Raw genomic sequence first — 144,179 nt, forward strand, 5'->3', positions numbered from 1 at the left:
TTACAATTTTAAAAATAAAAAGGGACGTTCAATTCTGAAAATGTAAATACTCTGTTGGGTTTTAGTCAATGGGAATCAGAAGTCCTAGGTTAAAAATTATCCTACTATAGAGCACAAGGTATGTTCTAGACATTGTATTAATAAAATTTCATTGAAAAAAATTCAAGTTTTCTGTGCCAGCCACAAACAATTAAGCATGAATCACTGGCGAAAACCCACCCACTTGCTTGTCTATAGATTGTGTGTATGTGCACAGAAAAATAATTGGATATGGCATCGCTCAATTGTTAATATTGCACTGAACAGAAAATACAATAAAAATGATGAGAAAAAATTGTAGTTTGTAAGACATGATTTTCATGAAATTTAATAATTAATATCATTATGCTCATCAAAGTTTTTAAGTAATCCCAAACATATAAAACTAAGAGTTTCTCTTGATGAATGCAATCATTCAGTCCTAGTGATAAAAGTAATAATTCTTTACCTCTGCACTGAAATGCATAATTTGTAGAGGCAGATATCCAAAAATTGAAACACTTGGTTTTCATTAGTGATTAGTACTTAGATTAGCTAGATTTTAGGATTTTTTTTCACAGTCATATATCTGTAGCCTGTTATTTTTAATTTGTCCAAGAATGTGCCATAACCTAAATAATCTGAAACCTGGTATTTCAAGTGCAATATAGACTGCAGTTATACGTCAACAGCCACTTGAAAGTCTCCAACAAATAATTTTAAGTAGGATACTGGATGAGTCATTTGCTATTTGGTATCTGATTGTAAGTTGAATCATGCATTCACATTCTAAATTATTCATTTTTTTATATTGTCAAAGGGGTAGAGTTGTTTAATGTTCATGGGTACTTGCAGTTGGTTTAATTGACATCTATGATGCAGCCTTAAGAAACCACCTGAACCACCCACTCCTGAATCACAGACGTCAGTCTTACGCAGAAAAGCATTTGCTTATGATAGCTGCTTCTTACTCAGCTGCCTTTACTAGCAGGTATTTTGTCTGTGGGTCTGCATCTCAGTTTTCTTTTTGCTTCATTTCATTTTTCCTCTACTTGAAGCTATATGCAATCAGCACAGAGTGTTTGTGAATTACATAGGAAGAAATTTTGTGTGTTTAAAAAATTTCTCTCATAATGAAGTACATAGAAGGTATGTATGACCATTGTAAAGTTATCATTTAAAATTTTTAAAGGCATAGGTAATAAGTTACTAAGCTAAGTAAATGTTATTTTTCATACTATAATAACTGAATACTCCTTTGCCTCATTGTAGCTGTACAGGCTAAAGTCAACTAAATCAAGTTAAATCTACAAAGTTAACCTCCATCAATGCTATTTTTTATGTTTTTAAATTCTTCTTAAATGTTCTTAAATTCTGCAAAGAGGTTTAACATTCCTAACAAAGTTTTCTATACTGAATATAATCAAAGTGCTTGTTACAGTTTTAAGGGTTAGGTAACAGTAAAACTATATGGGATTGCATACAATGTTGTGTCAGCATAAAGAGCTGGTATCTAAAAATGTATGTTTCCCTTGCATCATATCATTATGATTTTACAGTTTTAGCAAACATTGCTAGATTGAAATATTCTGCAGTTTGTATGGTCTTTAAGCTGCACTGCTTACTGTAGCTCTGACAATGTTATTGCATTACCACAGTGCTGTTACACTGTCCACTTGCATTGCTATGTAGTGGCAGAAGGCAAAATTCAGGCTAATCAATTTACGCTGATTGAGAAAGGTTGATAGGACAATGAGTATAAGCTAAAAGGTGGTTTACTGTAAAACAGTACTAAACAATAATTTTACAATACCTTGCAACTATGTAAGACTTTTAATATTGAAAAATGTACCAAGGGCAGAGCGTTGCCTGTGCAGGCAGGGGGAGTAGGGCGAGCAGGCCTAGCGCGAACTTTGCACATGTGTGCGACAGAACGCTGAATAATCTCCCTGAGGCATGGAGCTGCCTCAGGAAGATGAAGAAGATATTGAAAAAATTAATAAACAACAGTAAAATGTGATAAAACATGTCCCCTCATGTGACCCTGTCCCATGACTAAGGAGTGTTTTTAATTAAAAATTAAAGTTTTTGTTTCATTTGCATTTGCTTTTTGAAACCTCATCCCGTCCATGGACGAGGTTTCCAAAAAAATGCAAAGGCCATTTGGTCTTTTCACTTGCTTGCCAACTGTTAGGCTGAATGGGCAGTGAAGAATTAACGTCAATTGATAACTTAATGGCCTTAAGAGCTGGTTTCATGATGTCATCGCACTTCATTTCACGCTTGGTTGGGTCGGGCATGCACCTGCCTGCTGAGCTAAACGTTCTGGCCCAAGGCACTTCACAAAAGCATAATCAGGCAATGGATACCAAGCCAATGAAAGGAATATTCAGGAGGGGAGGGAAAAGTGACCATAAATTTGGCCCAGTTTTAAGGAGGGTCTTGAAGGAGAAGAGGGAGTTGAGAGACAGGAAGATTAGGGCCTAGACCACTGAAGGCATGTTCACTAATAGTGGATGATAGGAGTCTGGATACATAAGAGACCAGAGTTAGAGGAATGCAGAGTTTTCACATGATTGTAGGGGCTGGGAGAGATTAGAGAGAAACAGAGAAGCATTGTCATGTAGGGACAATGCAATGTATTTTAAGTCTGAGGTATTTGGACCTGGGAGCCACTGTAAGTTGATAGTTGATGACACAACCTAGTGCTTAATAAGATATATGCTGCAGAGTTCATGAGCTGAAGTTTATGGAGGATGATGAATGGGAGGCTGGTCAGAACAGCTTTGGAATAGTTGAGTCTAGAGTTGACAAAGGTGAGTGTTGCAAATGAGCTGGGAGATGTCACAAAGGTTAGATTTCTATGTCTCATGGAGCTCAGCTCAGGTCAAATAAGATTTTGTTTTCATTCTTTCATGGGATGTGGGTGTTGCTGGCAAGGCCAGCATTTGTTGGCTATCCCTAATTGCCTTGAGCTGAGTGGCTTCCTAACCCATTTCAGAGGGCAGTTAAGAGTCAGCCATATTTATGTGGATCTGGAGTCACATGTAGGCCAGACCATGTAAGGATGGCCTATTTCCTCTGCCATCTCTCTTTAGGGGAGAGATTTCCTCCTCTAAAGGACAATGGTGACCCAGATGGGTTTTTACTACAATTGATGATGATTTCATGGTCACCATTACTGAGACTAGCTTTATATTCCAGAATACTGAAGAAAATTGCACCTTTATTCAGGGTATTTTTAAAAATTCTTTTCACAGGATGTGGGCACCGCTGATTAGGTCAGCATTTTTATTGCCCATCCCTAATTGCCCTTGAGAAGGTGGTGGTGAGCTGCCTTCTTGAATGGCTGCAACCCATGTATTGTAGGTACGCACGCAGCGCTGTTAGGGAGGGAGTTCCAAGATTTTGACCAATATCAGGATAGTGAGTGACTTGGAGGGGAACTCCAGGTGCTGGTGTTCTCATGTGTCTGCTGCCCTTAGCCTTCTGGCTGGTAGAGGTTGTGGGTTTGGAATGTGCTGTTGAAGGAGCCTTGGTGAGTTGCCGCAGTGCATCTTGTAAATGGTACACACTGCTGCTACTTTGCATCAGTGGTGGTGATTTTCTGACCACCTGTCTGAATACATGGACATTGGATAGTCACAAGAAAAGGTGAAGAGGTACAGCTGCATAGTTGTCAGTGTAAATGTGGAACTAGATCCCATGCCTTTCGATGTTGTCACCAAGGTGCTGCATACACATGAAGGAGAGGGGGCCAATAACAGATCCTTGGGGGTCTCCGGAGGTAACCATGTTGGAGCGGACATTGAGGGCATTATTCAAGATGCTCTGGCTATGATTTGAAGAAAGAGCAAAGCCAAATGAGGGCCATCACACTGAACTGGACAACAGCAGAGAAATGTTGGAGGAGAATGGTGTGGTGGACTGTGCCAAAGACTGCAGAGAGATTGAGAAGTATGAAATGGAATAGTGCACTAATGACACAGACGTGAAGGATGCCATTTTTGACCTCCTTTGGTGCTATCTGAATGCTGTGGCAAGGATGGAAATCCGATTGTAGCGATTCAGATGTGGAGTTGCAGGCACAAACCTGGGAGGCAACAATACGTTTAAGTATTTTGGAGAGGAAAAGAAGCTTGGAGTTGAGGGAGAGAGATGAGAGAGAGAGAAGATTTTATTTTTAGGGTTGGGGATGATGGTTGTTTTGAAAGGAAAGGATCAATGCTTGAGGGAATAATTTGCAACATCAGCTGGCATGCCAGCCAAGAAGGGAAGGATGGTCAGCAGTGTGAATGTGATCAAGGGAGTAGGAGATGTTCTTCTCCACCGATGCTGCCGGACCTGCTGAGTTTTTCCAGATAATTCTGTTTTTGTTTTGGATTTCCAGCATCCGCAGTTTTTTTCTTTTTATGAGTAGGAAATGTGTCTCCTGGAAAAGATGAGCTCAAAGAGAGCACGAGGAGAGATGGGGCAGAAACTCGAATGAGATACAGGCTCAAGCTTAGAGCACAATGGGTACCTTCGTGGAGATCTGGCTTTGTGGGCAAGAGAAAGTGAGCATGTGGTAGTGGCAGCTGAACTGACGGTCTCAATCTTCATGGATGAAGAAGTGGTGAGCTCCTTGCACTTGCGAGTTAATTGCATGATTACGATCCCCATGCCCATCTTCAGAACTTATCAGATTTTATAGCCTTTTGGTTTCACTAGGGACAAAGGCATGAAAGATAGAGAAGAGGAAGTGATAGAACAAATTGACAGCTGGAGCCATATGATGAATGGAGGTCCAAAGGCTTGACATTTAGAAATTAAAATAGCTAAATTAAATGGAGGATTTTGCATCAGTATCTTATGGTGTAACAACAAAGCAAAATGTGTACTTGGAGGTGCCCACATTTACTCTGGTACCAACATGCAACAGCAGCTTCATACTCCATTTTACTAGCTGCATGCTGAAAATGTCTAGGGAAAGCAGTGTCAAAGATGCAATGTAAGAACGGTGTTATTGAATGGAGACACTGCTTAATTTATTTTAATAGTGTAAAATGAATAATATTACTACTTTTTTATTACTTTCTTATTATTAACATTCTTTTTCTAAAGTCTGGTCATAATGCACTCAGTCCTTCACTACATAGTGAAATATATTAGTGAATTGATTAAAGGTCTTGTTGGAATGAAACTATTATTCATTTATTACATTTATTACTCTGTAGTGAAATTCCAAGGAATGATCTTCTATTATTCAGCCCAGATTCAAAAGGCCGGTGTGTCTTATAAACTATCTGAGATCTAATGCCTCTGTGAACAATGTGCAGTGAAACTGAAAACGTGTTCATAATTTTTTCCCTTTTGTTAGGCATGGCACATGAAGGAAATCTTCAATATTAGAATTATATATGCCTTATCTCAGGATGGCAATTGCTTCTCTTGACCATATATTGGAAGAAATTATTTAATTTTTTTCTATAGGAAGGAGTCAATCTTGGGATGACAATTTTTTTTGCAAATATGGAATTCATCTTTAGGACATTTTGGATCGATTGTCAACAGAAATCAATGTTAAGAATGCAACAATTTTAATTTGAGCTGATTAGATTATTTTACCCAAAATTAAACATGTGCGTATCCCATTTTCATCAAATTGACATTCAGTAATCGTTCAGTGGCAAACCTTACTGTGTGAATCATGCCATCAGAAAGATTCCAAGTTGAATGACTATGTTGCTGAATTTAAGTTGAGCCACAGCAGTACTAGGAATACCAACACAAAAGCAACATACTGAGGGCACTGGTGAGAAGTGACTGAAGCATTCTGGGAGAAGTCATCGCAGTCACCATGATTCAGGAGGGAATCGAGGAGAAGGACTCTTGCACTCAACAGGACAAAGGGCATCCAACAGAGGGCGCTGGTGAGAAGTGACGGAAGCATTCTGGGAGAAGTCATCGCAGCCACCACGACTCAGGAGGAAATTGAGGAGGACCCACTGTCAAAGAATGGAATATCCCAAACATTACATTGCTGTAGTGTTTCCATCCCTCCCTCCTCCTCAAATCTAAAAACAAAAGAGGGAGAGGAAGAGGCAGTGCCTTCAGAAGTGCACCAGACCTGCAAGGGACACTCCTCTGAAAGTGGATTTTAAAGAAAAAGCAGCTGATTGGTGAGTAAATCCTGGGAGCAGACTTGGAGGGAGGAGCACCGGAGTGGTGACCTCAGGGCACAGAGTAACTGAAGCCAAAACTGAAAAAGTGACCTCACAGGAAAGCTGTGACCTGATTGGTTGGTAGAAAATCTGCACCAAAAAAAAAACACTGCAAAGCTAATTAATTGATTATCTAAGTAGAGATGGCTGGGCAGATGATGTGCTGTAGCTGTATGCTGTGGGAGCTGGCAGATCCCATTGCTAGCTGCAGTGACCACATCTGCAGCAAGTGTTGGTTGCTGGAGGAACTCCAGCTCAGAATTGATGAGCTGGAGTCTGAGCTCCGGATGCTGCGGCACATCCGGGAGGGGGAGAGTTACCTGGACGCTTTGTATCAGGAGGCGGTCACACCCAGTAGATTAAGTACCTCAAGTCCGGTCAGTGGTCAGGATCAGCAGGGTGTGACTGCAAGTGAGGCAGGCAGAGGGATCCTGTATTCAGGAACAGAGGAACCTCAGCTCTTGACATTGTCCAACAGGTATGAGGTACTTGCTCCCTGTGTGGATGAAGAAGAGGGCTGTATGGAGGATGAGCTAGCTGACCATGGCACCATGGCACAGGAGGCCATTCAAGAGGGAGGAGCAAAAAGACAAGTGATAGTTGTAGGGGATTCTATAATTAGGGGAATTGATAGCTTCCTTTGTAAGCAGGATCGAGAGTCCCGCATGGTATGTTGTCTGCCCGACACCAGGGTGAGGGACATCTCTGACCAGCTTGAAAGGATATTGGAGAGTGAGGGGGAGGATCCAGTTGTTGTGGTCCACGTCAGGACAAATAACATAGGTAAGATTAGGAAAGAGGACCTGTTTGGTGGTATCAGGAACTAGGAACTAAATTAAAGAACAGGTCCTCAAGGGTTATAATCTTCGGATTACTACCTGAGCCACATGCAAATTGGAATAGGGACGTGAGAATAAGGGAAGTAAACATGTGGCTAAAGGAGTGGTGCGGGAAAGAGGGGTTCCATTTCGTGGGGAACTGGCATCAGTATTGGAACAGGAGGGATCTGTACAGTTAGGACGATCTCCACCTGAACCAATCTGGGACCAATGTTCTAGCGAAAAGGGTAAATAGGGTGGTCAACAGGACTTTAAATGAGAAAGTGGGGGGTGGGGGGTAAAACTCCAAGAAGTATGACTGATGGGAAACAAAGCAGCAGGTTAGCATATGAGGGGGTGGATTCAACTTCATGGAAAATTATTAAAAACTGAAAAGAAAGGAGAGCCCAGGAGAGGCGATTAAAGTCTCCAGAACACAAAATAGGACAGATTGTTTGGAAAGGGCTAGGAATCTAACTTTAAGCACATCAGATAAAGGGACGACAATGAGAAAGGGGACGGGAAACACAGGACCGAAGGTATTGTATCTGAATGCACACAGTATACGAAATAAGGTAAATGAGCTTGTGGCACAGATTGAAATTGGCAGGTATGATGTGGTGGGCATCACGGAGACATGGCTGCAAGGGGATCAGCACTGGGAGCTAAATATCCAAAGATAGACATCCTATCGAAAAGATAGGCAGGTTAGTAGAGGGGGTGGGGTTGCTTTGTTAGTAAGAAATGAAATTAAATCGATAGCAAGAAATGATGTTGGGTCAGATGATGTAGAATCTGTGTGGGTAGAGTTGAGGAACTGCAAAGGGAAAAAAACCATAATGGGAGTTATGTACAGGCCTCCGAACAGTAGTCAGGATGTGGGGCACAAGATACACCAGGAGATAGAAAAGGTGTGTAAGAAAGGCAAGGTTACAGTGATCATGGGGGATTTCAGTATGCAGGTAGACTGGGAAAATCAGGTTGGTAGTGGATCCCAAGAAAAGGAATTTGTGGAATGTCTACGAGATGGCTTTTTGGAGCAGCTTGTGGTGGAGCCCTCTAGGGAACAGGCAATTCTAGATTTAGTGATGTGTAATGAGGCAGATTTGATAAGGGAGCTTAAGGTGAAGGAACCCTTGGGAGGAAGTGACCATAATATGATAGGATTTACCCTGCAATTTGAGAGGCAAAAGCTGGAATCAGATGTAATGGTATTACAGTTGAATAAAGGCAACTACAGAGACATGAGGGAGGAGCTGGCCCGAATTGACTGGGAGATGAGCCTAGCAGGAAAGGCAGTGGAACAACAATGGCAGGAGTTTCTGGGAGTAATTTGGGAGACACAGCAAAAATTAATCCCTAGGAAGAAGAAGCATATTAAAGGGAGGACGAGGCAACCATGGCTGACAAGGGAAGTCAGGGACAGCATAAAAGCTAAAGAGAAAGCATACAATGCGGTGAAGAGCAGTGGGAAACCAAAGGATTGGGAAGCCTACAAAGACCAACAGAGCACAACTAAAAATGAAATAAGGAGGGAGAAGATTAAATATGAGGGTAAACTAGCCAGTAATATAAAAGAAGAATGTAAGAGTTTTTTTTAGATATATAAAGAGTAAGAGAGAGGCAAAAGTGGACATTGGGCTGCTGGAAAATGACGCTGGAGAAGTAGTAGTGGGGAACAATGAAATGGCGGAGGAACTGAATAGGTACTTTGCGTCAGTCTTCACAGTGGAAGACACAAGTGACATCCCCAAAGTTCAAGAGAGTCGGGGGGCAGAGGTGGGCATGGTGGCCATTACCAAGGAGAAGGTGCTAGGAAAACTGAAAGGTCTGAATGTGGATAAATCACCTGGACCAGATGGATTACACCCCAGAGTTCTGAAGAAGATAGCTGAAGAGATAGTGGAGGCGTTAGTGGCGATCTTTCAGGAATCACTGGAGTCAGGGAGGGTCCCAGAGAACTGGAAAATCACTAATGTAACCCCCCTGTTTAAGAAGGGGGTGAGGCAAAAGACGGGAAATTATAGGCCGATTAGCCTGACCTCGGTTATTGGTAAGATTTTAGAGTCCATTATTAAGGATGAGATTTCAGAATACTTGGAAGTGCATGGTAAAATCGGGCAAAGTCAGCACAGTTTCGTCAAGGGGAGGTCATGCCTAACAAATCTGTTAGAATTCTTTGAGGAGGTAATGAGTAGGTTAGACAAAGGAGAGCCAATGGATGTTATCTACTTGGACTTCCAGAAGGCCTTTGACAAGGTGCCACACAGGAGGCTCAGTTAGATAAGAGCCCATGGTGTTAGAGGCAAGGTACTAGCATGGATAGAAGATTGGCTGTCTAGCAGGAAGCAGAGAGTGGGGATAAGGGGGTCTTTCTCAGGCGGCCGGTGACTAGTAGAGTTCCGCAGGGGTCAGTGTTGGGACCACAATTTTTCACTTTATACATTAATGATCTAGATGAAGGAACTGAGGGCATCCTGGATAAGTTTGCAGATGATACAAAGATAGGTGGAGGGACAGGTAGTATTGAGGAGGCGGGGAGGCTGCAGAAGGATTTGGACAGGTTAGGAGAATGAGCAAAGAAGTGGCAGATGGAATACAATGTGGGCAAGTGTGAGATCATACACTTTGGCAGGAAGAATAGAGGCATAGACTATTTTCTAAATGGGGAGAGAATTCAGAAATCTGGAGTGCAAAGGGACTTGGGAGTCATAGTCCAGGATTCTCTTAAGGTTAACTTGCAGGTTGAGTCGGTAGTTAGGAAGGTAAATGCAATGTTGACATTTATTTTGAGAGGACTAGAATATAAAAGCAGGGATGTGCTGCTGAGGCTTTATAAGGCTCTGGTAAGACCACATTTAGAATATTGTGATTAATTTTGGGCCCCGTATCTCAGGAAGGATGTGCTGGCCCTGGTGAGGATCCAGAGGAGGTTCACGAGAACGATCTTAGGAATGAAAGGCTTAACATATGAGGAACGTTTGATGACTCTGGGTCTATACTCACTGGAGCTTAGAAGGATGAAGAGGGATCTGATTGAAACTTACAGAATACTGAAAGGTCTGAATAGAATGGACATGGGGAAGATGTTTCCATTAGTAGGAGAGACTAGGACCCAAGGGCACAGCCTCAAAGTAAAGGGAAGACCTTATAGAACAGAAATGAAGAGAAACTTCTTTAGCCAGAGAGTGGTGAATCAATGGAATTCATTGCCACAGAAGGCTGTGGAGGCCAGGTCATTGAGTGTATTTAAGACCGGGATAGATAGGTTCTTGATTGGTAAGGGGATCAAAGGTTACGGGGAGAAGGCGGGAGAATGGGGTTGAGAAACTTCTCAGCCATGATTGAATGGCAGAGCAGACTCAATGGGCCGAATGGCCTAATTTCTGCTCCTATGTCTTATGGTCTACTGCAGAGCCTGGAAATAAAAGCAGAAAATGCTGGAAACACTGAGCAGGTCAAGCAATATCTGTGAAGAGAGAAATGGAGTTAACAGTCAATGATCTTTCATCAGAATTGGAAAAGTTAGAGATGTAACAGGTTATTAAGCCGGTATTGAGGCAGGGATGACTAGACGGGAAATTTTTTTTATGAATAAAATTAATTATATCTTCCATTACCGACCAATTGCATCCATTGGTGTGCTCATGTTTGTTTTGGTTAATTAAATTAGTGAAAAATATTAATTGTTTTGTATTTGTAACTCCAATATTGAAGCTCAGCTGACAGCTTGAGTAGCATTTGGTGTTTGACAATATTTGCATAATTTGAACCTGAAATTTGTTTATTTCAAATGGTGGTGACTGCAGTTTCTTATGTTGTTAATGGTTGAAAACCTGCATTTGTATAGCATCTCTCAGGAATATTTACATGGAGAGAGTGATTTTGAATGGAAATGCAACAACCATTCTATGCTTCAAAATATAACAGATGAGCAGCAAGATGATTGATGAGTTAATTTGTTTATGGAGATGTTGGTTGAGAAATGACTGCTTGAAAGGACACTTAGGAATTCCTTGCAATTTTTTTCAAAATCTTACCAAGATCTTTCATCTAAGCAGGGCATTTGTTTAAAAGCTCACCTAAAAAGCTGCACCTTTAACAATGTAGCAGTTCCTTATACTGTACCTCTAGGATTCCCTCTTCCTTTTCTTTATCTACATGCTGCCCTTCAGCAACAGTATCAGGAATGTGGTTAGCTTTCAGATGTAGATTGATAATACCCAGTTCTAGTTCTCCATCGCTCTTTCTTTCAACAGCCTTGGCACTGCCAGACTATCCAACATCAAATACTGCTGAATCACAACTTCCTTTAGCTCAATATTTGGCAGAAAGGAGTAATTTCATCTGTCATAAAGTCCATTCTTTTGCCACTAACTGCTCCCCCTCTCAGGCTGAACCAAGCTATTTGCAATATCAATGACCTGTTTGACCTTGATGAGCCTTAAACTACACATTCTAACTATCATCAAGACTGTATAAATTGCACCTCTGTAATATTGCCAGCCTTTGTTCCACCTCATCCCCTCTGCCACCAAAACCTTTATACCTACCTTTGCTACCTTTTAGATGATTAACAATAACACATTAGTCGCTAACCTCCTTGTTTAAACTCTGTCATGTGCATCCTGTTTGCACAAAGTCTCATTAGTCCTTTATTCCTGTCACTGCTCCTTACTTTTGCTCCCTGTACTCAGAAACATTCAATTCAAAATCATTGTCCTTTTCTATAAATTCCTCCAAAATCGTGTCCCACCCTATCTCTAATTTGCTTCAGCACCATATCCTCTCCCGAACACACTTCCGCTTGAGGCTTCAATGCATCTTTATAAATACTGGTGGGACCACAACTAGGGTATTGCATCCAGTACAGATCACCACACTTTAGGAAGGGTGTGAGAGTCCTTAAAAGTGTGCAGTGGATGTTACTAGAATAGTCCATGGAGAGCCATTTTAGCTGTGAGGTTAGGTTGCATTAGCTATGGTTGTTCTACTTGGAACAAAGGGGTTTGAGGGGAGATAAGATAGACAAAGACAAGCTGTTCTCATTAGTTGATTATGCAAGTACTAGGGAACACAGATTTTAGGTTTGGAGTGAGAAATGCAGGGGAGATATGAGGAAGAATGATTTCATGCAGTGAGCAGTAATGACCTGGAACACACTACCTACCAGTGTGTTGGAAGTGGAGACTATCAATGATTTCAAAAGAAAACTGGATGGCTGCTTGAAGGAAATAAACTTGCAGGGCTGTGGAAATAGGTTGGAGAAATGGAACTGACTGGATTGCTCTACAGAGAGCTGGCATGAACTTGAAGAACCGAATGACCTTCTTCTAAGCTATAATGACTCTTATGACCTTATGCATCATCCCTCCCTTCAACCTACCATTAGTGGGAGAGCTTTCAACTACCTTGGTTTTGCTCATTGGCACTTTATGAACTTGTGTACTCCTTTCCACTTTGTTAAAACCTCTTCACAACCCATCTCTTCAACCTAGCCTTCAGTCACCATCTCAAATTGCTCCCTTTGTAGCTTAGAATCCATTTTCATATACCTATTGGTGATACACCATGGGATATTTTCTGCATTAAAGGTATTATATAACTGCAAGCTGGCATTGTTAAAGCATGTCAATCACACCCCCTTATAGACAAAACTATCAACTGAACCAACCTTCAATAACAGAAACAGTAATAACATAAAATACACTTTAAGTGCTCCAAAAATACTTGACATAAATGTTTTTGCCTTGGCAGTAAGTTCTACACATCCTAGAAATATTTCAACATCTCCAAACACTTAAAATTAATAAACTCCCATAATATACTTAAATTCTAATTTGTAAAAAGCATAATTAGCCAAATTAACAGGTTATTCTCCAGTAAATGATGATTCATTAGCATGCCCTGACACCTTGTTTGCAGGTATAATACAGCTGATGCTGGAAACCTGAAATAAAAACAGAAGGGACTGGATAAACTCAGCAGGTCAGGCAGCGTCTGGGGAGTGAGGAACAGGGTTGACGGTGGAATCGTGCTCTTGCTGGTGGTGAGCTTGGAGGTGGGAAGGGTGTGTAATTAGGAAGGATTGTGGCCTATTGGAACCCTGCCACCTTCCCGCCTCCACAGGAACTAAATTCTGAGCAGGAAGGCCTATGGTTGACCCAAAGGCACTTCGAGGCACTTACTGCCTGATTGAAGGATTGACATCAGGAAGGAGGGCCCTGCTGAGAGTCATCCCCCTGCCCTTGCTGCCGACCCTCCAACACCGCTCTCCCAATGACCCCTCTCCCCCCACCCCACCAACGTTTCTTATCTGTGGTCTGGGTGGCTTTGTGTTCCTGGGACTCCAGTAGGTGCTTTTCCTGCAGCAGCCACAGCCTCCCCTGTGGCACTGCTGACCACAAGAGCTGCCGGCCTCTGATTAGCCGAAAGCTCTTGGTAGGTAAGACTTCTGCACCTGAGATTTAATTCCAGGGGAAAGCTGGCCGTTGGCCTTGCCACTGCCTGATTGGCTTGTGGCTTGGTGGGCCTTGACGAAAAGAAGCAGCATGGGTCTCTCACCAGCTGTCCAGCCAGCAGGCGAGACTCATGACACCTCAGTAAGATTCCGCCCAATGCTTTGAGTGGGGGCCTATTTGGAACATAAAAGTGCACAAGGATGAAAAAGACCATTTCAGTCCATATGGCCTGTTCTAGTCTTTTGAAAATCTATTCTGTGATAGCTGTCATACTCTACAACAAGCAATGAAACAGATGAAAAAAGAAGCAAAACTTGTGGCTGTGATGCTATACCAGCTGAGGTCTTCAAAGCTGGTGGACTTTTCCTGACATCAAGACTGTGCACTCGTCCTACAGATTTGGGAGGATAAAGAACTCCCCTCCTGTCCCCCAACTTCAGGAATGTGACAATTCAAGAAGGGAGACAAATCATGCTGTGGAAACTATCGAGTTATTTCCCTCTTGTCCATTGGAGGGAGATGCATTTTCCTGCATCACCTACTTCCTGCAGCTGAGGAAGTCCTTCCAGAGACACAATGTGGCTTTAGACCTTCCAGCGGAATGTCTGATATGTCTTTGTTGCCAGAAAAATCCACAAAAAGATCGAGAACAACACCTGGAACTCTTCATTGCACTCATCAACCTGACTAAAGCATTTGACTCAGTAAATCGTGAGGCCCTGGGGATTGTGCTCCAGAGATTTGGTATTCAAGAAACTCCATCACAACTCTGCAACTGCTTCATGATGATGTGACTGCAACTGTCTTGTGTGGGAAATCTGAAACTGTTCCTTCAAATCTGTGTCAAGCAAGACTATATGTTGCCCCCATACAATTTACAATCTACCTGACCGTGGCTATTCACCTAATCAAGATCAACTATCCTCTGGTGTCAGTATTAAATACTGCCCAGATGGAAAACTCTTTAACCTTGTTTGCCTCCGTGCCAGAACTAATCTCATTACCATAGACACACATGACCTACAGTTTGCGGATGACTGCAGTGCTGTTGAGCACTCTGCGCCAGATTTGCAAGCCACTCTTGATCTTTTCGATTCTGCATATAAAAGACATGGCCTGTCTTTGAATATTGCCAAGACAAAACTCATATATCAACCCAGACCTGGTCAGCCAAATATTCCACCACCCATATATCTTGAAGGAGAGACTCTGGAATATGTTGAACCCTTCCCGTACCTTGACAGTCACCTCTCTCAAAAGGCCACCTTTGATGCGGAGATCCAACACTGGATCAGTTGCTCCAGCACAGCCTTCTATGACAGTGAGTTTTTGACACCAAAGGCCTCTATAAGTCAACAAAAGTCCCAGTTGTCGTCACCACACTTCTGTACTGCAGTGAGACCTGGACTGTGTATCAACGACACATAAGAGCCCTAGAGCTATTCCATTGGCAATTCCTCCACCAGATCCTCCAGATTCAATGTGAGGGCTATCGATCAAACACCAGTGTCCTCCTTGAAGCTAGTTCTGCAAGCATTCAGGCAAACTCCTGCAAAATCAACTATGGTGGACTGGACATTGTGCCTGGATGGCCAAAAAACATTTCCCCCGCCAGGTCCTGTTTTCTAAACTTTCAAATGGCCAGCATACAGGAGAGGGCAAAGAAAATTCTTCAAAGACACTCTGAAGCATGACAGCAGCAATATTAATGACAGGGAGAAGCTTGTTACCAATCGTTCAAAATGGCGACAGCTTGTCCATCAAGCTGCATCATGCTTCGATCCCAAATGTCTAAATGAGGAGGCAGAGCAATGGCAGAAGAGGAAATAAAATGAAGCAAATCCTGCCCTCCAGATCCCACTACCTCATGCAACATCCTGCCCCATGTGCCCAAAGAGATGTGGGTCAAGAATTGACCTGTTCAGTCACATGAAGACTCATGACAGAAACTCATGACCCTAAGCGGACATCATCCTCAAACCGAGGGACAGACAACGACGATGACTCTATCAATTCATTTCCAGATACTTATCCAACTCTCTCTCAATTAATTTGCTGCATGGGGGAGATGGGGGAGTGGACAGGATAAAATTGTTTCCCTTGATGGAGAACTCTAGAACCAGGGGACATAGATTCAAGATAAGTGATGGAAGGTGTAGGGGGAACATGAGGAAGAACTTTTTTACGCAGAGGGTAGTGGGTGTCTGGAATTCACTGCCCAAGTTGGTGGTAGAGGCAGAAGCTCTAAACTCTTTTAAAAAGTACCTGCATCTGCGCCTTAAGTGCTGTAAGCTGCAGGAAGGTGGGATTAGAAAGGACACCTGGGTATCCTCGGGCTGGCATGGACAAGATGGGCCGAATGGCCTCCTTCTGTGCTGTAACTTTTCTATGATTCTGTAGTGGTGTAGTGGTAATGTCACTGGACTAATAATCCAGAGGCCCAGGTTAATGCTCTAGAAGACATGGGTTCAAATCCCACCATGGCAACTGATGGAATTTAAATTCAATTAATAAATCTGGAATATGAAAATAGTTGTCATGGTTACCATTGCTGAGACTATCATCAATTGTTGTAAAAACCCTTCTGATTCACTAAAGGAAATCTGCCATCCTTACTTGGTCCAGCCTACATGTGACTCTAGACCCATAATACCGTGTTTGAATTGCCCTCTGAAATGGCCTAGCAAGTCACTTAGTTCAAGGGCAATTAGGGATGGACAACAAATGCTGGCCTTACCAGAGATGCCCACATCCCCTGAAAGAATAACAAAAATAATTCCAGACGTTGTAATTTGTCAATCTTTTATCAGAGGTCAGTTCTACAGTAACTGTTATTCATTAGTAAAGTTTATCTTGATTATTTGCCCCTTATGAGGTATTTGAGGCCAATAAGGTATCTTCTAGCAAAGGAAAAAAATGAAGCTAATGAATTTCTGTGGAGGGTTGTCTTTAATTCTGTGGAATGTTCCAGATAAAATAAGAACCCAAAGGGCTGTTTAGTGAAATATAAAGACAATTTTCCCACACTGATTAAAAAAAATTCTAACAAATTTGTAAATAACTAAGACCAGAAAAAGATAACAGTATTGCAGTGTGTTATAACAGCTATGTGCTATGCTCTGAAGAGGTGCAAGTTACTTGAACTTCTCCCCTCCGTGAACCAGTGAACAATGAAGCAGAAGGTAGCTTTCACCCCAGAAAGAAGGAGAAAGATCGGAAAGGAAGCTTGCGCTCAAGAGACTCTCATCCATCTTCTTGTGGCCTCTCAAATAGCAACATTGGAAGAAGCAAACCTCCTGCATTCTCTGAGTCAAAAAATTATAGGATGGGGAGATCCAAATATAACAAGTAAAAATGGAATAAAATAGCAATGTAAAAATACACAAAAAGCTCAAGAAAGCACTAAATTTAACATTACATTATTAAATCAGGAATAAACTCATTTAAATTTAGATTTAAAATTTTGAGTCAAACTCTCATATTTAGAATGACACTGACTCTGAGGGATGCCCATACTTTCTCAATTGTCAGTACAAGGGCCAGTGGCAATCAGTCCACAAAGCCTGTCTAGTGCATAAATTGTTAAATAATTGCGACCTAACAAATATTTTTTCTTTTAGTGAATGGAACTCCTGGTAGCCAGCTTTCTACTCCACGTTCCACCAAGACACCAAGCCCATCGCCAACCAGCCCAGGCAGCCTACGCAAACAGAAGGTGAGATGTTCTAATTACATATAGAGAGGCTTGACTGGTCAAAGCAATTAATCATCAAAAAGGTAACAATACTGAAGAAATATGACAGAAATTTCAGAGGGACTCATTAACTGCAAGTAAACTGCTCTAGGGGAGAAAAAACAGTGTTTCATACTTTGGTATTAAAAGCACGGTGACATTTGTGTCAAATGAAAAGCAAAACTATTCAGTAGCAGAGAAAACCAGTTTTTTAGTTGTGCATCATAAAAAAAAACTAAATCCCTCGGCCATAAGTACAACAATGTAAGTTGTTTATGCTAAAAGGAAAGGCGCTGTATTCCTCAGAGACCTGTAGATCAGTGTAATGGTTTTAATTACTATTCTTTTGATTATTATTGCACCTAGCAGATATAAATGTTTTTGGCATTGTAACTAGAAAAATCAAACAAATGCAAGTATTTGGTAGCAGCTTGATTTTATACCTAAAAAAAACATTATGCATTCTTTTGATGTATCTGCCTTTTGTCATAGTTCTGATATGTTGCCTAGCAACACACTCCACTGCACCATTGTCAATCCTTTTTTCTCTTCATAGTTCTAAACATGAACGAATGTACAAAAATATTTATGCATACCCAGCTGAGATTTTATTGTAATCATTCTGGTATGGACAACATCTTTTTTTAAATGAATGAACTCAAACATTTATAAATTTTCTAAATGTTGTGGGTTCAACTGTTTATTGCACTATAACACTTCTATATTGGTAGCCATTTTAATCAATTTTTAAATAATGGATCTAATGTTTCAAAAAGCCAAGTCTGCCAGTTTTTCCCAGACCTGATGTTGAAGCAACTGAAGTTCTTTCAGTTGGTTGTTTAAGTTGGAGAAGAGGTCATTTGGGGGTCAAAACTTTTCTCCTTGCTAACTCTAGCAAAAGGGGAAAAGGGGTGTATGTATGTAAGTATGTACATAAAGTGCATGTCACTTGAAATACTTTTTCACTTAGGTTATAAGGGATATGAATTGTATCCAATTAAAAGAATTAGGATTGCTTGTAGCCAGATCCAGTATCGTAGAGGATGGGTGGCATACTGATGTTGAGTCTGAAGTCAGAGACGTCCAGCTGCCCAGCACCATAGCTGCCCAATAGGTTTCTTGCCAGCTTTCTTCACTGATATATGTTTCACTTTAGTCTGCTAACTGCTGCCCCACACAATGGTTAATGGCATTTCATTTTAAAAAAAAGTAAGGTAAGGGTTAACTGAATGGAACATTTTATTCTACACAATACAGCTGGTAAAAAGTAATTTCAAAGGCTGTACGTAATGTTGTACTGCATTTCATCTCTCAGAGTCTGTACCTCCCCCTCTCTATGGATGATTCAGATTCTGTGGGAGACGCGATGTAGAGAAACTATGGAGCAAAATATCAGGTGTTTGTTATGTAAGAATAGAACATTTAACTATTGTTATACTTTACCATTTTCAGATTTTTCCCCTAGTTCCTGAAAATGGATTGAAGCTGGAAAAAAAGGTTACATCTAAAGTTTAACCTATTATTTATATCCCCTTCAATTAGGTGATGACCACATAGCCTGGAAACAAAGAGTTGGTATCAATAAAAGTGACCAAGAAGCTGTCGGATTGTTGTAAATACCAAATTGGTTCACTAATGTCCTTGAGGGAAGAAACTTGCCATCCTTACCCAGTCTGGCTTCTATATGATTCCAGTTCCACAACAATGTGGTTGACTGTTAAGTGCCATATTTAGTGGCCTAGTAAGTCACTTAGTTGTGTCAAACTGCTACAGAGCAGCATTCAAGTAGAAGGCCTCCAACAACTTCTAAGGCCAACTAGGGATCGACAACATCTGCAGCCTTGCCAGCAATGCCCACTCCCTAAGAATGAATGAAAAACAATAATAGAGGATTTCTTGTTAACGTCTCTTATTCTTCAGATAGTTATGTAACCAGTATTCATAGGTAAATAAATAGGAAATAATCTTAGAATCAGGAGTTGAGAATTGGTGATAGTAAAGGCGAGGTTTTACTGGCCCATTGGGTGGCAGACTGGGAGGCAGGGTCCAGTAAAATGTGATAGAGCCACTGCAGGAGAACTCTCAAATGCATGCCCACTGCTGGGCCATTTTACTAGTGGCAGGAAGGGCAGCAGTTTGACTGTTCGCCAACCAAGGCAGGTGGTCAATTAAACTAGTTAAAAGGCCCAACTGAGGGCCATTTTATTGACCACTAGCTGTGTTGAGGTATTTTCCCATTCTTGCCTCCTGAGGCTCCATGGTCCAAGGAGAGGGCACCCAGTCGCAATGGCTGCACCTGCTGGAGGGGTTTCCCCAAGTGGCCAGCCTGCCTGCCCCTGGCACAGCAACAAATGTTTTATTTCCCCTGCGAGGGTATCTCAAAATGGAGGTGCCAGTTCTCCTTGCAGACATAGCAGCAGCCTTCTCTCTTGGTGCTGCTGAGGCTCCAGAGCTGCTGGCCCCCTAATTGGGAAGTTGTTGGCAGTAATTATCATTTTATTATAAAAGCATTTACACTTGAAACAATAAGACATTGCTTATTTACTGCACAAATACAGCAACTTCATGGTGAAGCAGACAGCAAAATGTTGTTTTAATCAAGCTAATGATGGAATGGCACAACTCGGACAGCAACTTTTGATATTGACATTTAAGTACACATCTGTTGTTTGCCTGAATTCACTGGACAATTTATTCATAAAAATAGTGAACATTATTAGCCTCACAGGTATTTTGAGAGCAAAATCTGGCCCAAAGTAATTCTACACAATTATTGTTTATATTTTCTTACTATAGTGAACACAGTCAGTAGTTTTGATTCAATTTTTTTTTAAGATGAGAGAGATGTGGCTATTTGTGTGCAGAGGTCTTCTGGTTCTAAATTACCCACTCAAGTTTGAAATACTAAAAAATCCATAAATACAATAGTGTGTTTTTCAATTAATAACCATTAGGAGATAGATTATGCATTTTTTTGCGTTGTAATTGGCTGCTCAGTGGCTGGTGACCCCCAGTAGGCATGTAAATTCTCCACATAAAATTTGATTTGAAAACAATACTGCAAGTATGATATCTGGCGTAGTCGCCTTCTGGTCCAATTATGACATAAGGAGCATAATTTGATTAAAGCAACTGCATATGATCAGCTTTGTATTCCCTATTTTAGCACAGTATCAACTGTGGACACCACTTTAACCACATTATGTAATATTCTGACAATATAACATTTACCTCTCGACATTACTAATACAATAAACTGACAGCAATGCATACAAAATTGAAGTGTTGTGTTTTATCTTTATACCTTCTGTTTCCTATTAATGCTCCTTTGTGCCACACAGCTATGTATGTATGACAGTAACCAGGAGTTGCAGTGCTCCAGTTTTCCTCTCCCTAAACTTCAACATGTCTTGCTTTCTATGTGCCTTATCCAATGCCTCTGTCTGTGTGAAATTGCTCTGAGAGGAATTGCATGCATTTTCTTTTTCCTCTCAAAGTGGGAAATGCCTCATTTACCACCCATTTCTTGTTGCCTTGAGAAAATGGTGGTGGGGCTTCCATTTCAATCACTGGAGTCCTTGTGGTGATAGTGTTTCCACAATGTCGTTGGTAGAGAATATCAGTTTATTACTATAATCCTGCGAGATATATTACCATGTTTAGTTGGTATGTGGCTTTGAGTTAATGGTGTTCCCATGACATTACTGCTCTTGCCCTTCCCTTTGGTGGTCATTTTAGAGGAAAGTTTTTGAATTGCTACAGCTCATCATGTAGATCATCTAATCAGTTACGTTGCAAAAATCGACATCCCTGTTTTGAAAAGTGCACATACTTTTTAAAATCTTATTGGTCGTGGAAAGAGGCTATTAATGGCCAGATCAACATTTATTTCCCATCTCTAATTGCTGTTGAGAAGGTGTGTGTGGTGCTGTCAGGTAGAGTGTTCCAGGATTTTGAACCAGCAACAGTGAAGGAATAGTGATATAGTTTCAAGTTAGGATGGTGTGTAACTTAGAGAACAACTTGCAGGTAGTGATGTTCCCATGCACCTATTGCCCTTATCCTTTCAGGTGGTAGAAGTTATGAATTTGGGAGGTGCTGCAGTGCATCTTGTAGATGGTATATACGACAGGCGCAGTGCATAGGTGGTAGAGTGATTGGACATTAAAAGTGGTGGATAGCGTGCCAAACAAGAGGAAAGATTTGCATTTACATAACACCTTTCATGACTACAGGATGTTCCAAAGTACTTCACAGCCAATGGTGTACTTAAATCAAGCAGGCTGATTTGTCTTGGATGATGTTAAGTTCCTTGAATATTGTTGGAATGGCACCCATCCAGGCAAGTGGAGAGTATTCCATTGCATTTCTAACTTATGCCATGTAGATAGTGGAAAGGCTTCGAGTCAGGAGGTGATTCAATTGCAGCAGAATATCTAGCCTCTGACCTGCCATAATATTTTTGTTGCTGGTCCAGTTAAGTTTATAGTTAATGATAACCCCCAGGATGTTGATGATGGGGGATTTGGTAATGCCCATTTCATGTCAAGATGAGGTTGTTAGACTCCGCTTCTTGGAGATGGTCATTTGCTGGCACTTGTGTGGTGCAAATGTTACTTGCCATTTAAAAGCCCAAGCCTGAATTTTGTCCAGGTCTAGCTGTATGCACGCTGGACTGTTTCATTATCCAAGGAGTTGCAAATAGAACTGAATGCTGTGCAATCATCAGCAAACATGCCCACTTCTGGCCTTAAGATAAAGGAAAGGCTGTTAATGAAACAGTTGAAGATGTTTGGGTCTAGAACACTTCCCTGAGGAACACCTGCAGCAATGTCCTAGTTTTGAGATGATCGGTTTCCAACAGTAACAATCATCTTCCTTTGTGCTAGGTATGATTCCAACCAATAGAGACTTTTCTTTCTGATTCCCATTGGCCTCAATTTTGCTAGGGCTCCTTGATGCCACACTAGTTGAAATTCTTCCTTGATGCCAAGAGCAGTCATTCTCATTTCACCTCTGGCATTCAGCTCTTTGCTCTTATTTGGACTAAGGCTGTAATGAAAGAGCCAAACTGAGCATCCCATTCTTCAATTCCAGCTGCAAGTCTTCTTCCCTTCAGAGCTGGAGGTCAGCACACAAGCTGTGGCAGAATCTTTAGCACTTCTGAAGCTGCAGAATCCGGTACAGGAATCTTGTCCCCGAGTTAACTCTACAGAAAATTTGTCTCATTACAAAAGATGAAGCTGTCTTGTCTCCATATCTTCAGTAATTCTTCCCATTGCCCATAGTGGAACAACTGCGTGCAAAGAGAAGTGTGGCTTCCTTACCACTGCGTGCAGAAAGTAGACGGTCCTTCCGAAATGTCTTTGGGCAATCAACCCTTTCTTTTCCTGACAGTCTGACAGGAAGTTGGTCATTTTTCCCTGCATCAAGTAAGTTAATTGAAATCTCAGATCATCAATGCTGTTTCAGGCTTCAATACAGCTGTGACAGTCTTCGCTGGAGTTGAAGATCATTCCTCTTCTGAAGCTTTCTCCCAGAGTCCTTTTGATGGAGCAACAAGTTCCTCAGAGTGTCCGAAGTTCTCTTCTAGTCCAAGAAGGCTCAAAGGTGAAGTCTCTTCAGCCTTCTCTTTTGGATCAGTCTTTTGTTGAAAGCCTTCATTGTCCTTGTAGTTGTCATTCTGCAACCTACACTCTGCTCCCCAGCAATCCTGACAGCAATGCTGCTAAAGTGTTGTCCTGTTTTACAGGTGACAATGACCTACCAGATGCGGAAGAAAGCCCTCCTCCAAGCTGTTCTCCCTAAGGGTTGAGAATACTATGAGAGATCGAATCTACCAGAACTGTGACTTGGGAAGGGGAAGGGGAAGAGTAGGAGTTGGAGTTGGGTAGAATTTGTAGTTGTAAAAAGGGAGTTACAGTAATGTAATGTAACTAGTTAAAGACATAGGACTGAATTTTTCCATTGGCGAGAAGGGGGTGGGGCCCACACGCCGATGCGAAAATGATGCGGGATGATGTTGGGGGGAATCCCTGATGTCTTCCCGCCCCATTTAAATCTTCAGGAAGCTGGGGGCACAGCGCGTTCAGCTGTCCACCCGCTGACCTGTCAATGGCCAATTGAGGCCATTGACAGGATAATTAAAAAGGTTAAAGGACCTGCCCATCCAACCTTAAGGTTGGTAGGCAGGCCCAGAGCCCCGGCGGGCTTCTGAAAAAACATGAAACCTCATCCACCAGCGGGTTTACTAAAGTTTTTGTGCAATTTATTAACATGTCCCATCCTTTTATTTTTCTATTTTTAAAGTTTGAAAACCTTTCAGTGATCTCCCTGAAGCAGCACTTTGCCTCGGAGATGTGTACTCTTCCGTGCGCATGCACGAAAAAGTGCACTCTCGCGTTTGGGGAATTCGCCCCCCCCCCCCTGCACTGCACAGGAAGCGCATAGCATTTCCTGGCGGATGTCACGCTGGGCAGACCTTAATTGGCCCGCCCACTTAAAATGGCGGAGGGGCCCATTTCTCTGGCGGGGATCGGCTCCCCGCCCGCCAGAGGCTGTCTCAGGCCTGCTCGCCCAACAGGCAAAAAATTCAGCCTATAGTTTCGTATTATTGTTAAAAAGTAGGATGGTATACTTGGGGGGGTTGTATAGTGCAAAGGTTAACAGATGAGATATGCTGGTGTTTAACGTAGATGATGATGTACTACTGAGAGTCAGTCATGTGTTAGACTCTCTCATGAGAGAGATTGGAACCATGCCTACTCTGCAACTTGCTTAGATGTAGTACCAATAAACAAGTGTTAAGCAGATACCAGGGTATCTACAGCCTGCCTAATAACAAAGTCCCATGCCTAGAGATCAAGGTAGAAGGACCCATCTTGAAACAGGGGGAAGAAATTCTTTGACTATCATTAGTATCATTGAAGAAAACTGTACAGATCATGCGGTTAGTGGCTTGTGGCACTGCCTATCCCTGGTGAATTGAGCTAAGCCGGCATCGCACTGCTAAAAATGAGACATCATGAACAAATTTCTCTCCTAATCATTGTAAATAAATATTTGGAGTTAAAGATAATGGATTGTGAATTTTATGGAAACAATAAATAACCTGCTGTTCCACCCTGACACCTTGGACGTTACAGACTTTGGCAGCACCATTTTTGACTTGCCAGTATGCTCACTACAACTAGTTAGAACTCCAGCAAATTTTGGCAGAAATTTGACATTGGAAGATCACGCTCAAAACTATAGCATTCTTCACCCTTATTGCCATTACTGTAAATTCCAGGCCATTATCTTTATAGAATATAGATTTTGAAGCATAACTGTGGGTGGATGATAACGCTTATATGACAAGCAGATCAGAACTATGCGAAGTATATTTAATCAAAACAGTGGTCAGTTGTGCTAGAGCACTTCAAATGACATCTCAGAAATGAATTTGCTCTTTCATATGTGTAGCTGTGTAATAATGAAACAGGTATATATTAAAAACACAAATTTCACATGAAGGGCTGGATTTTGTAGGGGATGGGGTTGACAGTGAACTGTCAGTATTCATTGTCATTTCCCTGACTGAAACTGACTGGAACCTCAGGATACTGCAAAGATTAGTGCAGAAATCCTGAAGTTGCAGCCTGTCATTCAGAGTACTGCCACAATCTGGACTGCGGACATCCCCCGGAGCCAGCAGTCGTTGAAATCACAGAGATATTCAACTTTATTGCTCACACATCGGCATTTGAACCCCCTTAAAAAGTTACACTTTGTTCAGTCAGGTGTGACCATGTTTTTAAAAACTATGTGTTTTATAAAATTTGATGATCAACAGAACTGGCACTGAAAAAATAATTTTGTAATCTTGGAGTACTGTTAATTCATAGACTTTTTCAGCTATGTTTTTAAATTAAAAAAAAAAGATTTTCAGAATATTTTAACTTAACTGTTGCTGAAAAAAGACATTTTGTCAAAGCCTTTCATCTTGCATTCATCAGGACAATTGCAAGAATACCAACATCAGTGGAAGCAACAACTTTATACTGTAAGAAGAGAGTGCTGATTAGTTGGCAATCTTCTACACATATTGCGCTTGTTTCAGCTAAACAAAATAAGTGATAGCCGTTCATTGGTTCATTCCTCAGCGCAATGCCTTGAGCCAATCAAAGTCAAGTTGCCTGGTTTAAAATTTCAAACAATGTTTGGCAGTTAACCGTCAATTACGGTTAACTGGTACATTCTCCATGACAACACCTCTACCAATCAGTGTCCACTTGCCAACCAATTAGCACTATCCATGTATATGCCCCAATCTTTAATTTGCTCCACATAAGAGAGATTTTAAAAGTGCTTTTAGTTTTTTTGGGGGGTGGGTGGGTGATATCAGTGAAAATCCTTTAATTTCTTTGGCATGGGTTCTCACCACTGACCTCAATCTAGTCTCACTGAGAAATCTAGTCATTTCTCTAGAGAAAGTTTCATCTCTGACACTGTGCAGTGATACTGCAACTGATTGCAGCGTTCTTTATGGGCATTCACAGTGTGGAGCAACAGTGATGTCACTGGGCTATCCAAGCAACCAATCGTATTTAACTATTTTTTACAGACGGACAAACAGGCAGCAAAAAGCACTGAAGTAAAATCACTTTTAACGATTTTTACAGAGATTAGGCTGTACACAGGATGAAGGTAGGAGATAAAATATACAGAAAGATCATTTTAAAAATATATAAAAACGTGGCTTAAAAATCTACTAATTAAGCAGTTTAAACGCCGTGATTACAAATTATATTTTCAGGACAAGTTCTGTTGCTAAACAAATTTTAATAATCACATTGCTGTTTAAAAAAAAAGTTACACCTGATTGAACAAGGTGTAACTTTACACGGGGTTTCTAACGGCAATGTGGGAGCTGGAAAAATTGTAATTCTAGCTGATTTCAGTGCTTGTTGGCTGTGGTGCAGGACAGCCTGTGACAGGCCCCTGAGCAGCAGACTACAGTTTCAGGAATTCCATGCTAGTCTGCGCATGCCTGATATCCCAAAATTACAAGCAGTTTTGCGGGGTAAAGATGGTAAATACTGACAATTCATTATCAACATTTCCTAAGTTATAGCAGTGACGACACTTCAAAAGTATTTCATTGGCTGTAAAGCGCTTTGGAACATCAGGTAGTCATGAAAGCTGCTGTAGAAATGCAAGTCTTTTTTTATACAATTATTCACAACCGTGGTTATACACTAACTGACAGAACATTTATACTCTGTTACGCTGGATGAATAATGTAAAATTTCTGTTGCATGAAGAAAAAGTTTTTGTTATATTGTGCTTGAGCACTTTGGAGAACTGTTTTACAATTTTCAGTGTAAATTTGACTGCTTCTGGGTACATTGGCCTAAATTTTTAGATCAGCCAACGGGCCCGGGATTGGCTGGGAAACAGATCGCCGACCACAATTGGCCCCCGACCGAGATTTCATGCTGGCTGGCCAATTAGCGTGAAGCACGCATTGAGAAGCTAAGCGCTGTTGGGGTGTGGAGCGGGTGGAGGGTGGGCGATGATGTCAATGTGGGCGCGGGCCAGCACTGAGAGAAAGCTCCCTGACGGCAGAGAGCTGCTTCAGGGAGCTGAAGACCTGAAAAATCAAAAATAAAGGTTTCAGGAACTGAAAGAAAGTGTGCATGTGTCATAATAAATCACCTGAAAATTTGGCTACTGAAAATGCTGTCCACAGAAATGTATTTATATTTTATTTCATCATGGAAACCTCATGCCACCCCTGGATGAGGTTTGATGAAAAATGTAAAGGCTGTCTGGCCAATTCACCAGTCTGCCAACTGTAAGGTTGGACGGAAATTGCACTGTTAATGGGCTTAATTGCCCTCTTAATTGTCAGTGGGCAGGGTTCCAACTTTTGTGTGCGCCCACTGACAGAAATTTCGCCTGAGCACGGGATGACCTCGGGACACTCGCCCGACGTCATCTTGCGTGATTTCACACCAGAGCAAGTCAGGCGCGGGCCCAGTTGATCAGCGTAAAATTTTTTCCCATTAATATGATAACATTTTCAGACTTCCAACACTATCAAAGGGAATGGACTAGAATTCTGCATTTGACAATTTATAAGATTAAATAAAGAGATCTAATTCATACGGACCCAAAGTGTTAACTCTCTTTCTCTCTCTACAGATCCTGCCAGAACTGCTGAGTATTTCCAGCATTTTCTGTTTTTTATTTAAGATGACTTTTCTTGCATTCATCCACTGCAAATAAGTTTCTTTTTTCTGCTAGAGTTCTCAGCATGGTGGATCCTCAACATCTCTGGCATCAACCAAAGTTTGCAGCTCCATGGATGACAATGATGGGCCTGGTTGTGAAGGTAAAGATCAAACCAGTGAACCAATGTTCTTTTAACAGGTGGAATTATGATATTGATACCATTGCAGAGCTTCTTGCTGCTAAATTATTTTTGACATCAATTATGTTGTCACCCGTGAACCTTCCAGTTTAGTCAAAGGGAAGATTTTGCATCAGAGATTGGAGAAAAATGAGTTTGGAATTTATCCCGGAGGATGGGAGGGAGTGCGAGTCGGTGAGCTTAGGTTTCTCAGCCTCAAAGCGAAACAGAGTAGGGGTGAGTGGATGAGGAAGATCGGAGTCCAGAGCTGGGGAAAGTCTAGGCCTGGGAGAGATTGGAAGAGTCATGAGGGAGGTTGGGTGCATCGAGGAGGAGATTGAAAGGTGTCGTGGGTGGGCTGATCATAGAGACATTACCTCCTTGTCCAGCAGTCCTTGCCTCCTTTAAACCAGCAGGTTTTATTGGGGCTTGGAAAACTCGACCAGCCAGAGTAAAGTTTAAATTAGTGGTTACACATGAGACCCACTGCCTCAACATGATATTTAAATTGACAACCTGCCTCCTGTGAGTGGGCTTATAAGTTCATAAAAAATAGGAGCAGGAGTAGGCCATTTGACCCATTGAACCTGCTCTGGCATTCAATAAATTCATGGCTGATCTGATTGTGGGTCAAAATCCTGAAACCCCCTTTCTAACAGCACCGTGGGTATACCTACACAACATGTAGGTTCAACTAGGTGGCTCACCACTACCTTCTCAAGGGCAATTAGAGATGGGCAATAAATGCTGGCCTTGCCATCAACACTCACAGCCGGTAAAACAAGAAATATAATTGTGTCCTTAACTGCATTTTCCTGGCTGACCCCCATGACACTCAACTCCCTTGTAAATCAAAAGTCTATGTAGCTTAGCCTTGAACATAAGAAATAGGAGCAGGATGACCCAGCCTCCTCTGCCTTCTGTGTAAGAGAATTCTGAAGACTAACAATTCTCTGAAAGGCAAAAATTCCTTGTCATCTCCATCTTAAATGGGAGATCCCTTATTTTTAAATTGTGCTCCCTAGTCCTAGATTCCCCCATGAGGTGAAACATCCTCTCAGCATCTACCATGTCAAGCCCCCTCAGAATCTTATATGTTTCAATAAGATCATCTCTTATTTTTCTAAACTTCAATGAATATAGGCTCAACCTTTCCTCAAAAAACAAATCCTTCATTCCAGGAATCAGCCTCATGAACGTTCTCTCAACTGTTTCCAATTCCAGTTGTACACATTACATAGTTAGGTGTGGTCTCACCAATGCAGTTTTTTTTCTTTATTCTTTCCTGGGATGTGGGTGTCACTGGCAAGGCCAGCATTTGTTGCCCACCCCTAATTGCCCTTGATCTGTTTGACTTTTTTGGTCATTTCAGGAGGCAATTAAGAGTCAACCACACTGCCTCTTCGAGTCACATGTAGGCCAGACTGGGTAAGGATGGCAGATTTCCTCCCATTAGTGGACCAGATGGATTTTTACAACACTCATTGATAGCTTTATGGTCACTATTACTGAGACTAACTTTCAATTCCAGATTTTATTTATTGAATTCAAATTCCACCAGCAGCCATGGTGGAGTTTGAACCCATATCCCCAGGGTATTAGCCTGGGCCACTGGATTACTAGTCTAGTGACATTACCACAATGCCACTATCTTCCCTAATTTTATACTCCATCCCCTTGCAATAAAAGCCAATGTTCCATTTGCCTTCCTAATTACATGCTAACTTTTTGTGATTCATCTACAAGGACACCTGGGGGCTTGGCCTAAATAGCCAAGTGGTTATGGTACTGGGTTTGTAACCCCAAGATCAAGAGTTCAAATCTCACAATGGCAAACTATGAAACAATGTAACTTCATCTGAAACTGATGGAAACGGGTTTGTACTCGAAAGAGTTACAAGGACACCCGCTTGCCCTAAATAGCCAAGTGGTTATGGTACTGGGTTTGTAAACCCAAGATCAAGAGTTCAAATCTCACAATGGCAAACTATGAAACAACGTAACTTCATCTGAAACAGATGGAAACGGGTTTGTACTCGAAAGAGTTACATCTTCTACTGCTGCTGCACACCTTCCATTTTCTTGCCCTTGTCCGTCGACTGGACACGCCCTGGCGTGCCTTGTTGCCGTCCGGCGGTGGAGGCTCCCGATGGGAGGCCCTCTACGGAGGTGTCCTCCCCCTTTCTATCGGGGACCTGGGTTGGAGGGTGTTGCATGCAGCAGTCCCTTATAATAAGAGGATGCATAGGTTCACGGACTCTCAGGACACGTGCCCTTTTTGCGGTCTTGTGGAGTCCATGGACCATGTATACGTAGGATGTTGTAGACTGCACTCCCTTATTAGTTATTTGAAAAACCTTTTATTGATGTTTTGCACTTCAGCCCCACGCTCCTGATCTATGGGCACCCGGTGCGGAAGGGGGTCGGGAAGGAGGAGGACCTCCTCGTGAACCTGCTCCTGGGCCTGGCCAAGTTGGCCATTAACAGGTCCAGGCAGCGGGCGATCAACGGGGGAGTCCCGCCCGATTGTTTGTCCCTCTTCCGCAGCTACGTTCGCTGCCGGATGTCCCTGGAGAAGGAGCACGCGGTGTCTGCTGGCACTCTCGAGGCCTTCCATGCTCGGTGGGCACCGCGGGGACTGGGGTGTTTTGTTGACCCCTTTAATCACATTTTGATTTAAAGTTTGTAAGTTTCCTTTAAACTTTGTCCTTGGTTTTACAGCTGACCTGAATTAGGGGCTGTGCCTGATTTATCCCAATTTTGTTGATTTGGTTTTCATTTAAAAGATTATCAAGAGTTCAAATCTCACAATGGCAAACTATGAAACAATGTAACTTCATCTGAAACAGATGGAAACGGGTTTGTACTCGAAAGAGTTACAAGGACACCCAGACTTCTCTATATTGCAGAATTCTGCGGTTTCTCTCCATTTAAATAATATTCTGATTTTCTGCTCTTCCTGCCAAAGTGGACAACCTCAAATTTTCCCACATTATATCCCATCTGCCAAATTTTTGTCCATTCACTTAGCCTATCTATATCCCTTTGCAGACTCTTTGTATCCTCGTCGCAACTTGCTTTTCTACCTCTTTGTGTTATCAGTAAATTGGGCTGCAATACATTCAGTCCCTTGATCCAAGTCCTTAATATGGATCTTTGGGTTGGGATTCAGATTTTTAACATTTTTAAATCCACCTGACCAAAGCCTTTTAGGGGTTAAAACTCCCTACTGTGATTTTTATAGGGAGCTTTGTGTATATACTTTGCTGGAATTCTTTACAACAGGATATTCATCTTACAATAAAAGGCAAAGATTTTAACAAGTTCAACAATCTTTTATTTATTTCTAATGGTCCAGTTATTAATAGAGACAAAGCACACAAAATACATTTATCGTAAATTGGATGATGTTTACTATTTGTTTTGAATTGCGCACTTCATCATGAATTGAGAGGTATTTTCACCTGGGCATTAGTGGTTGATGCACCTGTTTCCTAGGATTCCCAACTTAAAATAAGAGGGTTCCCATGTGGGATATGATTTACATGACAGCTCTTGTTTTGATCATTTTATCATCCTCTTTTGCGATAATTCCTGTGTTCAGGTTTCTCTACTCAATGTTTTTTTCCTTTGTATTTTGTTGATTTCTATTCTGATTTATAAAATGCTGTAGTCTTACAATTGTCTCACAAACTTTCAAGTTTTGTGATAAAGTAATAAAGTTGCAGTTCAATAAATGAAATGTGTATAATATATTTGCACAATGATTTTTAGGAAGAATGATTTATGTGCATCTTTTTAGCAGAGGCACAGTACCAAAGTAAATGCTTATTGTTCACCTAATACTTGAACATTTCGTATTTTAAAACATTTTAGCCTAAAAATTATTGTTGGCAATATTAGTGGATCAGCAGATCATATGATTCCTCTTGTAGTTATTCCTTTAAACACATTAACCCATTTAACATAAACTGTTTAAAACATACATTAAAGGAGAAGGTATTGAGTATTTTTCCACTAATATAACCAACCGTAATTTACAGGTTTTTGTCTTTACATAAAAATCTAGCTTTTGTGACATAGTCATAAGTTTAACAAGTACTCATTCTTGCAGAAGTTGTCGAGGAAATGTTCCAAGTGCCAGCATCCATAGCTGAACGTTACAAAGTTGGAAGGACTATCGGGGATGGAAATTTTGCGATTGTGAAAGAATGTATAGAAAGGTTTGTAAGTAACAATGTTAAAGAAGATGTTAGCTATTTGAGCTGAAATGTTAAGAGTAGATTTTCCTCAAAGCTGTGCTTGGGGAATCGATGATCCCCCTGCACAATACAGTCAAAGAATCCAGTTATATCAGGTCTCCTACCTCTTGTAGGCAAGTCCAAATGTACTACTTATAGTAAAGTGAAGCCACTTTTGGCCTCGTGAATGAGATCCTGCTTCATCCAACAGATGGATGATTGTAGGGGATCCTGAAAGTAGCTGATGCTTTGGCCATGTGAACTGGAGGGTCCGCATGAGCTGTGGACCCAGGCTGCAAACATATCAGGTGAGTAAACACATTTTGTAATGTCCCCCCTTTCCCCACAGAGGAATAGATGTACATGTGCCTTCTAGCAATGGTAAGAGGTTGTAATCTTGGTGCGAGGAGTGCTGATGCAGGCCTGAGACACCTGCATTGCTTGGCAATTTCCCCCTGGATGTTGGTACACAAGGCACAACCTGAGACAGGTCTGTGAATAGAATGCACCCAAGGCATGCAAAAGCACAATTCAGGAAAAAGAAGGTAACTTCTTTTTCACAGACACAGTGCACACACATAGGAAAATATAACCCCTTCATTTTTAGCTTAAAAGATATTGTATTACATATATCATGTCTTTGAATGGAAGTATATATGCTTAGTATTGTTGAAAAGAGAGACATGCAAAGCTTTTCGGCTTGCTCTCAACAGGATGCTTTGCAAGAGTACCAATATGAGGGGAAAACAACAATTTCAAACAACGTCTAGTATTTAACTGTCAGTCATCATCCCTGATGCATTCTCTATGGCAACGTCTGTACCAATCAGAGTCCACTTGCCAACCAATTAGCATTCTCTTCACATGCAGTATAAATAGTTGTTTTCCCCTTATATCGGTATTCTTGTGAAATGTCCTGATGAGTGCAAGACAAAAAGCCTTGACATGTCTCTTTTTTTCAGCTGTTCTCAGGTTCTGTACTATCAAATGATTATATATTTATGAAACTGTGTGCAGCAAATCAAAATAACCTTTCTAATTGATACTTATGCTGTGTTATCATTTTAATACTTTATTTTATTTCCATTAGGTCAACTAGTAGAGAATATGCTTTGAAAATTATTAATAAAAGCAAGTGTAGAGGCAAAGTGAGTATTGAAAGAATTATTTTACTCAAATGCTGGTAATAGAATATTAAATCCCCGGAATATTGAAACTGTTTTCTGTGAAAGGGAAGCTCAGTAGAGAACTTGTGGTTTGAATCTCAGCATTGATTAGCCTATATTCATGCATGTCCTTATTAAATAAATTATGGAGCTTCTTGGATGAGTAACCATTGTGTGAGAGTAGTGGAATGTTCCATCTCAGAATGGAACAAAACATGTCAGACCACAAGTACTGCACAGATAATATGGCTTCTGCTGTACACCCTTGAAAAATGCTGAAAAAGATGGGAAAGATACACCTGGGCCCAAAACTTGAAAGAAGCAAATACTGTAAACAAAGTCAAATAATGTCTTTCAATAATTTTTTTCTGCCAAGTAGTAAAACTGACCTATCATGCATCAGATAGGTAAAGTACAAATTAATAACTGTACAGGACAAAATAATGGATTATCAGAAATTAAGACAAGAATATGCCATTCAGACTATTAAGTCTACTTTTTTTTATTTATTCATGGGATGCAGGCTTTGCTGGCTAGGCCAGCATTTATTGCCCATCCCTAATTGCCCTTGAGAAGGTAGTGGTGTGCTGTCTTCTTGAACCACTGCAGTCCATGTGTTGTAGGAACACCCATAGTGCTGTTAGGAAATGCTGTCAGCCATTCCAATATATATCATTTTAATCTCAATTCCCTGCACTTTCTTCATTTGCTCCCTCTTTTAAACACAAATCTGCCCATGAATCCTAATAAGGAGGGAATTAACCCAAATTTATAGTTGTTGTTAAGTCTCTGCAACCTGATTATCATTCTGGACTTCTGCCTAAGCTAATAAATTCTTTCCAAAGTGGAGCTTTCAGAAAATAAAATGTTAACTGAGGGTTTAGCCACCACACTGTACAACTATGGATAACGTACTTTACCTTTATATTACTGCAGGTGATGAAAAATAAACCCAGCATCCAAATAGCATTTTTGATTGTTTTGATTTTGTCAGGAAAAGCATATCAACCTAAGAATGTTGGATTAAGAAAATGCTTCTTATGCCTCTGACAGGAGCACATGATCCAAAATGAGGTATCCATCTTACGGAGAGTTAAACATCCAAACATTGTTCTTTTAATTGAAGAGATGGATACACCAAGTGAACTTTATCTAGTCATGGAACTTGTCAAGGTATGATCATTTTGTTGAGAAATGTGAGTCACCGAATGAAATATATCTTTTAAGAAAAAAAATCTGGCATGTTTTGTACTCCAATTGTATTTCATGGAGATCTATCCTCAGATGAATAAGACATGTTCATACTTAAACAAGAAACCTTAGTTAACTCTTTACTGTGAAGAAAAGATGCGAGATTAATTGGGAGAGCATTCTGATTTAGTTGCATTTTAGTTTGTTTTGTGAAAAGGATCTCAAATTAAAGCATCTTAAATATATGTGAATATATTATTAATGACAATTGAAAGTAGCAGAAATTGGAATATTTGGTAGGAAACATACATCACAAATTTAGATATGCAGTGGTATTTATTCTTCAGGGTGGAGACCTTTTTGATGCAATTACTTCCACCAACAAATACACAGAGCGTGATGCCAGTGGAATGCTGTACAATCTGGCCAGTGCTATCAAATACCTGCATAGTCTTAACATCGTACATAGGGACATCAAACCAGAGAATCTATTGGTAAGTTATGAAAGTTTAAAGAAATATCCTTAAATAATTACTTACAGTAAGACAACACAAACAAACAAACCTACTGATCAATGCTTTGAAACAATGTGATAAAGAAGTTCAAGTTAAGGAAGGAAATGATTGGCATTTTTTTAACAGATTTTGGGAATATTCACTATTTTTGGTAAATCATGAATTGATGGTTGTATTTATAATTCTGTTACAAATGGAAGTACAGGGGATTCCCCCTTTATGAGACCTGAAAGTTTGCCATACTTACCTAATCTGGCTTGTATGTGACTCCAGGGCCACAACAGTGTGGTTGACTGTTAACTTCTATTCAAGTTATCCAAGGAGAAGGCCTCCACCACATTCTCAGGGCAACTAGGGATAGAAAATAAATAAAAGCAAAAAACTTCAGATGCTGGAAATCTAAAACAAAAACAAAAATAGCTGGAAAAACTCAACAGGTCTGACAGCATCTGTGGAGAGGAACACAGTTAACGTTTCGAGTCCGTATGACTCTTCAAGAGAACTAAGGAAAAATAGAAAAGAGGTGAAATATAAGCTGGTTTGCGGGGGTGGGGGGGGTGGGGGATGGTGGGACAAGTAGAGCTGGATAGAGGGCCAGTGATAGGTGGAGATAACCAAAAGATGCCATAGACAAAAGGACAAAGAAGTGTTGAAGCTGGTGATATTATCTAAGGAATGTGATAATAAAGGTACAGATAGCCCTAGTGGCGGTGGGTTGGGGGGGAAGGGATCAAAATAGGCTAAAAGGCGGAGATAAAACAATGGATGGAAATACATTTAAAACTAATGGAAATAGGTGAGAAAAGAACTACATTGGAGAGACCGAATGCAGACTGGGTGACCACTTTGCGGAACACTTTCGGTCTGTCTGCAAGCATGACCCAGACCTCCCTGTCGCTTGCCATTTCAACACTCCACTCTTCTGTCATGCCCACATGTCCATTCTTGGCCTGCTGCATTGTTCCAGTGAAGCTCAACGCAAACTGGAGGAACAGCATCTCATCTTCCGACTAGGCACTTTATAACCTTCCGGACTGAATACTGAGTTCAACAATTTTAGATCATGAACTCTCTCCTCCATCCCCACCCCCTTTCCAATCCCCCTTTTATCCAATAACATATAGATAATTCTTTTCCCACCTATTTCCATTATTTTTAAATGTATTTCCATCCATTGGTTTATCTCTGCCTTTTAGCCTATTTTTTTTCCCTTCCCCCCACCCTCACTAGGGCTATCTGTACCTTTATTATCACATTCCTTATATAATATCACCAGCTTCAACACCTCTTTGTCCTTTTGTCTATGACATCTTTTGGTTATCTCCACCTATCACTGGCCCTCTATCCAGCTCTACCTGTCCCATCCCCCCTTAATCCAGCTTATATTTCACATATTTTCTATTTTTCCTTAGTTCTGTTGAAGAGTCATACGGACTCGAAACATTAACTGTATTCCTCTCCGCAGATGCTGTCAGACCTGCTGAGTTTTTCCAGGTATTTTTGTTTTTGCTTTAGAAAATAAATGGCCTTGCTGGTAACACCCACAACCTGAGAATGAATTTTTGAAAAAACCTACGCTTTATCTGTCCTCTTAAGTGGATGTAGCAGTTCCCATGCATTACTCAAAAAAGTGTGGGGGAGTTCTAGGGCTAGGTTTTCACGGTCCTGTTTGGGACCAAACAGAGGCGGGACTGGAATAAAAAGGCCACTGAGCAGCACACCTGGAATTTCTGCCCTCAGCCATTCTCACGAGGGCAGGGGAGGGAGCAGTCTCCATATCTGTGCTCATTAAGTTGATTCATGACAGTGTTGTGATTGGAAGTTGTAATTACACCTTAATGTGTTTGCAAGGTTGTATTTCTGCCAACTGACAAGCTGTCAAATAAAAGATCAACATTGTAAATTTGGAAAAGTATTAGATGTGTTAAAAAAATGCCCATTTAATGCATAAAAAAAGGAATTTCACACTATTGAAAAGATAGCCTAGTATGATAACAATGTGAAAATGTTTAATCTTTTCCCATTGCTTTTATGTATTCAATCTAGACATCTGTGATAACAAGTCTGAAGTCCATTTATTTACTTGGGGAGCTTTATGGGATCTTGGTTGCAATCCAATTGCGTAATTGTTTGACAAGTACTTGATGTTGTTTACAGATCTGGTTTGAAGAGTCTGTTTGTTTACTTAGGGGGTTTTGTGGGCTATCCAATAGCTTTGAACCGTTATAATAGGGCTTCTGAGTCCTCTTCATGCAGTATATAATGGGTAAGGGGGTAGGATAAGGGGGTTTAAAGTGGTCAGACAGTTCAACTGTATATGGATAAGCTGCTGGTTGCATTGGAAACATCAGTCCGAGGTATTTTATTTTGCAAATGGAGGTGGGCCTTTTATCTCAGTCGCGTTAGAGTCAGTCTGCCTCCATTTTAGTAGGCCCGTCTCCAAGTCACTTAAGGTCTGGATCACTGGAAGATCCCATTTCTCGGTCGTCTCAAGACAAAGTGGGAGGAATCATGATGGTGGGACTAGTCCAGTCTTCTGATTCCCACCTTCAAAATGAAAATCCAGCCACAAGTTTTCAGGTAAATACTGATCCCTTAACCATCAAAAAAAAATGCACATCAACCGGCTATTCATCTCATTAGAATATAAAAGCAAAGAGGTTAGAATAAAAAGAAGCAAGGGATTTGTGATAAGTCTATAAATCATTGTTAGGCCCCCTCTGGACAATTATGCCCAATTCTCAGAAGGTACTTTAGGATGGATGTCAAAGCCTTGGAGAGGGTGCAGAAGAGATTTGCTGGAATGGTACCAATGATACCGGACTTCAGTCATGTCAAGAAAATGGATAAGCTGGAATTGTTCTCCTTACAGCAGAGAAGGTCCAGAGGAAATTTAAGAGATATCCAAAATCATGAAGGGTTTTGATGGAGCAAATAAGGTGAAACTGTTCCTAGCTGCAAAGGGCACAGATTGAAGGCAATTGTCAAAAGAGCCAATGGCAATATAAGGAAACACTTTTTATGCAGAGATCAGGAATTCACTGCCGGAAAGGGTGGTGAAAGCAGATTCAGTAATAACTTTCATAAGGTAATGAGCTAAATACATCATGAAAGGGAAAATTTTTCAGTGATATGGGGTTGAACAAGGGATTGGGACTAATTGAATCGTTCTTTCAAAGAGCCAACACAGGCAAACTGGGCCAAATGTCCCCTGGTGTATCATTTTATGATTATATTTGACAATACTGTACAGAAATTAACTGCTGCATTTATATACAAAGTAAAAGTGACTATACTTCAAAAGTAATTAATAGGCTGGAAAGTCCCAGTGATATGAGAGGTGATGTATAAATGCTAGTTCCTTCTTTAACACAACCTGGAAACATCAGAATACTATTCCCTTCATCATTTATATTTCCACTGACTTTATGGTAATGGATCAGTCACTTAATCCTATCTCTGGTCTTGTGACAGGATTGAAATTGGTATTTGCTCAAGGTTTGATCAGAAACCTTAAAAATAATCCATCTTAATTACTGCTTTACTGAAAACTTACAGTTGCATATAAATTCATACCATCACAAATACTTTGAAGATTGAATTTACTATTTTATAGCACTTCTTATCTAGCTGCAGTAGCCATCTTTATGTTCTATACCATCACTTTTCTTTCAAATGGTTACCGTTGTGCATATCATTAGCTATATACTTGCTGTAAGAGTAATTCAAAGGAATTCATTTGACATTTTCTAAAATATGCTCAAGGCTTTTTTCTCCCCAGGTAGTGTTGTCTAATATTACGTAACAGTTTAATTAGATGAGAAATATTATGTTTGGAGCAAAATAGGAACATTAATGTGCTAATGAAGCAAATTGTTCTAAGTCTTGGAGATAGATTATCATTATGTAATATGCTAATTACAAAATAGATCTGGGTCTATAGAATGCCAGATTTGACAGATCACAAATTTCATACTTATAGATTAACATCAATTTTAGTTAAAAGTCATGCTAGGGAAGGTTTCCGCTATTGCTAACAATATAATGTTAGTTAATACTATTTTGAAGTCTGCTTTTGGCCATCTTAACTACAGCTTCGTCTAACATCTACTCGGCTATGTGGAAAATTACCTGGGTATGTCCTGTACACAAAAGACTGGACAAGTTCAACACAGCCAATTAGTGCCCCATCAGTCTACTCTCGATCATCAGTGAAGTGATGGAAGAGGTCATCAAGAGTGTTTTCAAGCAGCACTTGCTTAGCAATAACCTGGTCACAGACGCTCAGTTTGGGTTCCGCCAGGGCCACTCAGCTCTGGTCCTCATTACAGCCTTGGTTCAAACAAGGACAAAAGATCTGAACTCCAGAGGTGAGGTGAGAGTGACTGCCCTTGACATCAAGGCAGCATTTGACTGTGTGGCATCAAGGAGCCCTAGCTAAACTGGAATCAATGGGAATCAGGGGAAAACTCTCCGCTGGCTGGAGTCATACCAAGCACAAAGGAAGATGGTTGTGGTTGTTGGAGGTCAATCATCTCAATTCCAGGCCATCACTGCAGGAGTTCCTCAGGATAGTGTCCTGGGCCTAACCATCTTCAGCTGCTTCATTAATGACCTTCCTTCCATCATAAGGTCAGAACTAAGAATGTGCAATAATCAGCAAACAATGTTCAGTACCATTCGCGACTCCTCGGATATTGAAGCAGTCCATGCCCAAATGCAGCAAGACCTGGATGATATCCAAGCTTGGGCTGACAAGTGGCAAGCAATATTCACGCCACACAAGTGCCAGACAATGACCATCTTCAACAAGAGAGAATCTAACCAGCACCCCTTGACATTCAGTGGCATTACCATCACTGAATCCCCCACTATCAACATCTCGGAGGTTACCATTGACCAGAAACTGAACTGGACTAGCCATATAAATACTGTGACTACAAGAGCAGGTCAGAGGCTAGGAATCCTGTGGTGAGTAACTTACCTCCTGACTCCCCAAAGCCTGTCCACCATCTACAGGGCACAAGTTAGGAGTGTGATGGAATGCTCTCCGCTTGCCTGGATGAGTGCAGCTCCAATAACACTCAAGAAGCTTGACACCCGCCAGGACAAAGCAACCTGCTTGATTGGTACCACGTCCACAACATTCACTCCCTCCACCACTGATGCACCGTGGCAGCAGTGTGTACCATCTACAAAATGCACTGCAGGAACTCACCAAGGTTCCTTAGACAGCATCTTCCAAACCCACGACCACTACCATCTAGAAGGACAAAGGCAGCAGATACATGGGAACACTACCACCTGGAAGTTCCCCTCCAATTCACACACCATCCTGACTTGGAAATATATTGCCGTTCCTTCACTGTCGCTGGGTCAAAATCCTGGATCTCCCTCCCTAACAGCACCGTGGGCATGCCTACACCACATCGATTGCAGTTGTTCAAGAAGGCAGCTCCCCACCACCACCTTCTCAAGGGCAACTAGGGATGGGCAATAAATGCTTGCTTAGCCAGCAATGCCCTCATCCCACGAATGAATCAAAAAATATCAAATTCAGAATTATAAATTCTCAGGCTGGGCTCTTCCTATGTAAACTGTTCTTCAAAAAGAAAACATTGTTACACTTGTAAATTATTGCACTGTAAATTTATGGGATACTTGCACCTAATTGAGTCAAACAAAGACAGCAGAAATTCACAACTGAATATGTAACAAATCTACCAAGGAAGAAAGAAGGAACTTATTACATAACATAACATGAAGTGCAGTCATTGGTATAATATAGGAAAGTGCAGCAGCCAATTTGAGCACAGTTAAGATCCTCAAACAAAAGTGGCTTACTGATCAGATAATGTGTTTTAGAGATTCTTTTTGGCCAGGATACTGGGAGAACTACCCACCTTTTCTTTGAATAGTGTCATGGGATGCTTTGTATATACCTGAAAGAGCATCTCCAACAGTGTAGCACTCCTGTCCTGCATTGATGTGTCAGCCTTGATTTTGTGCTGAAGTCTTTCTAACTTAAGGGTAAGAATGTACAGACTACTGAGCCATGGCTGACATTCCACCAAGTACGTTATGAAAATTACTCATGACAGCTTATCTAGGAGATATTAGAATGGAAAATCAGCAAGTAGAAAACGGGAGCCAACCATAATTGAGGAAAAAGGAACCTAATGCGCTTTTAAAATCTTTTAGATTGATATCTTGCTTTGCAAGGAAATATACTAAAAATAGGTTTCGAACAAAATAAACAACTAAAAATTAAAAATAATTTACAACAAACATCAATAAATTTTCAAAATTTCAGTTTAAGATAGCCTACCTAATACACTATATACAAAAAGAAAGATAACATATGAAAACAGTTTTCGAGTGTTTGCAAGATTGGTCATACCTGTTCGAGTGCTGGGATTTGATGTTTTTAAGCTCTAGTCCACCTCAGGAATACCTCTGTATGGGTGTCAGCCGTAGGAATATCTCTGCACCAAGCATCTCCCAGAAATACATCCAGTAGCTGCAGGATCTGAGCTCGGACACAGAACACACCACTCTTGACCTCAGACATTCAACACACTACTCTGACCTCAGACATGGAACACACCACTCCTGAGCTCAGCATTAGGAAGTTCTTCTCCAAAACTCAGACATTCGATTCTGCTGCTCTCAGTTGCCAGGTTACTGGAAACCCACTTCGGTTCATACTTGGTTAAATTTGGGCCTCGTCCTACTAGATACCCCCAATAACTTTTTGCCTGACTGATCTGCTCCTAGCCCCTATTGCATTCCTTGCTGAACTGTTCCATTCCCTGTCGCTGAACACTTCTGAGCAACACCCACCATAGGGGATCAAGAACAGAAAATGCTGAAACACTCAGCAGATCAGACAGAATTTGGAAAGGGAGCAAATCAGATTTAGGTTTAGACTTTTCTTCAAAACTGTTCATCACTCAAAAGTCTATAGATGATGCCTAATCTTGAGTGTTCCTTGAATTTTCTGTTTTTGTTTCAGATGTCCAGCATCTGCAGTTTATTATAGATCTTTGATTTTAAGATAGAAAACTGCTTAAATTTAATTAAAAATATTAATCTAGAATACCACTTTAGATCTTACGTCGTTTATAATGTGAGATTTTGCTCATTTTAACCCTCCCCAAAATCCATGGGCCTAATTTTAATCCACTTAGATCTCGTTCACTGAGCTTAAATCAGACCCTATTTCTTCGACCAGATCTTTGGTAACCTATTGCAATTCTTCTAACTCCTATTTGGGGTCTGTTTTGTGAAACACCTCAGGGCATTTTGCTGCACCAACAGTGCTAGAAAAATGCTAATTGTTACATTACTAATGCCATATTGGAGACTGGTTGGATAATTTAAATTATTTTGCATATCTGTAAAAGGAAGGGTCAATATAATAATCTACAATTTTGTAGTCCATTGAATGCAAGCATTTAGAACAAAATAAGTACATCAGTGCCTTGTTTTCTCGGTTCTTAATTTACATGCTCATTTTTGCAAGCATGTACTGCCTTGGCAACTTGTGTCTTTGACCTTTGTGCTCAATCATGTGCAGCCTTGGAACTCATAATTCCTTTAAGCACAAAGGAAATAAAATGATGCAATATTTTGAACAGTAACTAATTACTGGGTAATGAAGTCTCAAATTAGTTGTTAGGATAACAAATGCTTCTTATTTCTCTTAACACCAGAGAACAATTAAGCTAGATAGTTGCGAGAAGTAGAACGTGATTTAATGATACCGGAAAATGGTTCTACTGTTCAGTTGGTCTGATTTTTTTAATAACAGTTTCTGATTAGTCTGCATTTTTTGTGTGTTATTATTAGGTTGTTCTTCTGAGCCAGAGAGCAGAGGATTACCTCTCTACTAATATAATACTGTACCATGAGGAATATAATAATAAAACACGGTTGCAGTAACTCTCAAGCGAATATGTGAAAACATTAAAGAAAATTGTGAAACACTTAACTATATGCACGCATTGAATACTGATGTACTAGCAGCAGCTTCAGTATAGAAATGTCCTAGTTACAACCCAAATGTTATCTTCACTTAGTCTGGTCTATTGACCAAAATTTTATAATGCAGGGGCAATGAATCCACACCTGGTTAAATACATCCATTGAATTATTGGGCGGAAACTTCGGGTCTGGAGTTTAAGTTGGGAGGCGGGAGTGGAAGAGAGTAAGATTTCTGCTCGGGGGCAGGATAGCTGTTCACACGCGATCTCTCGCTGCTCAGGTCATTAGATATGCGTGCGCGAGGAGCACAGCAAAATCTTGCAGCGGGGCGGACAGGAAACGACGCCCCCTTCCGATTCCTCCTCAGCTAGATCATAACTAGTACGACTGCAGGGTTGCCTGGAGCCAGCCTCATGTACGCCTGGGGTGGTCTGTGGAAAAAATTGTAGTGATCCATCTAGTCAGCATATTTTTTGAACCCCTCTCCCCGGTCCTGAGCATTTCAGACAATACCTAGCATTGGTCTACCCCTGGGCTCCCCCCACCCCACCATGATGCACCCCAACCTGGAGGACCTTAGATGAGTTCTCCTCTCGTTCATACATCCACGTGCATAGAAACTGCTGTATTGACCAGGGTAATGAAAGCCATGCCTGCGCACCCTCCTTCAAATACTATTGGGCTTCCCTCCATCAGCCTCAAGACACATTGGAGAGATTCTTGCCTTGGCATCAGGGATGTTCCCTCTCTTCATTATCAGCCATGACCATATATACTGTGGACCCTTGAGGCTCTAAACTGGCACATTGTTGTCAAGCCCCTCTCCCACCCTTGGCGAGACCCAGGAAGCTAACCTCTGCCTCCCTCCTACCATTCACCGTAGACCACCTCCCCCCCACCCCGCCACTGCCGCCGCCTTGGTCCATTTGAATTGCCCTTCAGCGCAGACTTTACTGCAGCTCCCAACCTTGCTGGGATCTCGACATTGGGACCCATGAGTCAGGGAGCAAACCTGCTACTGTTTGGGCTTCACTATAGAGAGGAGAACATACCTGAATATGGCTCATATCCAGTTGCCTCATGATCATTCAGACGTCCCTTTAGTTAGCCAATTGTGCTCAACTTTAACCCCATCCACCTGAAAAGGCTCTCCTCACACTCCAAGGACTCACGTGTACGGAGCAACTGTATCATGAAGATAAGCCTTGAGAAAATATTGCATGTAACTTTCCAGACAAGCTCTACCATCTTCTACCCACTAAGCTCCCCCCCATCACTCTTGACTCACCCAATATAACCATTCCTCTCCCATCTGTTACCTTTGAAATTCCCCTGTTACTGTGGAGCCTATAGCCACCACCATCCACATGCCTTCTCTCTCTCCTCTGAACCTACACCCATTACCATTCCCATGCCCACCCTGAGCTCTCCCACTATTTGCGCCATTTGTTTTGTCCATTTCCGTGAGACCATCCACTACCTAACCATGACCCTGGAGCAGCCACCCTATAGCAGTTCACTATGCCCTCTTGCTCTGATTGTTCCCACTGCCGCCCAGTTACCTCAGCGCAACACCAGCACCCCACTGCAGACAGCACCAATCCCATCCTCTTTAGGACCATCTCACTCCTGCCATCCCTGCCCAGAAACAGCCTCACCCATTCTCGGGACCCCCACACAAAACATGCAAGGCCCTTCCCTCACTCCCACGTCCCTGCACCCTCACCTTTCCTCCCTGGCTCCGTTCCTGTACAGGACTCCCTCCCTCGGTCAGTCTTGCATCCCCATGCCCCTTAACCTGCTGCCACTTGGTCATTTCCTCATTGAACAACGCTCCCCAAAGAGGAAATAAACAGTGGCTACTCACTCCAATTCCAGCAAGCTGACAACCTCGCCTGCTGCACACCACTTATATGCAGTCGTAAATCTGAAAGCACATATTGCTCACTCGCTGATAACTTAATTAGAAAGGGAACTTAATTCTGGTGAAGTGGTCTTTTAATGAGCGTAAATGAAATGCAGATGTATGCAAATGTGCTTCCCAATGCCTACTGTTGGGAAGCTCAACACGCCTTCAAACGTTCCTGAACTTAATTGCAAAAGTTCATCCCGCTGTTGGGAAGCTGATTTTTGGCCTCCTGCTTGATTACGCTTCTTCGCCTGCCTTGCTTCCCCCTCCAGGGAGCTGCACAAGATTCTGCCCAATATTCCCATAATTCAACCATCAACTGATGTGCTATTACTGTAGTAATAAATCATATATAGTTTCCATTTACCAAATTCTTTGCATTTTATCACAACAGGTATATGAACATCAGGATGGAAGTAAATCTCTGAAACTAGGGGACTTTGGCCTTGCTACAGTGGTTGATGGGCCTTTGTACACTGTCTGTGGAACCCCTACATATGTGGCTCCGGAAATAATTGCTGAAACTGGGTATTGTATTACTGAATACGCTCACCATGTTTATATGTTCTCGTAATACAAATACCTTCTTGGTCATTATTGTTGACATTTTCTTTTGCCAATTGCACTTTTTTTCCCCCTCTGTTCTCTCCAGAAGTCACTGACCCTTTCTGCCTGTCCTCTGTCCACTTAACCAAGCGATCATATTTCATGTATAAACCTAGATAATGACTATTCACAGGCTGTGCAATAATGAAGAGCATCATACTCAAGCCTGGGCCTCTTTTCTTTCCCTACTCCAGAAGGGGTGAAGCCAATTCTAGCAGCCTCTCTGGGATAGACTAACTCAGCACAGATTAAGAATTGAGTCTTGACCTTGTGTTTTATCACAAGGTGTTCTTATATTGTGCTAGTGCTGCTAGATTCCTGAAGTACAGACTTCATATACTAGCTACAACCAAATAAAATTCCTGACTGGCTACGAGCAAGGATACCGAAGACCCAATTATTATGGGTTTTCTTGGCAGGTGATCCTAGTGAGTTCCAGCAGTTTTACATTTAGCTTGCAGTTGGTTGCGGGAGACCCACAATTTGGTAACAATCTGTTCCAGTGATGGCCTCGTACCATATAAAAGTATTTTGGTGCTATATCAGGTGGTACATTTACCTACTAAGGCCATCAGAAAAGTTCTGTTTGAAATTTAAGATATATATAAAGGACATTTCACTGGTGTCAGTGGGTAGTTCTTCGATGTGTGCACACGGTCCATAATCTGTGAATGGGGTCTTCGGCATGAGAGAATAGACACCAAAATACAATGTATCAATTCTCGCCATTTGATGAAGACGTAGTTCTTGTTACACATGTGGCAGAAAGATATTTTAAATTTGGTTCTAGAACATTCATCAACAGATGCTGACCTAATTCATATTTGTGGATATTTATTTTTGATTTATACATGCTAGATACAAGCCCGCTAGTAATTTGAATTACCACTCAGAAAAAAATTCTGGGGAGTTTTCTGTGCTGAGTAAACATATTTTATGAAATAGAATTTTTTTTTTATTAAGCAAGTGTTAGCTCAGGTCTCAGTTTACTTAAACAGTCTTTCTGCTCCATCCTGAAAATGTGCTTAGCCAAACCTCAAAACAGCATACCCTTATGTATTAGTGGAATATTTCTATTGTATATACAAATAATTCTTCTGGCATCTTTATTGCCAGTTTAACAGGACATTTGTGTTTTGCATTAAGACAGCAGAGCTCATTTCATTTATAGTTTTTGTAGCTTCTAAGAGAGAAGAAACTTATCTTCTGTTGATTCAGACCTAGATCTCAGAAGTGAAAGGAGAGTGCCCTTAACTCATTGCATTGCTCCTTGTGCCTTATTGTTATTTTGGAGATGGTGTCTAATTCACAACTGTCAGTGTTTCTTCTTTCAAGAGATAGATCACATCACTTTTATACAGAACGCTACCTACTCACCCAATTGGAAGCTAATAAAACACCCACTGAGCCAGCAAAACAGCCCTGGTACAATACTTAGAGTAATAGCTCTCCAGTTGAGAGACAAAGGCATCACTATCCATTAGGATGCTGCATAGTGTCCATTAATTATAATGTCAGATCTTCTATGTAATGAATAATGCATGAACTTCATAGTAATCCATTTTACACAAATTGAGTTCAGGGCTTGGTTATACTTTATACACATATTTCTAATGAGGACTTTTTCTTCATAGTTATGGTCTGAAGGTGGACATCTGGGCTGCTGGTGTGATTACTTATATTCTGCTTTGTGGTTTCCCTCCATTTCGTGGGTATGTACAGTGCACATTCTTTTTGATTTCAGCATTTTTGTTTAACTTTGTCAATATTAGCAGATGAATGCTTAACATACAGTATTCCACTGTCTAACACTGCTTATTTTAATGGATTAACAACAAAAACTTGCATTTATATAGTGTCATTAATTTTAGGAAGCATACAAAGTGCCTCATACCAGTGTAATTAGACAGAAATTGACACTGAGCCAAATGAGGTGTTATTAGGACTGGGGCCTAACAGCATGGTCAAACAGATACGTTTTAAGGAAGGCTTTAAAAGAGAAAAAGATGGAGAGACAGAGAGTAAGGGAGGAAATTTTACAGTTTAGTGCCTAGATGGCTGAAGGCACAGCCACAATGGTGAGATGAAACAAATGAGGGTAGACCTGAGCCAAGGTTGAAGGAATGCAGATTTTTCAGAGGATTGTGGGGCTGTAAGAGGTTAAGATTGGGAGGGTCATGGTCAGGGAGGATTTGAACATGAGCACAAGACTTTTAAAAATTAAGGTATTGGTGGATCGGGAACCAATGTACGTCAGTTAGCTCAGGGCTACTACAAGTTAGGATAGGGGATGCAGAGTTTTAGTTCAGCTCATTTATGGAGGTTGGAAGCTGGGAGACCAGCCAGGATAGCATTCAAAAAGTCAAGGTTGGAGGTAGGTAAACATGGCTAAGCATTTCAGCAGCAGATAAGCTGAGGTAAGGGTGGAGAAGGGCAATGTGGTCTTTGTGATGGAGAGGTGCTATGTGTTCTTGTTTTTTAATTCCCAGATGTTGGTAATCACACTTTAAGCTTCAAAAGACAGGAGCTCTTTATGTTTAATATTTGCCAAGCTGCCTTGTACAATAGAAGGCCAGGTTGAACTGGTTCTGTTACGCATCACATGACTAGTGTAGCCATGAAAAGTGGCCCCCAGAACACTTACACATAACAATTAGCTCCTAGCTCTTTACAGATACTTACAATACAACAATATATAACACCCCTTTTTCTTTAAAACACAATGCTGCCATCAGTGTAGCTGTTCCAGTCAATATATTTTCTAAACTAAAGATTATCAATTGACTTTTGGAAATAAATTAAACCCCTTTTTAAGAGCCTTTTATAGCGTGTATTCTTTTCTAAAGATATTATTCATGGTATTGCTTTGGTGTTAAGAATGTTGGTTTGACATTCATTGCTCTTAGCGGTAAGTTGCTGATCTCATCTCTAATTTGACTCAGTTTTGGTGGTGTTACATTCACTAGGTGATGAATCTTTATATCTCAGCCTTCCATCTCTTGTTTCTCCAGTGATGACAACTGAGATAGGGTATCTGCCAGCCCATTTCTCTTCCTGGTGTATATTTCAGAAATCATGACTCTGAAGCCTCAAGAGTAACCTCTGTAGTCTTATTGATGCTTTACACAGATTCTTCTTGTAAATCTTCTCCAGTGGATGGTGATCACTCTCCGCTATGATCTTTCTCCCATAGAGATATGAATGGAACTTCTCACATCTATAAACGACTACTCTCTTTCTATGTAGGTATACCTAGTCTCAGTTGGGGTTAGAGATTTTAATGTGAATACTATCCGTTTTCCTTCTTGTACCAGGGCTGTCCCCATTCGTTTCGTAGAACCATCTACTCGCAGAATGACAGGTTTCTTTCTGTCATAGTGTGACAGACTTGTCTCCTGGCATTTCACCTTTTTGAGTTTATGGAAACTCCTATCATGTGACTCTGACCACTGGTGCTCTGTATCTTCTTTCATCAGCTTCCGCAGGTTTGCTGTGTGTTTTGACATATGTGGTATGAAGGAGCTCATGTATTGGATCAAGCCAAGGAAACTCCTCAACTGTCTATCTCTTAGGGCTTCCTCCCAGAGATAGCCATGATTCTTTCAGGGCTCAGCTTGATTCCATCAGGTGTGTACTCCATTCCAAAGAACTGGCATTCTGTCACCTTCACAATACATTTGTCTGCATTTAACTTGATCCCAGCTTTCCTGGTTCTCTCCATGACTTCATGTAGATGGTAGCCATGATCTTTTCTCATCTACACCTTCTATCTGCTATGCTGACTGCTCCTTTGCATCTCCTATATATCTCCTCTACTTTCTGCTAGACCACATCCTGGCTCACTTTTAAAGCCAAGAGGTAGACATTGGAATTTGTACAATCCAAATGGTGTGTTGGATATTGTCAACAGCAAAAATTCTGCATTTAGTTTTGCATTCCAGTAGCCACTTCTGGAGCTTGCTGAAAACTTTTGTCCCTGCCACTGCTGGTGAGATCTGTTTCATTATTGGAATGGGTTAGTGATCCCACTTCATGGCTTGATTAAGATCTTTGGGATCCAGGGGAAATCTTAGATGTCCATTTGGCTTCTATCTCACCATGATGGAATTTACCCAATCTGCAAGCTCTGTGACTCTGGTCAGCATTTTTAAAATCTTGTTACAAAGTTTTCAAAAGGCTTCCATAATCCTTCTTCTCTTCCATCTCTTGGAGCTCTCTTTCAGGCTTTCTTTTTAGTTCTTTTGGTACTTTATATGGGGGCTGAATCATTGGTTTCATCGCCAGGTCAATAGTGATGTGATACTCAAAATCTTCAAAGCATCCAACCATCTCTTCGGAACGCTCCAGGCACTTTTGCATCTGATTGGAGGGTGCTTTTCATTGGGTGTACTCTCTTCCAACCCTCAGTTCCGCCTCCTTTACCTCATGGTTTACTGAGATAACCTGCAGCTTTTCACAGCTGCTCAGCCCAAGGATAGCAGCACCATCTGTTTTAGTGATGTGATTAGCACTTTCTGTACTTCAGGGTGTGCAGAACCTTAAATTAGTTGATCTATCAGCCTTTCATCTGTGTCCTTAAGCTTACATTTTCTAGCTGCATTTTTAAAATCTTGTTACAAAGTTTTCAACAGGCTTCCATAATTCTTGTCAGAGGCCATGAAATTCATACCGGTAGATCCAATGATTTGATTTTGGCTGGAGATGGTTGCTGAATCTTTCAAAAATGTTGACTGGGATTTTGCTGTCCTCTTCAGTAAGCTCCCTGCTGTTGAATAAATTTAACTCTATATCTGCTGCTCACAGAGGATTTGGCTGACCCTCTCTCCATTGCTAGTTCCTTTTAGGAAACTATCGATTGTCAATCTGAATTTTTGTTTAAACTTTGCAAATGCCTCTATGATGACACCAGCTTCCCGATTTATTATGGGCTGTAGCTGTGCATTCACTGCTGTGCAGATTGATTTTCATTTTTAGTTTTTGCACGATTCACTCATATTTTCTTCTGATACTAATGTGGGTTAATTTTCCAAATCAGCACTAAATTAATTTTAAATGCTTTAGGTTTACTCACAGACACTTGTTGTCATGATGCTGTGTGTTCTTGTCTTTTAGTTTCCAGATGTTGGTAATAATCACACTTTAATCTTGGAAAGATGAGAGTTCTTTAAGTTTGATATTTGCCATGCTGCCTTGTACAATAGAAGGCCAGTTTGAAGTGGTTCTGTTACACATCTGTTATGATGCGGCAGATGATGTGTGCCAGGTGGACCAACTCCATGAGGGAAACCGCGGCTATCACAATGGTTTTGCACTTTATGTTTATTTCAAGATGCGGGCACTGAATTCAGAAGTAATAAGCCCACCAAGACTTATAGAGATTTTTAAAAAATTAAATTAGAATATTTATTAACGAAAGTAAAGATTTCAATCATATGCATAAGACTTCAAATTACTATTATAATAACTCCTAAAATTCCTAATTAACCTGACTCCCAGTTATATCCCCTTATGGCAATGGTCCAAAAATAGAATTTAGATTTTAAACAGATCCAGCAAATTAACACAATAGCCAGGACATTGGAATTTCAATTGGCTTTTCTCCAGCTTCTCTTTTGGTAGACAGCAGACTTATGCACAGATACTGGAGGCTTCATGAAGGTTATTTCACACACTTCTGTTAGATCTCACATGGCCTCCTGGCACACAGCCTCATTCTCCTTTAAACATATATATGTAAATTCTCTTTGAAACAGTCTCTTCCTCACAATATAAAAACTTTAATGTTGCAACTATTTATTGTCAGTAACCTTTGGGAAAAATAAACACATTCCTTAGCCTTGCTTATCTACCTAGTTGTAAACAGACTAAAATCCCCTAGAAATCCAAATCTCCCTTCATCTACCTAAAATGCAACTTCCCTTCACACCTTACATGCTTAGCCAGCATCCATGTTTACTCATTAGCATGTCAAACACCTAGCTTCCTTTGATGAGTTAGAGCTTGAAGTCTACTTGACTCCAAAAGTAATTAAATCACACCGAGACAGACCCAACCACACTTACCCTCATAAACCTACTTTACAATAAACCAGAAAAATGTTATGAAAATTATTATACTTTCATGACACCTCCCTCCTTATGAGAAAATGAACATCATAATTTAAAAAGACAGCTTCATTTTCTTAACCCATCTTACACTATTGCAATACTGGATGCATGCATTAACATATATATCAGTTTCCAGGTTTTAAATGTCCAATTTCCCTTTGAGCTTTAAACTTTCGACAATGCATCTGCAATTAGATTTTCTCATCCAGCCACATGTATAATCTGTAAATTAAATGGAACAATTGTGCTGTTTATATTGATGACTTGATAGTTTTCATTCAAACATGGGAGAGCATTTACAACATCTGGAAGAATTATTTAATCGACCACAAGAGGCTAATTTGGTGATAAACTTGGCTAAAAGTGAATTTGCAATGTTACAAATCTAGGACATACCATTGGACACGATAAGGTGGCTCTGAGAGATGTGAACATCAAAGCTATCATGGACTCCATCTGAACAGCTTTGTGCTTTGGTCTTGAAATTTATCCAGAAATTTTAAAGGGTTGTTGACTGTATAAACAATTGTTTCTAATGAATTATTTACAACATAAACCTCAAAATGCTGCAACGCTGACACCAGATCCAAAGTCTCCTTTAAACTGTCATGCCTTCTGACACTCCTGTGTCCATTAAAACTTCTTGTTCATTTTTTAAAAGTTCAGTCAATAGAGCAACCACACTGCTAAAATTTGGTACAAATTTGTGGTAAAACTCACACATGCTCAGAAATCTCAAAACTTCTCATTTTGTTGTAGGCAGGGGAAAATCTACAATAGCTTTGGCTTTCATATCTCTCAGAGCCACCTTACCATGTCCAATGGTATGTCCTAGATATGTAACTTGCGCCTTTGCAAATTCACTTTTAGCCAAGTTCATCGCTAAATTAGCTTCTTGTAGTCCATTAAATAATTCTTCCAGATGTTTTAAATGCTCCTCCCATGTTTGACTGAAAACTATGAAGTCGTCAATATAAATAGCACAATTGCTCAGTCCGGCAATTACTTTAGTTGTCAGTCTTTGAAATCTTCCTGGTGCATTTTTCATACCAAATGGCGTCACAAAAGCTGATATCTCCTTTGTTCTCTCCAGTGACAGTACTTGCCAAGTCTCAGCAAGTCAATCTTTGTGATAAAATTTGATTATCCCACTTTCTCAATGCAATCTTCCAACCATTGTATAGGATATGAATCCACTTTTGCCACTGCATTCACCTTTCAATAGTCCAGTCTTTGTGTTCCATCTGGTTTCAGTACCACCAAAATTGGCAAACTCCAATTACTGCAACTAGACTCAGTGATATCATTTCGAAACATGAATTCAATTCCTTTCTGTACTTGTGATAACTTTACTGGACTTCTTCGATAAGGCAACATCCTTATAGATTATGAATCTTCTATAGCCACATCATGTGTAGCTAAATTTGCCTTCCCCAGCTTATTCCCATAAATAGCTTTGTGTGACTGAAATAGCTTCTCCAAATTACTTTGACACTTATCTGGAAGACAACTCAATATTACATTTAAATTCTTAAGTACCCCCACATTATCCAATTTGATTAGAGGAAAATCAATTTCAGAATCTTTCATTTCTACCTCTTTCTCTTCATCTACTACCACAAATATTTCCTTTTGGTCCTCTTCCCTGTCAAAGTTCTTTTTAAGCAAATTTACATGACACACCCTCTGCTTCTTTCTTCTTTCTGGAGTATTTATTAAATAATTTACTTAACTCAGTTTATTTTCAACCCATAAGGCCCACTAAAGCTTGCCTTTAATGTGTCACCCAGTACTGGTAACAAAACTAACACTTTTTCCCCAGCAAAAATACTACAAGCTGTGGATCTCCTATCTGCCTTCATGTTCATCATTTGCTGTGATATCTTTAAATGATCCCTAACTAACTCACGTGTTCTGTTCAATCTTTCTCTGAAGTTTGATATATAATCCAGGAGAGTAGTTTCTGAATTTTGACCTACCAATTTCTCATGAATTAACTTTAGTGGTCCCCTTTCTTAATGACATAGACTAATTCAAACGGACTAAATCCAGTTAATGCATTAGGAGCATCTCTAATAGCAAATAACAAGAATGGAATTCCCCTTTCTGAATCCTGTGGATAGCCGTGACTATATGCCCTCATCATGGCTTTTAAGTTTGATGCCACCTTTCCAAAGCTCCTTGTGTTACAGGATGGTAAGCTGCTGATTTAAACTGTTTTATCCTCAAACTGTTCATTACTTCCTTAAACAGTGGTAACATGAAATTTGAATGCTGATCTGATTGCATTTATTTTGGTAAACCATATCTTGTAAAAAAATTTAGTCAACTCTTCCACTACTCTCTTTCTTGTAATATTTCTCAAAGGTATCACTCCTGGAAATTTTGTAGACATATTCATTTTGTCAGCAAGTACTGTTTTCCACTTTTGGTCTGAGGGAGGGGTCCTACACAATCAATCATGGCCCCAGTAAAAGGTTCCTCAAATGCTTAAATTGGAATTAAAGGTGATGGCTTAATCACTGCTTATGGTTTCCCTATCACCTGACATATGTGACATGTTCTACAGAATTTGACTACATCTGTATGCGATCCAGGCCAATAAAAATGGTTTTGTATTTTCACCTGTGCCTTTCTAATTCCTAAATGACTCCTGTTGGAATTTCATGAGCTATTCTCGGTATCTCATTTCTATATCCAGATGATATAATAATCTGATGCAGTTCCATCCATTTTTCATCTGCTGAAACTTGATACAGTTTCCATTTCCTCATTAACACATTACCCATAAGATAATATCATTCTGGAATATATTCTGTTTCTGAGTAAGCTGTCTGATATAAACATTTTATTTGTGGATCCTTTTGCTGTAGCTTTACCAACTGCCTTGGGCTAAACACTTCAGCTTCATTCTCTTCCATTCTTTCTTCCTGAGCAATCTTATTAAAGGTTGTATCAATTAATTGAACTTCAACACCTTTTCCCTGCCTTTTAACTTCCTCTTCATCCTGTTTCAACCTGTGAGCTTGTGATCCCATTACCACACAATCTGGTAACAATCCAGGACGTTCTTTCTGCAACATTTCTGTTAAAAGCCCACTGCTACAGGCTGATCAACTACCATAGGCATCACCCACATCTGTGACCCAGTGATATCATTACCTAAAATCAATTGAACCCCTATAATGGGCAATTTTTCCACTGCTGCAACAATCACCTCACCTGTTTTCCACTCACTATTTAAATTTACCTTCCACAATGGAATAGGTTTAGGCTCTCCATGAACCCCACTTATTATCACATGTTCCTACAATACTCCCTCTGAAGGATGATGACAGCAGATTTGAAAAGGAGGATAACAGTACCAGCTACCATGGGGCCAGAAAGAGAAGTGGGTGGTCAGCAATTTTGTGAGAAGAGAGCAGGAGATGGTCACATAAAAGTTGAGCTTGGAGAGACCATGAGGAAAGATAAGAGAGAAGTGCAAGTTCAGGGCTAAGGCTTTAAATTGGGTAGATAAATGTCCATTAAAATAGCAAGCACAGAAATGTCATGCAAATATTTTAAGCATTGGTTTATTAATAATCCAACAGTAGTTTCTAGCCTTATGTTATTAGCTACTTTTATCTGTGCATGTGCTTATGTATATTAAGTTAATTTAAAATTCTCTTTCAAAAATAATGTACATTGAAATGATTCAAGTTTTCAAATGACCAAGAATATATCAAATTGATAGGCACTTGTGGACATACTATTATTGTCTTATTATCTCAAGTCAAGTATGAATTTATCTCTCTCACTTGGCCTGATTGCTCCCCAAATTCTTTCTGGAACATATATGAATAATCACTTAACGCTGGGTGATTATTCATCATCTTCAAATAATTATTCACAGGTTCAACTAAAGTTCATATGAGTAAAGGTCAATTGGGATTGGCTGATGATGAGATAAAAAGTATTATAATTGATGAGCTGAAAGGGATAATCCATTACCATCAAATATCTGTAACACCTTCTAATGTAGTCATGTGACAATTACAGCCACCTAATCATAAAACTCTGTATTCCAGCAGAGTCTGATACGAAAATCCTTTGCCCTGCCTCAATGAATTAGTTAACTGAATTTGGCAGTGTCTTACATTTTCTAATAGAATTTAGAAAAAAGTAGACTTTCTGCATGGTTAAGTCTGATGTTTGACTTATACATAATACTTAAGATGCTAGGCTTCATTTACCCTGCAGTGTGTTGAAAAACTTTAGTTCACTAACGCATAGCCACCTTGGACTGTTAGCAAGCTACTTAGTTCTTCTGTTTATAAATTTGATGATATACTAGATTTTATTCAAAGATATTCTGTACCTAAGAAGTAATCGAGTAACAGGGTACTGAGCTCCTGATCTCAGCTGGGTCATTATAGATAAGCACAGAACAGAAGCAAAGCAAAAAAATACTGAGCAGCTTCTGTACAGAAAACAGAAACCAAGCATTTCCTTTTAGAAAAGAGTAGAGAGTCACCTGGACCACTACAAAGGCACCGTGCACCAAATGATTTCAAAGTGGCAATGGCGGAGACCTGTGAACAAATCTCCACATTCTGTGTCAAGCTGAGCTGGTGCTGCACAGTAATGGGCAGAGCATGGCAAAAACAAAATATCAGAGAAAAATCTATGAAAAGGATTTTTACCTCAAATGTATTGAACATACTTAATAAAAATTTCATTTGTTTTAGTATAATCTTTTATATAGTCCTCTACTTTTTCCAGTCTGTGCATTACATCCTGAGCAAATTAAACATTTCAATAGTCACATTCAGTGCCACATTGTATTGAACAATTTTCTGGCCCAGGCATGATGGACTGAATGGCCTCCTCCTGTGCTGTATTATTCTAATATTCTATGGTTTTATTGCCATTTTTTTTCAGTTAATACCAGGACCTAAGAGTATAGCCTTAAACACAATTTATTTGTGTACGGTTTTGTTATAATGGTGATATACAGGTTTTAGTGAACATCTTAATTGCAAAACTTTGGTTATATTTTATGTTCAAACACTCTGTGGTTCTGATCACAGTTCCTGGAGACATATCTTCATTGTTAAACATAATCAAAATTATATAGCTGTAACACTCTGTGGTCATTAATAAGTGCGGTTTCAATCTTGTACAGTTTTGGCTAAAGTCTTTTTTTAACAAATCAAACGTATGACATTGATATGGAACGATGAAAAATATGCTATTTCTAATAGGGGCTAGCAACGGTGCTAGCTTTGCTCCATTATAGAACTATGGGCTTAAAGTCAGTATGCTATGGGATCAATTCCAACTCCAGGAACACAAGTACAAAATCTAGGCTAATACTTCCATACAGTACTGAGGAAGTCAGAGATGCTGTTTGCAGATGAGATGTTAAACTAAGACTCCGACCTGACCAACATTTATCACTCAATCGATATTAACAGGGACAGCCTGACTGGCCATTTGTCTTACTGCTGTTTGAGAGACCTTGCATTATGGTTACTGTGCTTTCCTGCATAACAACAACGACTACAAGTGAAAACAATTCTTTGGTTGTAAAGCACTCTAGAAATTTATTTTTTTTATTTCTAATGCTGGTTGTCATTACACTCCATTGATTCCAGCTTAAACACATCATTTGTGACTGTCGATCATTTATATAGCAGAAACCCAGGCTCAAACTGTTGTCTGGGTGTTGCTTGAACAGTAGCAGCCATTATTTATGTGAACCTAGACAGTGATTGCTTTGAGATTATGTAGTCCTCGCATTTTAACCTCATCAAGCTCTAAACTGACATGCACATTTTTCAGTAAGGGTTACTGGAAATCTCCCTGCATAACTCTTCCTTTTTTAAGCATAGGATCATTGAGTTCAATGGCAGAACCCACTACCAGTCCAGCTGAGATCAGCTAACTCGTCACAAATCAGGTATCAAACCTAAGAGTTTTCATGGTTTGTATGACTATTGCATCACCTGTGCTAATGTACCAAGGCAGCAGTGGCATCTAGATCAATCTATTCCTTCTGTATAAAATGGCTTTTGTGTAATTTTGAACCTTATGTTTAAAAATTAAGATTAATCTTACAAATTTTACTTGGCTCTTTTTAGGCATGAGACTGAGAACCAAATAATTATTGAAGGCTCTCTTTTCTCTAGTGGAAACACGTTGAAATCCTGTCAGCAAAATATGCTATGAATTAAGGAAGTGATTCAATGAAGAAGAGTGACTGCTTGAATACCTTTGTGTCCTGTTTCATGACTGCACCAAAGAGCCAGAAGCTGTTATGTACAGAGATAAAAGCAGTCATTTTCAAAGCTAAATATTCAAATCCAGATTCGTTCCCTTTATGTTACAATACTTAAGCCCTGAAGTTGCAATTTCTTGGAAGATAACTGACTCAGAATTCATCCAAAATATAATTGGAAATATTTAAATAGATCTCTCCTTATCTCAGTATAACTCATACCTTCAATAGCCTCAAAAAGCATACTTTTCTAATTATTTTACTGAACCATCCCTGCCATGTTTGAAAACTAAAGTAGATTCCAGTTTGAAATGAGTTGCATTGATCTTTATTTTCTTTTATTTATAACAGGCTACTAAAAATAGCATCAATGAAACGTTAAAGCCACTACCATTGCCTTTCCTGCATTGTTGCCAAAATAATGTTGGGGCTCATTTTCCCTAACGGCCTCTTTGAGCTTTATCTATCTCTGTCCTCTGCAAGCTTTAAAGTGCTTTAGCCATGTCCTTACCCACAACATACCTTCTGCTCTCTTGCCCCTATATTTCCCAAACTCCAGTAGCTCCTCTTGCACAAACAAATTGATTTCAAGGTTTTTGTCTACATCTTCAACTCTGACCTGGCCTTGACACATTCTATTCAGTTGTCTCCCAGCATATCTCCTTGAACACCCTCAGCTCGCAGATGCCCATTTGCCATTCCCTCTACTATCAGTAGACACCATTATAACCACCTGCTCCTATCCTTTGGAAAGCCCTTCCTACATAAATCCCCTAGCATCTCTCCTCCTCTCAAAAGCCTCTGGAAAAACTTTTCTTTCCCCAACTCTGTTTTTGGCTACCTACCTCTTCATCCCTTCTGAGTTTTTCTCCCTTTTACATGGTGTCTTTTTTCCTTTGCCCTAAAAATGCTTTAAGTCTTTCTATACTTGAGGACCATTATAATGTTGTAGCTTATCTTAGTGGTAATTCAGAAATGTTACCTTTACCATGGCAACAACAACGCTTGTAACAATATTTAGATGAATAATATTAAACACTTTATTTTGAAAATGCCATCATTCTGATTTCAGTATCTTGGATACAGCAGCTTGCCTTGTGCTGTGCTATCTTAACATATAGAAACATTTCAATTTATGTGAGGACGAGAAAAAACAGAAAATAGGTTCATCAAATAGCTGAGGATTGGATTGCTCCTAATAGGGACAATGATGCAGTGTGTGCAAATTATAGGTGTATTTTTAGTAGAACCAACAAAAAAAGCGTCACTGAGGAGATTCTCTACCCACCAATTCTTTGAATTGCTAATTTGGAAGTTTAATTTTGACACAAGTGAGCATTCCATTTGTGGTTACAAATGTATTTTTATCTATTTTATTAAATAAATTGTTAAAATATTTCACAGAGATTATGAAAAAGTGTCAGTAATTACAATGAGAGATGATATTTACAGGCACAGCAATGACCAGGATGTCCTGTTTGACCAGATACTGATGGGGCATCAGGAATTTCCATCACCATATTGGGACAATATTTCTGACTCTGCAAAAGTGAGTATCTGCTAATATTAGCAAGAAATCCAGTTGAGGTTAAGGACTTGCATGCAACCTCAATGTTTTTTGGTGCATAATTGGGATTGGTAGAGCCTGTGTTTGTTGTTGTGTGGAGCACACATACAATGAAAGTCATGCTGCCATATGAAATGTGATAAAGCAGACCACTGGTGTGCTGCAGGAATGCTTCTGCAGGCTGTATTGCCCTGGAGGAGCCCAAGAATATTTGGCAGAGCATGTGGAAATAGCCCCTGCCACCAGGTATACGGCAAGCAACTGAGGCATAGGACCATGAAGAGGAAGAGAGGAAGCAACCTGGACAACCCATTTCTGGCTGTGCATTATCCTAATTGCTCATTCACCAACAGTCCCACATCTTGCCTTCCCTCTGGGCTGAATTTTGCCATCAGCGAGCAGGGGGTGGGGCCCGCTCACCGATGCGCAAAATGACACGGGATGACGTTGGGGGGAGCCCCCAATGTCATTCCGCCCCATTTAAATATTCAGGAAGGCGGGGGCACAGCAGAATCAGCTGCAGGCCCGCCGACCTGTCAATGGCCAATTGAGGCCATTGACAGGATCATTAAAACAATTAAAGGACCTGCCCGTCCAACCTTAAGGTTGGTGGGCTGGACAGGAGTCCTGGCGGGGAATAGAAAAAACATGAAACTTCACCCACCGGCGGGATAAGGTTTCATGTAGGGTTTTAAAAAGTTTAATAAAGTTTTAGTGTAGATTATGAACATGTCCCATCTCATGACATTATCACATGAGGGGGACATGTTAAGGATTTTTTTCTATTTTTAATGTTTTTAGAACTGCCAGTGAGCTCCCTGAGGCAGCACTTAGCTTCAGCGAGATGTGCGCTCTTTTGTGCGCATGCGTGAAAGATCACATTCTCGCTTTTGGGGAATCCCCCCCCCGCCCGCACAGGGAGCACGTAGCGCTTCTCGCCGGACGTCATGCTGGGCAGGCCTTAATTGGCCCGACCATGTAAAATGGCGGTGGGGCCCGCTTCTCTGGCGGGGATCAGCTCCCCGCCTGCCGGAGATTGGGTTGCGCCCATCCGCCCGGAAGGCAGAAAATTCTGCCCTCTGTTGCTGACCACACTATCTGCTTGGCCACATGGTAAAATTAAAACCACCACAAAATAAAGATTACATACCAAATTTATAAATGAAATCCTTCTACATTGTATATAATTGTAATTGCACTGGTGCTTTTCCTTAATGCCAGTCTTCCTTGTGCTTTTGCTTGCCTCTTGCTCCTACGCAGTGCTACTCAAGTGGCCGCAGTATGACTGGTGGAAAGCTGCTGATTTTCAATTCAGGAGGCTGCAGATGACAGCTACAAGCAGCTCAGGGGCTGGAAGACTCAACTTTGAACTGCACCATCTTGGCCTGGGAGGCAGCAGTCTGAGCAAGATGGCTGACAGGCTGCAGCAAGGCACTGGCGGAATGGGAGGGATGGGAGGATGAATATTGTTATTCTTAGAAAGGATAGCAGGTTCATGCTCCATGGAATCACTGGCACTGCCCAAGATGAGTCTGAAGTAATCCTAGTAATCTGCTGGAGAATAGACTGCTGGACCTACTGTGACACCCTACAAACCCCTCATTGACCTTGCATGACTTCAGTTTGAGCTTTTACTGTAGTATTCAGACTTCTGGTGGAAGCTTCTTTGAGCTGCAATTGAAACTGAGACATTGGCCATTATATGCTGCATTATGGTTGGGAACACAAATGCGTTGATGGAGTTGGACACCACTTCCATGCTGGAAAAAATGGGCTCCAAACATTGCACAAATCCTTGTGTGAAGTTGGTCTTGGACGACTCCTGACATTGACTACAGTTTTTCTGGCAGGCTTTCCAAAACATGTTGTGCATATTCATCTGTGTTCTTCGTAAGTGGCTCAGCTAAATTTTCTGCAGCTGAAGTTGTTTGGGAGCAAACATCTGCACAATCTTTGACCAGTCCTCCTGCAGCACACTTGTGCCCATTGTCTTACCACAAGCAGATCACCCCTCAATGCTGTCCTCTTAATTAACCACAGTGTCAGTATCTGATATGGTGACCATGAGTGTAAAATCACATACACCATCTTCACCATTAATCTTTCTTCTTGTTTGCCCACTGTCTGTCCAGGTTGCACTTTTTGGGCATTTAAAGGAAAAAGGCACAAGGGTAAGGCTGTGGTGTGGCAAGAGGACAAAAGTTGGAAATACATGCTTATACCATCTGTAGCTTGTAAAATCAGAAGTGTGTGAGGGATGAGGAAGAGGTGGGATGCGAGGAGGATTAGGAATGAGGACACTGTCATCTTTGATGGTTCAGCCCCTCCCTTAGACACAGCCTCAGAAACCAGCGTCACAATAATAGTCAGCACCATCTCCACCATGGGGCTTAGGACATGAAGGCACACTTGTTCCTTTCTGGTCAGCCCCTACTGCCCCTTGTTGTATGCTACCTTGTACTATAAGAGAGAGGGAAGTGTGACAGTAGGTTTCATGCATTCTGTTTTGATGTGGCTGTCATGGTTGAATAGCTGACACTGAGAGATATGGGTGTGACGCTTGTAGCAGTGCTAAGTATGTGAGAGCATGGTGGAGCATATTAATGTCAGCATTGCTAAGTATGAGAGAATATGGTGGAGCACATTAATGTCAGGTATGAGTCCTGATTGATGGAAATTGTGGATAGGTGAGGTGTGGTGCAAGGAGCCTGCTCTCTTCTATATTGTGCCATTACTCAATGCTTCCTAGATCAGAGATTCTTCCTGCAAAACTACCAGCATTTGCTCCAGCCACAATGCACTTCCCCTTTAGGAAGTGCAGGCAAGCTTTAATCGGTGTAGGCTAATTTCCACTGGTGCTAGCCACTCAGAATATTAGGTCCTGCCTAAGTGTTCAGCCAATCAACAACACAGTTAGTGCTGACTGCACACTGAAATCATTTAAAACAGCTGCCAGCACAAAGTTTGCATGCTACCTCCATGGTAATCAACAAGTGTGGGCTAATTGTGCATTATGATCCCTGTGCCCATTTTCGTGGGCTATTGAATTTAGCCCCCTTAGTCTTTCTTACAATGCAGTTACACTACCACACTTGCAGGCTTGGCCTAAATAGCCAAGTGGTTATGGTACTGGGTTTGTAACCCCAAGATCAAGAGTTCAAATCTCACAATGGCAAACTATGTAACTTCATCTGAAACAGATGGAAACGGGTTTGTACTCGAAAGAGTTACCGCACTTGCAGTTTGACATGTGTGAATATGAAGGATACTGTGCAGGGTGTCAGGTCAGAACCTGACTCTCAAGTTTAGTGAAGTTGGAAGGTGCGATGGGATCATCTCTCGTAAGCAGTGTCACAGCACTAAGCTTTTACACCAATTTCATCTAAGTGCAAAGCTATGTTTTAGTTTGGCCTTATCAAATTGACTTTATAAATCATTTTAACATGAGAGAATTAATGTTCCTGCCTTGAAGTTTGATATTTGACCAGAGCTGAAAGAGTTAAATTATGAGGACATATTGCTTAGACAAGACCAGTATTCCCTTGAAAATAGAGGATTACAGGGTGGTCTAATTGATGTGTTTTAAGGTGATTAAAGGACTTGAATTGGTAGATAAGGGGAAATGAACATCTCTGGCGAGACAATCCAGCAAAGGGGGCATTCCTTAAAATTAGAGTTATGTTGTTCAAGAGTGATGTCAGAAAACACTTCTTCACACAAAGGGTAGTGGAAATCTGCAATTCCCTCCCCAAAATGTTGTTGAGGCTAAATCAACTGAATATTTCAAAACGGAGAAGCTAAGGCAGGGTATAAAGAGTTACAGAATCCAAGGCAGGTAAATGGAGTGAAGATGCAGATCACCCATTAACTAATTAAATGGGAGAACAGGCTCAAGAGACTGAGGAGCCTATTTCTGTTCCATTGGCTGGATTTTACCCTCTCCCACCATTGGGTTTGAAGGCAGTGGAGGGGGGGTGGGGTGGGGTTGGACATGGGTTCGTAAAATGTAGCAGGTGGCCTTCTCACCACCCGCTCCTGACCTGTGAAATTTTTCAGGGGCAAGGGAGGCATTGGGCAACCCGCCCGCCTTTGAGCCCATTAAGGCCTCATCTCATTACAGTGCAGAAGAGGCCCTTCAGCCCATCAAGTCTGCACCGACACGTGAGAAACACACCTACTAGTATTTTATTCGCAATGGGCGGAGACCTATGCCATGCAGGAAGCTCAGCAGCTTTAGGTGTGTGGATTGGTGTTGGGCAATTGGAGCTGGGGAAACCTCATTTATGGGTCCCCTCTGCCCATCGGAGGAAATCCCTCCTCACTGTCATACTTCCCACTTTACCCTCCCCTCTGGCCACTCAAACACCCCCCCCCCCCCCCCCAACCCCTCACCCCTCTTGCCAGGGCTTGCCAGCCTTGCCCTGGCGATACCCCGGACTCACCTCTTGAGTCCAGGCTTCTCTTCATCAGAGTTGCCTAAAGTCTGAGCAGTGGCCATCCCATTGGCTGGCAGCTCTGGGTGGGACTTCCTCCCAAGATAGGAGTGGATGTCTCACCTTAAAGCAATTGATGTTGATCCCAGTGTGAAACTGCTGCGGGGCAGCCATCAGTATGGTGGATGGGCCTTTTAGCTGAGAGGGCCCCGGAAAATCCAGCCCAATATTCCTGTGTTGACCTTTGGAGGCTCAGGTAGAATTGGATTATAATCTTCATAGAGGTTTGGTTATTTACTGCAGGAAAAGATTAATTACTAATGACATGGTGCATAACCTGGCAAATTGTGTGAAGTTTATGCAAGGAACAAATCTGATCATTTGAAAGGAGTTTTCTTATTCCATATTCTCTTGTATAATACATTCCTTGAAGACACTGACTTACACAGGCTAATTGCCTTCCTTTCCACTACACTCTGAAACTGGGTGATGAATGAATGCCTCAAATTTGGACACCAATGCACAATGCTGCTGAGTGATAAGATAGAGTAAATCTGCTACTCAGTTGAGTTATATTCTCAACCAATCTGCTGCACCAAGCAGAAGCTAGAATCCTCTGCATGGATGCAGAAAGGAACAATCAGTTGGCAAATCTTTACTGGGCTGTCCTTGTATCACTAGCAATTGTACTCCAGGGAGCGGTGCTCCAGATGAGTATTTGAATACATTTGCACAGAGCACTGATCTTCTCATCTTCACAATGCTGCAAGCTGACAATGTAAATGTGGCTTCCCTTTGCACTGGGCAAACAGAGGTGGTATTGTGGTCTTTGATATATAAAACTGATTTGTTTTGAAAACTGTGAAATGTGACTTTCATACCACAACAACATACAGTACAAGTATGTTCCCCAACCAATTATTGCACTTGAAAAATACTGTTATTGTAGATGAATATTGCATTGCTTCTTGCACTGTGCTTTACTAAATATACTGCAATCCTTTAATAATGGATGAAAGAACTCAGTGTAAACATCATTGATTTAAGTGAGTGCAGAGAATAAGGAGAGTATGTGGATAATATGGCTGTTTCCATGCTATCATGGATGATTACTGATCCCAGAGATGACACTGATGGGATCATAAATCAATAATTAATTTAATTGAGCTCATTTACCTGGGTACAAATTCTAGACTTCCCTTTGGCCCGACTCAATTTAATATTGATGTCTGAAATGTTTATATGTAATGAAGGACAGGATATAACTGCACTAGGATGGCTGTAGGTATAATTAGTATAATGTATTGATGTTGGTAATTGTATCAAATTTGGCTAGTTGAGATGAGTGCATTTTGAACAATATTTTATTCTTAGCAAACAGAATAAGAGAATTTTTCATTGACTCGGCAAAATATATTGTATCATAATTATAAGTAGTGAAGAGAACCAGATGGACAAACATTTCAATTAGCTTAAAATCACACAAAGTAATAACTTATTGATGTAGGACATTGATTGTTACATCAATTTAAATTAAAATTAGAAAAATTAAGTTCTAAGGTATAAATGATATATGTGCTCATGGTGGCATGATTTTTTTGCCTGACAGAAAAAAGCATCTTAAGATGGTGGCATAGCCTGGAGGGAAAGCTGGCCTCAGTTGTTTGAGTTCATAGAACACAATAGTATGTTCCCACCAACTTTGAATCTGATCTCAGATAAATGTGCTTTGCTACTCTGCAGATTGATGATTAGACCTACAAAGTAGAATTACTTTACAAGCTCATCCATTTTCTATTATAAATTGCTAATTTCTAAAATTCGATACATATGGCAAAAGGAAAAATGACTATTGATTTAATGTTTTTGCACTTTAAAGAACTAAGCATATTCAAGCTAAGCATAAGTTAGTTACAGCATCTTAGCCCTTAAGCTAAACACAGTTCAGTGCAGCACAACCCAGTCACACGCATCCAGAATAGCTTAGATTTTTAGCCATGATCTTTAATCATCTACAGAATGATTGCACTATTCTAGTGAATCTTCCAGAATCACTGGAGAAAATTGGCAACAGTAACAATTCTGCAGGTGCATTCTTAAAATTTCACTGTAATCAAATACATTAATTGTGGGCATTAGAGACATTAAAATAATCAAAAGATTTAAGTAATCTTAAGTAAAATTTAAGATTGAAGCAAAGATTCAATGCATAAATTCAGTGATAGAAGTCACAGTTGGATTTATATGAGAGAGCTTATAGAATGTCATGCCCTTTTCAATGCAGTTTACATAATATTTTTTTAAAGTCTGCCATATGCTGTGCCATTTAAAACCCTAGAGGTTTTCAAACTTAACATGGATGAAAGGGAGACATGTTGAGGACTGTGAGACATCTTACATGTTAAGTTATATATCTAGTAAAAAGAAGTTTTTTTATATTGGTAAACAGATTATTGAACATGCTTACCTGTGCAACTGAGAAATTAGAAACAGTTGACGGTTAATTCTGGCTTTTAGCATAGTATGCCCAAAGCAATGGTAAATGGTGTGCTCAGTAGAGCCCAGGTTATGCCATTGGCCTGTCAAATAAAAATAACACTCTTTTTGGAATTTATTATGTCTAATTACAATAATCCAAACCCCACATATTAATGTTATGCTTGAATAGTAGATAATCGCTTGCTAGATTTCTCCCTTTTAGGTCTAGGTGAATAATTATCCTTCAACTCTACCATTACACTCAAATAGCAATCCTTCTTCCTTTTTATTTTGTAGGAACTTATCACCATGATGCTTCAGGTTGATATAGAGCAGCGATATTCTGCGCAGCAGTTGTTGGACCACCCCTGGGTGAATGTAAGTTTTGTTTGATGACTGTGCTATTACAGACTTCTGGGACACATTACTGAAGGCTTTGGCAGAATGGTTCATTTCAGTGTTAGGCTTTGCATGGGTTTGTACTATTCTTTTATCTCTATAGTTGGTTGAGCACATTTCTTCATATCAACTGAGGTGTTAAATGTATGGCAAGGCTATTGTGTTAAGCATTGTCCCACTGAAATGCTGCAGATGTGAAGTGAAGAGAAGGTACGTAAACAGTGAAAAAGTTAGGAAAAGCATGCATTTACATTGATTCAAACACTGCTTTACACAATTCTGGCATTTCCTTGCTTTTGCTAATCTGAATACACTTTCATTCACACCGCTGTAAATATGTATGTTAATATTGTGGGTCTATTATCAAAATAAATTCCAATAAAAACACATAATGGAAAATTGCCTTTCAGGCAAAACATGCAATGGTGGACAGAAATGTGTAATTGCAGTTTGTTCAATGTCCATATTAAAAACAGAATCCTGGGAGGGTAACAGGTATCCTATTTTGCTTTAAATCAGTTTTACATATACAGTATTTTAGAGCAATCATATATTTTTAATTGAAAGGATTTTGGCAATAGAGACACATTGAGCCTGATTACTTCAACTGTGCCAAATTTTTAAAAAATCAGATACATTTGTGTCTAATTGTCTTGCTTGGTTTCTTTTATATTTCCAATTTTTTGAAGAAAAGTTATACTTTAAAATAACACACAAGATTTTAGGAGACTATCAATTCCATGTAAAACCAGACTATGCAGGCCAACTGCTTATGAATTGTTAACAACCATTCCCATGCCCCAGGAAACAGAAAGCAAACAGCTATGACCAAGCTAAAATCTGTCAACTTGAAGTTAATAGTCTGGCAAGATCATTTTGTAAATATTGTCCCTTTTTATTTATGAAGGACCTTTTAAAAACTTTGCAAATATTCTGATATTACTGAAATCCGAATGAGTTCCATTTCCCACAGTATATTATTCATAGAGTATTTAAATTGCATTTTAGTGTGTCAGCTGTAGCTCAGTAGGTAGCGCTCTTGCCTTGGAGTCACAAAGTTCCAAGTTCAAATCCCACTCCAGGGCTTGATCATAAGAATCTTTTCTGACACTCCAGTGCTTTGGTGAGGGCTGTGCTATTGGAGATACCATCTTTCAGATGAGGCGCCATCTTTCAGATAAGGCATCATCTGCTGGTTGGGGTGGATTTAAAAGTTCCTTTGGCACTATTTCAAAGAAGAGCAGGGGAGATATGAGATATACTTGGTGTCCTGGTCAATATTTATTCCTCAATTAGCAGAACACAAAACAGATTATCTAGTCCTTATCACATTCCTGTTTGTGGGAGTTTGCTCTACACAAATCGGCTGCTACATTTCTTACATTTTAACAATGACTACACTTCAAAAATAATTCATAGGCTGTAAAATGCTTAGAGGTGTCAGGCGGCCATAAAAAGCACTATATAAATGCACATCTTTACTTTTATTTTTCCTTTTCACAAGTATTCTCGGAACCTTTATAAATGCAAGTTGTTGCCGATAATTCATTATGTTGATTTTTCTAATTTTATTGTATGTTAATCAATGTTAATGTTTTACATGGCATCTCTTTAATTGGGGTTTTCATTCATTCCTTCATTCATGGGATGTGAATGTTGCTGTCAAGGTCACCATTTATTTCCCAACCCTAATTGTACTTTGAGTAAGTGGTTGTGAGCCATCTTCTTGAACTTCTGTAGTTCACGTGATGTATTTAGTCTCGCAGTACTGTTAGATGGGGAGTTTCAGATTTTTGACCCAATGCTGATGAAGGATTGGCAATATAGTTCCAAGTCAGGATGGCTTATGACTTAGTGGGTAACTTACAGGTGGTGGTGTTCCCATGCCCTTGCTGCCCTTGCCCTTCTAGGTGGTAGAGGCCATGGGTTTGGGAGCTGCACTGGAAAGAAGCCTTGGTGAGCTGCTATAATGCATCTTGTGTATGGTGCACACTGCTACACTGTTCAATATGTTTAAGATGGTGAATGACTTGCCAAGCAAATGGGCTGCTTTGCCCTGGATGGTTTTGAGCTTCTTGAGTGTAGTTAGAGTTGCGCTCATCAAGGCAAGTGGGGGCTATTCCATCACACTCCTGACTTGTGCCTTGTGGATGGTGGACAGGCTTTGGGGAGTCAGGAAGTGAATTACTTGTTACAAAATTCCTAGCCTTTGACCTGTTCTTATAGTCACACTATTTATGTAGCTGGTGCAGTTAAGTTTCTGGTCAACGATACCCACCCCGTGCCAGATATTGATGTTGGGGGATTTGATGATACTAATGCTATTGAATGTCATGGGGAAGTGGTTAAGCTCTCTCTTGTTGAAGATGCTCAATGTGTGATGTGAATGTTACTTATCACTTATCAGCCCAAACGTCAATGTTGTCTAAGTCCTGCTGGATGTGGCATGCACTGCTTAGTATCTGAGGAGTTGTGAATGGTCATGAACATGTCCATACCTGACCTCATGTTGGAAGAAAGGTCATTGATGAAGCTGCTCAAGATGGTTGGGCCGAGGACACTACACTGAAGAAACCCTGCTGGTCTTTGGCCTCTACCAACCACAACCACCTTCCTTTGTGCTAGACAAGAGTCCAGGCAAAGGAGTGTTTTCCACCTTGCCTCTCGCAAGTATGGAGGAGTACTGATTCATTAGCTGAGGGAAGGTGATAGTGGCAATCAGCAGGAGGTTTCCTTGCCCATGTTTGACCTGATGCCATGAGACTACATGGAGTCTGGAATCAATGTTAAGGAATCCCAGAGCCACTTCCTCCTGACTGTATACCGTGGTCATACCACCTCTGGGTTTGTCCTGCTAGTGAGGCAAGCAATACTCAGTGATGATGATGGGGCTTGGCTGGAAGGTATGAGTATGCCCATGTCAGCTGTTGCTTGACCAGTCTGTGGGACATTGCTCCCAATACTGGCACCAGTTCCCAGATTTTTGCAAGAAGACTTGATAGGGCTAGTGTGCTTTAAACTCTCATGGATCCTACAGAATAAAGTCAAGAGTTTCCACTTTGAGTGCAATAGGCAATTCGGGCACAAATTAAGTTAGTTTTGTGAAGTGAATTTTGTCCAAGTTTTTGTTCAAATTCATTTGCTTGTCAATAAACATAAAATCACCCACACATCAGTACAACTGGACATCATTTTACAATGTAATTTTACTTTGAAGTTGCATCTAAGAAAAAGGGAGAAAAAAAAAGCCTCTTTTAAGGCACACAATTGGGTGCAATTAATGGAAACGTGCCACAGTGATTAATTCAATTTGGGGGCATAGCAGGATAATTATTAGATTAGCACAAAAGATCCCGGAAGTCAATTTGCACTGGATGTAATTTATGCTTGGAATTCCTAGATCATTTGTGCTTGTTTGGCTGATTTTGGAATACCAGCGCGACCTAGTGGAATATCCAGTCCTCAATCCTTGAAAAATAATGGGAAAATATCACCTGAATTCAAGAAAATAACACTATTTTTATTATTTTTTTATTATGAAATTCCATATCAAATCTGGCTCCAAGAAGAAACAATGACTTTTTCCAAGTCAATATCATAATGCTGATGGAAGGCATGAACCCTCCAGCTAGAAAAACCATTATAATTATTGCAGGAAAAACAAATAAGAACATATGTATTATTTAAAAGCAACAAATTAGATAATTATGCTATGAGCTGGAATCTTAAAAATTATAATCTTCGAAGTAATGGAATGTGTCAAAGTTCTCTTTTACTTCAGGGAGCTGGATGTGAATCCAGTCCAAATGGATGAAACCAAAGGCTAATCTTGTGTTTCGAGGGTTAGTATTAATTTGGGCAGTCCTATCTCAACTGAAGTTCTGGTTGGAAAAAAAAAGTAAATTTTCCCCCTTCACAAGAAAGAATGCCCCTATTTTAGCAAAGGGAGGCAGTGGGTATAGTGGTAATTGTCACTGGACTGCTAATCCAGAGACCCAGGGTAATGCTCTGGGGATCCAGACTCGAACCCCACCACGGCAGAAGGTGGAATTTGAATTCACTAAAAATCTGGAATTAGCTGTCTCACAATGATGACCATGAAACCATTGTAGATTGTCGTCAAAACCCATCTGGTTCACTAATGTCCTTCAGGGAAATCTGCAGACTGACCTGGTCTGGTCGACATGTGACTCCTAAAAGTTATCACTAAGCAAGAGCCACAAGTGCCGCGTGGTAGCACTGTTGACGAGCCCTTCCATCACTTCACTGCCACCCAACAAAGTCAAACCCGCAAGGTCCCCCTTACTAACACCTGGGGGCTTGTGCTGTCTCACAGACTAATAAAGCTCATAGTCATACTCATCACCGTCACCATCAGCAGAAGTGATGGCACAGTTGTATAAAGTGGGGAGGGAGTTGCCCTGGGAGCTCTCAACATTGACTCCAGCCCCCATGAAGTCTCATGGCATCAGGTCAAACATGGGCAAGGAAAGCTCCATGTACTGTGCCCCCACCTCCCGCTGCACTCCCTCAGTAGTTCTCCATGTTGAACACCATTTGGAGGAAGCACTGAGGGTGGCAAAGATGCAGAATGTACTCTGGGACTTCAATGTCCATCACCAAGAGTGGCTTGGTAGCACCTCCACAGTATAGCTACAACACTGGCAATATGGAAAATTGCCCAGGTATGGCCTGTACACAAAAAGCAGGACAAATCCAAACCGACCAATTAACGCCCCATTTGTCTACTCTTGATCATCAGTAAAGTGATGGAAGGGGTCATCAACAGTGCTATCACACAGCACTTGCTTAGCAATGGACAGAAGAGCTGAACTGCAGAGAGTGACTGCCCTTGACAATAAGGCAGCATTTGACTGAGTGTGGCATCAAGGAGCCCTAGCAAAACTGGAGCCAATGGGAATCGGGCAGGGGTGGGGTGGGGGGCAACTCTCTGCTGGTTGGAGTCATACCTAGCACAAAGGAAGATTGTTATGGTTGTTGGAGGTCAATCATCTCAGTTCTAGGACATCACTGCAGGAGTTTGTCAGGATGGTGTCCTAGGCTCAACCATCTTCAGCTGCTTCATGAATGACCTTCCTTCCGTCATACGGTCAGAAGTGGGGATGTTCGCTGATGATTGCACAAGGTTCAGCACCATTCGTGGCTCTTCAGATACTGAAAAGGTCCATGTCCAAATGCAGTAAGAGCTGGACAATCTCCAGGCTTGGGCTGACAAGTGGCAAGTAATATTTGTACCACACAAGTGCCAGGCGATAACCATTGCTCCTTGAAATTCTATAGCATTACCATCGCCAAATCCCCCACTATCAACATCCCAGGGGTTACCATTGACCAGAAACTGAACTGGACTAGCCACATATGTATTATGACTATAAGAGCAGGTCAGAGGCTCCGGATCCTGTGACGAATAACTCACCTCCTTACTCCAGAAAGCCTGTCCACAAGGCACAAGCCAGGATGAGTGCAGCTCCAACAATACTCAAGAAGCTTAACACCATCCAGGACAAAGCAGCTCACTTGATTGGCACCCCATCCACAAAAATTCATTATTTCAACCACTGACGCACAGTGGCAGCAGTGTGTACCATCTACAAGATGCACTGCAGCAACTTACCAAGCTTCCTTAGACAGCAGCTTCCAAACCCATGACCAATACCATCAAGAAGGACAAGGGCAGCAGATAAATGGGAACACCACCACCTGGAAGTTCCCTCCAAGCCGTTCACCATCCCAAGTTGGAAATATATCGCAGTTCCTTCACTGTTGCTGGATCAGAATCCTAGAACTCCCTGCCTAACAGCGCTGGGAGTGTACCTACACCACATGGGTTGCAGCAGTTTAAGAAGGCAGCTCATCATTACCTTCTCAAGGTCAATTAGGGATGGACAATAAATGCTGGCCTAGCCAGTGATGCCCGCATCCTGTGAATGAATTGGAAAAAAAATTGGCTACAAGGTGACCAAAGTGAAAATTAGGAATGTTACACTATCTTAGTAAAGGGTCTTAAATGTTTAGTTTTAGGCATGTTGTTTGGCAGAGTAGTATGGTACTTCACCCCACAGCTAGCTGTGCTATACTTGGCCTGGGAATGTTTGATACTGACAATGAATGCCTGAAAGAGGAAAGTATTGAAGTCATTGCCTAGGTAACACAAAGAAAAAGTGCAAATCCCACTACTCCTATTTTCAGCATGATGCCTGGTTGAAATTTTCAGACTAGTGCAAAGATTATTATTTTTTTTAAAATTTCATTTACTGACTCCACTTGCTTTTACTTTTTTCTCCTCTTGTAGGATGATGGGTTGCCAGAGAATGAGTATCAACTATCAGTGGCCGGAAAGTTACAGAAACACTTCAACACAGGCCCCAAGCCGAGCAACACCACAGCTGGAGTGTCTGTGATAGCAGTAAGCATCAATAATTATTAATCATTCAAGCTATTTCCAGAAAAAGACAGTATCCATTTTGTAGATGGCATGGTGAAAATTCAAAGAAATATCATTTTTCCTTTCTGCAGTCTCTTCATAAGGTGCCTATTTTTTTCTCTTTCCCTATCCCAACCTCTCCACCACCCCGCCAGCCACTGCACCCACCCCCACCCTACAAAAGACACAAACATTATAATACAGTAGAATCCATGGGAACTGTAAAAACTCAACTGTTTATTTTTTTAAAGACTGAACTTTGTGTAGAGATAAATATGGAAAGTAGAGTGATTTCCATAGTTTTATTCAGTTTCTATCAGCAAAGCAAAATGGATACTGCAGATTTGAGAGCTTTGATGGTATTTGTGTATTTAGCCCTTAAATACAAATGCTCAGATTTTTTTCGCAGGTTCCTTAATGAATGGAACAAGTAATACATTTATACTTTCACCACAAACTTCCTTCATGATTAGCCTTGATAAGAATTCCATAGTGGAAGGGAGAAAGATGGTGAGGTGCAGAAGTCTACAAGAAGATGAACGAAGCTAAAAAGGACTCAAGATTGTTTTAGTGTAATCTTGATGATAAATGGTTCTGCCACCATTTTATATTGCACTCCGCTTATTTAATATCCATTCATACGGATGGACTGAGAGTTGGAATGGTTGCAATCACCAAACATTGGAAAAAAAAATCTGACAATTCTTTCCATACAAAAGCATTTTTATATTAAAATAAATAACTTTTTGCTGGTATTATTTTATTTTGAACTATTTGCTGCCCGATGCATTTTAATTCCTTTTCCCACCCTATCTCAGAAATAGTGGTTAGAGTGATATCACCAGTGAATAACCCTGTCAACCAGCATGCAAGATTCCACCTGTGTATGTAAAAATTACATATACACAGCCACAGGAAGATCTTACTCCTGGAACTATTTTTTTTAAATGTTGGGGTAGTACCAAGCCTGGATTCTTTGAATGATGCATCCTTGTAGCACCACTGTTAATGCTGCAGTTCTGGGAGCTGTATGGTGTGATATTCTGCTATCAGTAAAAGCTTCCAGCACAACATGAGCATATAGACACAATGAACAGGAGCAGAAATAAGACCAGCAAAAAAAGTTAGCAAAGCCAATTTTGTATCTGCCATTCCTCTATAAATCTTGACACAGTTTTTAGATTCCCTTAAATAAAAATAATGAAAATAAATGTTAAAGATATAATTCTATGAAACATTGTAAAATATTTATATTTTGGTATGCGTCAGTCATGAACAGATAAGGTAGAAACAAAAAAGACATTTTTGGGTTGACAGTTTGTAACTAGCAGGCCAGCGCAAGGATTGTACCTGGGTCTCAGCTATTAGATGAGGGGACTGAGTGTAATGTATCCATGTTTGCTGACAACACAGGTGGGAAAGAGGGCAATGAGGATGATGCAAAGAAGCTGCAGGAGGATATAGACGGGTTGGGTGAGTGGGCAGGAACATAGCAAATAAAATACAATGTGGTGAAGTAATCCATTTTGCTACAAAAAATAAAAAAGCAGGATATGTTTCAAATGCTGAGAGACTAAAAAATGTTTGCATTCAAAGGGACCTGGGTGTCCTTGTACATGAATATTAGAAAGTTAACATGCAGGTACAACAGGAAGGCAAATTGTATGGCCCAGATTTTTGCCACAATGGAGAGACTCTCCGTTGTGGCAAAAATCCCGGAAATCGCCTAGACGTCTAAGCCCTGCCCCCAAACCTGGCATTTCCCATCTTCATGGGAGAAGGTCTTGAGTTGGGCCGGGGTTTGAGCATGCACAATTCACAAAGGCAACTGGCCACTTAAATCACCAGCTTCTTCTACCGAAGTGGGATTTTGGAAGAACAGGAGTGTGCGGATTAGAACAAATAAGGAGGGTTTGAACTCAGTGGATGTATTTGGATAGGTGAGGTAAGAGGTAAGGTACCCCTTTGGATAGGGGCCCGGGGCACCTTTGGGAGAGGTAAGGCACCCTTGGGGTTGTTGAAAGTGAACATGGTTATGCACTTTTTACGTATAAAATCATTAGAACTGTCAAGCTATCAAACAGCTGTCCAGTTGTCAAGGAACTGTTAAGAAGTTATCCAGTTATCAAACCTGTCAAAGCCAACCAGGAAGTATAAAATAAGAAATAGGAGCAGAATTAGGCCATTCAGCCCCTCAAAGTGTCAAAGCTATCAAGATACTGTCCAAGGGCACCAGGTGAGTTGGCATGGAGGGGGTCAGGGCAAAGGGTGGTAGATGGGGTGCATGGTTTGGCATGAGTTGACATGAAGTTGCATGGTGATTATGGTTGGTAGAGGGGCACAAAGTTGGCATAGTGGGTATTGGTGCCATGAGGGCAGGTGGGGATTTTGGCGTAGGTTGGCCTGGATGGGACATAGGGAATGTGGCAGGGTGTTGAGGTGGGGTGAGGGCTGAGGTAATATTTTTTGTTTTATTGTTATTTTTACTTATTTAAACGCAGTGCTGGAGCACAAAAGCAGGCCTTGTGCCCAGCCTGCCTCCGCACCTAGTTCATTCGTTCTGGGGTCACCCACCCCAGCTCCTGTTTCAGCCTGCTCCCCCCACCGCCACCCCCCACTCCCTCGCTCCTACTACCGCTAACCAAAAATCCAGCCTGCATGCAAACATTTTTAAAGGCCGGGTTCGACAAGCCAGGAAACCACCCGACTCAGCGAACCCGAGGCGGGGACAAAAATCTGGGCCTATGTTAGCTTTTGCTATGAAGAAATTAGAGTATAAGAGAAAAAAGTCTTATTGCCATTGGTGAGACCACACCTGGAGTACCGTGTGTATTTATGGTATCCTTACCTAAGGAAGGACACACTTGCCCTGGAGGGCATGGAACAAAGGTTCACTAGACTGGTTCCTGAGATGAGGGGTTTGTCCTATGAGGAGAGATTGTGAAGACTAGGCTTCTAGAGGCACTGAATCTAGAACAGGGATTCATAGTCTTAGAATAAGGAATCAGCCATTTAGAACTGAGATAAGGGAGAAATTTCTTCACTCAAAGGATTTTCAATCTTTCAAATTCTCTGCCCTAGAGGGCAGTGGATGCTCAGTTGTTGATGATTCAAGACATAAGTTAAAAGATTTTTGGGTACCATGGGAATTAAGGAATATGGGTATAGCATATTAAGGTGGAGTTGAGGTAGAAGATCAGAGGCCAGTGACAGACTCCTGCATCTATTTTTAATGCTAAGTTACTATAACTCATTGGAGCTAATCCCTCTGGTACCATAACTCTCCCATTATTGTTTTCAGCTGGACGTCAAGCTTTCATAACCTAAATAACAAGAAGCTTTCTAAACAGTGAGAAGTATAACATACAGGATCTCGATACAAAACAGTAATCAAGTATGATAAAACAAAAAAAACAAAATCTTGCTTCACAGTTGGAAGTAATTTCCTGTTGTGTCACACGCAACTTGTACAATTCACCCTTGTGAACAGACAAAATGACTGCCACAATAGGCAAATCCTGTGGCACAAGTAGGTTGTCATCTTTTTACTTCAATATATTAGCAAAACACTGTACGATGTACAAAATGTGACAAAATGAGAAAAAGTATGGACTAATTTTGTCATTTCTTTGATTGGTGAGATCCACTTATTTTCCATCCCCACATGCCGTGCTTCACCCAACCCACACCCTGCCCCCCCACCCCCCCCCCCCACCCCCCCACCCCAGCCCACACACCCACACACCCGCCCACACACACGCCCACACACCCACACACACACACACGCACACATATTGATGTTCTGCTACTGAAGTAAAAACCAAAAATGCTGTAGATACATAGCACCTTAAGAGAAAAGAGTGTGTTAATGCTTTAGATGACGAACTTTTGTCAGGATATTTTAGAATCAATAGGTCCGTGGTGCATTTCCAACATTTTTGGTTTTATTTCAGATTTTCAGCTTTCACACATTTCCTTACTCTGTAACTAAAAAGAAGCAGGGTCATTTCTGCCTGAGCTTTCCTATCCCTCCCTATCGAGAAGTACTAGCCTTTTCTTGCAACCTGCATCTTGCATGAGTAGGATTGGGAAGTTTCTAAGTGGATAATTACAGGTGTAAAGCTGTGCATAGTTTTCCAACACGCAGTATATTGGAGTAGGAAGGCTTAAGGAACATCAAGTCTCAATACATTGGAGCATCATTGCTACAGCATATTGAACCATCATGGCCATCAAAACTGCATGGAAAATTATTTAAGTGATTGTCTGTTATCTAGCTGTTGTTTTGTCTTGTCTATTGTGTGTAAACTGGTGGCTGAACTTGCTTATGTAACGACAGTGTGTCTATACTTCAAAAGTAATCCATCGTTTTTGAGCCTCTTTTTGGATATCTTGAGTACCTGGAGGGTTCTGTATGAATGTAAGTTCTACATGAAAAGGGCATTATAAGAGTACTTTTTAATGTTCTTTTTGATAAGAGACACAAGAACAGCTATTTGACAAACAAATGATCTAATTGTTTATTTAATAGAAAATAAAAATGGAAAATGCTGGAAAAACTCAGCAGATCTGGCAGCAACTGTGAAGAGAAACACAGTTAACATTTCAAATCCAATATGATTCTTCTTTAAACTAGAGAGATGTGGAAATGTGATGGCTTTTATGCTATTGCAAAAGCAGGGTAGGGCAGGTGAAGCAAATTAGAAGGTCAGGAATAGGGCTGGAGGGTAGGAGAGATTAAATGACAAAGATATAGTGGAACTACCTCTCTCCAGTTCTGAAGATGAGTCATACTGGACTCATTAACCCTGTTTCTTTCTCCACAGATGCTGCCAGACCTGATGAGTTTTTCCAGCATTTACTGTATTGATTTCTGATTTCCAGCATCCACAGTAGTGTGCTTTAATTCTAGTCATTTATTCCATTGTTGGTTATGGGAGCTTGCTATGCACAAATTGGCCATGGCGTTTTCCTAGAACAGTGACTACATTTCAAAAATAATTAATAGGCTGTAAAGTGTTTTGGAATGCCCTGAGGTCATGAAAGGTGATCTATAAATGGAAGGCTTTCTTTTCCTTTGACAGTCTCCTAATTAATTTTGCATGGAGTTTTGTGGTGTTGATTGGAAGGGTTGACCAAAGCCTTAAATGTATTTCCATTTTACTTCTAATTAGGTTTTTGAAAGCTACTTATTTCTTCTATTCTTGGCTTTTTTAATTAAATGTTTTTATTTCCACACACAAAACATTGTCAAAAAAATTGCTGTTCTGTATAGGAAATTATTACTCTTGCCCCTTTCTCCTTGCAGAGACTTTTGCACCGACAAAGAGGGTTTTTTGACTAAGGTTATAAAAGAATTGAGGGCAAAGGATTAAATAAACGCGCTAGAAACAGCAAGAATTTGATATATTTTCTGGAAGTGTCTTCCATTTGACATTTCATACATTAAAAGCTTTGCCAAAGACTGTTAATAAAATTTATACTTCATCAAATACTACTTCATCACTAGAAATGGCTTTTTAAACCAGTATTCATAATTATATTTATATTACTTTGATGTCAAGTCAGGTTTTTGGCTTTTTGATTGCTGGTCCCTTTGTTCTGTAGCAATCAGAAGTAAAATAATAAAATAATTGTTTTCCTAAATGATTAATAGGGTGTGGCTGTAAGAAATGCTAAAATTGGGCTAATTTAGAAATTCTAATCAGCACTGTGTTACTACAGTTTGATTATAGGCAAGGTCATTAGTTTGAGATTTCCACGGGAAAATAGCAGAGTATAATTCCCAAAGCATTTGTGAAAATCCTGTAATTCCATACCATAAAAAAGGAATTTGAATTATTCAGTCACCACAAATCAGTAGTTTTAATTATTAATAGACTGAATTGTAGAATATGATCCCCCAAACATGGGGAAAGCTCCTAAAACCCCTTGTAATGAAGGATTTTGATTATTTTTAACTAATATAAACTAATAGCACTGATTATAGTAATGCTATCACTCAAAATTTTGGCTCATTGGCATGATTTTTTAAAATATTATTTTCTTATTATTTGATTATTTGCATATTTTGACATTTAGTTTTATCCAATCTCAAAATAAATCCAATCTAAACCTCTTCTTGGCAAAATTTAAATTTATAAGGCATGGCAAACTTCCAACAGATGGAAAAATAATCTTTTGGAATATTGTGCTTATAACATGTTAGCTGATTAATAGCTATAAAAATGGGTTGTCACATGATTTGAACAACAACGGAAAATTCTGGAAATACTCAGCAAGTTAGGTGCTGAGCAATTCCAGTTTGTTTTTAATTTCAGATTTCTAGCATCTGGTATTTTGCTTTTGTTTACATGATTGGATCATTAATACTTTTTTTAAAAAGTGGATTGTCAAATGATTTGAACAACTAGAAATGCTCAACAAATCATTTGCTGAGTATTTCCAGATTTTTTTTTGTTACTCCCTCTTCCTAGCATCTGTTGTATTTGACTTTTGTTTACAGGATTTGACCAGTTGCTCCTCAAGCAATCAGGCAAATAATCTATAATTTCAATTAGTTTATGGTGGTTAACTGCTGCGTAACACTTAGTACACGGTATGTGTTGCACAATAATTTTCCAACACATTCTAGCAGTGGGATGGCGTGAGCATAAGATTCTTAGCCACAGTGAGGGAAAGAAAATTGCGACTGGCAAAACAAGCAGTGCCCAGCTTGCCCACCAATTTAGGCAATTATGTGTGATATGGGGGAGGGAGAACTAAATGGGAAGAGCCAATTAAAAAGAGTAGAACTGATATTTTTATTGCATTTTAATATCACACCAGAATGTGTTTTTGCAATATCAAAAATAATTTATTTTAAATATTCCCATAGAAAATTAGTATGATTCTACATTACTAGAATTGTGAAGTGCAAAATATAGGCAGAACTCGCTATTCAAGCTAGGCCTCAATTAACTAAGTTCTACCACTGATTCAACAATATTACAGGCTTAATAATTTAAATTATGTCGGTATATTCTAATGGCTGAGTAAGTGTATCCTATTGTTTGGTTCCAGATTTGCACCTTAAATTTGTGCTAAATTAGATAATCTCAGCTAGGATGACAGCAGCGGCCTGTGTCCTTGACCTAGGATGTAGAACAAAATGGCGAGGATTCCTCCTGTAATCCCTGCTGCAAGTGTCTGTGTCAATGTCAAATGAGGACAAAGCTGAGCTTTGCTGTGATGGTCATGTGACAATGCTGTTGAGATTTAAATGCAGTGAGGAAATAAAATGAATATTTTAAATACTGTACAGGGACTTCTGACAGAAATTGAACAGTTTCCTATTTCACTGGTTCATCAAATTTCTGGTACTTGAGTATGATACCTCTGATGGCAAGCTAGAGGGAGGAAGTTTTAACTTGGTCTGTTCACTATAGATTTGGTTAAAAATTCAAAGCAATTGATTTTATGTCCATTTTACAAATGATTTTCTAATAAGTACTAGCATCTGTACCAGTCAGTTACAAGGTAATGTATGTAAGCTGCCAATGTTAACCCTTTAATGTTCATTTGTGCCCTGACTAGTTATTTTTACAGATGTGTCTTGGAAGCTGTCTTTTAACCTCACAAAGTGCACTTTCCACAATTAAAATGAATGGATGAATATTTATAACAACTGTTAATGCTTTCAATTTCTCATGGAAATGTGTTTTTTTTAAAAACTCTTGTGCATCAAATTCACTGCTGAACTGTATAGCTTAAGCTGTATCTGTCAGAGGAAACTTCCAGGAAATTGACTTTTCATGGAAATAGGCTATTTCATTTTAGAATTTTGACCTTAAAGTAATTCACATCTTCCAAAATACATTTCTGCATTAGTTTTGCTTTTGACCCCAGGGTGACCATAGGACTTCAATCAGATATGTCTTCTTTGTTCAACTCTACGACATGTTCTATGAGTGGAGAATAACCTCTAACCTCTAACATATCCTGTGAGGCCAGTCATTTCTTTTGGGGTCAGGCACTCAATGGCTAAGGTTTCTAACAGGATATGCCTGGTCGTGCGGAGCTGTTTTCTCATGTACATACCTTCTGGATCTTCTAAGCAAATGTGATCTCTTATGCCTAAGTTATATTTTCTAAATTATAATTGATTTTATCTAGATCAGCATTTAAATAATTGTTCCATACATTCAGCACTGAATATTAAAACATATAGACAAAAATCTGGCCACTTGGATACAATAGTTACAGTCATAATATTTTAAAGGACAAACACAGCAATTCAAATAATAATTTAATGATGGCTGCCGAAACAAAGAAACAGGCAGTAAATGGCGGTTTTTTGTCTGCTGCCACGCTCAACAGAAAACTGTAAAAGATCCCTGCACAATTAATAGAATCAATTAACTTAGTAGGGATGAGGCCTTCAAAAATGCAGTTATCTGAAACTGCTATTGTACTTGTCATTTCTCAAATTTGGAAAATTATAAGGTTTCCATGTTAGGCTCTCTGTTAGTAAATCAAAGTTAAGTTATCCTTTTGGACTGAATTTATTCAAATTAACGTGTCATCTATAGCTCTAGGTTAACGTGTCATATTGGCTTATCGTTTAATTCAGGAATAGTAACAGTACGAGTAGTGTAGTAAGTTCAAAAATTGTAAGTTTTCCAATACAATTGTACCTTTTAAAACATTCTCAAGCCATCATTACTGTTTTTGAAAAGGTCAAGTTGATCATTAAAAAGTGGGAACTCTTAGAATATAGAAGAGAAATGAGAATTAACCAATTGCCTGAGATTTAACTATGATATTTGATCATAGCTATTTGAGGAGCTATAAAAAAAACACTTGCACAAACTAAACTGCCACCAGATGGCATCTGTGGACAAGAGGAAATGGCTTCCATCTGTTAAAAGGCAATGGGTGTGATCAAATGGAGAGCGTGGATTTAGCTTAGGGGCAATTTCTCAGAATAAAAAAATGGTTGTTTTGGTAACATGTAAAATGTATCAAAGTACAACAAAAGGTATTGTATTACATTTTATATAGAGAATTGTTATATTTATGGTCAGAAATGCCTTTTGTTTCATTTATAAATCTATGAAAACATTCTTAAAGGTCAACAAAATCCGTAAATGTCTTGGCTTAAAATGGTATTTTTAGCTTAATCATATGGTACCCTGATTTTCAAGATGACTACTTGCAGGAACTGGCAGCATCTGTTAGAATAAATAAATTGATCATAAAGCATCCAGTTTAAAGATGTTGACAGTGATATGCAACAATATCTCATTTTAGTCAAAATTACTAATTGAACTGCATTTGCAATTTTAATTAAACAATAACTGAAAATTAACAAAATGAGCTATTTCTGTGTCTTAGGCTTTTAAGAGCCATAAAGGATTTTTTAAAAAGTCATTCGGAGAAAAATTATATGTTGTAATTTTACAAAATACAATACTTCTCAATGAATCAGAACAAAATGGGGCATCATAATTTTTTCAAAATAGTCTGAATCCCTGTTAGTTATAGAGTTAAAAAATATAGCTATTATGTTCTGCACTGCCATTTTTCTGAATTAAGTTATATAGTTTTCCCAACTCACTTGTGTCCAAGAGTATTTAGAAGATGACAGATCATTTTTTAATGAATTTAATGAATCATTTTTTAAATGAATTAAGATTTTTGTGAGTATTTTGAAGTCCCTGCCCAGATAATCAAGCTATGTGAAATCCTGAAAATATGTTGAAATATATACTGGAGGACAAATATTTTTAAAAGGTTTTTATACCTGTGTCTTCCACACCCTCATTCCCAATGAACCACAGGACTCTGTATTTCTCTTAAGCTTATAGCGTGACACATCCCAGTCTGTAGGTTCTGGTCTTTTAACCAGTAAGAGAAATGCTTATAATGAGATGAGGAAATTATGCCCAGTCATCTCTTGCATTCCCTCTTAAAGAAAAAGTAATTATATTAAAGGCATGTTCTTTGCCTATTCATTGATATTTGAACTGGTGTAACAAATCCCAAGTGTGGCAAGTGAGTTAGAGTGACAAATAGCTCTGGAACCTCAAAGCCATGGTCAGCAAGTTAGGAAGTGAGAGGCCCACTGTTGTGCTAACAATGAGGGGTCTGTATTTGGTGCAGTACCTTAACTCTTTAAGCACTATTTCAGTGCACTCCATGCAGCCAATGCAAAAAAAGGATGGTTTACGACCACAAGAATAAAGGTATGGGATGATTAAAATATAAGCAACAACATGCTGTGCATATGTATCATTTTTAAAAAGCAGTACGCATACATAAAATTATAGTTAAACATACATGGGCATGTTGGTATAAGAAACTAGATAACTTATCAGGCAGCACATTGCCGAACATCAAACTATGAGCACTTCTTGTATTTTTAAAAATCCCTATCATTTACCATGCTTGGGTTAATCTAAATTAAACGGAATCAGATTGATAGGTACTGTTTTGTCTGAAATCAGGTGAATCAAATTAAAATGGTCTGAAGTATGCAATCTGCTAAGTCAATCTGATGGTTGAGATTGATTTTGGTTGTAATTATTTGAAGACTTTAAACTGCAGCTTGTTACAGCATTATAGAGATTGTATATTTTGTGAGATTTGCATGTTATTTATACGTATGTAATGCGATATTGAGACGATCCCAAAACCTGCAATTTGGCCATATTTGTAAATTTGATAGTTGTTAAAATGTTGCCAGACTATGTCTGCAGCTCAGTACCAGTAAATAGCAGGCTGGTCTCGTCATGGGTCTGTTGGGTATGGGGACACAATGGCAATCCACTGAGTTGCCGATTTCTCTCTGCTCAGCTGGACCAGGGGTTTTCCATCAACCGATCAGAGTCATTGGACTACTACCAGCAACCAGGAATGTATTGGATAAGGTATGAAATGGTGCAGTGCCAACAGTCAGTGTTTCCATGACAACGTGCTGGCAGTCTCCATTAACCTTACTTCAGCTGTCAGTTTATGCAACTAAAACTGTGCCTTTGATTTATCAAGTCCATATGCTGCTTTATCAGTCTCATTTCAATGTACACCAAACACCAAACCACTCATTTTATTTTCCACTCATGAGTCACGCTGACATTGCAAGCTTGTACCCATTCAAATTATATATGTTTAACTTAAATTTTCATCATTTTTCATTTAGACCTGAAAGTTACACAGCCGTAATCAGGTTAAAAAAGACAGCCTGTTCTTATTGCAATATTTTGCATGTACTGGAAGTAGATATAAGGGGTGGGGAGGGAGGAAGGATGCGGGCGTTGGGGTTGAAATTGGCCCTTACCAAGTGATGCGAAGCAGCCTGATAGTAAATCGGCAGCCTGCTTTACATGGCCCATTTTCTTTTGCACAGAAGTCAATGGAATAGAAAATCAGCCATGGTGTAAAATGGGCTGCCAATTGGCGATGAACCTGTTTCATGCCTACCAGTGAAAACCAATTTCACACCCAAGATCAATTTAAGTAGATCAAATGTGAGCTGATTCAGTCACACACGCGAGAAGTGTTTTTTCTATTTTTAAACCTCAACATTTGTTAATCTGCTCCACTTCTCTCATATTCCTTTTCGGAAGAGGCTTCAATATATGCTGAATTGGTAGAAAACTAAATCCTCATGTCACCTCTATCATAGTTTTGTCTTTTATGTACCTATCTCCCCACATCCGCTTTAAGGTTGTAGTATGGACAACTGAGCCATAGACTTAGTTTTTATTTTCATTGCCAATCCTGGCTCCTGCTTAGCCAGCTGGCTTGCATTAGTTGGCTTGTAGAACAGCCCATTTGATAATTGGCTGTACTCTATTTTAAATATGAAATAGTTTTATATTTTGCTTTTTTTCTGTTTTTTTCAGACTGTGCATTCTTTTTCCAAACACATGTCTTCCAGTTTAGAATCAAATTTGTCACACTTCCATTTATTCTTATCCATATGGAAAAGAGGAATGATGTAGGCTGTGACTCTTCCAGAATTGGTTTCAGGATTGTAATGATTCAGGAAATCTTGTACAAATCAGGTTGGGGGGATAGTCAGTGGGGTGCGGGGGGGGGGGGGAGGATGTCAGAAGCGTAGTCGGGTGATCAGGGGGTGCAGTCGGGAGGTTGGGGGTGTTGGGAGGGTAGCTGGGTAGTCGGAGAGTTGTGGGGGTTGGGAAGGTATTTGGGTGTCGGGGTTAGCAGGGTAGCTGCCTGGTGAGGGGGTTCATAAGAGTGGTTGGGTGGTTGAAGGGTAGTGGGGGTCTGGCAGGGGGTTATCAGGGAGGTGGAGAATGTCAAGGATTGGGGTTGTTGGGCTGAAGGTGTAGGAAGAGTAGATGGGTCGGGAGGTGAGGCTAGTCAGGGAGTACAGGGAGTAGTGGGGACGTCGGGGGGTTGGGAAGATAGCCAGGTGGTCGGGGGGTGGTGATGTCGGGGATTGGGGGGGAGGGCTATACAGGGGGTTGGGAGGTCAGGAGTGGGGGCATATGGGGGATAGTTGGGTGTCGGAGGTTTGGTCAACAGGCCTAGTGAGGGGTCAGAGTGTGGTCAGTTGTACATTTATCCAAGAGTTAGAACCGGTTTTAACCCTCCTCACTATCCCTGAGTAACTATTCTGCTAAGAGAGTTGGAACCATCCAAAGTCTCCGACCTTAAATCGGAGTTTAAGGGTTCCAGATGCAGGGTAATTTCCCAACGGGTGCCAAAACTTCCCAGACAATTCCCATGCAGTCCTTGCCTGTGTACTTCCAAGATGTCCGTCAGTGCATCTTCTGAGGTATGACCCTCCGGGGAATGAAAGATTTGGGCCATAGTTTCTTTTTTTTTTTGCCTCTCGCCTGTTATTCAAAATTGAAGAATTGGTTCACATTTGATGCTCCAACTTATTTGCTGGGTTGAAAATTGATTCATCCGAGGAAAGCATGTTTGGACAGTGAACAACTCTGGGACAGCAATATTTGTTTCTTCTGCTTAAGAATAAAATGGTAACATTTTAGTTGCCAGATCGCTCAAGAGTTTTCATTTTAAAGATTGAGGTTCCACATAAATAATGTTGAATGCAAGTTTATTTCTTCAAATTCTGCATTATCTTTCCCTCATTACTGCTGGATCATTTTTCTTGAAAGGAGGAAGTGGGCAGTTAAGCCTTGAATTCCTCATGCTTTCGATAGCAATTCTGTTGCAAGAAATTAACCATAATGAAAAGATTTGACATTTCACAAATATAAAATTAGTTTCTCAGGACCGGAGACGTCGTTTAGTAATTATGAACTGGCACACCTCATTCAACGAGGCGTAATTTTTACAAATGCTTTCGTAACGAGACTAATAACATAAAAAGTGGGAGTTCACATCAAATCAGTGATTTCCAATTGATTTTTGTCTGCAAGGATGTCAGTAGCCACCGTCTGAAGGAGGGGGGAATCATTGACAGCAACTTCTTGACATCTCTGTTTAATTGCACATGTGCGGAAACCAGAAGTTGCTGTCAGTTTCACAGAGTAATGTCAGTGAATGCTGACAGTTTCACCATTATTACAACCACAAAGTCCAGGCCAATAAGACAATGAATTTAATACCAGATAAAAGCAAAATTTAGTACCAGTACTGAATTAGAGTACTGATTACTCACAGTAACTGTAAATATTGTACTTTGTGGTAATCTTAGATTTTAATATTAGACTGCTTTTTCAACTTCTGTATTGTTCACTATCAGTCAATAGCTGCATGCCACTTGTCACAATCACAATAGCATCTTGTGTTTTACTTCCACATATATGTTGTTGCAGTGTAGAGGTTGCTTTGTTAAGTATTTGTTGTCCTAACTGCAGAGTTCCCGTTTATTCTACAGGATATGAATTACCATTAAGAACCAAATTTTATTTAATTTTCAAGCTGTATTCAAAACAATGACAGTTCTTACAGATGTCATCAATGTTTAGCACCAATATTGTGCATAACAGCATTCTTTACTGTCTTCAAGTAACTGACAGCAATCTACATAGGAAGAAGATTGGCCTACCCATGTTAATCAGTACCTGCTTGCAATCCTACCATAAGTTCTGATGATTGGAGGGAGCAGGAGCTTTTCCTTTGTGCATGGGCACAGATTCAATCTTTTATGATGAATATAAAGAACCAAAGGAAGAAAGTAATTACATTTATCTAGTGCCTAATTATGTCCTCAGGACGTCCCAAAGCCTTTCACAGCCAGGTTCGTTACCGAAAAAACTTTTATTTTTCTCCAACCTCCTCTTGGCTGTGTCCATGTGATTCTACTGGAATTGTTCTGTGGTTTCAACCTCATTATCTTTAAAGTCCTATTGGCCTCTTTTATAACAATCTCCTTTCTTATTAATTCAGGTATCCATTGAGAGCATTTCCTTTGTTTGACTGCCACATTTTCGGTGAAAGATGCTTCTAGCTAGGACACAATACCATTCGGATGGAAAGATCTATGATTCCTAATCCTCCTTTAGCAAAATAGATAGCTAAAAATTCCTTCATATAGCCTGCTTAAGTTTGTCTCATCCTTAGTACTTTTGTCTGTCATTAATTCTTAACAAAATATTTTATCTGGGTATAATCCCAATAATCATTATCCACAAAATTGGATTATTTTGCAAAAATGTATTCCTTATTTTTCCTGGCTAATGTACTCTGATCAAGTCATTCTCCTCACGAATTTCACTCATCCACAGCATAAATATAATGGTTCAAAAATGATTGCTAAATTGCACTGATTAAATTACAATTTCAATTCATACTAGAAAATCAAATTCACAAAGTCAATAATCTATACTCTGTAAGACATTTTTATATCCCAAGTGAAAAGTCTGATAAAGGCACTCACAGATGTTAAATTGCTTTCCTGGCAACTAATAGCTGACAATTATATCTCTTGATTTATGCAAGAATAATGCTACTGATAATCCAACAAGACCATATCCCTCCAGTGGCAGTAGCCTCGCCAGTTATAATAAGCAAACTATGGACTCTTTGTTTTGAACTGTTGAACCATTATGCTGAGAAGAACCCCATCATCAATAGATCATACTGGATTTTCTGTAGGTCTTTCTGCCAATAGTTTACTGTTTCGCCATTGAAGTTCCTTCACAGGTCAGCTAAGAGAGTTATCATAATTTGTGTTCAACAAACTAGGATATAATCAAGAACAGAATAGTTCTAATGTGATTTAACATGTTCCTACGCTCTATTAGTAAAATAATAGCTTCACAAAGACAATGAATAAATAGTAGAACTAAAGTGCTATGCTTACAGATTTTCAATATTTGGGGTTGGATAAATCTATTGTTGAAGGGTGTTATTGGCTTTACACCTTTGGCCACTCACTCTGAATGGATTTTGGTGTTTGCACTGAACTATGAGAAAAATTAAGAATTTCCTTGAAATTGATCTAACTGAATAATTATTACCTTTTAATAAAAATCCACAGCATGGAGTTTCTGTGCTGTCTTTTGTGCGAGCTTAATGTAAATACAGTGGGGGGAGGAAAGTGGGCTGGAACTCATTTCCACCCTTTCTAGTTTAATTGATCAATTCCAACAGAAACCCCTTTCATGTTCTCTATACTCCATCATGGCGCCACTTATGGAACTGCACTGGCTGGATACCACGCTTTCTTCAAATCTCACTAGTTCTGCTCATCATGCCATATGACATAAAGCAGGCGTACGTGCTGTTCTGGTGTTGTAATTAACCACAACAGTGTTGTAAAAGGGAAAGAAAGGATTTGCATTCATAAAGCTCCATTCATGACCCCTGGAAGTGCTGAAGCACTTAATAGCCAAAGAATTGCTTTTTGAAGGGAAGTCACTGTTCTAATGTAGGAAGCGTGGCAACTAATTTTCACACAAGGTCTCAAAAACAGATAACCAGAATCTGTTCCTTAGTGATATTGGTTGAGGGATAAATATTGGCCAGGACACCAGGAGATCTCCCTTGCTGTTTTTCAAATAGTGCCTTGGGAGCTTTTACATCCATCTTAAGTGGTAGATGGGGCCTCAGTTTAACTTAGGAACGTAGGACTTAGGAGCAGGAGTAGGCCCTTCGGCCCCACTCTGCCACTCAATAAGATCATGGCTGATCTAGTTGTGGTCCCAATTCTACTTTCCTGTTTGCTCCCCATAACCCTTGTCTATCAAAAATCTGCTTAACTCAGCCTTGAATAAATCTAATGACCCCACCTCCACTGCTCTCTGGGAAAGAGAATTCCACATACTAACAACTATCTGAGAGAAAAAAAATTCTCCTCATCTCAGTCTGAAAAGGAGGACCTCATTCTTAAACTGTTTCCCCTAGTTCTAGCCTCCCCCACAAGTGGAAACATCCTCCTGGTATGTACCCTATCAAGTCCCCTCAGGATCTTATATGTTTCATCAAGATCACCTCTTGTTCTTCCAAACTTTAATGGATATAGGCCCAACCTGTTTGGCCTTTCTTCTTAGGATAAGCCCTTCATCCCAAGAATGAGTCAAGAGAACTAACTTCTTATCTGAAAGATGGCACTTGTGACTGTGCAACATTCCTTCAGTGTACCCAAATAATAATCAATCCAACGGAGCTCAGTTGTTGTTTAGAGAATATTACAACTACAAAGAATCCAAGAGGAAGGAACATTTATTCAGGGTTGGCCCTTAGGCCAAAACAACCTACTGGCAGTAAAATATGGCTTACAGAGGTTTAACACATCATCCTTTTTCATTTAAAACCATTCTCACAGGATTGCAGCACAGTTACAATGTGTGCATTCCTTCATATTCAGGTGTCTTGGAGTTTCATCTTCAGCATAGGAATCTTCAAAATATGGGTAATCATGAAACTAATAACTAGTTCAGTTCTCACGGTGAACATGAAGCTCCCTACACCACCAGAAAAAATGATGTACACTTCCACTAAACCTTTTCAGAGATTTAGATAGTTAGTCGCTGATAGAGATCAGAGGCAGAAACTAACATCACCAATCAAACAGCACCCCTGCAACCCCCTCTCCTGCACTGCCCTTGAAAAAAATATTACCGATGACGAAAAATAATTTTCATTCCTACGGTTGTGGCCACTTGGCATGTCACTTGTTATTTCAGTGGGTATTCATCACAGTGCTGTGACAGGTAAAGAGGTATAGAGGGACTTTTATTCATTCTAAATGAGCAAGATGCATTTATTTCAAAGTTGTGCACATATTGAAATCAATATGAATAAGGACAGCTGTGGGCTTCCCGGATAAAATTAAAATGTCCTTTTTGTTATTTTACATCTAAAATGAATTTACTGGCTTATCCCTAGCAACTGCTGCAGCTTCCAATGCTCTTTGGGAGTGCCAACCATAGTGTAATTGTCCAATTAAACAAATATTGTTTTTATTGCATTTTTGCAAGGATACGTAATTTGTGAATGAAAATTAAATTAACTGGCATCATAGTCAATATCAAGATTCATCTTTGAGTTTTTCATGTTTCACAACAGGAATTTTTTTAAAGCACATTTCACACATCTTTAAAGCACATTTCGATAAGCAAAGTCTTTGAATTTTTCACTGGGGGAGGGGGAGGTGGTACAAGGAAGTTTTAACTCTGGGCAGGGAGTGGGGTGGTGGGGGGGGAATTTTCCAGTTGCACAATTTGCTTTTCGCTTTTATTGCAAACTATGCAGTTGGACAAATTCCTGCCAACATATTGGTTCACATCATCCTCTTTCTTTTGGTGCACAGTTCATCACCAGTTGAGAAAGAAATTTTGATACCAAGATGTTACCAACCCAAAACAAAAACAGAATTACCTGGAAAAACTCAGCAGGTCTGGCAGCATCAGAGAAGCATCGGAGAAGAAAAGAGTTGACGTTTTGAGTCCTCATGACCCTTCAATGAGGACTCGAAACGTCAACTCTTTTCTTCTCCGCCGATGCTGCCAGACCTGCTGAGTTTTTCCAGGTAATTCTGTTTTTGTTTTGGATTTCCAGCATCCGCAGTTTTTTGTTTTTATCTCTGTTACCAGCCCATCTGAGTTGGAATCAATTAGCAAGTATTAATCCTATGAGTGCTTGGCAGAGTTGCTCATTTCTTCCATCTGTGGTCTTGCCATTGTGTTTGCAAGATATGGATGAAGAGCTAGACATCAAATTCATCTAAATACTTTACTTTTATAGTGTTTAAGTACTGTAAAGAAAGTTCATGGACATAACTGGTCAGTTCTATTTTAATAGCTTCTGAATTAAGATGATTTAAGGGAAGCAAACAACTAGCAGATTTATAGCTATATTGTGGAATTTATCACCTGAGCCGATACTGCCATGAATGTGACCTGGCAGCAGTTCCTGGAGTCCATCACCTGAATTTCATCTTTGAGGCGAGGAGTGGGAGTTGGGAAAATTCCTGGCACAGCCCACCTGCCTTGGGAGAAAGTGCCCGCAAAGGTTGGATTTTCATAACCGGGGACTGGGTCTGGGTTGGAGTCAAGCCAGCTGACCTGGGAAGAAGTTTAGAGGCAGCTGCGGCTGTGGGGTGCTGGCATAGGCTGTTTAAAAGGCCTGCCTCGGTGCTGTGGGACTTCATCCCAGGTAAAATAAAATCACAAAGGCCCTCCAGCCCTCAGCCCTCATTCCCTTACTCCCCACACACTCCACATACCCCATCCATGCTGCCTCATGCTCCCATAAAAAGCCATGCTCCCATCCAAGGTGAACCCTCTACACCCTATGCCAAGCTATGGCAATTCCATGCCATTGACCCGCTATGCATTATATAGGACCAATGAACCCCATCATGACATTCAGATTTGTACAAAAAAGCTTTAAAAAAGCCATCCATTCATTCATTACTTTCCGCTAAAATGAATCACTTCACTACAAAACAATAGAAATGTCATTTAGACCCTTTAAAGTATCAATAACAGAAACTACAAACCCTTGAAATCATTAGACCTGTGTAAATAAACATTGTGGAATTGACTGCACAGATCAGAGCCAGACCCTCATTATGTATGCTTGGCTGAGAGCCCAGAGGTTACTGTTGTTGAAACAGCTGCAACCCAGAGAAAATATCTTTGATTGACAGCTCAGACTCTTTGATCTCAGAAGTCAATCTCAGGGCTGCTCGCTCAAGCGTGAAATGATCCACATTGACCTCGGGCGAGCATCCCGACGTCAGTGCACAGTCGCGAGATAGTTTGGTTAGTGGGCATGCGCGGGAATCGGCAATGCGCCCGCCAACAATTAAAAGGCATGTTAAGGCCATTAAAGAATCAATTAAGTTAAATTTTTCACTGCCTGTACAACCTTATGGTTGGCGGGCAGGCATAAAGGCCAAGTTCAAAAGCCTTCCTCCTGCCCCTTATGCCAAGGCAAGACCCCCTACAACCACCTCCATGGCCTCCTTACCCCCAGTGCCAAATTATGACATTCCACCCAGCTCACATGGCCACTCATACCCTCTACGCCAAGTTATGGCATATCCATGTCCATAGACCTCTCTAGAACCAATAAACCCTATCATAAGAGTAAGATGTGTACAAAAAAGCCTTAAAAAAAATAATTCATTCATTAAGAAAGTGTCATTTCACTACAAGGCAATAAATGTGCCAATCATCCAGATTCTTTAAAGTATTAATAACAGAAACCACATACCTTAAAACAACTTAACCTTGTGTAAATAAACATTGTGGGCAGAATTTAGACCTTGTCAGGCAGGTTGGTGGAGGCTATCAGAAAGCCGACAGCCATCCGCGATCAAGGTCAGAAGGCAATTTCACGCTGGTGGGCCAATTAAGGCCTGCCCAGCGTGAAACACGAGCGGCAGGCTCAGCACTGCCTGATTGGGTGGAGGGCAAGCAGGGCGAGTGCGAACTTCATGCATGCACACAAGTGCGTGTTTCAGAATCTCCCTGAGGCAAAGAGCTGCCTCAGGGAGATGAAGTTTTTAAAAAAATAAATAAAGAATTGAAAAATGTAATAAACCGTCCTCTCATGTGACTCTGTCACATGAACAGGGACATGTTATTAATTAAATTTTAAAACATTTTTATTTGCTTTTGGAAACTTCATCCTGCCCATGGGTGAGGTTTCCAAAAAATGAGAGTTCACAACTCTTAAAAACCTGGCCAGCTGCATGAAAATTGCTCAAGAGTGGGACATGTCTATTCTGGAATGGAGCTGGCCGGTTGGCAGTGCTGGGTGTAGGCTTTTGACAGGAACTAGCACGCATCCTTTAAAGGCACTCCTGAAAATCAGACAGCCCTGGAATGGGATCCCGGACCGGCCCACCATTTTTGAAGGGCTCCTTAGTCATCCTGATTCAATAAAAATTCAGCCCCATCGGTGGATTCTTGTGGAGGTGACAGGGGTCTCATCCGAAGGCTGGAGAGCGGATGAGACCCCTTCGCCACGTCTTTTATCGCATCTTGTGCCTCTCACGCACTTAAAAGCCTACGGCAGGCCTTTGTCTGGAACCAAGACCCCAGAAGTGGAAGCCTCGTCCAACGCAAGCTTTTGGCCAATCAGAGACCAGCAGCTCTTCTGTACTCAGCAGCGCTACCGAGGAGTTGGTAGCTGCTACCACTATGGCATCCAGCCAAGGCCTTGTGCCAAGGAGGGACCCAGGTACAGGTACTGATGGCGGGATGTGACTTGTTGGGGAAGGGTGGGTGACAGCAAGGGCAGGCGTGGGTGCTCTGTGGGCTCCACTGCTCCCCCCCCCCCCCCCCCCCCCAAAAGCCCTGGCTGCACCCTTTCCTGGTTGCTTGATCAGGCACTAAGTGCCTTTGAACAAGAGCCTTTCTCTGGGAGCCCGCCAGCAAACATGACGGATTAGCTTGTCATGATCCCAGCATGGCGAGGGTTAATACCAGCAGTGGTGGTGGGATAAAGCCCTTAAGTGACCATTAATTAGGTTGGAGGTGGAAAGGTGGCAGGGTCCCCACCAGCCACTCTCCCAATCAATGAAATGCCCCCACCACCAAACTCACCATGGGGGAGGGCACAAGATTCCACCTATGAATGCAATTGGAGTCTCACACAAGCATCATCCTTATAATATTGAGCACCATCTCTCCTTGTTAACCTCTTTTGACATGACAGTCACACTGCTATGGTAGAAACTGACCAATAACAAAGGAATCATCTGGATTCAGACATTTCCAAGCAGGTCAGCCAGTATGTTCCTTCTTTTCCTGCAGTGGAACCAATGGTCAATTTAAATCCTGTTGACTTTCCTTCAGCACTAGGAGTTAGGGAAAGGTTTTTGCAGGACATTTTCATATTACTAGATGTAAATGTTGCTTTAATGTTACCCTCTACTTAACAAACATAAATTTAGGTTAACCAGTGATCTGCAATTTTTGGTTGAAGACTTTTAAACAAATTAATTCTGAAGCTTTGTACTTAAAACTTTGGGCAGAATTTTGCCCTCGTCAGGCAGGCTTGGGCGGGAACAGTAGGGAAGCCGACCGCCGCCTGCGATAGGGGCAGGACCGCGATTTCATGCTGATGAGCCAAGTAAGGCCCGCCCAGCATGAAACACGTGCTTCAGCGCTCAGTACTGGCTGTGTGTGGGGTGGTGGGGTGGAGGACGGCAAGAACGCAAGTTCATGCATGCGTGTGGGTGTGCGTTGGAAAAGCTCCCTGAAGCACAGGTCTGCCTCAGGGAGATGAAGATGTGAAAAATTAAATGTAAAAGATTTTAAAAATGTTATAAAACATGTCCCCTCATGTGACTCTGCACATGAGCAGGCCCATATTGCTAATGAAATGCTAAAATTTTAATTTTATTTTTATTTGATGTTGGAAACCTCATCCCACCCATGGGTGAGGTTTCCTAAAAAATGCTAAGTCCACGCTTAAGGTTGGATGGGCAGTGAAAAATTTCTTCCAATTATTACTTTAATGGCCTTAGTAGGCCTTTTAATTGTCTGCGGGCGCATTGCCAACTCCCGCATGGGCCCACCAAACATAATATCTCACGAGTGCAAGATGACATCGGGACATTCACCCGACGTCATCACGCGCCATTTTACGCTCGTTCGGGTCGGGCATGCGCCTGCCTGATGTGCATTATATTCTGGTCTTTAGATCTCTAGTGAGAAATTCACTTCTATCACTGTATAGTGATACTGCAATTGATTGCAGCATTCTTTGCCGTACATTCCCAGTGTAAAGCAGCAGTGATATCGTTAAGCTGCACAAAAAGCCAATCACATTAAAGGATTTTCACAGACATCCATTATATTCTGATCTTTCAATTTTAATACATATAATTTCAAAACTCGATTGAATTCATGCAATTATAGATTTTGTGTTGTATTTCCCTGTGTTTCCTTGCTGTGTTGTGTTTTAACTATATTTCTCTTGTGTACTTTATTTTCTCATATTTCTTTGGGATTCCTGTATTCTCTTGGTTCAACTGTTTTATTTTTCTTCTATGTTCTTCATACTATCTCTGCATTCTTCTTGTAATTTTCCCACAGTAACCCTGTGTTCCTTGATGCTTTCCTTGTATTTTCCCTTCGTTCTCTTTGTGCTATCATTGGGATTTATTTTCATGGGTACATAAAGAAGTAGAGAGTGCACCAAGAGTACAACTGAAAAATTGAACTTCTGATATTTTGGTGAAAATTGTATGCTTAAGAACAAAATCCCTCAGAAACTTAAGGAAATGTGTGGGGCAATTAAGTTTGTTTTTTTGGCTTTCATTTTTCCCTCTTTCATTCTTAACTTTGGGTCTCATTATATATGGGTCAGGATTTTCCCGTCGGCGAGTTTGGGGAGGTGGGGGGGGAGAGGGCCCGCTCACCGACACGTAAATTGACGCGCGGTGACATCGGGCAGAACTCCTGATGTCACTGTGCCCCATTTAAATTTCCTGGTGGGTGGGGGTGCAGCAAAATCAGCTGTGTGCCCGCCAACCTGTCAGTGGCCAATTGAGGCCATTGACAGAGTCAATTAGTTAATTAATGGACCTGCCTGTCCAACCTTAAGGTCCGGAGCCCCAGCGGGAATTAGAAAAAACATGAATCCTCATCCATGGGAGGGATGAGGTTTCATGTAGGTTTTAAAAAATTTGTTTAAAGTTTTTTAAAAATTGTGGACATGTCCCAACTCATATGACATGTCAGGAATTTTTTTTCTCTATTTTTAATATTTGTAACAGAGCAGCCGATCTCCCTGAGGCAGCGCTTAGCCTGAGAGAGGTGAGTGCACTCTTTCGTGCGCATGCATGAAAGAGTGCACTCTCGGGTTTAGGGATTCCCCCCGACTGCACAGGGAATACATAGCACTTCTATGCAGACGTCGCTCTGAGCAGGCCTTAAATGGCCTGTCCACGTAAAATGACACCGCGCCCCCGTTCGGGGGTGCAGATCGGAGGCACGCCTGTGCACGCCCGCAATTCAACTTCACCTCTGACGGGGGTAAGATCCTACCCATGAAATCAGTATAACGTGGAAGAATTTCTAGCTAATCACAATCTTTTACATTTCTTTTTCTGCTCCTAAAATTGAGAACAGAGGTCTTTTGGTTATTGAGTTGCAATGGATATTGGGGCTGAACAAATTGGTCTGGACAATTGGTCTGCAATGATCTTTTCTGGGTGCATAAGCATTTAATTTGGTGGATAGTGTGCCTTTGCACATTCTGTGCTGAAAATGTGCCGGTCACCATATTGGTACTGCTCAAGGTGAAGCATCCAGGTCCTGCATCTGAAACAGGCATTAATCTCTTTGCATATGCAAACAGTAAGCCTGACGCCTGTTCCAGTACCTCTTATCAAAACTGAGCTCCCCTGAACATTGCCAGTGTAAGGCCACTGGCTTTCAGATAACCAAATCTAAACGTAGCCCAACCTGTGACATTAAAGGGACCACTGAGGTCATCACTAAAAAGGTAAGTTTGTTTAAAACATACCTGAATGGAGCTGGAAGGAGCAGGAGTTCTTCTCTCAGCTCGACAACTCTCCTGAAGACTGTTGTCAGCCCCCTCCTCATCATTGTCCTCCTCCATTCTTCTCGGGATCTTTTTTAAGTAGCTGTCAGGAATGCAGCAGCTGAAAATTTGTATGCATTTTGTTGTTGCAGTGTCTAGGCACAGGGAGTAGATGAACAGTTTGCTGGTCTAATTGAAACAAGGCCTAAGGCCCAAGCTGAGTGAACCTCAGGCCTGTCCATTCCAGCACAGGCCTCATTCCCTGTGCCCAGTTTACACTGGCAGGCCAACTGTATGCCTGTTGTTTGATTCTTCCTTTAGATTATAACATTTCCAGTTTAAATTGGGCTGTTCAATGCACTCACTGATCTCTCACATCATGGGTTTAGCTAACTTCTTAGAGACTTTTCTTATGAGACTGAAGGTTGAAATCCACCATTCCAATACTCCAATTGTAGACTGATGAAACCCAAGAGTGAGAATTAATCTGCAAAGAATTTGAAGGACCAGCCAACTTGGGCTGCCTCTGTGGTACCATTGTCAAGTGTCAAGTTACCAGTTCACCTGGGTACTGGTGCATGGCAAAAAGTAAACATGAGGGAAGGAAAATAAAACCAGTCAGGAGCACAGTCAGTGTTCTTTCTCTGACTAACATGTTTTATTAACTCGTAACGTTTTGTTTTGACGTCTGTTTTTCCATTTACATTGGAATTTCAGGGCACTGTCACGAACCCAAAACAACTGTGCTAGGGAATAAATACATGCTGGCCTGTAAGACAGGGCTCAGCAAAGAGCACCCTCAGACAGAAAACTGCCAGTCTTGATGTTGTAATTCTTGCAACATGCACAAAAAAATACTCGAGCTGGCACCTTGTGCTGTGAGAGGCGCAACTCACTTTTATTACAGAAAGATTGATTTTGTTGACCTATCAAATTTGGTAACTAATCCAAACCATTGATGATGACATTAGTACTCACTCTTTAAACCAGATTATTTGACAAGAAGTTAAATATTGAAACAAAGAAGGTTAAATTCAAAAGTAATTCTTTGTAATCACTTGCTTTTCTAAAAAATAAGTTGCTGATGGGTGGGGTTTGTTCCCTAAACAGGCATATTGTGAAGCACAGACTCTGGGTCGAATTTTCAAACAGCTGCAGAGGTGGGATCTGAGATGGATGGACCCTTAATTTCCTGCCACCAGCTGGTGTCCCAGTTTGCTGTCAAATTCTATCTCAGGCCATTTCTGGTGAGACTGATTTGGGGAGGGTGGGGGAATGGGGAATGGCTGGCCACCTATAAGAGGCGGGTAGTCATTAAACCCGTTAGTGGACCTGTTAAGGCCATTGTACAGGTGCTGACTAGAATTCTCCATTCAGCAGTAAGGCTGAATCCTGGTCAATGAATGGAGATTGCTTGCCCAAGGCAGACCGGTGGTGGGGTGGGTGGGGGGGAGGGGGTGTTGGGACGGGCCAGTGTTCCATGTTCCAACTACCATTTTACTCCAGATGACTGCAGCTGTGGCCTCTTCTTTTTAAGTTCTTTCCACTTTGATTGCCCTTCTTATCAGCTACCTATATCAGCAGCACCCACCTCTGATGGTGAGTTTGCAGATGTGTCAGTGCTAGAGGGCCTCCGATTGAGCCCCCAGCCTTGGGATCCCAGGCCATTAATTGGCCTGCACTTCCAGAATCGTGTTAGGTGCTGATGCACCATGGGGCTGGGACCCAGAAATGTACCCAATGAGAGGGTCCCATCCCAAGAACAAAAATTCAGTTCTTTATTTAGTTTGGAAGTTTCTGTTGAGGTTTTGATGAAGTGCAGTGGATGCATGCATGATTGTGCTCTTATTTCTGAGTATGCTTTGAGTTTTGCCTGCGTTTCCATGCACTCGTGTGTGTGTTTGTGCATTGAGTAAAACCCAGACTTTTGTTGATTTGTGTCATATGACTAGCCAAGATGCGCTGTGTTGATGCCATACAAATGCACCTAAGCCATGAGTTGTCCAACCATTGGCTGGCCCTGCAAATTCTGGCAGTCTTTTGGTCCTCTGTGTATCCATGCGCTTTAAACTATGGTAAATATTTTGACTTCACCACCTGGGTGATAATCTGGCAGCTGATTGCACAACCATTAGAGAACCTGTTTGATTTTCATTATGTTGGTCACATCCAGACAATACAACCTACATCAGTGTGTTCACTCAGTGCATTTTACATTTGACAATAGTAAAAGCACATCTGAAGAACATACAGAACCATAACTAGAATGAATTTTGCCTTTGTGTATGTCGGAATCTCTGGTCTCTGTAATTCTTCTCCAAATGATGGACAGCCATTTCCCACTTATTGAAAATATGGTGCGATGTCTGAGAAAATAGATACAAGTCCTGGTACTTTTCTTCACATTATTCAAGATATAAAAAAATGTACGCTAAATTTACAGGGAATCATTCCAGCAAAAACAATTGCTTTTTTACATCTCCAACGCAGTCTGCAGTCTACAGGGGAGATGGTGGCATAATGGTAATATCGCCAGACTTGTAATCCAGAGGCCGAGGCTAATGCTGTGGGAATGTGGGTTCGTACCCCACCATGGCAGCTGTTGGGATTTAAATTCCATTAATAAATCTGGAATAGAAAGCTAGTATTAGGAATGGTGACCATGACAACTATCATCGATTATCATAAAAACCCAACTGGTTCACTAATATCCTTCAGGGAAGGAAATCTGCCTATGTATGACTCCAATATGGTTGACTTTTAACTGCCCTCTGAAATGGCCTAGGGCAGTTGGGGATGGGTAACAAATGCTGGTCTTTCCAGCAATTCCCACATTCTATGAAAGAATAAGAAAAGCATTTTGCTATTCTTCTCTCCCAATATTAGTGCCTTCCACTCTTCATAGTACATTTCAGCTCAAAACCTCTGTATTGGCACAATACTTCACCTCGAACAATACATCAAGAAACAATTCCTCCCCGCCTAGATCATAAGATGTACTCACATTGCAAAGCAAACTGTGTATAACTGCAAATTATCACCAAGATTTAAATTCAGCTCTCCCACTGAGACAATGTGAAATTATAGCTGCCTTTAAAGAGCTTTTTGCAGTACCAATGGTTGTACATACCCTCAAATTGCCTGGATGCGTGCAGCTCCAACGATACTCAAGAAGCTCAGCGTCATCCAGGACAAAGCAGCCCGCTTGATTAGTATCCCATTCACCACCTTAAACATTCACTCCCTCCACTAATGATGCAAAGTGGCAGCAGTGTGTACCATCTACAGGATGCACTGCAGCAACTCACCAAGACTCTTTGACAGCATTTTCCAAACCCGCAACTCTACCATCTAGAATAAAAAAGGCAGCAGATCGATGGCAACACTATCACTTGCAATTTCTCCTCCAAGCCACAAACCATCCTGATTTGGAAAAATATCACTGTTCCTTCATTGTTGCTGGATCAAAGTCCTGGAAACTCCCTCAGCACTGTGGATGTACCTACACCACATGGACTGCAGCGGTCCAAGAAGGCAGCTCACCACCACCTTCTCAAGGGCAATTATGGATGGGCAACAAATGCTGGCCTAGCCAGTGGCGCCTGCATCCTGTGACAGAGAAAAAAAGTCCCAGCTTACTTCCTTCTCTGGTCACAAAGAATAAGTATAGAATGTTGATTAGTTCCCCTTCTTGTTTAGGTTTGAGATTGAGCGGGTAAGAGGAGGTATTTCACCTCTGGAGCCTTGGATGTGATTCTAGTCCAGTCTAATGGTATGAAAGTCTCTCCTCTGTTTTAGAGGCATAGATCCTGCAGGAAATGAGTATGAGCTGTTGCAACTCAATTTCTATTTAGTGCAGGTCTAAAGCTCAAAATTCCCCACAATTTGGCTCTGAATTGATAGTCTTGCTTAGAGAAATCCTATGTTAACTATTGTGGGAAATGAAAAATGCCTCTAATTTAATAAAGGGCACTCTGCCGAGACTGAAAATCAGGGCACATTACTGCTTGGTCACAATAAAGGGAACTGGAGAATGCTGAACAGTAACACTGGGTTTCCAAAATAAGATAGTATCCCATTTCCCAGAACGTGACTGTAAAAAAAAACATCAAAAACATTAAAAAGATTGTTCTCGCGTGCAAGCACAAGAGCTGAGAATGATGGGAAATGTCATAACAATTTATCTTTTTCATTGTGCATCTTGTTGATGCCGTTTAGGGAAGCATATTAACATGAAAACTAATACTCTTCATGGCTATTTGATCTCGAACTTCGATTAAAACAGGTTGCAGTAATGGGATTTCTGCTTCCAATTTCAGTATTGTAAAATTCTTACATAGCATCAGCGACTCATTATCACAACCTGAAATTACTGAAAGTCTGTTAAATCCATTTTATTAAGCATTAGCTTTAGTTTCTCAAAAGTATTGATTATACTGCAAATATGAGGTTATTTAAAAAAAATTGTTATTATATAGTTATGACTGTGCTAGCATTTCGTGCATTGGAATAAAGACAAAGAACTTATTTTTTAAAAAACAAGGCCAACAGAGGGTTTTAATCAGCTCAAGGGCCCCTACTCTAGCATAAAACATTCAGAAACATTTACTATGGCCATTAGTACATCAGCATAGCTATTGAACTCAGATAGCTGGACTTGCTCTTAGAGTGCATGCTTTTACCATAATCTCTACTCTCAATCAGTACAATACCTAAGATTCAAATAATCTACTTTTTGATGTTAAATTATTTTTGGTTGCTGTTTTAATAGCCTTTTTGTCAATGTTTCTAAGTAATTAAAAGTCATAAAGTATGCGTGTGGTGAAAATGCTCATCTCGGCAGGCGATGCTTACAGGAGAGTGGAAAAATCACGAGATTTTTAACTCACTTGCTTCCTGCATGTACACTGCACTTTAAATTCCTGATTTGATTGCCTAATGGCAACATGCTGTCTGACAGTTTCATTATAATTCAAATCTGATTCTAAATATTGATTAAAATACTGTGATTTTCCTGGTTTCATGTACATTGTGCTAATCTCATCCATTTCAGTTGAGAGCTAAAGGCCAGCTAGTTTCTTATGTGTATGGAACAGACCTCTTAAAGCTGCGCTCTTCACTATTTTTGTTGCCATACTGGTGTACTTTCGAGATTGCTTTCAGTTCTCAAGTCTCAGTGGCTTTAATGGAAAAATATTAAGAAAACAGTGAGAGGATGCCAGGGATACCAGAGAGCACCAGACGCAGACTGGCTGCATCCCCCATTACACCATCAACCATATCTACAGTCTGAATCATATTGTGGCAATTGTGGAGAAAACCTGACACCACAAACATTAATTCAGGAAGAGGGCAGTTATTGAGCTGTGCCACCTGTTGTAGGATTTGTGGCCACTTTCCATCATAGTGATGTGACTACCACTGCCAAATTTGCTGACACCAGCGATATCTCTACTGTAGCCTGGCTCCTTCCAGGAGACAGAAGGGGACAACCCTGGTATCAGCAACCTTGCTTTCCATAGCTGTATCAAGTAGATAAATATGCGTTATTCAACATTCATCTCCATTCCCACTAAATAGCATGATAGGCTGCCCAATTTCATTATATACTACTGGGTTTTCCATGAGCGCCTTGAATTGGCCATTCATCTCCCTAGGCTCAAAGCAAAAGGGCTTTAACACTATCAATTTGCAGTAAGTCAGGGACAGGAAACAATGCATAGTACAGGACAATGACAACCTCCAAGTTTCAGTTGCAAAACTTTCTTATACAAGTGATATGTTGCAGATTTAATTGAAGGCAAAACCAAACAGAAAGGATATCCCCTTGAAGACCAAGACTTACCAGCCCTAGATATTGGCACACTTGCATTATCTGCAGACAGGAGCAAAACTTAGATACAACAAAGTCTGCATGTCTACCAGGATGATCACTGATCATAAATTGGTATCTTCACCTGTCTTGACGAATGCAGATGGGTTGTACCTTGCAATGCGTTTGAAGGTACCATTCTGAAGTTTATGCGATGGCAATCTTAACCAACTTTTCAACAGAAGCTGTGCCAATGCATTTCAAGAACAAAATCTTTACACTAGGAGTATGTTGACATGTCATACTTATTTTTGGCATAGTGTCTAAACCATGTTTTTAGTTATAACTCTTAATGACTTTCCGAATGTTGAATGTTCCATACTAGCAAAGTGACAGTGGCTCATTGGTATCATTAGTTCATTCTGATCTTCCAAATATTAAAGAAAAAGCTGAGTATCCATAAAATAATGAATCTTATTTAACGCTTCAAGTTTGTAAATAGAATGCTCACTGCTTTCTTTGTTAAATTGTTTTCTGTTTCCACTTTTGAAGCTCATTATAACTCATAAGCAACAGTCCAGCCAGCCTGAGTTGTGGAAGTAAAAGTCTCATTATACAGAGTTATTGAATATTGTCACTTGCTGTGTGTGTATATATATATATATATATATATATATATATGTTTGTGTGTTGGGGAAGGTGGCTAACTGACACATTAGGCACAGGGAAGTCAGCTGGGGTCAATGCAGGTATCAGGATCCAGTATGTAGTGATGAAAGAACCACAGCCCTTTACTTTGACCAACAGATATGAAACACTTTCTACTTGTATGGGTGAGAACAAAGGGTGGATGAGCAAACTGACAATGGCACCATGGTGCAGGATGCCATTTAAGTGGGAAAGTGAAAAGGAATGTGGTCATATAGTCAGAGGGATTGATATTGTTCTTTGCAGTTGCAATCAGGAGTTCCAAAGGTTGTTTTGCTTGCCCAGTGCCACGGTGAAAGGCATCTCTTTGTAGCTGGAGGTGAACTTAGAGCGGAAGGGGCAGGATCCAGTTGTCATGGTCCACATAGGAACCAGTGACATAGGGGTAGAACTAGGATTGATGCCCTGCTGAGAGAGTTTGAGGAATTAGGATCCAAAGTAAAATGCAGAACCTCAAAGATGATCTCTGGAATGCTACCTGAGCCACATTCCAATTGGCATAGCAGATTGATTCATGGGGCACTAGCACCAGTACTTGGGAAAGAGGGAGCTCTTTCCATTGGGATAGGTTCCACATAAACCAGGTTGGGATCAATGTCCTGACAAATCATAGAACAAGGGCTAGGAGTAGGTCTTTAAACTAAAAGGGAAGGGAAGGGTTCAGGTGAAGGGACATTTAGAGAGAAAAGGAGAGACAATAGAATGCTGTAGCAATTCGGGTACAAGCAGTATGGAACAGGACTGGACAGAGTGTTTAACAGTAATAGCCCATCAGTGAGTAATTTCCATGCAAATAATAAGTAAAAATAAATTAAAGGTTCTTTATCTGAATGTGCAAAGCATTCTCAGTATGAACTAGTGGTACAGTTAGAGATAAATCGTTTTGATGTAATTGTCATTACAGAGACATGGGGCAGAATTTTTACCTCAGCGGAGAGGCGAGAGTCTGACCCGCTCGAGTGTAAAATGGCATGTGTTGATGTCGGGTGAGCATCCCAATGTCAAAGCACAGTTGTGCAATATTTCGGTCGGCAGCACCTGCCAACAATTAAAAGGCCTATTAAGGCCATTAACAAGGTCATTGAAACAAATTTTTCACTGCCCGTCCAACCTTATGGTTGGCGGGCAGGCGAAAATGCCAAGCGGTCTTTGCATTTTTTTGGAAACCTCATCCACAGGCGGGATGAGGTTTCCAACATCAAATAAAAATAAAATAGAATTTTTAAAATTTCATTTATAAGATGTCCCTACTCATGTGACAGAGGGGACATGTTTTATAACATTTTTAAAATCTTTATTTCTAATTTTTAAAACTGTTCATCTCCCTGAGGCAGCTCTGTGCCTGGGAGATTTTTAAGTACACCCTGGTGCTTGCCCCACCCCCCCTCCCCTCCAAACGCCCCACACAGGCAGCGCTGACACACGTATTTCATGTTGAGTGGGCCTTAATTGGCCCACCAGCATGAAATCACAGTCTGGCCCGTTAAGTGGAGGTTAGGTATAACAAGAATTTGAAAACACTGTTGGGAGTAGTTAAAGACCCCTTAACCATTGGATTGGACAAGAAATAACTGGAGCTTGTAACAAAGGCAAAGGCAATGTAATAACAGTGGCGGAATTTAATCTTCAGATAGACTGAACCAATCATATTGGAAAAGATGACCTGGAAGATGGCTTTGCAGAATGCTTTCTGGCAGTTTCCTGTAAGATCTAGAATTGTGCAATGAGGTAGGGTTAATTAGTAATCTCACTGTAAAAAATAACCTTGGAAAAAGTGATCATAATACAATTGAATTCCATATTAAAGTTTGAAAGCAACATACTCGAGTCCCAAACAAGAATTTTAAAGAAGGCCAATTATATAGGTATGAGGGAGAGCTGGCTAAAGTTCATTGAGCAAGTAGACTAAAAGGCATGGCAGTAAATAAATGGTAGGAAACATTTAAAGAAACAATTCAAAATGCTCAACAAAAATACATTGCATTGAAAAACAAAAACTCAGCAATAAGAATTCATTGATGGCTCATTAAGGAAGTTAAAAGTGGTGTTAGAAGAGGGTTATAATGTTACACACAATAGCAGTAAGCCTGAGGATCCGGAGTGTTTTAGAACGCAGCAATGGACCACCAAAAATGTTGACAAAAAGGGAAAAAAAGAAATGAGTAAACTAGCCCTGAATATAAAAACAGACTGCAAGGTAAACACTTTTACAAGTATATACTAAGGAGGAGAGTAGCTAAAATAAGTGTTGGTCCCATTGAGGCAAAGAGAGGAGAAATTACCATGGGAAATTAGGAAATGGCGGATACATTGAATAAATATTTTGTGCCTGTCCTCACAGTAGAAGCCACAAATTGCATACCAGAAACAAGGGATAACCAAGGGACTAATAATGAGTGAGGATGTTAGGGTAATTAAAGCAGAGAAAAAGTATTGAAGGAACATAAGGGATTAAAACTGACAAATTCCCAGGTGCTGATGTCCTACAAGCTAGCGTGCTAAAAAAGTAACAGCAGAGATAGTAGACGCCTTGGTTATGATTTTCCAAAATTCTCTAGATTCTAAAATGGTTCCAGCAGATTGGAAGTAAGAAAATGTAACATCATTATTCAAGAAAGGACGACAGAGATAACATGGAACTATAGGCAAGTTAGCCTGACATGAGTCATTGGAAAAATGCTGGAACCTCTTAAGGAAGTCTTAATAATGCATTTATAATATCATAGTATAATCAGACAAAGTCAGCATTTAAGAAAGGGAAATTGTCTTTGACAAATTTATTAGAATTTTTTGAAAATCTAACAAGTAGGGCAGATAACAGGGAACCTGGTATATATATGCTGTGTACTTAGATTTCCAAAAGGCATTCAAGAAGGTCCCACACAAAAGCTTGATACAGAACATAAGGGGCCCATGCAGTTGGAGGTAACAATTTGCATGGATAGAGGATTGTTTAATGGACAGGAAGCAAAGAATAGGGATAAACCGGACATTTTTAAGTTTTCAGGCTCTGTCGAGTGGAGTGTTGCAAGGATCAGTGCTAGGACCTCAGCTATTTACAATCTATATTAATGACTTAGACAAGAGACATAGAGCAATATATCTATGTTTGCTGACAGTACGAAGCTAGGTGGGAATGTAAGCTGTGAGGAGGACACAAAAAGTCTGCAAAGAGGTATAGATAGGTTAAGTGATTCGGCAACAAGGGGTATAATGTGGGCAAGTGTTATTCTTTGGTAGTAAGAGTAGAAAATAGAATAGAAAAACAAAATATTTTTTAACAGACATGCAACTTGTAACTGCTGATGTTCAGAGGGGTTTGTGTATACAGCAAGCTTCTAAGAAGGCAAATGATATGTTGGCCTTTATTGCAAGGGGTATAAGAGTATAAGAATAAGGAAGTCTTTCTATAATCATACAGTGCTTTGATGAGGCCACACATGGAGTACTGTGTGCAGTTTTGGTTTCCAAACTTGAGGAGGATATGCTTGCATTGGAGGCAGTACAGTAAAAGTTCATGAGATTGGACAACCCTTTCATTCCAGAAACCAGTGAGCAGAGGTTGAGTAAATTGGGCCCATTCTCTCTGTAGTTTAGGAGAATGAGAGGTGATCTCATTGAAACATTCAAAATTCTAAAGAGGCTTAACAGAGTAGACAATGAGAGGTTGATTCCCTTGGCTGGGGCATCCTGAACATAGGGACACATTCAGGATAAGGGACCAATCATCTAGAGCTGAGATGAGAGAAATTGCTTCAGTCAAAGGGTTGTGAATGTTTGCAACTCTCTACCCCAGAAAGTTGTGGATGCCCCATCGCTGAATATATTTCAGGCAGATTTTTGATCTCTCATGGAATTGAGAGATACTGGGAGCAAGTGGGAAATTGGAGTTGAGGCTAAAGATCAGCCATGATTGTATTGAATGGCGGAGCAGGTTGATCCTATTTCTTTTATTCTTATGATGGAAAGACGTAAATTCAGGGAGAACATGAAAAACACTTATTTATTTTTTAAATTATTTTAGTTTATGTATTCATTTTTTAACCTAAACATTTTCTGATTTTTATTTTTCAAAGATCATTGCTTCCGCCTCAGCAAATCAGGAATAAAATACAACACTAACAAAATAAATTTATCAATAATGGGAAAGCAAATATATATAAACACATTAGCTTTCATGATTAACCAAGGTTGCTTTCCTCTGTAAATTCCACATGTTCAACTTTGTTTTCCATTTAATATGCATAGATAATATTTTATAAGCAGGTTGTAAGTTTGTGGTGAATGCATACGCTAAATATATTTACGTTACATGGGGGAAGTGCAATTTTGCTGATGTTTTAGGATTACATTCCATGATTCTGTTTATTTTTTTTGTGGAAACAGAAAACCAGTGGTCTTGCTATATTGTACAAAGAGATTGCTATTCATGTAATCAGGGCCATTGGCTTATAGTGACTGAGTAGATCAAATTCATTTTTTATTTCCATGGAATTCCAGGATTTCTGTTGTTCTGGGGATCACAATATGCAAAGTCTGCAAGCCTATGATTGTGATTATAATTCTAAAAGAAAGGCTAGAACTACTTAAACCTTAGATATAAATAAAGACCAATTGAAGGAAGGGCAATACACATTGCAACCTCAGGAAGGAGTCAACCTTTATAGGAATGGGGGCTGTGTGTGGCAGGGGCAGCAAAGATAAATTGAGAAAATGAATCCCTTTCTTCAAAAAGGGCAAATTAAGGATTTTATACCATCTCCAGCCTCGCTCTAACAGAGGTCCTAGTATTCCTACATTTTAGGCATACATTATAATGAGTGGTCCGTAACATGGAAAAGACCTTGAGCTAAAAATCTTGAGTTTAAGATCTTAAAATATATGGAATGCTGTCACTAAGAATCTTATCATGGGGCTAGGCTGGATTTACTGTTGTATGAATTTCCCATTTCACAGTGAGTAATCAAATGATTTTTCTGTGTACTAGAGAGCTAACTTGAACAAAAGTTCTGCAAGCATTATTTTATAATAAATGAGGTTTCGTGCAATATGAACAATGTCAATGCTGGAATGCTTCTAAAATTCACAAGTTTAAAAATACAAAAAATTGTGAAATAGCCATGAATAAAACATACCAATGAAATATATATTGATTAACCATTGATTGTAATATTGTTTAATATTAGATTATGTTCCTATATTTGTCCCAAACTTGATTTTTTTCTCATTTACTATTTTATGACCCTGACAGACCACCGCTCTTGATAAGGAGAGGCAGGTTTTCCGAAGAAGATGCAACCAGGATGTGAGGAGAGGCTACGTGGTACAAACCAATGCACCAGAACACAACTCTGAATCTGAAGATTACTCACCAAGCTCTTCTGAGACTGTTCGCTCACCAAATTCTCCCTTTTAATGAAACCTGTTCTCGTCACCAAGCTCTAATTGCTTAGTGCAATTTTATAAATCATTTCTTAAGAAATAATGAATGTTTAGTTAGTCAAGCTAGGACAATGTTGCACTGATATATGAACAGTATTGATTCTAGCATGGTTTAATGGAAAAGCACAAGGCATGTGAAGGTGTAGGTGAATCCAGCTGCTTTGCAATTCAGCCATTGTCTGTATTCTTAACCATTTAGGCACTGTTTTCCTTGCATCATGAAACACATTGACGTTCTCTGTCTTGACCATCTCTCTGTAAAAAAAAAATCAGTTTGTTATGGTGCAAAAATGCGACTGTCGTTCAAACAATTCTGTATCTCTGCAAAGGAGAAATATTTGCCAGTGTATGAATCCTGAATTCTACAATATAATCAGCAAGCATTGCATTTCCTTAAACAACTTTTATCTTTCACTTGGTTTTCAAATTAAGTTGTAGCAGTTAAAAAAAACAATATTGTAAATCATTGATAAACAACTTGATTATTCCAAAATCTAGTATGGCGAAACTCTGCTTGAACAGTACTTTACACAGAGCATAGAACGGTGAGATAGGTGACTAGGATCGTATCTGTGCGTACCATCAACAATCACTGAACAGCAGTATTGTATGATATGACAAAACTGAAGTAAAGCTCCACAGTTTGATATTTAGTTCCTTAGAGAAGTACTAAAATTTGTTAGAATACTTGTATCAACTGTGTAAAACGTCCTTGAAGATGGAATAATTTCATGTGGATAAACTTTTACAATCTTAAATAATTTCTTCTTTGTATCAGACAACATCTGAGGTCAAGAAGATCTTTCCTACAGACTATTTTGTAGAAAGTGGTGAAAGTTAACTCATGTGAAATGTCATTGCTTTACAGTAGTCATCATGTGACTGTGTGGTGCATACTACAATAAATAAACAAGCCAAATCTGTGAATAAATGATTTATTAATGACCAGGATGATGCATGGTGGTTGATTTGTTATTTCTTATCCATCAGGCAACAGATATTGCAAAGTAAAGTATATTTTAATTTTTGTGGCATTGATAGCCTGGTTGTAGGATTGCTTACAAATATATTGAAGTTTTTTACTCTGATTACTTTGAGCATTAGAATGTGTTAGACTGAGAACTCTTGTAGGTGCTTCTTACATCCATTGTTTGTAAGCTATTAAGATCACAAGAAATAGAAGCAGGAGTAGGCCATTCGGCCCATCGAGCCTGCTCCACTATTCAATATGATGGTTGGTTTGATTGTGCCTTTGCTGCCACTTTACTGGCATTAAAATGGGAATAGGTAGGTAGGTCAGGTGTTTCTCATGTGTCAGTGCAGACTTGATGAGCTGAAGGGCCTCTTCTGAACTGTGAGATTCTATGATTTGCTGCCTCCTTTGTCAATCAAAAATCTATCTGGGCTGTTCAACTGTGAGCAACACGCTGGTAACCAAAATAGACACAGCAATTTAGGACTGAACACCAATGACAATCCAGCATGAGCAGTGACAGTGATCCAAATTGAAGATGTACATTTAGATATAATTTCAATGTCCGAAAGGCTGATTTATGGCAAAAAAAGTTAATAGATTTTCAAAAATGTAAAATTAAAATACAAATGGGTAAAAATTGGTCATTTGCTTAACTCAGACTTTTTTTTTGCATACTCTTCCTATTTTTAGCAGCTTCTACAAAAACTTCATGGCCAGGATCTTTTGGTCAGTGAGCGGGTGGCAGGTCCCGCTTGCTGACACGTCAAATGACGCAGGATAATGTCAGGCAGAACTCCTGACATCAGCCCCACGTCATTTCAATTTTCAGGTCGGCAGAAGCACAGCCGGACCAGCTGTGTGCCCACGAACCTGTCAACAGCCTATTGAAGCCATTTAAAAACTAATTGAGATACTTAATGGTCCAACTTTAAGGTTGGCAGGGAGGCTGGGAGCCCTGGCGGGCTTCAGAAAAAGCATGAAACCTCAACCACGGGCGGGGTGAGGTCTCATGAGGGTTTTTAAAATTTTAATAAATGTATGTTCTAAAGAGATGAACATGTCCCAACTCATGTGACAGTGTCACATGAGGGGACATATCAGGGAAATCTTATTTTTGCCCTTTCACCATTTTTAAGTTTGGCACTTAGCCTCAGGAAGATGAGTGCGCTCTTTCGTGCACATATACGAAAGAGTGCACTCTCGGCTCAGTTAGTCAGAGTTTGGTGCTTTGTAACACTGACGCAGGTTCTGTGCTGTAACCATGCTAAGATTCAGTTCCTGAGCCTCCACGTCAACAGTTATTCTTAGAAATAGAAGCATAGGGTACAAAAGCAAAGAAGTAATACTAAAATGATCAGTCTGTACTTCACTCAACCCAAAGTTGCATGCTAGCTTAAATCCTCTTCACTGAACCACACAGATTTACTGCAACATCAGACCTGTGTAAGATTTTAAGTTAAGTGGGGGAAAAAACTGGTCTGTAAATCAGTAACTAGATAAGTTTAAAATTGTTACAAAAAGAATGAAGGAATACATGAGATTTTTTACATAGCATGGTAAGAACATAAAATGACCTACCAGAAATAATGGTGAAGCAGAAGCCGTAATAAAGCAAGTGGCTAAAAATATTCAAGAAAGAAACAACATAAATGCCTAGGGGAAAGGTCAGAGAAATGGGACTAAGTGAATAGCTCTTCCAGAGAACTGACACAAATATGATGTGATTATTTATTGGTCTACTTCTGTTTTGTGTGATTCCATCAAAATAAATGACTGCTGAACTGCAGAGAACATACAGAACTCTGAATCTGTGATGAACTGTATATATAAGTATCAAATACAAATAATCTGTTAAAATAGGTGTATTTTGAGTTAGATAAAGCAGTCAACAAGCTAAAAATGAAAGAGTAGCACTAAATCGCGAACTTGTTTGCTACAAGCTGTCCATCGGAGAGATAATGAACTCAGCAGAGACAGAGTTTGAAAGCACCAGGACTCGACCAGACAAGCTGTTGTGAAGCAAATAGCCTTTTATTAGATTCTTGTATGATTTTTTGCAGATGTTGGAGACTGTAATTCCCTTTGCACATTTTAAAAGATTAAATAGATTTACTAACTATTGATAAATAGCTACCTATTATTTCAGAAAACTATTCATTTCTGTAGCTATTTAAAAGAAATCATTGAAAACATAGGAAATGAGAATCTAGAATTTAGTCTCTGATACTCCAACAAAGAACATACAATTAGTCCTATCATGGTCTCAATCTCTATTTATTTAATCTCCTAAGGAAGAGGGCCAGCCGTAAGCAAAACCTTATAGCATATAAATTTCAGTGAGATTTCTCCCTGACCATCCAAAGGTAATAAAAAAGTAAAACTCCTGTATATCAGTCTCACATTACAATTTACATCATTGAAACCTGACCAAATGCATACCACAGATGACATTTCTATGGTCCCATAACAGTATTTGATCAAGCATATCTATAATTATCCTTACAACATTCTTTTTCATTCTCAAGTAAATTTTCATTGAACTTTTTGAAGGTATTAACAGTTACATTAACCTTTTTAATTGGAATTCATTCTAGACCTCATCTACTCCATACATGTTTTCTATTTTTTGTTTTAAAAAAAATGAGTTTTGATGATGTTGCACAAAGATAATTGGAGAAACTACCAAATTAACAGGATGGGGAGGGGGAAGAGTTGAATTAATCGCTTTACCGCACTGCTTTCCAACATTTCTGCGGCAGGACCCCTGTAAGCATTAACAGTTTTGTGATTTCCATCTCAACTTTTTTCATTATCATTGTCGATCATTAACAGAAATATTGTGCTAGTGAAGTTGGCACCTGCGGCAAAGATATAAAATAGATGATCAAAACACTATGCAAATGGCAAGTTGTATGCTCAACCTCAGAAAGGAAGAAATCTCTTGAGCTTGCAAAGCCCTGGGATTCATCATGCTGAGTTAAATGAATTCTACTGTAAAGAAACAATTAAGCAAAGGTGATCAACAATTTCAACTTATTTATTCAAGCCTCTCACACTATTACGGATGGGGACAGAGGCAAGATAATTTTTCCCCTTCTCTCACCAATGGCTGGCTGCAACAAGATGTATTTTTGAGGAGTGTGTTAACCCCTTGAGTGCTGCAACTTTAAGGAACAGACATGAAACAGGCTTTCTCGTAAGTTTAAGGAATGATTAAAACATTTACATGTCACAACACCTGAAATGTAATTGCAACAAGCACCCATTCCTCATATCAGAGATGCACACAAACAAGAAAAGATGATTTCCAAAGATATAACACGCACTCAAATTACTTAAAGAATAAACGAAATAGGTCACTTATTTAAACAGTCCTTAAGATGGAGGTTGAAACATTGCAGGCCTGAAGTATTCCCTCTTGGTTCACTGGGGACAGTGGAGTTCAGAGGTTTCTGGCCTTTTCAGATGAAATTTTAATCATACTCCTGTAGTAACAATTTATAATCCTGCAGGTAAAACCAATTTGCCCACTTCACTGCCTGAGATGGCTTTCTTTTTGAGACAAGGTCCAATCTTGTGCTGGGAGAGAGATGGCTTCCCTCCAGTCTTGGCATCCCAGACTGACTCACTGGGCTGGTCTTATGGATTAAGATATTGGCCAACTCCAGCAAGTTTCAGCCATATGACAACAGTGTTAATGTAATCAATTGTCCACACAATGTGTTAAATACAGATGTAATTATCACAATAGAGAATGAATGATATCCCATCAACATTCCAGCTATGGGCAGCCTCCTGAATGCCTTAATTTAACACCCATCTTTATGGGACCAGCAAATCTAGCAGGCATTGTTCCTTCAAGTCTCTTCAATTGACATGGAGAAGGCAGTCAACAACACCTGGGAAGGCCAGTTACGTTTTAATAACTTTGCAGAGACATGTCCAGATTTGAAGTTAGTGTCTGAAACCACAAGAAGTCACCTGGCCTCTGGAGTCCATCTTGTCAAGGTACAGGGTCAACATTCTATGGTGCTGTTCAAAATAAATGGCCCATCTTTCAAAAAGAATTTTGACATGAGTTTTAAGTAGGAGTCATATTGGACTTGAAATGTTAACTGTTTCTCTCCCCACAGATGCTGCCAGACCAGCTGGTTTTCCCAGCGCTTTCTGTTTTTATTTCAGATCTCCAGCATCTGCAGTATTTTGCTTTTATTTTAGTATCAAATATAGTATTCTCTGGTGTAGCTGGTGGAAGTTAAAATGTGTATGCCAGAGAAGTCAGCAGACCTCAAGATCATATTTAGAGACTTGGTACATTTACTTGCCAATGACTAAAGACAACTGCCTCAATTTCCTGTCTGTTAGAAAGATGCCAATTGCAGAGCTTTGGATCAGCAGTAATAACGCCTACAAGCTAATTGGAACATAAGAATGCCACGGCCCTCAACTCTTATGCTATGAACCATTGGCAGCTAGCATTGAAACATCTGCAAATGAACTACTCACGCATCAAGCTGATACAAGGTGCAATAAGCAGCATAACCTGTACTTGCAATTACTTTCCCACCAAATAGCTGCTCCATGTTCCATACTGCTGCTTTTCAAAAGCATAAGAAGTCAAAGCCAAATCTGGTTTTCATGATTGGTTATCAGTAAGTGACCACATTTGTATTACCAATGTTAATGTGTAAAACTCTTGGAAGACATACAAATGCCAAGCCTTCCCAATGTAAATTGCAATTTAATTGGGTGCCTTGTTGAAGTATAGGTATCCATGGATTTAAAGATTGTATGGTATAGGAAAACATTAAATGTGGGACAGGTTGAAAGGCAGCATTTTGTGACATACATTTACTTGGTATGTAGTTTTACCTAACCATGGTTCACTGTAATATGTTGCCTTCTCCAGCATCTGTTCCCAGCTTCTGGAAATATTGTACACATGTTTTAATCTATCTGACATCTCCTTTTGGGTATATTGCATTGCTTTCTTGTAAGGGAGAGGATCTTCTCATGACATCACACATCCTTTTCAGCAATCAACAAGGAATAGGACCCTGAACTGCTCTGCCACTAATCCATAAACTTCTTTTCATTTCTCATGAGTTGAGAAACTCATTTCTTAAGAGTTCACCAAAGCCCGCTTTAGGCTTACCACTTCATTATCTTCTGCCACTGTTCACCAACAACCCCAAGAAACTTTTGGAAAGGCTAATTATTTCATTAAGTGTTCAGCATCTAAACAGAGATTTTTGGGACTTGTCTATTCTCCCAGAGTAGTTTGTTAAAACCATTACTCTTTATTTACAGCCACTATGTACATATTGGGAATCCACACAAGGTTGTAATATGTTTATATATAAGTATATAAATATACTTATCAAGAATGCATAGCAGACTTCACGACTTCAAGGCCTTCGTGTTGACAGGAATTCTGCCTCTGTCCCTGAAAACACACAACACTATCCGATTCCTGCGTTGACAGGATTTCTGCTTCTGCCCCCAGGAACAGTGCTTCACTAATACATGGTACTATCCAGTTCGCACACTGACAGGAATACTGCCTCTGCCCCCAGGAACAGTGCTCCATTTATCTGTTCTCATGCTGACAGGAATTTTGCCTCTGCCCCCAAAAACATATAACACAACCAGTTACTCTTCACTTGTACATAAACAAGATAGTTCTGAAGCCCTCTGTTATATCTAATTCTGCATCACTCCACCATGATCCAAAGTTGTTATTAATAACCAATTGTCAGTAATGTTTTAAGGTTTAATTTCATTGGATCTGTCCATTTGCACACATTCCCTTAAACGTAAGACAATGGATTATTTCAAGATGTAAACTTTACCTTAAACTGGACAGACATCTTATTCACTAGGGGCACTTGCCAGACTAGTCAAAGACAGTTTGTTTTGATAGGGGCCTTAGCTGAATTATGCAATAGCTTCCCACAGTATGTTTAAAATATGGATGGCAATGTTAGTAGAAAAACAGAAATAAAAGGAATCCAGCCCTTATAATTACCTATTCATTACTTATTCCTCAATTACAGAGTAATTGAGGTACTTCTTTAATAAACATCCATTGCTGGTTGGTTGTGCAATATAAGGGTCTAACACATCTAGGGTTAATGTGGGACTGAGTACAGTACCACCCACACAGTGATGTAAGAGAGCACATGACCCATATCCAGGGTCAGTCTAGTGTTGGATAGAACCATGTGTACCAGCAAGCAAGGAGACAACTCCTAGCTTGTAACCCTTATTGCATGTTTGTAAATAGTTCAAAGGGTCAATAAAGACTTAACTGTTAACCTATGTATGACTACAAAGACATCTTCAGACCTATGGAGCTGTAACCAACACCCTACAACATGGTGGCAGCTTGTGGAAAAACCCAAGATCCTGAAGAAAATGCAGAAAAAAACTAAAATGCTGGAAGACTGAGAAAAAAATCCAGCAAAGCAGTCTGACCTGAAAAGAAGCTCCTGAAGCAAAGGCACAGAGGAAAAAATCCTGAGGAGAAAGCTCCAAAGAAAGGCTTAGAAACTAGAGGCATAAATTTATGAATCTCCTTAGGAAGGCCAGCTTCTAATCCCAGCGTGCAGAGGCAGCAGGGTGAACTAATTTTTTTAAAACTCCGGGTTACATCAAGTCCTGAGAAACCTTTTTAAAAAATTCAGTCAGAAGTGCAGTTTGAAAAAAAAAGACCCATCGGTAAAAACCCAATCCCCAAGTTGGCGTGACACCCGGGTTTGCTCCAAAATAGAAAACAAATAATTAGATAGTCTGGGAGAATTGCCATTTCTAAACTCAGCTGAGAGAAGGCAAAAGCAGGGATTAGCCAAATTCGCAACTTTAAAGTAAAATGCTAAGCAAGGGAACTCTGCAGGCAGTCGATCCAGGGAGCTATTGTTGATTTCTTTTTCAAGCTGAGCGCAATCACCATTGTAATGAAGCCCGCCAAAATCACAAGTGCAGGAAATCCCTTTGGCTCCAGGTCAACGGTGACACCATCTTCAAATTCAGAAAGCTCTTAAAGCAGAATGTACACTTTTAAAAATTTAACCATGGACAGAATCTCACTCATCCATAGCAATTTGGACTTGTCCAAGAGCCAAACCTAATGGAAAATTTGGCATTCTTGAGAAGAGAATTTCTAAACTACCGGAGTACATCAGGTCTAAATAGAAAGTCAGAAAAAGTCCAGATTAATACCTTTTTATACTGGTTTGGTGAACTTGCAGATGAAGTAATCCTAATCCAATACATTGATTAATCCTCAACCAGCATTGATGAAACATTAAAAGCCTTTGATTAATATTTTTAATCTTTAAGTTGTAGAGCGCACAGAGCTTAAAACAGGGATAGAAAACCTCCAGTAAAGCTATGAATGGATAATGACATTATCTGAGCAAACTACATGAGGACACCAGAGAGGCAAATAACTTACTGGAAGTCCCAAAAATATATATTTTTGGAAACCCTGGCACATCACACAAACCACAACAGCAGTGGCAGTGGGGAGTGAGCAGATGACTGTGAATGAAGGAAAGCGATTTGATGAAGTCCAAAGTACACAAAGCCTGCAGAAGGAAAATGAAATAAGGTTAGAAAATTGGAAGATTCGAAACACAAAATTCAGGCTGAGTATATTTTTTGCAAACGCACAATAAACTAAAGTCTTCAATGAACCAAACAGTTCAAGATCTGAACAAACAAATTTCTGAGGCATCACAAAAGTACCAGGAAGAAATAACAACTCTGAATTCCATTGTTGGCAAATTGAAGCAGGAGTTGGGAAAACTCAACCAGAAATCCAGCTTGCCACAACAGCAGGCAGAAAATGCACTCAACGAAGTTGTGGTCTTGAAAGAGCTGAAGAATCAATTAGCAGAGAGGACCCAGGAATGTTCTAAATTCCAGGAGGAAGCCAGAAAGCACAAGAAAAAGACTACAGAGCTGAAGAAAATGGTTGGACACTTGGAAGAAAACTTGGGAAAACATTACATTTCCAAAGATATATATGAAGAGATGAATATTAAGAACCTAGAATGGCAAGAGCAAATAGAACTTCTCACAAAAGAGTGTGAAGAGTCTCAAAACAATTGGCAGAAGTGCAATTACAGAATGTGAGCTTAAAGGATAGGACAGAGGAATTATGCTTTGCTAAATAAAAACTCATCAGTGTAGAGAACCAACTTTTACGTACGAAAGATGAGTTTGTAAAGGAAAAATGAGAACTGATGAGAACACTGGAGTGTCGCTCACAGGAAGTAGAACTTTTGAAAGAGGACTTAAAAGGCTTAAATGACGAAACTTGTCGAAGCAATTTCAGCAAAGATAGACCTTCAATTAAAACTTGATCTTCAAGCATCAGAAGTCTCTAGTAAACATTGTACAAAATGCCTGGAGCATGAGAAAGATTTGCTGATGCATCAGAACAATTGCTTGAATGCAGAATCAGCAACTAAAACTGATGAAATTCTTAAATTTTGGTCCAATCTGAACAACATGAAGGACAAGATACACAATATGACGAGCAAATCCAGATTTTGTAAGCAGATAAGAAATTTACGGAGCAGATTGACAATCTAATGAGTGAATTGGAAGAGTCCAAGAAGCAGTCAGTGACCATGGAAGAAAGATTCCGAACAAAACTGAATGCCCAGCTGAAGTTGTCAAATTTATATGAGTTCCTCAGATAACTCAAACAAAGAAAAATCAAATTACTAGGGTAGTTGCTGAACTGAATGAAAAGATTCATCAGCTTGAAAAACAACTGGAAAAGAAAAAAGTACTCAAATTTGGGTAGAAGTGTGGAACAAGTGGGAACGAGTGTTCTATTTTTGAAACACAAACTTTCATATACATCACAACGACCCACACTCGAAAATGGATGAAGCAAGATAAATGACAAGGAGATGAGCACAATGGTCATTCACCCCACAAGAAATGTAGCAACCACTGATCAGCATAATAACCGAACTGACCAAATGTGGTTCAACACAAAACAATGGGAGAAAAGGATGAAAACATACCCAGATGCCAGAACAATTTCCAAACCTACAGGAAGTACCAGCAGTGACAGAGTCTACCACTCCTCTGACAGTTGTGTGAAAAAGAAATGGAAGGGTTATAGGGCTTCCAGACTGCTTGAACCTTTGTAGTCAAGGACTCGTAGGGGGAGATGGGTAGTGATAATTTAGTAATGACAATGTAAATGTATGATAGTAATAGTAATGTAAGACATAAGGTAAACTATAATCACTTCAGATACATTGGATAAAGACTTGGGGTAGGCGTAGTATAAGGGTCTGACACATATAGGGTTAATGTGGGACTGAGTACAGTACCGCCCACAGTGATGTAAGAGAGCACAGGACCCGTACTCGGGTCAGTCTTTGTGCCAGATCCTTAGACTACACCTACTCCAAGTCTTTATCCGTTGTATTTTAAGTGATTATAGTTCACCGTATGTCTTACATTGTTATTACTAGCATACATTTGCATTGCCATTTTAAAATTATCAATACTCATCTCCCCTTTTTAAGTCCTTGACTACAAAGGACAGAACTGTGTGTACCAGCCAGCATGGAGACAGCTCCTAGCTTGTACCCTTTACTGTATATTTGTAAATAGTTCCAAGATCAATAAAGACTTAGGTTGACTCTATGTATGACTATGAAGCTTCTTCAGACCTACCAAACTTTAACCAACACCTTTCAACAGGTTGCTACTTTACTTTAGTGGACTGAAATGTTGCACAGTTTGGCAGCAGGTGTTCAAATCACAAATTGGTTTCTTTTAGATAAGGTGTTAATACAAAATAGCAGCTCGACCTTGTTAGCCTATTGCAGAATACACGTATTGTAAAAGCCTCAAAAAATAGAGAAGTTAAGTAGGAAACATTAATCCCACTAAAATAAAATCTAAAATCCAGGCCTGCTTATATCGATCAATGAAACTGAGGAGCTGCAGCCATGATCAAGCGGGAGGCTGCCTTCTCAGAGAGTGCTTGATAGGTGATTACCAACTTCTTGGAAGTCACTTCACCTGCCCTGCACTTCACTTCAGCTGCACTTGCCTGCTGCCAGCTTTCATCATGGCATGGGAGCAGCTTATGCAGCTCTACCTTTCATCCCTGATGAAGAACAATAGTAGCAACACTAATGACAACAGCTGTAACAGAAACAACAGTAGCATCAGCTGCCTTTTCCTCAGCCACGTGCCCCACCGTAGATCAGATAGGACCAACACCAATGTCAACAATTCCAACAACACACGGTTTACAGGCACTGGAACAGTACTCTTGACATTCATTGGCACCAGTGTCTCATGAGGCTCAGCCTTTTATGATAGTTCATTGTTGGCATCTGCAGCATCTTGAAACAAGACCTCCTTCCTAGTAGAACAGATGGGTGTGCATTACCGTTGGCTGTCAAGGTGTCTTTTAGGGGAGGACCAGCCCTTGCCTCCCAGATCTCTGCCTCTTCTTGAAGTTGTTTGCAGAGTTATGAGTGTCAGTGATATTTGTGTGGATAGGAGGGAAGGGCAACATTTGTGGAGGATGATAATGAGGCATGAGTGCGAGAGAGCAATAAGATGATGGTTATTGTGAGCATTTGCTACACAAATGGGGGTGTGAGGTGCCTGTAGAGAGAGGAATGAGTGCAGATACAAGATATGCTGTTCTGAGGAGTTGCGTACAGGAGAAGTCTGGGAAAGTCAGAGTGAAGGGCTTGAAAGTGCTATGCCAATCACCTTACCTGCCTTTGAAGATCTGGATCCTTTTGATTCACTGTTGCTAGGTTGGAGGGAGCATATCTCTGCTGCTGACAACCTTGGTCACTTCCACTCATGCTTGCTTTGTTGGAGAGGTTGTCCCATTCCTCCTGAACATAGGAAACATCACAACATTGCAACTCCTTAGATCCCACAGCAGGATCTCCAGATAAGAGTGAGATATCTCAGGAGCAGCCTTCCCAGTTCTGCTTGCCATTCCTGTGGTTGCTGCAGCCTCAAAAATCCAAATGTAGGTGGGTCATTCTAACCCATGTTGAGGTCCCTTTAATTGGAAAATCTCCTTTTGACATACTTGGTGCGTGATCTTGCCCTTCTTTTTATGTTTGATCAGGGAACTGGGAGGTAGAATGCTAATACCATGCACAGCTCGCTCTGTTAAAGAACGATGGCAAAACCCACTAAAGATTCCAACAGATTTCCAACCCACTAATGACTGTCTTGTTTCAGCAGGGGCTCAGGCCGGGATTTTCCAGTCCCAACAGCGGCAAGTTGAGGGGGAGAGGAAAGGGGGGAGAGGAGGAGGAGGAGGGGGGGAGAAGGCGGGGGAGGGGGAAACAATGCAGTGGGAGCTGAAAAATCAGTTTCCCAACTGTGTGAATTGATGGCGGGAACATGCGTTCCTGCCCATCATGTGGGTCACCATTCCTGCCAGACGCCGGTGTGAAACCAATTTGCATCCTGTTAATGGGCTGCAGATGAAGACCTAACTGGAAATTCCCCCCTGTCCAACTACCAGTGCTACCAGGCGGAAGTTGCCTGGACCAACATAGCGTGGACATGTTGGTGTTCACCTGGGAGAAGGCCTGGAGCAGCTTGTGGAGATCGGAAGATGGAGGCCTCCAGCAACTGTGGACCCTGGAATACCACATGCAGCAGTGGGTGGGTGGAGCATCTACCCAGTGGATCAGAGCATTGCAGGAGCTTCCCGGAGGCGGATCTTCTCACTCTATGTGGACAGCTGCATGAGGTACTGCTGGGCGGCGATGGTCTGCGGGTTAGATGGGGAGGAAAGGGATGAAGTGGTCGAGTGAGTGCAGAGGCCTGGAGGGGTGTGGGGGAGATTGGGGTTGTAGGGGAAAGAGAGAGATGCCGCGGTGGTCGTGGGATGGGTGAGCTGATATGGAGCAGGAGGATGGGAAGAGCCATGGTGGTATGCGAGGGTGAGGTGTGCAGGCATGGCCGGGAGGGGTGGGAAAGAGGGGGAAGGTGTTAAAAGAAAGGGGTCTGTGGTGTCAACTGTTGAGTCCTGGGGGTTATACTGAGGGAATTGTTGATAGGAGAAGATGGTGAGAGTTAAAGAGGGCAGTGGGAGCCGGTAGGGTGGGACAGGTGAAGGGGCGCAGGGTTGTTGGAGGGGACACAGAAGTAAAACCGGATTCTGAGGGTAGGCAGGGTGAGGGGTGGGGGTGGGCATGTCTATTGTCTCGGGGTGGGCTCCTCAGAAAGGTAGGAGGCGTGGACATTCATGTGCACAGGACAGAGGGTGATTGGGGGGGGCGGGTTGAAGGGTCACTGTGGGGAGGGCTAATGTCACATCAGGAGGGTCAATGTTTATGGCGGGGAGGGTGTAGGTCATGGGGCAAAGTTGGACTCGATGTTAAAAGTCACACTCATGGCTGCTTGCAGTTATGTGGAGCCTTGAGGTGGACATCTCGAGATGCTGCATGGTAGTTGGGTCATCGAGGTGGGTGGAGCAGCAGGTCAGCTCAGTTGGACAACTGAAGGGGAACCCCGGCACTGACAATTCTAATGCGTTTCAACAGATGAGTGCTTGCATGGCAAAGACTCAGTTTGTGCAGGGAGTTTTATTGCACATGGCTCACAAGGGCCCTGGCAAAGATCCTTGCCTCCCTGGACATGCATGATTCTGGGGGATATAGACTCAGCCTGGCTTGTCCCTCTGAAGATGGTGGTGGGGTGGGGAGGAAGATGGTTGGGGTGGGTGCACAGGCGTAAGGACCACAAATCGCAAATAAACCACATCAGACCTCATTGACGTGCACATGTTCTCTATTTACACAAGTTTCATAACATTAACAATCATTGTCCACCTGTGCAACTACATGTGAAATCATAACTTGTTAATCTTACGTTCCCTATCACTTCTTCTAAGTGCCCCCCGATATCTGCAGGAGGGGTGGAGGCAGCCTGATGACCAGTTTGCCCTAAGATAAAAGCAAAATACTGCAGATGCTGGAAATCTGAAACAAAAATAAAAATAGCTGGAGATACTCAGCACGTCTGCAGAGAGGAAGACAGAGTTAACATTACGAGTCCGTGTGACTCTTTGAGGTCATCTGCACGCATCTCTGGCAGAAACTGGGCGTTATGCTGGACCAGGTTCTCCATGGCATCCACCACCCTCCCCATGGAGACCTCAATGTTTGCACATGTTGGCTTGACTTCATCAGAGCAGGGTGATGGATTCTTCTGCCTCACGTACCACTCTGTTGAGGGACTCCACCACCTCTGCCTGGTGTCCTCCTGCCTCTGGCAGCAGCCCCAGCACCTCGGGTATGGTAGATCCCAGAGGCTTGTCATCCAGCTTGGATATCACAGATGCCTCTTCCTCAGCAGTCCTCCGAGTGTTGGTAAGCTTGGCTGACCCTGCCTTCTCCTGCTGCAGACATGTGTCCAATGCAATGACCAACAGAATGTAAGGCCCTGCCTAAACTAGATAGTACCTACTGAGGTGTGTGGCTCTGCACTGGTGGAAGGTGCAGTTGACTGCTGTGATGGCTGTACGTGTGCATTTATTTCCTCCTCCTCAATGTCCTTGGTCATCTGTGGGCTGGAGGTACTGCTGGACAGGGTGTCTTCTTCTGGTCTTCCCCTCTTCCTGCTGGCACCTGTAAATGAGGGAGGAGAGAGCGAGTGACTGCATGAGCTGCTTCCAACATGGAGGCACACTTGGCCCTGAGGTTTCTATGTGACTACATTGTGCATGGCTCCTTACTGACTGGAGGCTGCCCGCCAGCCTCTTCATCTGTGCACGTTCGGTCAGGTTCCATCTCTGCCAGCTGGGCTGCCCAATCCTCAAACTGAGAAAGGTTCTTGAGGTCAGGCCAGCCCCCTCCCATCTTGCCTCTCTCTCTCTGGTTGTGTTTTAATTTTTCCTGCACAAAGATAGGAGATGAGGTTGAGAGCAATTGGGTTTCATGTATCTTTCTCATGCTTGGATTGGAAGATGTAGAATCCATATGGGTGGCAGTAAGAAATAACAAGGAGAAATAGACAATGGTGGAAGTAGTCTTTAGGCCCTCTAACAGTAGCTATACTGTAGGACAGTGAATAAGTCAGGAGATAATGGGGGCATATAAAAAAGGCAGTACATTGATCATGGGTGACTTTAATCTTCATGTAGATTTGGAAAATCAAATTGGCAGAGGAAGCCACGAGCAAGAATTCATAGACTGTACTCGGTACAGTTTCTTAGAACAATATGTTGTGGATCCAACCAGGGATCAAGCTATTTTGGATCTGCAATGTGTAATGAGGCAGGTTTAATAAATTATCTCAGAGTAAAAGATCCCCTAGGAAACAGTAATGGTAACATGGTAGAATTTAGCATTCAATTTGAGAGTGAGAAACTTGGGTCAGAAACAGCTGTGCTAAACTCAAATAAGGGTCATTACAAAGAAATGAGGGTACAGTTGACGAGAATGGAAAGGAGTGGAATGGAATGGAAATGGGAAAGGAGTTTAGCAGAAAAGATGGTTGTTGAACAATGGCAGACATTTAAGAAGATAGTTTATGACTCACAACAAAGATATATCGCAGTGAGGAAGAGGGATACTAGGAAGGGGGGTAAAGAAACCATGGTTAACCAAGGAAGTTAAGGATAGTATCAAATTGAAAGAAAAAAATGTACAATGTGACAAAGATTAGTGGTAAGCCAGAGAAATGGGAAAGTTTTAAAAACCAACAAAAGATGACCAAAAAACAATAAAGGCGTAGAAAATAAATTTTGAGGGTGAACTAGCAAATAATATAAAAATGGACAGTAAGAGCTTCTCTAAATATATAAAAATGAAGAGAGAGGCCAAAGTGAACATGGGCCCCTTAGAGAATGAGGTTGGGGAAATAATAATGGGGAACCAGGAAATGGCAGAGGAGTTGAATAAATGCTTGGCAACAGTCTTCATGGTAGAAGATACTAATGGCATTCCAAAAATACTAATTTATCAAGGGGAAAAAGGCAGGGAAGAAATAAATACAAAAACTATGACTAGAGAATAAGTATTAGGGAAACCGATGGGGGCTAAAGGCCAATAAGTCCCTTGGACCTGATGGGTTGCATCCTAGGATGTTAAAGGAGATAGCTACAGAGATAGTGGATGCACAGGTGGTAATCTTCCAAGAATCCTTAGATTCTGGAAAAGTCCCAGAGGATTGGAAAATTGCCAATGTAACACCCTTATTCAAAAAGGGATGGAGACAAAAAACAGGTAACATAGGCCAGTTAGCTTGACATCTGTCATTGGGAAAATATTGGAGTCTATAAAGGGTGTAATAGTAGATCATTTAGAAATACAAAATATACTCAAACATGGCTTCATGAAGGGCAAATCATGCCTGACAATCTTTTTTTTTTAGAATTCTTTGAGGAGGTAACAAGCAGGATAGATAAAGTGGAACCAGTAGCTGTAATATATTTTTATTTCCAAAAAGCATTCAATAAGGTATTGCACATAAGGCTACTTAAAAAGACAAGAGCCCATGATGTTGGAGGTAGTATATTAGCATGGATAGAGGATTGGCTAATAGAAGACAGAGAATTGGGATAAGGTGGACATTTTCAGGATGGCAACCTGTAACTAGTGGAGTGCCACAATTATTTACAATATATATTAATGACTTGGATGAGGGAGGTGAATGTACTATTGCCAAGTTGCGGATGACACAAAAATAGGTGGGAAGGCAAGTGGTGAGGATGACAAAAAGAGTCTACAGAGGGATATATACAGGTTAAGTGAGTGAGTAAAAACTTGGCAGGTGGAATATAATGTGGGAAAATTTGGCAGGAAGAATAGAGGAGCTGAATATTATTTAGATGGAGAAAGGCTGCAGAAAGCTGTAGCACAGAGGGACTTGGGGTCCTCATGCATGAATCACAAAAAACTAGCATACAAGTTCAGCAGGTAATAGGGAAGGCAAGAGAATGTTGGCCTTTATTACAAAGGTAATGGGGTATAAAAATAGGGAAGTTTTGCTGAAACTATGCAAGGCACTAGTTAGACCACACCTAGAATACTGTGAACAGTTTGGGCCACCTTATCCAAGGAAAGATATACTGGCATTGGAGGCCGTCCAGAGAAGGTTCACTAGGTTGACCACGGGTATGCAGGGATTTTCTTATGAGGAAAGATTGAGTTGGTTGGGCCTGTACTCATTGGAATTTAGAATGAGAGGCGACCTTATTGAAACGTGTAAGATTCTTAGGGGCTTGACAGGGTGGATGCTGAGAGGTTGTTTCCCCTTCTGGGAGAGTCTAGGACCAGAAAGCATAATCTCAGAGTAAGGGGCCACCCATTTAAGACAGAGACGAGGAAGAATTTCTTCTCTCAGAGGGTGATGAATTTGTGGAATTCTTTACCGCAAAGGGCTGTAGAGTCTGGGTCATTAAGTCTGAGATGGACAGATTTTTAATCAGTATGAGAATCAAGGGCAATGGGGAAAAGGCAAGAAAGTGGAGTTGAAGATTATTAGATCAGCCATGATCTCATTGAATGGCAGAGCAGGCTCAATGGGCTGAATGGCGAGAGTCAGCAGCACGCCCACCGACAATTAAGAGGCCTATTAAGGCCATTAATGTATTAACTAAGTTACGGTTGGCGGGCGGGCAAATGGATTTTTAAGGAAACCTTATCCATGGGCAGGATGAGGTTTCTGATATTAATTTTTAAAACATGGTTTGACAGAATTTTTATAATCTGTATGTTCATGTGAGGAAGTTTGATGTGTGGACATTTTTTCCTGCTTTTGCAAATCTTTATTTCATGGTTTAAAATTCTTTAGTTCCCTGAGGCAGCTCTCTGTCTTCAGGGAACTTTCCATCCATGCTCCCCAGTGCCCGCACTAACTTCAGCATTTGCCCTCCTCCGACCCCCACCCCTGCAGCACTGCAACAGCCAGGGGCCGTTTCACGGCTGCTCCCTTGCCTGCCCACCCAACGATCTCAAAATCCTGCCGATGATGATCTCTCTAACCATGTGTGTATCTCAGTGTCTGCTAAAGTTTCTCATTAAGGCAGTGACGACAGCATCAAGACCTTTGATGCAGAATTTGTGCTGTTGTGCTGACTTTCATTTCCCAGAGCACATGGATAAAGGGTTCACTGCTGAAATTTCCAAAGATAAGGCCTCGTGAATTATGAGGGTTGAAGGTGCAAGTCCGAATGCTGAACTTGCTTTCAATGTTACTGGCTGTAAAGGTCCTTCAATGCACTGTCTATAATGCACTAAGGGACAGAAGGAATTCATCTTTCGTTGTGCTGGAATCTTGTGGCTATCAAAGTGGTACAGGCACGTCTTCCACGTCCTGTTTCTTAAATGGCATCCTCATGTGGAAGCTGACCCTCATCTCTCTCTTCAGTTTCCTGCCCCTCCTGCTCTTCACCTCCGAGGAACTCTCAGCCTCCTTCATGTTTCCTTCTGGCAAGGAATCCCCCCTTTGAAGTGCCAGGTTGTGAAGGGCGCAACAGACCATGGGACACCCTCTGTGGATAGCCTGCAGAGACCCACTGGAGCGGTCCGAAGCGCGTCTTCAGGATGCCAATGGTCTGTGCAATGATGGATCATGTGGAGCTATGCGTTGCATTCTATCTCTCCTCCAAGGCACTCTGAGGACAATGCATGGATGTCATGAGCCATCGTTTGAGAGGGCACCCCTTATCCCCAAGCAGTCAGCCCTGTAATAGCTGTGACCCTTCGAATATGTGAGGCACCTGAGAGTGACTCAGGACGTAGGAGTCATGGGAACTCCAGGGTAGCTGGCAAAAATGTGCATGATGGGCTTCAGATGATCACCAGTTGAATCTTCAGGGAGTGGAAGCCATTCCTGTTAATGGACATCAGGGGCTGCTGCCAATGGAGCTCCCAAAGCCACATGTGTGCATTTAATTTCACTCTGTATTCTAGTGAAGCCTGAGATAGCTGCAAATCCCAGGAATCTAGCAGCTGGGCTAGTTCATGAATGTGAACTTTATATAATGATGAGCCTTACTGTAGAGGGCATCTGTCACCTCTTTGATACAATTGCATATTGAGGATTGTGGGATACTGCAAAGGTCCCTAGTGGATTCCTGGAACGATCTGCAGGCAAACAAATTGAGCGCAGCAGTGATCTTCAGGGCCACTGGCAGGGGATGTCCTCCCAGTCCATGGGCTGTTAGATCCTCCCACAGAATGTGGCAGATATGATCCACCACCTCTGTTGACAAGCACAGGCCTGCGTGGCATTGCCTTTTGCTCTTCTCCAGATGGGAAAGTCTTCTTCGGTAGGCCCTTGGTTGTGCGAGTTGCCTCTGTGGGATAGGTCTAACCTTCTCATCCTATGGTTCCTGCTAGCTCCCTAAATCATGGGCCTCAGGCTGGGCCTTCTCTCTAAGCTGTGCTTGGCAGCACCAGGCCCTTCGTGTCCTCCTCAATCAGATCAGTACTATCAAGAAGGCAACATTGAGCCCAGGTTCCATTATTCAATCCTCATTCTCCTCTGGTCTCATAGATACAACAGATTAACAAATGCTGGCCAAATATAGTTAATATCTGATTCGCAAATATAAAGCCACAGTCATGCCCTAGAGCCGCATCTCTGCTACTAGCTTGTTGCCAATACAGCCTTGTAGCTGAGGTGCAAACTCACAGATCTAGATGACCAAGATGCCAACCCTGATACTTGCCATTTCAATCCTACAGAGGTTGGGAGAGTTTTGGACGTATTCATGAAATGTGCCACTTTACCAAAGGCACTTCTGCAATCTCTGATCTGGTATGCTGATTAAGATTTACTTGCACATGATCAATGGTCGCATGCCCTTTGGCCTGTTATCTATGCCAATTGGAGAAAGCACATTAGAAGCTTTCATTGATGATCTGGCAGGTAAGCAGCAACTGTGATTCCTTAATGGTTGCCTGCATTTTCCATTATCACGTTCCTCTCTGAATGCTCAAATGGAGCAACTGTATTGTGAAGCCAATGACTCCTTCAGTCTCTCGTTAAAGGAGACCAAAAGACTCTAATGGCACCTTCTCAAGGAAATCTTCCTCTTTTTTCTCAGTTCTGACTCTATTTCAATGTTGTGACTCTAAGAAGTTTGAGGGTGCCCCCTGAAAGGGCCCCTTAGTCCGGATATGTGCTCCTCCCACACTGTCTCAGGCCCCTTGCGTGCACATTCTTTTCCAGTTGTGATTTCAGACTGTGCCATTACTTCCTGCTTTCAAGATAGTGGCGCTCCATTTCTATCTTGAGACCAGCTTTGAACCTCCCACTGTTAGTGTTTGGGTCCCTCCAATTTTCCTGGAGCCTCACGATGTGCAGGTCAAGCTCCCTCCGGCTATTCTCCAGCCTCTCCCTGTAACCCTGGATCCCATTGTCGTTGTGGTGGCCATCCCAGTCCTCCCCGCCCTGAAACCATCGCCATTGATGTCCCCATGCCCCATGGGAACCTCCCCCTCCCCATCTCATTGCTGCGTGCACGGTCACATATAGAGGTGAACCCTCCAGGAGAGCTTCAAGTACCCTCTTTTATTATGTTCTGTTGTCAGGCCTGCTGGGTATTTCCAGCATTTTCTATTTTTATTTCAGATTCGCAGTATTTTGCTTTTGTTTTACATTCTTAACTAGCATGTTTTTTTTTAAGAAAAATGACTTTTAACATGTTCTTAGCCTCTTAAGTGAAACTATATATCCTGTCCAATTCTCTTCAGTCAGAGTGCCAGGATAATTCTTTAGAACCATTGAACAGGTCTGGCATATATTACACTATAATAAGCATTTTTAAATTATTTGGAAAGTAAAATGCTTCTTAGCTCATTTTCCTGTGTTAGTAATCAGTCCCTTATACGTGTGGTTCATTGCCAAATATTTCTGGAAACATAAGGTAACATTAAGCAAGTCCAGTCTGACAGCTCATATGGAGGTAAAATGCCCATGTGTGTCTCTCATATGATGATATTGGTAAAATCTGTTTAGAATAATCCACTAACTCCAGCATATTTTCTCAACAGTGAAGCTGGATGACAAGATTCACAGGTAAAAGAAAGTAGCAGAGGAGGACTTTGCACCTTACATGACCGGCATTTAACCTGTAAATACCAATCACAGCACCTTAAAATGCTTTCCCATTGGAAAATCTCACATAGGACTTTTAAATACATTTTGAGATGCACAGTTCTGTCAGCCGTTTGAACAGATTCCTGCTTGCCCGTGGCGGAACATGAGGCCATGCTGATTCCATCTGCCAGGCCTCATCAACATGCTGTCAGCAGACTTCTCACCCAGATCTTATGCCTGGCCAGATGAAGCCATTGACTGTTGCAGACTTTTCAAAGATCTGATGTTGAATTTTTTTTTCTCCAAGGAGGCCGGAGTCACATCCTGAAGTTCCTTCCAGGAATGACATCAGGTATCTCAGGACACATCAACGAAACTTATTGACTTCTTCGGCCCTAGCCTATCAAAGTACATAAGTCATAGGACCATGAGCCTGAATACCTCAGTAAAGTCGGTGATGCTTTTTCTGGAATGCACAGTTTCCATAAATTTTTGATGCCCCAAATCCTAACCATTACCACTTCAGCACGAAATAAAATTTACAGTACCAGCAACACAAGTGTTGGCTTCACCTGAACCAAACACTTGGGAACATCACCAAGCAAGTTCCCCTCCAAGCCACACAACATCCTGAATTGGAACTACATTGCGGTTCCTTCCCTGCAGCTGGATCAAAACCCTGGAACTCCTTCCCTAACAGCACTGTGAGCGTACCTGCACCAGATGGACTGCAATGGTTCAAGAAGGCTGCTCACTAGCACCTTCTCAAGGGAAAATAGGTAACAGGCAACAAATGTTGGCCTTGGCAGCGTGCCCACAGGCAGAATCATCCGTGGCCGCTGACATCAGGCGTGCTCAGCGGCCTGAGCGAACAATATGACGAGAAGGCGAAAAATCGGTTTCACACCATGATGAAACCAGTTTGCGGTTGTCCGCTCAGCCTGTGGATGATGAACCACGTTTCCCACCATCAGACGTCGGGAACTTCATTATAATGCATCTGCTAGCCCACCACTCATCCCCCACGCTGGATCATCTGCCCACGTCGCCAAAGTGTTTCACAACTGCATGGAAGTGACGTGCACCTGGCAAGCTGCATTTCACTCAGCACTTCGAGCCTTGTTTGCATTTCTTGCTTCGGGCAGCACTTGCAGTCATCAGCGCCAGGCTTCGCAGACAGCCCACATCACATTTATGAGGGCTCACGGGCAGGTCTCTACCAGCCAGACTAGCCATAAGGCGGGGGTGGCTTTGTATGGCTGCAGGGCTAGGGCTTGCTTGGGGTAGGGGGAGAAGTGGCCTCAGGCAAGGGAAGAGGCTGCAGGGCAAGAGCTGTACTGGGGAAGGGGGTATCCCTGGGTTTATGTGAGGGCACAAGTTAATCTGTGCAAGTGGTCTCAAGATGATGAGGGCTGAGAAGGCAGTCTCCAGAGCAGATGAGGCCAGATGGAATTGTGAGGATGTGTGTGTGAGAGAGCGAGTGGTGACGTCCCTTGAGCTGGCAATGAGTGAGATGCCAGTGAAAGTGTGATGTGCTCGAGTTCGTGAGTTTAGAGTGATGAGATGGTTGCCTTACCCTGGCGGCATGGATGAGATCATTCACTCTCTATCTGCATTGGATGGCCAACCTCTTCTGTGCAGCATTGGCACTGATCACCACTGCCATCACCTACCAAGCCAAAGTGGTAGTGCTGCTGCCCCTCCTGAAACCAGAGGGGATAGAGGACATCATAGTGGACGTCCGCAGCATCCAAAAGGGACTCGAGGGACGCATCACTAAACCTGGGGGCTGCAATCTTCTTGCCTTTCTGGGCCATGTCTTTTTTGCAGCAGTCCTGGGCTGGAAGCGCTGAGAGGTGTGTGCGCGACTGTATTTTAAATGTGGTGCCTGGTGTGATGAAGTGACGAGATGCCCACCATGGAAATGGCATGACTCCCTTAATGAGGCGTGTTTGGGACGATACGGCATAAGAAGTTGCCATTGCAGCCCGCTACCGTACTTAGTGAAAATCTGGGATGTTTCCACCCTACATCCCATAAAACAATAAAAATACTGAATTACAGAACCTGAAATGAAATTTAATTTTTCTGTGAATTCTAAAAACTTTTTGAAAATACTTGAAATGGGATATGCATTTTGATGCTCTTGTGCCATGGAGTAAGAGGACAAGACCTCTGCTGTATAATTAACAATACATTAAATTTCCTAAGTCATTGGGCCTCAGGGTGAAAACTAAATCCTTCCCATAATTAACAAGGGATAAGTAGATAAAAGCAAAACACTGAGGATGCTAGAAATCTGAAACAAAAACAAAAATTGCTGGAAAAACTTAGCAGGTCTGACAGCATCTGTGGAGAGAAAGGCAGAGTTAACATTTCAAGTCCGTATGACTCTTCTTCAGAGGGATAACTAGAGGGTGTTTCTGCTAAAGCGCTTTCCAGTTCATGAACAGCATTGTTAGAGACCTCGGCCGGTATTCTCCCATCCTGCCTGCGGTGGATTTTATGGCGGGCGGGAGCGGAGAATCAGCGGCAGGCAAAAAGTTGCAAAAACAAGTTGCAATTCTCCCGACAGTGTGTTCATGATGGGTTGGTTATCCCACTGATTAGGAGTGCGAACGCCATTTGCATTCATTAGCATGTTATGAATGCTCGTGAAAACAGCTGCTCGCTGGAATCTTGTCACGCCTTCCAATCTTCCGTCAGGCCAGCGGAAATTACATTGGCCTCAAACCCATTTGAAAAAGTGAAATGCACAAGTCAGACCTCAGCTCGCTGGTAACTTCAAGGTCAATGGGGCGTATCTGTCGCAGAGCTGCACCGGTCTTGCTGCAATGAACCGCTCTGTTGGGACAGTAGGGTTGGACGGCCCCTTCACTTTGCTTTCATTGTCCCGAGGAACACCACTGTGCTGTGGTACTCATGCAGGTCTCCACTTTCAGAGACTAGCATTTCAATTGAGGATGGGCTGTGAGGAGAGGGTTGGGTTGACGAACACAACATGGGGGGCAACATGGAAGGAAGGTGGTTGAATAACAGTGAGAGGGAAGGGCGAATACGATGGGGCCCTTTCTGGGGTCTCCCTCTAACCTCTTGTTTCAGCCGGAGTGAGCAGGAGTCTGTTTAGAAAAAAAGGGGGAAGTCTTCCTTGCAATGAAAGCCACTTAAGCAAATGGCTTCATTAGCACAGTTAAAGGGCTACTCAGAATGCTGTGGCTTCACAAGACAATGTAGGAAAGTAGAATTAAGGAATGCAGGCAATAAGGAGGCACAGCTGTATCATATATGACATTCCATCAATGAAGCTTGTCATGTGTTCACCAGATGTGACAATCCTGATGGGCCAAAGGGCATCCACTCATTGACCATGAGCAACTAATTGGTCATTAATATGCTACATCAGAGATTGGAGCACAGAGCTGGGTTGGGTTACTATCTCACTTAAACTTTAGCATTTCACACCGGGCTCAAGATGTTACATATCTGTGATGTCATCTTGATTACCTCGATGTGTGTGCGAGTGTCTCTGGGACAAGGCGGCATCAGCCACCATGCAAGTAGGGCAGGAAAAGCTATGGACCCTTACAGTCTCCAAATGTGTCATCTTCTGAGCTTCGCTTTCTTGAATCATTAATGTCTTCAATGTTTCCTTTCAGAGAGAAGGCAAAAGCAGATATGGATCCAGGGCTCAATACTGCCATTGTCAGGGTCCTAATGCAATGAAGGAGGTGAAGGAGGGAGAGGCGACTCTGCATGCAGCTCCAGCAGGAAGGACATGGTCAAGTAGAGTAGCCACAGCATGAACAGGAGGGTCAGGAGGAGAGACCCAAACAATGGGGACGGCTCGCCAGACCTAGGCATTTATCGTCCAAGAGTCTCCTACTTATAAATGAGTGAGAGGCAATGCAGAGCACATCTGCGCTTGATCTGGTACATCACATATGCCACATTCTTCATGAAGTCATGATGCCATGTGGAGTTGGAGGGTATCCCCTGCCAGTGGCTTTGAAGGTGACCGCTGCACTCAATTTGTTGGCCTCTGGTTCTTTCTAAGGATCAGCAGGTGACCTGTGTGGCATCTCCCAGTCTGCAACACATCGATGCATAAAGGTCACAAATGCCCTTTACAGGAAGGCCCATTATTATGTCAGGTTTGCTCTGGACGAAGATAACCAGGCTGTCAGATTCACTGGCTTCACCGCCAGCTCAGGCTTCCCTAAGGTGCAAAGTGCAGGGTGCTTGGGGATAAGAGGTATCCACTGAAACTTTGGCTGATGACACCGGTGCGTCACCCTCAGAGACATTCCAAGGAGAGGTACAATACTGTTCACAGGTCCACATGCTCCCTTATAGAGAAGACGCTAGGGCTTCTGCAGATGTGTTTCAGATGCTTGGACCGCTGAGGTGGCTCACTCCAATATACTCCCAATAGAGTTTTCCACATTATCGCAGTGTGTTATGTCTTTCACAATCTGGCAATGCAAAGAGGTGACCTCCTGCCAGAGGATGATCTGGAGGAGGATGTGAGTTCATCAGAGGATGAAGATCCTGAGGCTCAGGAGCCTCGGGAGGCTGCTGAGGGTCAGTATGAGCACGATCACGCCATGGGAGAAGGAAGATGTGGGAGAGGTGCCCGTGATACGTTAATCACTGACAGGTTTCAGGAAGAATAAAGTCGTGAGGGAATATAGCCACATCTCGTCTAGACCTCAATGGAATTTTCTTCCAACTCAGGGGATGTTCACCCACTTTCAGTGAGAACGAGTCCCACATTCACACTTGCCTCATGAATTGCCAGGCCATGATCTTTGCTTTGGTCCATCGGGCTCTGTGATTGAGCTCACTCTGAGAACTGAGAGCCTACTTAAGAACAAGAGTGATATGAGTGAAGACTTGAAGCCTTCGCCATCATCTAATGATGCAAACACTGCTGTGACTGAGATGTGGACATGCCAAGAGATCTCCTCCTCTTGTGCATGTCTCTTCTTCTGCCTCTGCCACTAACACTGAGGAGACACAAATGCCGCTAGATTATCAATGCTGATGAGCTGCCCTCACTCACTGGTGTTCTTTGCGTAAGAGGAGTTAGAAATGCTTACATCACATGCTTCCAAACAACATTTAAACACATCTCCCTGACATCACACAATGGTGCTAGTTCAACTAGTTCAACTAGATTGACATCACAGGAATGTGAATCTCACAGTAGGTCATTATCATTGAAAGGGAGGATGGCTAAACCTAAAAATAAGAGGATTCCATATTACAAAATCACAACATCTTCAGTTGACAGGAACTTTCAAATAACCAAAAAATGTATCAACAAAAGTGCAATTTATTTACCTTTCTAGCACACCCGTGACCCAAAATTAACATCAATTTTTCTTAACTTTCCTAACTCCAGCGCTATCCCTGGTTGCAGCCCCAACATCTGCAGCAGAGGTGGAGGCAGCCTGCTGACTGCTACAACCTGATGTCAACGAAGACCTTGGCAGACGTCCTTTGGTGGCCCATAACCTGGAGTGCCCCGACCTGATAAGGTCACCTGCTCAGGGGCAGAAGCGCCCTCGACAGACTGAGGAGCTGGAGTGGAGGGGGTCACAGGCAGATGGGGACATGAGTGGCTGCACACCTTTGGATTGCCCTGAGAGGAGGCTCTCGGAGTGTTCGATTGACACTCATCCTCCCTCTGGGTGCCTGGGGGCCCCAGCCTGACTCCTGTAGGAGATGGTGCACCTGGAGGGGGTCAAGGTGCCTCAACCCGATGTCACCTACATCCGGATGGTGCCCATCAGGGTGTGTGGCCATGGAATGCAGGGCTGAGCGCAAATCCGGCAACACCAGCTGGTAGTTCCCAGCCTTTCCATGGTGATCTCAAGGCGCTTGCAAATTGGAGCCACAGATCAGACAGAACATGGACAGACTCCCCTGTCAATCACTCTAGTCTGCCGAGTAACTGCCGAATCCCTGGCTGATGTTCCACCGCCTGTCATTGCATCTCCAGTATGGATTCCAGCAGAGGCTCATCATCTGACTCAGACCGAGTAGGTGGCTGGTCTCCAGCAGCCCTCCGAGAGCTGGAGGCCTGGGCTGTCACTACCTCTGACTGCTGCGGGGACGTGTCAGTGACGTGTTCCCCAGAAAGTGAGCCCAAGTCTAATCTACATCTGTGCCCCACTGATGTGTGTGTCTCTGAGATGGTGGAGTGCAGTGATGATTGTTCTGGAGCTTCCTCCATGGATGAAGTCTGGGGGCTTGCACTGGTAGTGCTGGACTGGCTTGGGGACCTCGATCTGCTGGGGCATAGAAAATAGAGTTTCAGCCAATGAGCATTAGCTAGATAAGATGACATGTGACTCACTGTGAATATCAGGATTTAGTGAAGTGATGGAGCTGTGATCTGTCATGGGCCGGCAGGAGAGGCTGATCTCCCCTTCCCCACAGGGGTGATCCCTGTCCTCCCCAGTCAGCTTGGCTACAACCTCCTCAAACTCACTGAGGGCAAGGGTGTTGGATGTCCCTCCCCTGGTCTGAACTCTCTCATGCCTGTTGTGCACCAGCTCGGCCTGTATGAAAAAGAAAGTCATGTGATGAAAAGGGATGGAGCAGAGGGTGGGGGAGATACATGTCCCCTGCATGGGGTGAGCCCTCCCCAGAAGAGCCAAAAGATGGGGTGTGAGCAACGTGACAGATGGTGGTGATGTGAAAGTCTCAGTGAGGGAAAGCATATTAAAATGTGTCTCCCGCTAATGGTTGTATGAAACTCCTAATGAGTAGCCATTTGAGTGCATGATGCCATGACGAGAATTTGATATTGGAGGGTGTTGAAGGATGACTTACCCTGGCAGAATGGATAAGATCATTCATCCTCTTCCTGCACTGGGTGGCATTTTGGGCACGAGTGCCAGCCATGCTGACTGCTCTGCGACGGCCTCCAAGGCTGGGGAGGTGAAGCTGCTGTGCTTCCTGCACCAAACAGTAATGGTAATGTGGGGCATGGTACTAATCAGAAGATGAGAGAAGCATGTAGCATGGGCAATACAGTAATCACGGGCTTCAATCTGCCTATAGACTGGGTAAACCAATTGAGCACCAATGCTGTGGAAGACAAGTTTCTGGAGTGTGTTAGGGATGGTTTTCTAGAGCAGTATGTTGAGGAGCCGACCAGAGGACAGGCTATTTTAGTTAAAAACAAAAAAACTGCGGATGCTGGAAATCCAAAACAAAAACAGAATTACCTGGAAAAACTCAGCAGGTCTGGCAGCATCGGCGGAGAAGAAAAGAGTTGACATTTTGAGTCCTCATGACCCTTCGACATCAAGTTCGACTCGAACTCAAGTTCTGTCGAAGGGTCATGAGGACTCGAAACGTCAACTCTTTTCTTCTCCGCCGATGCTGCCAGACCTGCTGAGTTTTTCCAGGTAATTCTGTTTTTGTTTTAGGCTATTTTAGTTATAGTGTTATGTAATGAAAATCGGCTAATTAATAATCTTGTTGTAAAAGAACTTTAGGGATGAGTGACCACAATACGATATAATTTTAATTTATGTTTGAAAGCGAGGTAGTTCAGTCTGAAACAAGGGTGTTAAAGCTGAATAAAGGAAATTGTGAAGGTTTGGGGGACAAATTGGCTGAGGTGAATTGGGAAAATACATTAAAAGCTATAACTGTGCATAGGCAATTGATAGTCTTCAAAGAACTATTACATAGCTTACAGCATCTATACATTCCTTCAAGGTGCAAAAACACAAAAAAAGTCAGTGAACCATGGCTGACAAAGGAAGTGAAAGATTGTATAAGATTAAAGGAAAAGGCTTTAGAAGCTGCCAGAAGTAGTAGTAAAAGTGGGAATTGTGAGGTTGTTAGAATACAGCAAAGGAAGATCAAGAAACTGGTAAAGAAAGGGAGAATAGAACATGAATGCAGTCTAGCAAAAAACATAGAAACGGACTGGAAAAGCTTCTATAGGTATGTAAAAAGGAAGCGTTTGGCTGAGATGAAAGTGGGACCATTACAGGCAGAGTCAGGAGAATTCATAATGGGGAATAGAGAAATGGCAGAGAAGCTAAATGATTACTTTGTGTCTGTTTTCACTGAAGAAGATACAGGAAATCTCCCAGGTTTAGAGGTCCAAGGGACTAAGGAGAATAAGGAGTTGAAGGAAATTAGTATAAGTAAGAAGGTTGTATTGAAGAAATTAATGGAGCTGAAAGTTGAAAGAGGTTGTTATAGAGATAGTGGATTCATTGGTGATCACTTTCTAAAATTCTATAGATTCTAGAATGATTCCTGAAGATTGGAAGTAGAAAATGTCACCCCACTATTTAAGAAGGGAGGGAGAGAGAAAACAGGGAACTACAGACCTGTTAACCTTATATCAGTAGCAGAGAAAATGCTAGGGCAGAAATTTTTGCTTAGCGGGCGGGTGCGTGTCCGACCCACTCGAGTGTGATATGACGTGTGTTAACGTCGGCTGAGCGTGCTGATGTCAACGCAGTCGCGCAATAGCTTGATCGGCGGGCATGAGCCACAGCCAGCAGTGCGTCTGCCGACAATTAAAAGGTCTGTTAAGGCCATTAAGTTGTCAGTTAAATCAAATTTTTCGCTGCCTGTCCAACCTAACGGTTGGCGTACAGGTGAAAAGGTTTTGGAAACCTCATCCATGGCCGGGGTGAGGTTTCCAAAAACAAATAAAAATAAAAACATTAATTTTTCATTAATAACATGTGACAGAGTCTTGTGACAGAGTCTAGTTTTAATACATTCTTTTTATATATCTCTTTTATATGTCTCTTCATCTCTCTGAGGCAGCTCACCCGCCAGCGTGAAATCGCTGTACAGTGCCAATCGCGGGCAGTGGGCAGCTTCCCAACTGCCCCCACCCGCACCCACCCTCCCCTGCTGAGTCTGCCTGCCAAGGGCAAAATTCTGCCCCTAGAATCTATTATAAAGGATGTAGAATGTGATAAATGGATACTTGGATAATCATGATCTGATTGGGCATAGACAGCATGTATTTGCGAATGGGAAATCATAACATTTGACAAATTTGTTGGAGTTTTTTGAGGATGCCACAAACAAAATTGATAAAAGGAGAGTTGATGGACGTAGTATACTTGGATTTTCAGAAGGCTTTTGATAAAGCCCCCTACAGGAGGTTGATTAGCAAAATAAAATCACATGGGATAGGAGGCAATATACTGTCATGGATTAAAGATTGGCTAACAGACAGAAAACAAAGAGTAGGAGTAAACAGGTCATTCTCGCATTGGCAGGCTGTGACTAGTGGAATACAGCAAGGATCAGTACTTGGGCCCCAGCTGTTCACAATATATATCAATGATTGGATGTGCAGACCAAATGTAATATTTCCAAGTTCGCAGATGACACAAAGCTAGGTGGGCATGTGTGCTGTGAGGAAGATGTAAAGCGGCTACACGAAAAAATTGGACAGACTTAGTGAGTGGGAATGAACATAGCAGATGGAATATAATGTGGAAAAATGTGAGGCTATCCACTTTGGTAGAAGGAACAGATGTGCAGAGTATTTCCTTAATGGTAAGAGATTAGAAAGTGTAGATATACAAAGGGACCTGGGTGTGCTTGTCCATAAGTCACTGAAAGCTAACATACAGGTGCAGCAGGTAATTAGGAGGACTAATGGAATGTTAGCCTTTATCACAAAAGGATTTGAGTACAGGAGTAGTGAAGTCTTGCTTCAATTGCATAGAAGCTTGGTTAGACTGCACCTGGAGTATTCTGTGCAGTTTTGGCTGCCTTACCTCAGAAAGGATATTATTGCCATGGAGGGAGTACAACCAAGGTTCACCAGACTTGTTCCAGGGAGGGCAGGACTGTCTTATGAAGAGAGATTGGGAAACTGGGCCTGTATTCTCTAGAATTTCAAAGAATGAGATTTGATCTCATTGAAACCTACAAAATACTTAAAGGATTAGACAGGGTAGATGCAGGTAAGATGTTTCCCCTGGCTGGGGAGACTAGAACCAGGAGATACAATTTCAAAATAAGGGGCAAGCCACTTAGGACTGAGATGAGGAGAAATTACTTTGCTCAGACAGTTGTGAATCTTTGGAATTCTCTACCTCAGAGGGCTGTGGAAGCTCAGTCATCGAATATGTTTAAGGTAGAGATTGATAGATTTCTGATTAACAATAACATAAAGGGGATAGTGTGAGTAAAAGGCATTGAAGTGTTCAATCAGCCATGATTGTATTGAATGGCGGAGCAGGCTTGACAGGCTGAATGGCCTTCTCCTGTTCCTATATTCCTATGTTCATCCCTGCGATAGAGCACATGCACGTGTGCCTGCACCTTTCTGATTAAGGCCTGGGGTGCCTGGTGCGTGAAGCAGGGTGCTCCCTTCTTCTTCGGGCTCTCGGCCTTCATCTTCTGGCTGCCAGACATCCCTGGTGGGCTGGAAAAAGTGAGATTCTGTGCTGGACTGGCCTTTAAAAATGACGCCTGAACCAGCAAACCTGCCAGCTGACGGGGGCCACACAAATCAACTCCCAACCTGCCAGGGGATTTGGACCGATACGCGCCTTTGCCCAACTAATGAGCCTCCAAGCGTAGAATCGGATGCCAGTTCCTGCCATTCCAGACAGCGGGTGGGTGCTGCTAAAACCACCTGCCACTGCACTTAGTCTCATTTGTGGATAATTCCGCCCAGCAGGTCTGTTGGAGCTTATCCCAGCTCAGTGATGTTCCACAGCAAAATAAAAACTTAAAGAGGAAGAACCATAAAAATTGATTATTAAACTGATTTAACATGCATTTAAGTAATCAGCTGTTCCTGCAGGGGAAAGCTTTTTACAGTCTGACCACATTAACTCGCTGGTTCCTAGAATAAGTAATTTTATATTATACATTAACTGTAGAAAGGTCAATTTTGTTAACGGTGCCCTTCAAAATCATTCAAGATTTTGCTGCACAGAATAAAGAAATTCCCACAGAAAAGCAGACAATGTCTGAGATATTAAAATTGGCTGGACACTATAAGCAGACTATCTTTGACTTGGATAGCAATCTTGATCAGATATTCCCTAAGAGCAAGAAATATGGGGTTAATAATGTGTCTGTGGCATTTGAAGTACTGATGCACTCTGGGCACTGGGCCCCTATATAATCAACTACAAACTGCTGCCATTTTCTGGGCTGAAAGGACTTTAAGTGCTTTGATTATGCATGTGCAAAATTCAATAAATAATGAATAGGGCTCCCAATAATTGTATTAGAGTCCCTGGAAAGCTTTCCAATTAATCTGCACTTATATAGTCTTGCTAAAACTATACAAGGCACTAGAAAGACCACACCTAGAATACTGTGAACAATTTTGGTCTCCTTTATCTAAGGAAAGATATACTAGTATTGGAGGCACTCCAGAGAAGGTTCACTGGATTGATCCTGGGTATGAAGGAATTTTTTTATGAGGAGAGGTTGAGTAGTTTGGGCCTGTACTCACTGGAGTTTAGAAGAATGAGAGGCAACCTTATTGAAACATATAAAATTCTTAGTGGGCTTGTCAAGGGTACCTGTCAGGGTAGATGCTGAGAGGTTGTTTCCTCTTGTGGGAGAGTCTAGGACCAGAGGGCATAATCTCAGAGTAAGGGGTCGCCCACTTAAGTCAGAGATAAGGAGGAATTTCTTCTCTCAGAGGGTAATCAACCTATGAAATTCTTTACTGCAGAGGGCTGTAGATGTTGGGTCATTAAGTATATTCAAGGCTGAGATAGACAGGTTTTTAATCAGTAAGGGAATCAAGGGTTATGGGGAAAAGGCAGGAAAGTGAATTTGAGGATTATCAGATCAGCCATGATCTCATTGAATGGCGGAGCAGACTCGAAGGGCCTACTTCTGCTCCTACGTCTTATGGTCTTATTCCAATGGATTCTTCAAGGAAGGGATGTAATAAAGCCTATTATTTTTCCTATATTACCTTGGAATAAGATCTTCTATCATTTGTGCACCCCCTGTTGCTTGGTTTCCAAAGGCTGATTAGCACAAGCTAATTTTCTTCTTTCAGAATTGTTTCAGTTTTAAGAGCCATCAGCAGACCTTTAACAACTAAATGGCATAAAATAATCCAGCTCAGACACCTGTGGTGCCCCAATTGAGTTATACAGTAAGCACCAGAAAAAATATTTCAATTAACTGACCTCAAGTTATAGGGCAGAGTTTTTCCCCCATTGGAGGGGGAAGTTTAGGAGCGGGTGCGTGGATGTGTGCCTCCAATCGGCACACCCAATTGTCACTGTCATGTGACACTGTCACATGAGTTGGGACATGTCCACCACTTTCATTGACAATTTTATTAAAATTTTAAAACCTACATGAAACCTCATCCCGCCTGTGGGTGAGGTTTCATGCTTTCTCTTAAGCCCGCCAGGGCTCTTGGCTTGCCTGTCAACGTTAAGGGTGGACGGGCAGGTCCATTAATTATTTTGACTACTTTATCAATGGCCTCAATTGACCATTGACAGGTCGGTGGGCACACAGCTGATTCTGCTGAGCCCCCGCCAACCTGAAAATTGAAATGAGGTGGGGTGATGTCGGGAGTTCCTCCCGGCATCATCCCGCGTCATTTTACACATCGACGAGCGGGCACCGCCCCCCGCCCGCCAACCGGGAAACCCTGGCCATAAAGTGAAACCAGCTATGAGGGCCACAGGTTCATGTATTGGCTGAGGTACCATTGTCCTGGTAATATTTTGCCTGTATTAAATTATTTGTTCTGCTGCTTCTGCTTGTAGCTACTCCTACCAGGATATTTGGTGTCATACTATGCCATGCTCATCTGTCTTGTGCCATCCTCACACAATGTAGCTCATCTGCAACTGCTCGGTGATGTGCATCATCCAACCATGCCTTGATTGACCCCTCTTCCTGCAGCGCTCCACTTTGTCCTCTAGAAGAGAGCTCTGTAAATTTTCTGCTCTGATCAAATGGTTGAAAACTGACATTTTCTATTCTGTATGTCACTTTTCAGAGTTCTTCTTGCTCTTGCAATTTCAAGCACCTCTTGTTGTCTTATATAATATATGTACATTATATCCAAAATATAGAAAAAGCATATAGACATGTGCATTTAAATTCAAAGTGTGAACTTCAATTTGATATGGAAGAGTCATATCTAAGATGAAACCATTCAACTTTATTAAGTTCAAAGCAAGGAATTTGGTGCCATAATCAGTTTGTGTCGACCTTTTGCTTCTGTGATCATATAACTTTAATCTACTTCAGCCTGATGGTCTCCTCTCCGTGAACTGAAAGGAATGTGGATGGAATTAATTTAGATGTCCTCTGTCCAATTCCAAGCAGGTGCTTGATCACAATACAGAACTGCCTCAAATTTGGCAATCTCAGTTAAAAGGCCTTACAATCCACCCATGGATTTGCTCCTCCCTATCTCTGTGACTACTCAGATCTCTGCATTCTTCCAATTTTGGCCTCTTGTGTACCCCCAGTTTCCATTGCTCCATCATTAGGAGCTGTGCCTTCAATTGCATAGATACATAACATTTGAATTCCCTCCCCAAACTTCTCTGCCTCTGTAACCCTATCTCTATCTCTTCCTTTAAATTCTCTTTAAAATCTAAATCTTTGACCTGTCACCTATCCTAATACCTTTGTTTGGTGGCAAACTTTAGCTGCTAATGCTCCTGTGAAGTGACTTGGGGTGTTTTATTCTGTACATATTTTGTTCAGATGATTACAAAAAAAATTATTGCAAATATTCCCATATAAAAAGAGTTTAAAGTTATAAGACATGGATGTATATTAAATATATTCTACCTTTGCTGTACTGCAGATGAATATATTCAACTGAATTGTATAACATCTTTGCTCTGATAAAAATAGTTCTATCCATCTTTGAAGCAATTCCTTTACCAAATTAAGCAAGGGCTATGTAGGTAGGATCTTCTGCCAGTAACCACATAAAGAACATGAGAACATAAAAAATAGGAGCAGGGGTAGACCAAACAGCCCATCGAAGCTGATCCACCATTCCATACGATCATAGTTCATCTTCTTCCTCAGCTTCAAATTTGTACACACTTCCCAAATCCCTTGGTTCTCTGGCGGACTAAAAATCTGCCTATTTCATCCATGGAACAGCCTTGGCTTTCTGAGGTAGATAATTCCAAAGATTCAAAACCCCTGAGTGAGGAAATTTCTCCTCATCTCAGACCTCCTTATACATCCATGTTCTAGATACTCAAACCAGGAGAAACAATCTCTCAGTGCATGTAAAGTTATGGCACCCTGTGGTC

At 41.1% G+C, this 144,179-nt stretch overlaps 1 protein-coding gene across 2 annotated transcripts; it reads left to right on the plus strand.

The window, feature by feature from the left end:
* The first annotated feature begins 892 nt into the window (after positions 1-892).
* Positions 893-109,781, plus strand: dclk1a (doublecortin-like kinase 1a). Of its 2 annotated transcripts, none has more exons than XM_041200010.1 (13): positions 893-1,167; positions 17,121-17,215; positions 27,524-27,611; positions 31,744-31,852; positions 32,961-33,018; positions 34,090-34,209; positions 34,575-34,721; positions 45,032-45,165; positions 46,878-46,955; positions 59,065-59,161; positions 66,388-66,468; positions 72,803-72,916; positions 108,640-109,781. In XM_041200010.1, exons 1-13 carry the CDS (start codon positions 1,152-1,154, stop codon positions 108,802-108,804), a joined length of 1,302 nt encoding a protein of 433 aa, XP_041055944.1. In that variant the 5' UTR covers positions 893-1,151; the 3' UTR covers positions 108,805-109,781. The 2 variants fall into 2 exon arrangements, with proteins under 2 accessions (XP_041055944.1, XP_041055945.1); XM_041200011.1 differs by having other exon boundaries at positions 893-1,009.
* Positions 109,782-144,179: the final 34,398 nt, after the last annotated feature.

Source organism: Carcharodon carcharias, chromosome 11 (assembly GCF_017639515.1).
Source record: "Carcharodon carcharias isolate sCarCar2 chromosome 11, sCarCar2.pri, whole genome shotgun sequence".
NCBI classification, from domain to species: Eukaryota; Metazoa; Chordata; class Chondrichthyes; order Lamniformes; family Lamnidae; genus Carcharodon; species Carcharodon carcharias.

Excerpts from the sequence above, each read along its gene's own strand:
- dclk1a (XM_041200010.1), top strand. Across the intron at positions 34,210-34,574 it reads TAGTCATGGAACTTGTCAAG|GGTGGAGACCTTTTTGATGC; the intron begins GTATGATCATTT and ends TTTATTCTTCAG. Across the intron at positions 34,722-45,031 it reads TCAAACCAGAGAATCTATTG|GTATATGAACATCAGGATGG; the intron begins GTAAGTTATGAA and ends TTATCACAACAG.